Source organism: Vigna unguiculata, chromosome 2 (assembly GCF_004118075.2).
Source record: "Vigna unguiculata cultivar IT97K-499-35 chromosome 2, ASM411807v1, whole genome shotgun sequence".
In the NCBI taxonomy this organism is placed as follows: domain Eukaryota; kingdom Viridiplantae; phylum Streptophyta; class Magnoliopsida; order Fabales; family Fabaceae; genus Vigna; species Vigna unguiculata.
In genome coordinates, this window is record NC_040280.1 from 29,287,046 (window position 1) to 29,428,012 (window position 140,967).

The 140,967-nt window shown below is 31.4% G+C and overlaps 16 protein-coding genes across 22 annotated transcripts; 6 read left to right on the top strand and 10 right to left on the bottom strand.

Moving 5' to 3' along the window:
• Positions 1-4,386: 4,386 nt before the first annotated feature.
• LOC114174127 (DNA polymerase alpha catalytic subunit) lies at positions 4,387-16,992 on the top strand. The gene is made up of 31 exons (XM_028058892.1): positions 4,387-5,624; positions 5,910-6,080; positions 6,208-6,291; positions 6,405-6,479; positions 6,657-6,721; positions 7,513-7,603; positions 7,711-7,899; positions 8,066-8,229; positions 8,369-8,483; positions 9,297-9,476; positions 9,558-9,671; positions 10,248-10,367; positions 10,467-10,787; positions 10,896-10,988; positions 12,133-12,272; positions 12,359-12,431; positions 12,534-12,590; positions 12,710-12,802; positions 13,211-13,333; positions 13,413-13,510; positions 13,584-13,629; positions 13,985-14,098; positions 14,211-14,294; positions 14,432-14,545; positions 14,634-14,723; positions 14,822-14,898; positions 15,503-15,716; positions 15,918-15,971; positions 16,059-16,178; positions 16,263-16,337; positions 16,511-16,992. The coding sequence occupies exons 1-31, from the start codon at positions 4,491-4,493 to the stop codon at positions 16,655-16,657; spliced, it is 4,635 nt and encodes a 1,544-aa protein (XP_027914693.1). The 5' UTR covers positions 4,387-4,490; the 3' UTR covers positions 16,658-16,992.
• Positions 16,993-17,319: 327 nt separating this feature from the next.
• LOC114172459 (nicotinate phosphoribosyltransferase 2-like) lies at positions 17,320-21,771 on the bottom strand. The gene is made up of 15 exons (XM_028056928.1): positions 21,545-21,771; positions 21,289-21,436; positions 20,822-20,941; positions 20,596-20,730; positions 20,449-20,510; positions 20,218-20,293; positions 19,729-19,830; positions 19,435-19,551; positions 18,877-18,935; positions 18,611-18,785; positions 18,315-18,449; positions 18,121-18,219; positions 17,782-17,890; positions 17,539-17,651; positions 17,320-17,466 (listed from the first exon to the last, which is right to left on the bottom strand). Exons 1-15 carry the CDS (start codon positions 21,691-21,693, stop codon positions 17,389-17,391), a joined length of 1,677 nt encoding a protein of 558 aa, XP_027912729.1. The 5' UTR covers positions 21,694-21,771; the 3' UTR covers positions 17,320-17,388.
• Positions 21,772-24,690: 2,919 nt separating this feature from the next.
• LOC114173751 (probable serine/threonine-protein kinase At1g01540) lies at positions 24,691-27,510 on the bottom strand. Its single transcript, XM_028058332.1, has 7 exons — positions 26,648-27,510; positions 26,456-26,560; positions 26,219-26,341; positions 25,922-26,092; positions 25,694-25,823; positions 25,414-25,623; positions 24,691-25,152 (listed from the first exon to the last, which is right to left on the bottom strand). Exons 1-7 carry the CDS (start codon positions 27,253-27,255, stop codon positions 24,997-24,999), a joined length of 1,503 nt encoding a protein of 500 aa, XP_027914133.1. The 5' UTR covers positions 27,256-27,510; the 3' UTR covers positions 24,691-24,996.
• Positions 27,511-30,246: 2,736 nt separating this feature from the next.
• On the bottom strand, positions 30,247-33,561 carry LOC114167287 (transcription factor SPATULA-like). The gene is made up of 7 exons (XM_028052336.1): positions 32,961-33,561; positions 32,461-32,565; positions 32,283-32,348; positions 32,122-32,187; positions 31,137-31,457; positions 30,967-31,051; positions 30,247-30,877 (listed from the first exon to the last, which is right to left on the bottom strand). Exons 1-7 carry the CDS (start codon positions 33,309-33,311, stop codon positions 30,729-30,731), a joined length of 1,143 nt encoding a protein of 380 aa, XP_027908137.1. The 5' UTR covers positions 33,312-33,561; the 3' UTR covers positions 30,247-30,728.
• A 9,599-nt stretch (positions 33,562-43,160) lies between these two features.
• LOC114173033 (caffeoyl-CoA O-methyltransferase-like) lies at positions 43,161-44,645 on the top strand. The gene is made up of 5 exons (XM_028057228.1): positions 43,161-43,408; positions 43,499-43,578; positions 43,661-43,805; positions 43,989-44,120; positions 44,228-44,645. Exons 1-5 carry the CDS (start codon positions 43,313-43,315, stop codon positions 44,519-44,521), a joined length of 747 nt encoding a protein of 248 aa, XP_027913029.1. The 5' UTR covers positions 43,161-43,312; the 3' UTR covers positions 44,522-44,645.
• A 3,316-nt stretch (positions 44,646-47,961) lies between these two features.
• LOC114173011 (F-box protein At5g67140) lies at positions 47,962-49,774 on the top strand. The gene is made up of 5 exons (XM_028057198.1): positions 47,962-48,252; positions 48,354-48,500; positions 48,748-48,883; positions 49,168-49,266; positions 49,408-49,774. Exons 1-5 carry the CDS (start codon positions 48,164-48,166, stop codon positions 49,570-49,572), a joined length of 636 nt encoding a protein of 211 aa, XP_027912999.1. The 5' UTR covers positions 47,962-48,163; the 3' UTR covers positions 49,573-49,774.
• A 690-nt stretch (positions 49,775-50,464) lies between these two features.
• On the bottom strand, positions 50,465-53,937 carry LOC114170984 (PI-PLC X domain-containing protein At5g67130-like). The gene is made up of 9 exons (XM_028056323.1): positions 53,680-53,937; positions 53,456-53,578; positions 53,223-53,360; positions 52,854-52,952; positions 52,459-52,762; positions 52,149-52,372; positions 51,975-52,061; positions 50,761-51,204; positions 50,465-50,649 (listed from the first exon to the last, which is right to left on the bottom strand). Exons 1-8 carry the CDS (start codon positions 53,794-53,796, stop codon positions 51,019-51,021), a joined length of 1,278 nt encoding a protein of 425 aa, XP_027912124.1. The 5' UTR covers positions 53,797-53,937; the 3' UTR covers positions 50,465-50,649; positions 50,761-51,018.
• Positions 53,938-55,294: 1,357 nt separating this feature from the next.
• Positions 55,295-65,153, bottom strand: LOC114173950 (histone-lysine N-methyltransferase CLF). Its single transcript, XM_028058649.1, has 18 exons — positions 64,832-65,153; positions 64,203-64,304; positions 63,790-64,115; positions 62,916-63,077; positions 62,148-62,232; positions 61,874-62,029; positions 61,741-61,788; positions 61,593-61,664; positions 61,173-61,520; positions 60,839-61,029; positions 58,680-58,815; positions 58,361-58,584; positions 57,725-57,856; positions 56,630-56,720; positions 56,258-56,305; positions 56,052-56,180; positions 55,871-55,948; positions 55,295-55,775 (listed from the first exon to the last, which is right to left on the bottom strand). Exons 1-18 carry the CDS (start codon positions 64,892-64,894, stop codon positions 55,584-55,586), a joined length of 2,583 nt encoding a protein of 860 aa, XP_027914450.1. The 5' UTR covers positions 64,895-65,153; the 3' UTR covers positions 55,295-55,583.
• A 2,347-nt stretch (positions 65,154-67,500) lies between these two features.
• Positions 67,501-69,881, top strand: LOC114173086 (protein IN CHLOROPLAST ATPASE BIOGENESIS, chloroplastic-like). The gene is made up of 11 exons (XM_028057308.1): positions 67,501-67,680; positions 67,761-67,844; positions 68,028-68,102; positions 68,182-68,224; positions 68,306-68,363; positions 68,473-68,640; positions 68,713-68,775; positions 68,864-68,958; positions 69,050-69,131; positions 69,259-69,369; positions 69,501-69,881. The coding sequence occupies exons 1-11, from the start codon at positions 67,557-67,559 to the stop codon at positions 69,639-69,641; spliced, it is 1,044 nt and encodes a 347-aa protein (XP_027913109.1). The 5' UTR covers positions 67,501-67,556; the 3' UTR covers positions 69,642-69,881.
• Positions 69,882-70,919: 1,038 nt separating this feature from the next.
• Positions 70,920-76,694, bottom strand: LOC114173576 (filament-like plant protein 7). Its single transcript, XM_028058061.1, is given in 7 exon segments — positions 70,920-71,737; positions 72,023-72,074; positions 72,194-74,135; positions 74,138-74,656; positions 74,737-74,881; positions 75,227-75,349; positions 76,383-76,694. Coding segments are annotated over 6 exon segments (3,225 nt in total). The 5' UTR covers positions 75,320-75,349; positions 76,383-76,694; the 3' UTR covers positions 70,920-71,263.
• Positions 76,695-86,041: 9,347 nt separating this feature from the next.
• On the bottom strand, positions 86,042-90,196 carry LOC114173855 (floral homeotic protein APETALA 2-like). 3 transcript variants are annotated; one of them, XM_028058506.1, is made up of 11 exons: positions 89,930-90,196; positions 89,239-89,779; positions 89,123-89,148; positions 88,900-88,930; positions 88,662-88,749; positions 88,383-88,528; positions 88,225-88,269; positions 88,003-88,091; positions 87,716-87,876; positions 87,387-87,599; positions 86,042-87,260 (listed from the first exon to the last, which is right to left on the bottom strand). In XM_028058506.1, the coding sequence occupies exons 2-11, from the start codon at positions 89,733-89,735 to the stop codon at positions 87,093-87,095; spliced, it is 1,464 nt and encodes a 487-aa protein (XP_027914307.1). In that variant the 5' UTR covers positions 89,736-89,779; positions 89,930-90,196; the 3' UTR covers positions 86,042-87,092. The 3 variants fall into 3 exon arrangements, with proteins under 3 accessions (XP_027914307.1, XP_027914308.1, XP_027914306.1); XM_028058507.1 differs by having other exon boundaries at positions 86,042-87,251; positions 87,716-87,885; XM_028058505.1 differs by having other exon boundaries at positions 87,716-87,885.
• Positions 90,197-101,849: 11,653 nt separating this feature from the next.
• Positions 101,850-106,796, top strand: LOC114173415 (CBS domain-containing protein CBSX1, chloroplastic). Its single transcript, XM_028057796.1, has 9 exons — positions 101,850-102,058; positions 102,146-102,412; positions 103,014-103,101; positions 103,230-103,294; positions 104,137-104,185; positions 104,371-104,423; positions 105,993-106,108; positions 106,200-106,257; positions 106,339-106,796. Exons 2-9 carry the CDS (start codon positions 102,236-102,238, stop codon positions 106,411-106,413), a joined length of 681 nt encoding a protein of 226 aa, XP_027913597.1. The 5' UTR covers positions 101,850-102,058; positions 102,146-102,235; the 3' UTR covers positions 106,414-106,796.
• A 1,023-nt stretch (positions 106,797-107,819) lies between these two features.
• Positions 107,820-108,811, bottom strand: LOC114173416 (ethylene-responsive transcription factor ERF011-like). The gene has a single exon (XM_028057797.1). It carries the CDS (start codon positions 108,590-108,592, stop codon positions 108,080-108,082), a length of 513 nt encoding a protein of 170 aa, XP_027913598.1. The 5' UTR covers positions 108,593-108,811; the 3' UTR covers positions 107,820-108,079.
• Positions 108,812-121,790: 12,979 nt separating this feature from the next.
• Positions 121,791-126,057, bottom strand: LOC114166636 (U2 small nuclear ribonucleoprotein B''). 4 transcript variants are annotated; one of them, XM_028051414.1, is made up of 10 exons: positions 125,666-126,057; positions 125,518-125,580; positions 125,326-125,410; positions 125,147-125,215; positions 124,858-124,936; positions 124,580-124,631; positions 123,246-123,355; positions 123,084-123,153; positions 122,396-122,481; positions 121,791-122,274 (listed from the first exon to the last, which is right to left on the bottom strand). In XM_028051414.1, exons 1-10 carry the CDS (start codon positions 126,017-126,019, stop codon positions 122,232-122,234), a joined length of 1,011 nt encoding a protein of 336 aa, XP_027907215.1. In that variant the 5' UTR covers positions 126,020-126,057; the 3' UTR covers positions 121,791-122,231. The 4 variants fall into 4 exon arrangements, with proteins under 4 accessions (XP_027907215.1, XP_027907206.1, XP_027907193.1 ...); XM_028051405.1 differs by having other exon boundaries at positions 124,858-124,939; XM_028051392.1 differs by having other exon boundaries at positions 123,246-123,358; positions 124,858-124,939.
• A 4,229-nt stretch (positions 126,058-130,286) lies between these two features.
• LOC114174625 (soyasapogenol B glucuronide galactosyltransferase-like) lies at positions 130,287-132,951 on the top strand. The gene is made up of 2 exons (XM_028059453.1): positions 130,287-130,373; positions 131,259-132,951. The coding sequence occupies exons 1-2, from the start codon at positions 130,287-130,289 to the stop codon at positions 132,804-132,806; spliced, it is 1,635 nt and encodes a 544-aa protein (XP_027915254.1). The 3' UTR covers positions 132,807-132,951.
• A 2,015-nt stretch (positions 132,952-134,966) lies between these two features.
• Positions 134,967-139,555, bottom strand: LOC114174091 (SUMO-conjugating enzyme SCE1). 2 transcript variants are annotated; one of them, XM_028058840.1, is made up of 6 exons: positions 139,423-139,555; positions 139,221-139,318; positions 139,035-139,118; positions 135,794-135,946; positions 135,541-135,654; positions 134,967-135,315 (listed from the first exon to the last, which is right to left on the bottom strand). In XM_028058840.1, exons 2-6 carry the CDS (start codon positions 139,284-139,286, stop codon positions 135,253-135,255), a joined length of 480 nt encoding a protein of 159 aa, XP_027914641.1. In that variant the 5' UTR covers positions 139,287-139,318; positions 139,423-139,555; the 3' UTR covers positions 134,967-135,252. The 2 variants fall into 2 exon arrangements, with proteins under 2 accessions (XP_027914641.1, XP_027914640.1); XM_028058839.1 differs by having other exon boundaries at positions 139,221-139,423.
• Positions 139,556-140,967: the final 1,412 nt, after the last annotated feature.

A 140,967-nucleotide genomic window follows, 5' to 3' on the forward strand; every position in this document is an offset into this window, starting at 1 on the left:
TCATCATTCATCATTTATGAATCATGTCACGCATACATAGCAATCCATCATATATATAGGCACACACACCTCGACATACAAGCATACCCGAGCAATTTCCACTCACACCATCACATAGTAGTACAATAGAATACACTTCAGCCACCAAAAGACATAAAAACCCCAAACTAATCGCATCCTCGCTCAGACCGTCGCTCAGGCTGAGGAGTCTCGCCCAGGCGAGAGTCTCTCGCTCAGGCGAGTCCTATCCGCCTAGGCGAGAGTTCGCGAATTTGGAACAGGGGCCTCCACACGTTCTCGCTTAGGCGAGACGCTCGCTTGCTCGAAATTGAGCGAGTCGCCTAGGCGACCATCTGTGTGAGAAGGCCAAGGCGAGCCTCTGCTCGCCTCGCCTGGGCGAGACGTGCTCGCCTGGGCGAGTTTAACAGTCCTCGATATTGCCATGCCTGTAAAAGACGTATTTTGCACAAACCAACAACACACCAACCATTTTAAGCGATCTCCACAACATACAGGTCAAGAATCATAAGGTGTACCGCAAAACAGTTTATAACCACAGCCATAGTGAGGTTCTAGCTTCCCGTACCTGGACAAGCTAGCTGAAACCTCGACACCCTAAACTGTGGAGGACGAACAACTTTTAGGAATGGACTCGAAGCTGGAAAACGAAGTGAGAATGGGTCAGTTTAGAACCCTAACAACAACTTACGAAAAACAGACCAAGGAAAGGAAACTACGAGTCCGAGAGCACTTACGTGAGCTAAGAACGGCCAAACGGAAGGTGGACTGTCAACACGGTGGAACCCTAACGGAGAGAGTGCGACTGCGGCTCTAAGCACCAAGGTAGGTGAAATCTGAAAAGTGGGGAACTAGGTCAGACTCGGGTGGCTTTATCTTTTGGGCCAGCCCTAAGGCCCAATAGCTAAAGGGCAGCCCTTAAAGCTTTAGGACATGAAAAGTAAGGTGGATTTTCATGGGTCTTACACGATTTACATTAAAAAAAACACAATAAAATAAAAAAAAAACATGTATAATAATAAGGAATAAAAATATTTTAAAAATAGTGATACAATATAAAATTATAAAAGTAATTGTAGCTATTTCTCATAAACTAATGATAAACTAATGATGAATGAAACTTAAAGTGTTTCTAACAATGCATATTCATTTTTTTTTCACATTTTAAATAGTATGGCATTCACATTATTTTTCTAAAATATATAATTCAATTTTTTGTTTAGAAAATTTTCATTTTTTTTTAATTTCATCATTTTTAAATTTGTTTGGTCAATATGTTATTTTTTATTTTTAAGTATTAAATAAAAAAGAAATTATCATTTAATCTATAACAATATAGAAAGAAAATACCCTATTTTGTGTCCATATTTCGTTATTCCAAATTTACCCTTAATTATTATTTTAAAAATTAATTATTTTATAAATAGTTTACTTTTAACTATCTGAAAATTTCTTTTGCCTTCAACAATTGTTTTAAAAACTTCGTACATATTTTATTTTTCTAATTTTACATTTAAAAACTATTTTTAAAATTCATTATATATTCTTTATTGAACGGAATTGAACTGAACTAAATCAAATTGAACCGAATCGAATTGAATCGAATCGAATAAAGACCGAACCAAACCAAACCATGTCCAACCAAACTGGATTGAACCGAACCAGACTGGACCGAATCGAACCGCACTGAACCGAACCGGACTAGATCAAACTGAACCGAACCAAATCGTATCGGACCGAACCGAACCGAACTGAACCGAACTAAACCACATTGAACTGAACCTAATTGCACTGAACCAAACCAAACCAGATCGATTCGAACAGAACCTAATCAAACCGAACCAAATTGAAACTAACTGAATTGAACCGAATTGAACTGAACTGAACATAAACACTCTTTACTTTTGCTGAATTTTTAAACCCTTTCAAAAAAATAGGAAAAAATTTAAGGAAAAACTTTACACTTTCATAATTAATTAATATAAAGCAAAATGAGAGTCGCTTTGTAATGTACGTAAAAAATGTCACACCCAAAAGTTTTTCAGGACCAACACCACAATCGTAGGTCCTTCTTAAATAATTGAAACATAATGCTTATCCCAAATTAAATATAGCAAATGTATAAAAAATAACATAAACAAACTATATACTTTCAATAAAAACAACACTCAAAGGACAAACTTAGATTGGTTTGTATTCACCTTTCATGAAAATAACTATTTTGTCAGAGTGAATAACATAGAGTTCTGAAATTGGTAAAAGCCTAAATATTTAAGAAAAATATTATAAGATGATGAAACAAAATTATTATTTTTTTCTTTCACATTTAATTTTTATTATAAATAGTTTATTTTTTTTTGTTACTTTAATATAATACAAATAATCATAGTTAAGTTTAGTTAGACAAATTTTTTTCATCTATAACAATATATAAATAGATACCCTCTTTTGTGTCTATATTTCATTATTTCAATTTTACCTTTAATTGTTATTTTAAAAATTAATTATTTTATAAATAGTATACTTCTAAACGTTAGCCTATAAACCTCTTTTGTCTTTAACAGTTGTTTTAAAAAAATTTCATATGTACGTATTTTATTTTTTTAATTTTACATTTAACAACTATTTTAAAAATTCATTATATATTCTTTATTGAACTGAACTGAACCAAACCGAATCGGACCAGACCGAACTAAACCGAACTGAACTGGACTGAACCAAATCGAACCGCATTGAACCTAACCGCACTAAATCAAACCGGATCAAACAAAACCGGACCAAATCGAATTGAATTGAACCTAACCGAATTGAATTGAATCGAATTGAACGAAACTGAACTTAAATACTCTTTAGTTTTGTTGAATTTTAAAACACCTTCAACAAAGGATGGGAAAATTTAAGGGAAAATTTTACACTTTCATAATTAAATAATATAGAGCAAAATGAGAGTCATTTTTGTAATGTGCGTAAAAAATGTCACACCCAAAAGTTTTTTTAACACCAACACCACAATCGTGAGGTCTCTCTTAAATAATTGAAACATAATGTTTTTCTTCTTCAAATTAGATATAACAAGTGTGTAAACAATAACATAAACAAATTGTATACTTTCAATAAAAAAAAACATTAAAAGGACAAACTTAAATTGGTTTGTATTCACCTTTCACACAAATAACTTAATTATTTTGTCAAAGTGAATAACATAAAGTTCCAAAATTGGTAAAAGCCTAGATATTTAAGAAAAATATATTATAAGACCATGAAAAAAAAGTTGGAATGGGAGTAGTGAAACAACGAGTATAAAAAATGAGAAAAATGTAAAAGACATATAAGAGAATGATAAAATGTTAGTTAGAGTTAAGGTTCAAACAAAAACATACCAATTGGGTGGAGTGTGAGGTGTTAGAATTGCAATGGAGGTGGTAGAGCGGGATGACGAGAACAAGATGGCATGACCTTATATAGTAGTGATGGGGATGAGAAGCTCACGACCATTGTCTCAATGGTGGTGATTGAATTAAAAAATGGAGTGTGCGCGGTATTTAAGATAAGAGGTCATTGAATAAAAATGAGAAAATAAAATACATAATTCAATTAGTGATCAGTTAACCGATAGAAGTTCATTTTTTCAAAAATAAAAGATAAAACAATACTGTTTAATTTTTATTATTTGTTTACTTTAATATTTAATTTTTTTGATAACTCATATTTTTTATTTCACATATTTTCACAGTTCAAATTCATGTTGATTTAAAAGTATGAAAAAATAATATTCAAACACATGCATCAATTTTTTTTTCTATTAAATTATAATTTATGTAAATTAAAGTATGATTTGTGCTGTATATATTTAAGTTTGTCAAGAAAATAATTTATATACATTGAAAAAAAAAATCTAGATGTTACATTATTTAAGAGAACATTATTTATACATAGAGAAATATAATTAGTTTTGACCGACTTTTATGTCCACTTTTGTATTCTATTCAATATATAAAGAGAATTTTATCTTTTCTGTCCACATTTTATTTTCTAATTTTATCATTAATTATTATTTAAAAAATTTATTATTTTATAATTAATTTATCTTTAATCATTTATTTTAAATCTCTTTTATTTTGATGGTTATTTGAATTTCTTTTCATATAATTATTTTATTTAATAACTATTTTAAAATTTATTATATATATTTTAAAAATAAATATTATTGATCTTAACTTTAAGAGATAAATATAAAACAGGTAAATATTTAGAAAAAAATGGGATTATTTTATTAAAAAATATTAAAACAACAAGAAAATTTTGTATCAGAATGGATAACTTAAAATGACTCTGAATACTGGTTCGAGAAAGCGCGCCAAAATTGGATCAATTTCCCGCGTTCTCTTCAAAACCCTTAAGGTAGCCGTCGTCTTCTCCATCAGTAAATCACACAATCACTTCACACCAGTCAGAGATCGAGAAAGATAGAGATGGCGGACGAAGAGCCAGTAAGCGGGAGGCGAAGGCCGAGGGGACCGGAGTCCACCGCTCGCAGCGAAGCGTTGGAACGTCTCAAGGCCCGCCTCCGAGGTGGTCGTCGATCCGATGGCACTGGGCCCCAAATCAGGTTAGAAAACCCTGTCTACGACACTGTCCCTGAGGACGAGTACAACGCACTCGTCGCCAAGCGCCGCGAGCAGGCGCGCTCCTTCATAGTCGACGATGAAGGAATCGGTTACGGCGATGAGGGCGAGGAAGAGGACTGGTCTCAGGCTGGATTCACTCTCTCCTCCGATGAATCCGAAGGCGAATCGGAGAGGCCAAAGCGGAAGAAGGTCGAGAAGAAGGATCCTCAGCCGAAACGGCCTTCTTCGTCGCTCTCCGCCGCTGCGGCCATGATGGGAGGGCAGAGGTTGTCCTCTATGTTCACTTCCTCCGTTTTCAAGAAGAGCAGAGACGACAAAGCCTGTGAGAGCATCGTCGACGATGTTATCGCGGAGTTCGCTGCGGACGAGACTGATAGACTGAGGCGTAGAAGGGCGCAAGGGAATTCCTCTTCCACTTCTGTTGCAAACAATGCTTTGCGTGTTAATAACACGGTTAGGGATAATAATTCTGTTGGTATGATGGGAGATTTTTCTTCATTGCCGGGAAATGGTAACGCTGAGTCTGTTAAGATAGTTGTTGAGAGTGATGGTTTTGACTCGGGGTTTGCGCCAAAGAGCGCAGTGGTTAGTGAAATCCAAGATTTCGGGCGCGATAATTCTGAGAATGGGCAGGGACCGGCCGTGGGAGCTGAGGATTCTCAAATTAATGAATGTATGATTGAGGAGGAAGAGGTGAAGAGTTTTGAAATTGAAGTGAAAGCGGATGCAAAGAAGGAGGTGTTCACTTTGAACGCGAAGGTAAAAGAAGCGGACGACCCTGCATTATCTGCGACTGCTGGTTGGAAGGAAGCAATACGCGATGCTGGCGGGGTTGATGTTTCTGATTCGAAGGATGCTTGGCAGAACCAACATTCAGAGTTTGATCTGGAGGAAGATGGGTCACTGCCTTTCTACATATTAGATGCCTACGAAGAGTTTTATGGGGAAAATAGGGGCACCCTTTATCTCTTTGGGAAGGTACTTTTACACGACATATTATCTTATTTCAATAGTTTTTTTGACGTTTTCATCCACGGTACAAAATGTTACTTTTTATTTCTTAAGGCCGTAATATTTTAGCCGTAGAATGGAGGTCCTGTGAAGTATCCTGTTATTATTATTATTTTTGTCATCATTGAAACTTAGTTTGCTTTTTTTGGACTTGACCAATGGAGGGTTGAGTTGTGCAACAGTAGGTTGCTCATTCCTGCTAGCGAGTATTACTCTGATGATTTGCATTCTCGATTCTGGTTTCCAATTCAGGTTAAGACTGGGGATTTGTATCAGAGTTGTTGTGTTATTGTTAAGGGCATGCAAAGGTGCGTCTATGCAGTTCCTACCCGACCTCTGCTTCGCACTGAAGAGATGACGAGTCTCGAGAGAGATGTCCGGGAGTCTCGAATTTCTTCTGCGGATTTCTTTAAAAAGCTGCAAGTAAGTTTGTAGATTGACTCTGATATACATGTATTTACTATTTGATTTGATTTTTATTTATTTTTAATTTCTACCCTATTTTTGTCATATCCCGTGGTTGATGGGTCTATCTTGTCACAAATTGTAGGATGCTGCAGCTGATGTTAAGAATGAGGTAGCACAGCATCTGGTGAATTTGGATGTTTCGAACTTTAGCATGGCACCTGTTAAGGTTTGCTAGCTACATAATTTGTCGTGTCTCGGAGTTATGGGATGCTTTCTGTGCCAATTGAATTTATATATTTATTTATCTTTTTTATTCTGATTTCTTGGTGTTTTTTGCAGAGGAAATATGCATTTGATCGATTTGAAATCCCTGCAGGGGAAAATTATGTGGTGAAAATAAATTATTCATTCAAGGTACACTATTAGATCCATGTACATCCTGAAGAAAAAAAACGAAGGATGTGTATACTCAAGTTATTTTAGAGACAATTATAAACTCCAAATTTGCCCCTTCTCTTTATATATATATATATATATATGTTTATGACACGCATATATATTTTAATTTTTTCAATATTTTTACCACTGCAGGATCCTGTACTTCCAGTAGATCTCAAAGGAGAAAGTTTCTGTGCTCTCTTAGGAACTGGTTGCAGGTATTATAAGTATTTGAAGACTATCCTATGTGCCATTTTGATAGAACCCAAACCGCCAAAGTAATATATATATATATATATATATATATATATATATATATATATATATATATATATATATATATATATATATATATAGCATAGAACGTTGTAATCACACACACAACAACGCACTTGCTCACCCAGAGACAAAAGTCTCCTACTGAGAGTATTCTCTGTCCTCAATAACTTCACATTCCTCAGTTACACAGCCTTCTGTCGGATGTATTCTTCTAACCCATAACTGCCAGCAGTTATTTTCTACAAATAACTTTTGTCCCGCAATCTGTAACAAAGAACTGTTTTCTAAGCAGGCTCTTTTAACAAATATCTGGTGTTTTCGATATAATAAGAACATGTAACTTTTAGGTTGATCATTGAATGGGTTTCTTAAACTTAGGAACATTGGGAAATGATACTTGGGAGAGTAGTCTGGCAGAAACTTGGAGATTTCTTTTTGTGAAGATAAATTATTTTCTCCGTAACTATGCATTTCAGAAACGTGCTGGGTCTCTAAAATAGAATATTACATTTTAATTCTTATTTTGATGTGATGTGAGGACTGAGTAGCTGCCTTAACTCTAGAGACTAAAAGCCTATTCTTTGTTAACATAAATATGAACTCTGTTATTTGAAGTTAGTATCATGCAAAGGCTTTTACACTGATATTCCCCACTCTTGTCGTGAGTGTCCATAAATTGAACAATTTGACTTGTTAGACAAACAGTTGAACCAACTATTACTATTTGCAGTGCCCTTGAGCTTTTTCTGATTAAACGGAAGATAAAGGGGCCTTCATGGCTACAGGTTTCAAGGTTTGCTACGAGCTCATCTTCCCGAAGGGTGAGATTTTAAGTTGTGCATCAAGTTGAAGTAATTTATATTTCTTGTCCTTTATTCCATATACAGGTTGCCTTGTTTTAATCCAAGTATCTTGTTTGTGCTTACAGGTTAGCTGGTGCAAATTTGAAGTAACTGTTGGCTCTCCTAAACTCATAAGGACATCACCTCCTTCGAAAATCACTTCTAATATTCCTCCGGTGGTTGTTGCAGCAATAAACTTGAAAACCACCATAAATGAAAAGCAGAACATAAATGAGATTGTATCAGCATCCGTTGTCTGTTGTAACATGGTTAAGGTTGTTTATGGTTCTTTTTTTAGTGTTTGCTTATCATTACTGTGGTTTCGTTATGCATTGAGTGTTTAAATAACTGTCACCAATTATCTGTTCCTATTAGTATATCCTCATTGACTGTTTAAACATTACTATCAAAGTTTAAGATATTTGCTGTTTAACATTTTAGATTGACGCGCCTATGATGGCTTCAGAATGGAGGAGACCTGGAAGGCTGACCCATTTTACTGTTGTTCGTAAACTTGATGGGAGTATATTTCCAATGGGATTCAACAAAGAGGTCACGGACAGAAACTTAAAAGCTGGTTCAAATATTCTGTGTGCTGAAAGCAGGTAGAGACATTACAAGATGGTGTTTACGTATTTGCTATGTGTTTTTTTTAGTTTGAATATGATCTAAAAACTGTGAAACTTTTCTTCGAAATTATGATTGCTTCTAGGATTGACCTATCTAATAACACTTTGTTTTCAGTGAGAGAGCTTTATTGAACCGCTTGATGTTAGAATTGCACAAGTTGGATAGCGATGTTCTGGTTGGACATAATATATCTGGATTTGACCTGGATGTTCTTCTCCACAGATGTCAGGTGGGAATTTTGGCTTTTCCTCTGATAATTTTATGTCAATTATTTGACTTTTCACAAAGTTAATAGAATTTGGCACATTCCTTTCTCATTATTTCTCATTGTCAAATGGATGATATATACTGAAAAACAATGGACGATATGTGGATGAGAAATAATTGATTTAGGTGGTTTGAACAATTCATTCAATGAGGTAGAAATTCATTCTTAAGGGGGTAAAATAGTATAAAATTTTCACAAAGATCAAAATTACTTTGTCAGAATTGGTTATGAAGAGGTTATATTGGGAAGATAGTTAGTTGAGAGGGTTTCATTCAGTGTTTAATGGAAAATTAAAATTCATTTTGGAAGTCTGAATTTGTCCTGAAGAAAGTGTTGCAATTCTGCAGTTTTTTAACCCGTCATCGTTCTCTAGGTATATTTGTTTAAGAGGTTGTTGTCTCTGTCTAACTGTTGAATAGACAAAGTTCCTGATATTTTTTTCTATGAAACTCATTAGCTGATGCCCCAGTTCATGTTGCCCAAAACACTATTATCAAGAAAGCTATATTTTCAGTCAGTTGTTTTCAGTTTATTGTTTGTGTTTTCGAGCTTAAGGTTTTCTACTGAATTTCTATATACAGTTTTTTTATTTATTTTTTATTTATTTTTTTTATTTTCATCATTTGTGCAAGTGATTTTCATTTTCCCTCAATGGCCCATACTATAATTTAAACCCATTAGGCTTTTTAAAGCAAAAATCTGCTGCTGCTTTCCTTCTGACTTGCATTTTACACTTGGTGCTACACCTAAAAACATCTAATAAAAAATATGCAGGCCTGCAAAGTGGCAAGCAGCATGTGGTCTAAACTAGGACGCCTCAACCGATCGACTATGCCTAAACTTGGAAGAAGAAGTAAGGTTTTTGGTTCTGGAGCAGATCCTGGTATCATGTCATGCATTGCTGGCAGGCTTCTTTGTGATACATATTTGTGTTCCCGTGACCTATTAAAGGAGGTGAAATAGTTGTTAAGAACCCGCTCTGAGCAGTAATTGTGGTTTTTACTTCTTAGTAACCATCATTATTGGTTCTTCCAGGTTAGTTACTCTTTAAGTCACCTTGCAAAATCACACCTGAACAAGTTTCGGAAGGAAGTTGCTCCACATGAAGTTCCAAAAATGTTCCAATCCGCGGAATCGCTAATGGAGCTTGTAGGTTCCAATATACTCAAACAGCTCTGTATTTTTTTTGTTGTGGAGAACTATTTGAAGTGCTTGTTATATAATGTTCACTGTGGATTATCTTTTTTAAATGATAAACACTTCATTATCGAAGGATTTTGTTTCAATTCATTGCATCACTATTTTGGGGCTGATCTTGTGAGTGCTAATGGGAATTTAGATACATTCAGCAATAGTTGACATCCACAAATATTGAACTACAATGCTTGTATGGTTAATGATATTAACAAATTATATTCCATACTTGATATTTTTTGATAATACCACTGGATTGGAGTTAAACTTGACTGGTTTTGGGCTGAATTGTTGAAACTTAAATATTTTGTAGTACGGAATATTTTAATGCTATAATGAATAACCGCGCTGAATTTGAGGACTTTATAGTCTTAGTTGATAAGCTATGGGATCTTATCAACTTACATGATCTTGCTAAATATTAGGGTGTCAAAGATTTTACCTTTTTCATTTGGAATATTCGAATGATTGAAAAAATATTTAGCTTATTTGCTTCTATGCTGACTGTTATGGTGTTCTTGACTTGTTCAGATTGAATACGGTGAAACAGATGCATGGTTGTCTATGGAACTGATGTTTTATTTAAGTATTCTTCCACTCACACGTCAGCTAACTAATATAAGTGGTAATCTGTGGGGGAAAACTCTTCAGGTGAGATTCCGATGTATTTACTTTTTATCTTGATTTGATATTGGGCTTAACCTACCAGGCAGCGGCCAACAGCTAATATTTTTTAGTTTATTATTTCAGGGTGCTCGAGCACAGAGAGTTGAATATCTTTTGCTGCATACTTTCCATGCAATGAAATATATGGTGCCAGACAAGTTCTCAAACTATTCTAAAGAAACGAAATTGACGAAACGTAGAGTAACTCATGATGTTGAAGATAGCAACTACGATGTAGATGTTGACGATGTAAACTATGACAATGATGCTTCTGAACCTAATAATAAGAAAAGCAAAAAGGGTCCTTCTTACGCCGGGGGACTGGTTTTGGAGCCAAAGAAGGGTCTATATGACAAATATATACTCCTTTTGGATTTCAACAGTCTTTATCCTTCTATTATTCAGGTTAACGCCGCTGTCTTCAAATTAAGCTTGGTTTACTTTGTCTAATTCGTTACAAGTGGCAAATTGTTACAGTTTCTACTGTTTGCAACTTACTGAATTGAATTACAGGAATACAATATTTGCTTTACAACTGTTGAAAGATCTTTGGACGGATCTTTTCCACGTCTACCATCTAGTAAAATAACTGGAGTCTTGCCAGAGGTAAAAGATGCACACACATACAAATATTTTATCTTTTAATCAATTTGAACTTGAAGTTTTGTACCATTTGCTTGTTTCCTAGTTGGGTATGATTTAGATATGGAGCCCGACCAAATTTTATTCCCTAATTTAGGAGAATTACATCTTTTTAATAAGTTAGTTGCCTTTTCTCTGTATTTGAGTTGTTCCAATTAAAAAATTAAATTTGTTGTCAGTGATGCATTTATACTGAAGTGGTTTATATATTCTTAACAGTACTAGAGGAGGCTGTGGCTTCTATTTTGTTGCTTATGGATAGGGTGTTTTTAAGGTTTCTAGATTGTTTGTCTTGATAAATTAAATTTGTTGTCAGTGATGCATTTATACTGAAGTGGTTTATATATTATTTACTATACTGGACGAGGCTGTGGCTTCTATTTTGTTGCGTATGGATAGGGTGTTTAAGATTTCTTTACAATACTGCATTGTAACTGGATTTTCTAGAGTTGTCTCCATCTGGTTTGTTTGTGCCTTGGGTGCTATTCTTACTTACGTGAAAAACCAGTGTTTGAAAATGAGGATTCAACAGTATTTTTGGTGTTTAAAAAACTATAAAATTAGTAATGGATGCCCAATCATGTTGGCATGGTTGTTTCAGTGGAAAGTGATGTAAAACGTGGCAACAAATGGACTGAACTAGAGAAAGCAATGCTCTTTTTTTCTAATTTCATACATCACAGTCGACAATTTTCTGCATCCAAATAAGATCTGATCAATGATCAGGAATGATATGATATATCCTTTGCTATTACCGAATGAGGTACAAAACTGTAAAAGAAAATCATTGCAAGTACGTAAAGCAGTAGCACAGTAAGGACAGGCCAGGGCTGTTTTTTTCCCTACAAAGCATATTTATTTGAAAACAGCATTTCATAACGATTCATTTTAAATTGCCTCAAACTAAATAATCTTGTCTTACAATTCCTTATACAAGGTCCTTGAATACTTAGTTGTTTTTGTTCTCGTAAGTGGCACGTCTGTTTTTCATGCAGTTTATCAATATATCTTAATTTATATAACTTCTTTAATGTACAAGGCTATTTTCATGTTCTTTCGTGTAGACTACAGAGTTTAGATGTGTGTGTAATTGAGTATGTTGTGCTAGGTGCTGAAAAATCTGGTAGATAGGAGGAAGAAGGTAAAGTCGTGGATAAAGAATGAAAAAAAGAAGAATGAAAAAGCTGATCCTTTAAGGGTTCAGCAACTGGATATTCAGCAGCAAGCACTTAAGCTTACTGCTAACAGGTGATATTTCTTTTCCCTTTTCTTGCATCTTTCAAAATTAAATGCTGTTGTTCCTTCTGTGTTAAATTTAATGGTGTGTTATGCAGTATGTATGGGTGCCTGGGATTTTCCAATTCCAGATTTTATGCTAAGCCTTTGGCTGAGCTTATTACTTTACAAGTAAGAATACACTTGCTTATTCAGCGTAACAAGTGATTACTGTACTCTGAAACATATTTTCAAATGCTCACATTTTCAGTTGCATGTCTATTGGCCATACAGGGAAGGGAGATACTGCAGAGTACTGTTGATTTAGTTCAGAATGCCTTGAATTTAGAGGTTATTTGTAGTACTCTTCATCTTGAAGTATTAGAGTTTGGTATATTAGTTATATTTATTTGATGTAACTGGTGGTCAATATTAGCTCTTAATTTGTGCAATGTTTTTTTTCTTTATAGGTGATCTATGGTGACACCGATTCAATAATGATTTACAGTGGGCTAGATGATATTGAGGAAGCTAATAAAATTGCTGTAAAAGTTATTCAAGAGGTAAGATTTGACTATTAGCTGTGAAAATCTCTTAATTCTTGGTGGTTTAGATTTGCATATCGTTTCCTCTGTTCTTATGCCGTGCAACATGGTGTTTTAGAGCTAACACCATAGTTTTTCAGCATTGTTATCCCCCGGTAAAATATATTTCAAGATTCTTTTCTTAGAGTTGATTTAAAAGATAATGTGAAGTTATGTCAATAGTTTTTTGTTTTTTGTCATTAATCAGTTGCTTAGGTGATTTAAGTTGGACACGACTGCAACATTGTTTTAGCATGTTTAGTTTGCACTGTTTACAACTACAGATAATTCTGGCATATTTCCATATTTCAAGAATAAATGGCAGTTTTCCCTCCTTTTTTTTCATCTATCTTCTCGTGATGTGTTTTCTGCTTAATTTGTCATCAGGTCAATAAGAAATATAAATGCTTGGAAATTGATCTTGATGGTTTATATAAAAGAATGCTGCTTCTCAAGAAAAAGAAGTATGCAGCTGTAAAGTTGCTGTTTAAAGATGGCACCCCATATGAGGTATGCTTGTGATAACTTATTCTTTTACATTACCAAACATATTTAAAAGATCATACAGTGAGGTTATTGCATGGTGCAGGTTATTGAACGTAAAGGTCTTGACATTGTTCGTCGTGACTGGAGCTTATTAGCTAAAGAATTAGGAGATTTTTGCTTGACTCAAATTTTGTCTGGAGGGTATGTTACTTTTTTTGCCAATTTGTCCTCCTAGATGCATGTTTTTACTAACGAGTTATATTATGGTTCCCAGGTCATGTGAAGATGTAGTGGAGTCAATCCACAACTCGCTCATGAAGGTAAATTGTGATTTCTTGAAGTATTAGACATTTGTTTGTAATAACCTACCATGTGATTAGAGAAAAGCTTCCTGGAGTTTTGGGCTCACTACTTTCTGCCCGAAGATTGGAATGTTATTTATAGGGTGGTCCAAAATCTTGAGTGCTTGGGTGTATAACTCGCATTTGATGGGATTAATTGATGATGTGGAATAGTTTTTTTTGTTGATCTAGTTATCAATCGTTTGTGAAGGAATTGGAGTTCATTGGGGGGTTTTGTTCATGTAAATTTTGCCTTTCACTTTAATTAATGATTTTTATATTGTAGTTGAGGTTTGTTTTCCCTGCAAACTGATCGATGTTAATCTTAATACAGGTACAAGAAGAAATGAGGAACGGACAAGTACCATTAGAGAAATATGTCATTACGAAGACATTGACTAAACCACCTGAAGCTTATCCTGATGCCAAGAACCAGCCACATGTTCTTGTTAGTCCAAGCTATTTTCATTTGTTACTTCAAATAGTCTGATCTATGTTCTTTTGCTACTACCTACTTGATTCTGACTTCTGAGGATGCTTTTCTTGATCACAACGTATAGGTGGCACAAAGATTGAAGCAACAGGGTTACTCTTCTGGCTGTTCTGTTGGTGATACAATCCCTTATATAATTTGTTATGAGCAGGTTTGTCATTTAGTAATTCACTTCCTATCAAAGGACACATAGTGTAACCCTGGGAAATGTTTTTTCATGAAGTACTCGACGTATGTTTTGTTCTGTCTCACCTTTGTATTTTTAATATTATGTTCTGCTTTGATTAGGGTGGCAGTTCAGGCAGTGCAGGTGGCATTGCTCAACGTGCTAGACATCCTGAAGAACTTAAACGGGAACAAGGGACATGGCTGATTGACATTGATTACTATTTATCACAACAGGTTTTAGAATGCAATGGCTAATTTTATGAATAACAATGGTTACCGAGTAATGTACCCTGATTGAGTATTTTATGTTTTGCTCTTGTAGATCCATCCCGTAGTATCACGCCTTTGTGCATCAATTCAGGGGACAAGCCCAGAAAGACTGGCTGATTGCTTAGGGCTTGATTCCTCAAAGGTAAAATATACTTCCTAGTTTGTCTCAGCATTCAGATCCAGGTATTTACATTTATTTTTTGTATAAGTTATCTAAATTGGAAAACTATATTGTTTCAGTTTCATCATAAATCAAGTGAAGCTTTTAATGATGATTCTAGCAGTTCACTCTTGTGTGCTGCTAATGATGAGGAGAGGTATGTCTTGGTTTTTAAATTTAGATCCCACCAATTGTCAAAAATCTCATAAATGCAGATATGCACTACCAGTGTTAATATAGATACTTGTTAGGAATGACAATGGGTTATTCTTGAATGGTTAATATTCTTGATTTTTTTAAAAATATTCAAATAAATTTACTAATAACTTTGTTTTTATTTCTTGATTTTTTTAAAAATATTGAAATAAAATTTACCAATAATAAACCAGTAGCGGGTATCTGGTAGTTTGTATGGTTTGTATATCTTGATACTCTTATCCTCTCATCAATAAGTAAGTAATTAAAATATTCGTGTACATAACCTGCATGTATCCATCGTGGATATCATATAAATTTTACATGTAGATATCCTGAGTATGGATTTTTTTATCCTGATTACTGCTAGAGCCTTTCTGTTTCAATTCTGAGATTTAGTATACTCTGCAGAGATTTGAACAAGCTATACATTTTTTGACAGTATTTTATCTATTTAGGCTTTGGTGGATTCTTGCTAAAGCTGTGATATGATCAATGGATTTTACTGATGATTTGCCTATCCATAATTATTAATTCATGGATTGGATGTGATAAATTAATTGCAGGTATCGGGGATGTGAGCCGTTGGTCTTGTCATGCCCCAGCTGCTCTGGTACATTTGACTGCCCACCCGTCTCTAAATCTATTTGCTGTTTGTTGGGAAGTGAAATGACAACCAGCGTATCTACCGAGGAATCTGACTTCAATTTCTGGCGTAAGCTGTGTTGTCCTAAATGCCCCGATGATGTCAAAATTTCTCCAGCGATGATAGCGAATCAGGTTTGACTAATTTAAGATTCAAGGCATCTCTACAAGTATTGTTGTTTAAGTGCGCTTCATCTAGGAGAGTTTTGACACCAGTTTCAGCTCTGGAATGGACTTCAAAATAGAACATTTAGTAACACCTATCATCATTGTTGATTTGATTTAGCACAGAATATTATTCCCGAGAATATACTTACAGTTCATTATACTTCATAGGTCAAAAGGCAAGCAGAGATGTTTGTTTTGATGTACTATAAAGGTTTACTAACGGTAAGTCACCTCTCTAAATATATTATGAAAATTAATAGCCAGTGAAAATTTGGTGTCATTATTATCCTTGGCTGTTTTTGCATCCAGTGTGATGATGAAACGTGCAAGCATACAACGCGGAGTATCAGCCTGCGGTTGGTTGGTGATTCCGAGAGAGGAACTGTTTGTCCAAATTATCCTCGTTGCAATGGCCGTCTGCTTAGAAAGGTTTCACTCCAAGAACTTGTTGAATTTTAATAATTGCTTTAATACGCGTATTCTAATATACTAAATGTTTATGTGATTTTTCAGTATACTGAAGCAGACTTGTACAAGCAGCTCTCGTATTTTTGCCACGTGTTTGACGCTGTTTCTTGTATAGAAAAGGTACTCACTAAATGATGAGGATAATTTGTTGAAAGCTTATGCAAACCACTCGGATTTTTAGGATAATTTGTTAACTGTGATGTCTTGAGTTAAATAAATGAATAATGATTAACTAACTATACAACTTGGTTCATCATTATTAATCATACTGTTTTTGGACGTGACTCTTCCAGATGGAGGGCAAATCTAGAATAACTATAGAGAAAGAGGTGATGAAAATTAGGCCTATGATTGATCCAGCAGCTTCAACAGCGCAGAAGATCAGGGACCGTTGTGCTTATGGCTGGGTGAGACTGGAGGATCTGGTGATAACAGTTTAATTTGCAGGTTTAGTGTCCACCCGAATCCTACTTAAGCAAGGGTTTTTTTAGCAGAGTGATTAAGAATTATAAATAGATTATCAAGTATGATTGAGCAAATCACGCTGGCAGAACTGGGCTCTGATGAAAACTCTTAGCAATCTTCTATACTAATCTGTACTAGATTGTGTAGCTGTGTAGATGTTCATAGAACAACTTCACATGTTCTGTAAATATGTTTACGTTTGTCTTTATTATTTTCAAAGCTCCTCAATGGATTAGAGTGTGCCTACTGTAATTTTACACTTTAGGGTGAATTTTTTATTATAAAAAAATTAATAATTGATTCTTTTTAAGAATGTTGATTAGTTTTATGATTAAGTGATGTATCTTTCTAAACGAGACAATGCCACGACGTTTGGATCGAAAGGAAAAGGGAGGTATAAGTAAAACATATCGTACATTTTTATTGTTAAATATACAAGATAATGATTTTAAGATTGAACTATTAAATTTTTAAAAAATAATTAAATACAAAATAGAAGCATAAAATAGGTATACAGCCTAGAAAAATGTATACACATCCACATGATTACAGATATATATATATATATATATATATATATATATATATATATATATATATATATATATATATATATATATATATTAAGAATTAATCACAAGAACGCAAATGCTATTACAATTTCTTTAGCCTCCATAATCAGGTGCATCTCCATTTATTTATCTTGTTATCGCAGCTCTCCAACAGGTGCCTCATTGAGCCACAAGAAGTGAATGAAGTCATATAACTTTGCACTCACACTAACCTGACCAAAATTTGAAGTAAAAGTGTTAAAAGCATTTCAAAATGAAGATTGTAAAATAATAAAGAATTGCACCTTATACGGAGTTGGATTGAGTCTCCTCATGTGGTCAGGTCGCATTTGCTCAAGTTGCTGGATGCATCGCTCTCTAATGTCCTTTAAAGGAGGCAGAATTTCTTCGTTTTTATCTTCAACAAATAACAGAGCATATTATATGACATTATTTAAACCCTAATGTCATGAGATGCCCTCAAAAGTGTTAAAGTATGTCAAAGGTCCTATTTTTCTGTGACAACTGAATTTTGATATAGTTCATACCTGAATTCCCAGCACAGTAACACCTTAGAAGCTCCTCAATTTTCTGAGGCACCACATATGCTCTTTTGGATTCTCGAAAGGGATGGCGGCACAGGATTCTTTCTCCCACCTATCATTAAATTTTCTTAAAAAATATATATGATTACATTTGTAAATTACACTTGGATGATAAGACTACTGTAGTCTTATTTTGTCTAACACGTGACCATGTTTTATTTATTTTTTTCTCATGAATTAAAATCTTAATTAGATGTGATGGGAACATTAATCGTGACTTAAGAAAATGTGACGGTTCTGAACCATGTAATAAATTCTAGTAACCGACAGAGAAGAAAATACCTTTGGAGGGGGTTCATTTTCTCCTGTCATTATGTCTACCAAAGCATAACCTTCTTTCCCATACAATCTATATATTCGCTTCTTACATGGAATAGTGACCTAAAAACAGATCAAATAGCAAAAGGATGATAAGATTATAATTAATTAAATGCAAATAAATGGTCCCAGTTATATATTCTGTCTAGTATTCAAACCTTTGAGACAGCTTCAGAAAGTTTGATCCGAGGTTTATTATTAATCTCAACCAGCTTGAAAACAACTCCTAAAGCAGCTTGAGCATAACACGTAACCAGGTATGTACCAATTCCATAGGCATCAATCTGATGACCCTGCAGAAAGAGATGCAATCCAATGAAAGAACTAGGATAAAAAAACTATGAATTCAGGTATAGATTGTTGTTTTAGCAACATTGTGCTTCAATCTAAACCGTCATATTTTCCTTGAACCAACAGCATATAATCTACAATTCCAGTTTGTAAACGAATTTACCTGTTTGTTTAAAGCATCTATTGTTTCTTCATTAAGGTCATTACTGGCTGTGATATTCATCTTCCCGAAACCGGGCAATCCAAATTCCTTCTCAATGGAGCAAAACAACTTCCTGATCTCACAAGACAAATATGCAAGGTCACCAGAATCCAGCCTAATGCCAATTGCTTTGTATCTGCTCAGAACATCACCTAAACTCAGTAATGAATAACTATTACATGATCAAGTGATTATGATAAGCATGCACGGAAAACATCTTGACGTACCCTAAGTCATTGAGAGCTAATGCAACTGCACAAAAATTAGGCACTCCACTTCTCATCACCTGTGAACACATGTAAGTGTCACCATGTGAAAAAATAGTTAAACTAAACCTGAACTAATTTGTTCGCAAAGGACATAAAATAAGGATAGGATAAACAAGATTTACTCAACCATTGAACACTGATGATCAAAATGGTGCTAAAATTATCTACTGTTATGAGGGCCAATAGAGATAATTAATATCCTTATATCTGTCTTTTAATTCTAATATTTAATATCTGATTTTAGCAGGTTCATACGAATTTGTTTGACGTGTTTGTTAAATATATTTTTGTATCCCTCTGTCATTATTAATAAAGAATCTGAATTGTTAATTTTTATTTCTTTTAGTTGTAGAATTAGGAATAGTGGTATAATAATTATCATTCTCCTTATCAATGGTGCTTTCATTAGCCTACTATTCTCTCATACACACTCCACCATTTGTCATGGACGTTCATATGCCTAACATAATGTGTAATATCAAGAAATGTATGTATAAGAAAATATTATACACTTACATCGTAAGTGTCTACTAGGGCAAGAAAGTTATCAGGAAATGCTAATGCATAAGATGTCAATGCTGCCAGCTCACTTTTATTGGTCTCAGCAGAATTGCTACGAAGAGAATCCGACCGCTGCACAGTGACAAATCAGTATAGATTATTGTTGTTGCAAAAGCATAAATATATGCTATAACAATGTTCATGTGGAGAAATGGAAGAAACTGAGGATGTTGGAGTATAACAAGAGAAAGAATACATCTAAAAGATATAGAAAACTGAAAATGTGTAGTCAATTAAAAATCAAGTCACCTCAATTTTTCTCAGCCAGTCTCGAACTAGGCTAACAAAATCTTGACATGTACTTGAACCATCTTTTTTACGAAGCGCTTTGTCTTTAATCTCGTCGAGGTTCTGCTTCAAACAAATGAAATACATCAGAAAATGACTAAGGTTATAACAAAGCATAAAAGTGCTGATAACAGAAATCATAAAGGCCGTGATAAAGAGAGGACTGTTGACTGAAAGTCTGTTAATATAAAGTGAGAGGATCTTCCTCATCTTTTCCTTTCTATGATTTTGTAATATCAGTCTCATTTCTATCACTCAATGCCACTCTCATATCTTGATCTTACAAGAAATTTGATCTTTGCAGTTTTGGAATCTTTTATTAATAAAAGCTACATATTAACAATTATCATTTGCAGATAAAAAAAAGAGTAGGATATATTCTCACCAAACAGGGACTCATCAGAAACACCATCAGAATATGTCAAGAATTTCAATGAAATGTTCACATACCATATAGGAGCTAACAAATGCATGGGAATGAGTACCACGAAGGGGAATCCCAAATAACATTCCTGCTGCAACGTTGCTATTGATGTGCCATACGAAAAAGCAAAGTAACAAAATACCAAAGGTCAGATACAAAAAATCACTAAACCCAAACAACTTGCTCAGAGTGGAATGCCGTTTTAACTTGAGTATGAGCAAACATAACTAGAACTGAAGTTAGTTGATAGATAGTACCTTGTTGCATCAAATCCCCCAATGTAACTGTACTTTGATGCACCAATTCCACCATCAGGCCCCTACATTAAAAATAATATTATCGTTAAGAAAGGAAATTATTTATAATTTTTTTCATCAACTATTTTTTCAGAAGGACTTAGAAACCTGAGCCCTTCGTAGTCCAAACTCAAGCAGAGTTTTTGATTTTCCAGCAACAAAACGATGCCTTGCAGCATTAGTAGAAACTAATGATGCAAAATTAATGAGATTGATAAAAGGTGTTTCTAGCAATTGAACAACCTGAAGAGTAGAAAGTCAAGTTAATGCAAGAAACAAGAATTGGAAAGTGACGTAAACTGAAAGAGAGAATTTAATAGTAGAAGATACTCACTGCAATCGGACCTTCAACTCTCAACAGGGGTACCTTAGCAAAAACAACCGATCCTTCGGGAATAGCATACACCTCAACATCAGAACAGTCAATTCCTCTGAGATAGTCAAGGAAGCCTTCCTATGATTTAATCAATAATTACCAAAGTTGCAATTTATTTTGAAGGAAAAATATACCAGAAAAATCACAGAAGCGTCAAAAGAGACTTGTGTATTTAGTAAGACTTATAAGAAGATCACTCCATATAAGAGACTCTGCCAGAAAAAGGTCTTAGAATGTGTTGCTAAGGAAAAAAAAATGTTTGGAAGACCTATCTTGGCTAAGTAGTTTATTCCAGACAATTGTAATCTATCTGTTCAACTTATACATGCTCTCTTTATGTCCTGTTATTGATAAATTTTAGAGTAAAACGATCAAACACTGAAACGAAAGTGTCGCAGCCATGATGAAAATCAGACACGCTATACCTCACATGAAACAGACAAATTATTTCTGATATAATCTATTTGTTCCTCGGTGAGCTTGAAATTAGCAATGAATCTCACGCATTCTTCCAAACCAGCGAAGACAGTGTACTCCCCTCCAAAGGGGTTCTTCCGAAAATACAAATCAAACCTAAAACAAAAATCATCATAAACAAACGTATACATCAAACTGCACCCATCTAAACCAAAAAAAAATAAAAATCATGACGAGGATTTAGTATAGGGTTGAATGACGTACACAGCACGTTCTCGATGCTTGCCAGATTTCCAGTAGGCATAAGCCATGGTGAATTGGTATTGATCCGTCAACAAAGGCGTCACCATCGGGTTTGTGGGTCCGGGTATTTTCCGACCCGAATTTTTCTTCTTGGACTCTTTCGATGCCATGGTTGATCTTGTGTTGTTCAATAAACTAAGCTTTTTCTATATATAATCAAGAAAAAACTTCTTAAGTTGAAGCAAGCGTGAGTGAGAACCCATTGAATCAAAATGCATATATATATATATATATATATATATATATATATATATATATATATATATATATATATATATATATATATATATATATATATATATATATATATATATATATATATATATATATATAGCGGTGTGGTTATGGCTTTCCCTTACATGCATGCAAAACGTGAATGTTTTGATGCGTTTTGGAGAGAAGTGACAATTCTAACAACAAATAGTCCCAAATCAAAGACAAAAGGGTTACGTCAAGTTTCCATGTTTCTTTTCAACAATTTGACATTAAATTAAATATTTTGTGAAAATATCATTTCTCATCTCGCACACATGGCAGCTTCTCAACGTTTTCATGAGTCTAATTTCCAACACTGAAAGAAGCTGAATCAGGTTCAAGAAAACCAGTGTATGTGTGATTCCATAAAATGTGGCTAACGAATTTCAAAGCAAGTAAAAGTAAAAATGAAAGATGGAAGTATTCACTGAACGCCAACGGAAAAAGGATCTGCTGCAGTTCAAGCATAAACTTCCTGCATCATATGCTCTTCTCATTTCATTTTTATTCTTTACAACTTTTCATACATACATGATCAAAAACTAGGGTTTCATGTTCCTCACAAAAGATAAGATGTTAGATTTTTAATAAAAATCAACCGTTGATAAATTTTTTTTTTCCAACCAATAGCATAATTATCCATGACAAGTCAGTAAACCAGTTCAATAATCAAGCTCAATACTTACTTCCGCGGAAAATGACTCTATAATAAATGAAAGGGAAATTATTTTTTCAACCCAGCGACTCTTTTGACAACCTATTATTAAAGGTACAATAATAATTTAAAGTGTAAATATTTTATGAGTATAGAAAAAAAGAAATTGAAAAATAGTGTGGTATGAAATAAAAAAAATTTAGATATGAAAATATCGTTGTCCTGAATTAAATGAGTTCAAACCAAACAAATAGGATGTAATTAAAGACTCTTTCTTAAAGGATTAATTCCTTTTGTGTTTTTTCTTTCTTGCAAAACTAAACTAATTATCGAAGTCTTCTTCTAATCAATTAGATCGCAGCTTTATGTTATCATGATCATATTCTTTTCACATGGAATTTTTTTTCCTTTTAATTCCAAATTTGTTTTACAATACTTTCATTTTAATAAAGGGGATTATGAGATTTAAATTAGGAATTTTGTCTCATGAATAGTATTGAATTCGAATATTTCCCCATAGCAGTGTAACTTTGGATGCATCTATAATAGGACTCCACTAAAAGATTTTATTTTGTTTTTTCCTGAATTCAATTCAACTTATTTTTAATTGAGTTGGATTAGATTTGATCACAGAATTTGATTTTTTTTAACTTGTAAATTTTAAACAATTATTAAGATTTTTAAAATATACTATATTAAGTAAAATTAAAAAATATATATATAACTAAAATTAGCTATTAAAATTAAAAAAAACAAATGAACTGAGGTAATAATGAATCCGCTTACTCAAGAATAAAGGAAAAAAGAATACAAAGTATATCTAGTAATGGAAGAAAAAGCTTAAGCTTGGAGTTAAGTCATTGAGTTGAGTTATGGATAGTTTAATAATGGAATCATGGTAAATTTTGGAGTTTCATCATGTTTTAAAGATAACTTATTAAAGGGATAAAAATGAAATGGTTAATTAAAAAAGAGTGTGGGAAAGCATGTTATTATTTATATTCGTTTATTCGAAAATTTTCTTTTAAAAGGATTTTTTATTTCTGATTTTATTCCATCAGTTAATTAATTGTTGATTATATTAATAATTATCGTAATTTGATTATTCTTAGACATTTTACTTGAATTTGGATCATGTTATTCACTTAGATTGGCTCGTGAATGAACTTTTACTTGTATTTGATTTTTTCTTAATTATAGAGAAATTTTACTTGATTATCTGTTTCATCTTTATTTGTGATCATAAATAAAGACAAAGGTATGGATATGTTTCTTTACTAGTAAAGACAAGGAAACCTCATACTTTGTTCCAATCCTTACTTATATTTTGTCGATCACGTGATTTAATATAACACATAAACGATAAAACTGTTCCACATATTCCTCTAGTATAGGAAGTTCTAACACCAGTTGCAGCTGTTGTTCCAATGAATTAAAATACACAAACTTTTTAAAAATCATTGAAAGTTTTACATCAACTAAAAATAAGACAATTTTATAAAATAAGACAATTTTATAATATATAAATAGATGTAAATTTCACCTTACAAATCAGTTCTGTACAGTTAAATTAGACTTAAAACCCGAATCTTGTTTGTATTTATGAAATGTAGAGTGATTAAAGTATTAAACTTTAATAATATTCATTGGAAACTCTTCAAACGCACTCTTAACCATCCTTGTATTTAATTGTATATCAATGACATGCAGACATTGCGACAGAAACACCCTCTAGCGACCAGCAGTCCCATAATACTATCATTTTCATCACACTGCACACTCGATTTGCTAAACGATTTGACATCCTAAAATACTAATCAAACTCTTGTCTCGTGAAAGAACTCCTTTTTGCAATCTGTTTCTTAAAAAAGATGTATTTTCATAATTAATTTCCACAAATGAAGTTGAAAATTTGTGGAGTAAGTAATGGCTGAACTGTTTTATGACCTGATAAAGTGTAGATTAGATGAAGATATGCGAGATCCAGAATGAGCAATGGTGGGGCTTTGTGTTGTACACACAAGACAAAGTAGTTCAATTATGTTGGCCAGCTCCTTAGAAACGTGACTCCATTAATGGAACCATCCAAGCCTCTCAAAATCAGATACCCACTTGACAAAATATGGAACTCATGGACCAGTCTGTTGAAGGGGAAATCATTTGTCATCTACTCTACTCTAATGCGAACTACTTGTAGTCACTCTAACTAGTGTTTCAGAGTGTATAATGAATGACCTCACAGATCCAAAAACAGGAAAAGAAACCTAGTGTACATCTAAACTCCCTTTTATAGTGTTGGAGCAGATTAAAACATGATATCCAACGATGCATAATAATGGTTTATTAGGTGAATAGAACAATATGGCTAGAATTTACATTGGCATCATCTCTTAGAATGCTGAGGTATAGAAGGAGCAAACAATGTAGAGGAATGTATCAAGCAATGACAGGTTGTAAAGGGAGCCACAAGTTTAAGGGTCATTAAAGACACAGCTAAGCAAATTTATTGCTTTTCTATTTGAGGGCTCGTTCTTGTCTCATTGACAACCATCCCATTTTCAACCTTGCCATCATCAACTGATACACCTGCTTCCTCTTTCAGTCCATCACCTACTCTGTCATTGGGTGATTGTCCTGCATCCCTTCTAGCTCTGCGATCCTATTATAAATAAATACAAATTTATATTAAGACTTCAAATGAACTATCACACCAAATTACAAATCCATTTTCTGCTGCATATGGAAACTTCATATTAAGACAAGGGATTGGTTGTTATTTAGTTTTTTGATTGAATATTAAATATTGTTCCTTTTAAGTGTGACATCTTAATTATCCTCTCAATTAACGAAAGAACAAACACATGTTATACTTCGCTGATTATACTGAGGTTGAATTAACTTCAGAAGAAGTAAATGTTACCTCTTTGTAAGGGGAATCTTCAGCTTCAAGCATGTGTATCACATGCCCCATTTTAGGTCGCTTCTGTGCATTAGGATCAGTGCAACGTAAGGCTACAAGAAGGGCTCGTTTTAGTGCCCTTGAAGTTGGTTTCTCGGGAAGCTTCGGATCCAGCACCCCCTCTGGATTCCTGTTACTGACCATCTTCTTGAGCCAGTCTACCAAATTCACCTGAAAATTTAGAGTTTTCCGTTACAAACAAATGAAGAAAATGCACAGCACTGAAATGTATCGAACAAACCTCCTCTGGAGGCCGACTATAATCAACAGGGTTCCTTCCTGTAAGAACTTCCATAATCAGAATTCCAAAACTATAAACATCACTTCGTTCATTCAACATGCCAGTACTTGCATATTCAGGAGCAACATATCTGCGAATAGAAGGCTAAGTAAAATTGCTGCCACAAAACTCGTTATGAACAATACTTAAAGGAAGGAATGGAGCAACGAAAAGGAAGATTATACAAACCCAAAAGTACCCATGACACGGGTGGTGATATAACTGTTGTCAGAGCCAAGGAGTTTGGCGAGGCCAAAGTCTGAGACCTTTGCATTCCACTGCTTACTGAGCAGAATGTTGCTTGATTTAATATCACGGTGAACAACTTTTGGTTCCAAACCCTCATGTAAATAAGTTAGCCTGTTGAAAAACAAACAGTTATAACCCTGGAAAAGCATTTTCGCCTACGGCATAACAATAATCGGAAACTGAGAAAGATTGGATGAAAATGGAAGAAATTTGAAAAGAACGAATTTTTCTGTTTACCCTTTGGCAGTTCCCAGAATAATGTTCATCCGAATTTCCCATGTTAGAGGACTGTAAGGCCCAACATCCCCATGAAGCCACTGCTCCAAGTTACCATTGTCGACGTACTCATAAACAAGCATTCTGGGAGGGAAAAAAGTTGTCACTTCATAATTATCGCACAGGAACAACGATAAAAAAGGAAAAACGGTGGTAGCGAATTAAGGAGGAAGCTGAAAAATGAAGAGAAAAGAATACCTATGAGCTCCTTCAGCACAATAACCAAGCAACCTCACTAAATTCTTGTGGCGAACCCGTCCTATAGCTTCCACTTCAACCTTGAACTCCTTCTCAGCTTGCCCCCTGCGATTATCAATCTTTATTATTAGGTTGATGATGCAAAAGAGGAATACTAAAAACAGAAAAGAAAAGAAAAGAAAAGGAAGAGACCTATTATTGAGCAAATTCTTGATGGCAACATGAGTATTGTCGTTCAAGATACCATGATAAACAATTCCATAACCTCCTTCGCCAATAACATTCTCAGGGGCGAAGGCGTTGGTGGAATCCTCAAGCTCCCGGAGAGTGTACCAGTGGCCCCAGCCCAAGTGAGAAACTTCGGGAATGACGGTGGGAACCTGATCGAGGAGGCGAGGCTCAGCACCGGCAGGGTCGTTGGAAGAAGAGCGAAGCAGGGCACGTTCGGGGTAGGAGATTCGGTGGTTCTTCCCAATCTCGAACTGGATTCTGTGGTAGCCGAGAGGGTTGGATTCTTCGTCGGTGGGCGGAAGTGGGTCAGGTTCGGGAAAAGGGTCGGGTTGGTGGGTCGGGTTGGGGGTGGGGGCGTGGTCGACCCTTATTTCTTGGATCTCCTTGGAGACGTCGGGGATGGAAACGGGGTTGGCTTTGGAGCGCTTGAAGGCGACCCAGACGGAGATGAGGAAGAGGATGAGGACGATGGCGGCGCCGACACAGACGCCGAGCACCACCCAGAGACGGAGGCCGAAGATGGAGGTGGGGTTGGAGAGCTGGTCGTTCATTGCGCCGCTGTCGGGCATTGCTGTTCACTCATTCATTCCTTCTTTCCTTCCTCAGCGAAGATGAAAGCAGAGAGTGAAAAAAAAGTAGAATAAGAAGAAGCAGAAGAAGGAGAAGGTGAAGAAAGGAAAGGGGTGAGGAATGGAGGCAGTGGCAGCTGGCATGGTGGGACCCAGAGAAAACGCAGGATGCTGGATGCAATCAATTGCAGTGTTGTCACTGTGTTGTGTTGTGTTCTCTTGTGTTGTGTCTCTGTGTGCTGTGTGGGAACTACGCACTTTATTCGGAGAATGCTACGTGTGTGTCGTCGTTAACTCAAACTCTAGTTTTTGCATACTCTAATTCTAGATATATGTAAACAAATACTCGCTTTAACTTTTGAGTAACACACTCATTTATATCAACGGTGCAAATAATGATTGCAAGTCAAAATATTATTAGTCTTGTAAATGTGAATTTCACTAATGATTAATCAGCTTTGGTCAATTTTCTATTCACAATTCCTAAATCTTGAACTTTAAGTCTAGAAAAATGTATTGGTGTTGTTTTGCGAATTTTGAAATGTTTAATGGAGTTATTGGCGTTTTAATTAAAATTGTTGGAACATTTAAGATGCATGGGGAAAGTATAATTGGATTAGGTAAGTTAATTGTTGTTGGGTGGACATAATTCTTAGCAACCCAACATAGGGTCCACAGATATTAATTAGTTTGATTTGTATATATGGAATGCTTACTATGACTAAAGTTGAAAGTGAATATAGAAAGAGGCAAATGGCTATGCTATTCTATTCTATCTTAAACGACTTCGAATCTCAACTTACATGTTTCGTGGGTTGATTTTGTAAGCATAGATTCTTGGATCGTGTAATTATTAAGATTTAACAATGTTAGATAATGTGTTTTTCATATCTATTGTACTACTACATCAAATCTTACAAAAATAAATAAGATTTATTTGGATTAACAACACATTTTAGAAAGTTTTAAATGAGTATTTTGAAAATGATTCTTTTCCTTTACCTTTTTTTTTTCCTTTGTCTTTATGATGGTACGGAAATTCTTATGAAAATTTGTCTCTTTTCTATTTTTCTTTTCTCTCTCTTTTAATGAGTAAGAATTGAGATAATATTAAAAAACAGAAATGAGTTGCCTCTTTTTAAAATCACATTTTTATGAAAAATTCTCTTTGAATCCTTTATGACAAAAGTTGTCCTTATTATAATTAGAAGAAGAATAAAAAATATTTTAATAACTTCGTAATAACATTGAATAAGTGTAATATAATTTTACATTTTAATCGTCCTTATACTAGACATATTTTTATTAAATTCATTTTATAATTGCATAAGTAAATTTTAGATTAAAATAATTTAAGATGTTCTTGTTTGCTTATGTGAAAATTTTAAGGTTTATTATTTAATTATAAACATGTAAATTTAAATTATCAAATTACCATCCTTAATTGAATAAAAATGATTAGATTATGGAAGTTGTTATCATCAGATCAACTTAGCTCCCTAATCACAAAACATATAATTGATATTAAATAAATTTATTTAATGGTATATATTATGTCCATTATGTCATTTCAAATATATGTTGCACCATTTCACAAAAACAATAATGTATACGAACTATTATTTCATAATTGGTGAAATCTAACTATTATTAAATTTGTAAGCATCATACAATACAAGCAATATAATTAAGATGTATACATATATTTGTAACATCATTAATAATGTCTTGTCAATACTCATTCTTTCAACATAATTAATGAATATTTTTTATAGTAAACCCTTAGCTAATGAATTCATTATCATTAAGTTTGAAACAATATACTTACATACTTTATCTTTAATTCACAATCACTTTTAATCCACGTGTTTTGTTTCCTTTGAGTGATAGTCATTTGAATTGGAGAAGAATGAATCATCAATATTGTATATAATACAAGCCCTTGAAGTAGTTATGAAATCACAATGCTTGAACTATAAACTCAAAGCATGTCACAAACTCATTCTTGATAGTAGAAGAAAGAATCATAAATTTTTTTTTCACTGACATTCATGTGGATCCACTTATCAATCTTAAAAATCACATGACATATGATATTATTGAATTTAAGATACCATTGTCTAGAAATGGTTTGGATTGAAATTAATCTCTGCATAATATGTAATATGAGTAATTGCTTCATAATAAAGCCTATTTTTATTACGTGACTAATATTTAACACACACTTCTTCTATTTACGAGCTCCCTTTTCATTAATGTCTTTATCTTATCTTTCGTACATGACTTGCTTTCATTACTACTTTAATGATACATAATGATTATTTTGAATATATTTATATTTATAGTTTCAAAAACAATTATTTCCTTGAGAAAGTCATTTTTCATTCTAAGCAAGTAAAAGTATGCAAGGACATTTATATTCAATTATATATGCTAATTGCACCGCGCATGAACACCAGGTGCAGGGAAACGAAATGGGCTGCACTTAAAAGCATGCAAATTACTTTTCTGTGAAAAGAAAATCACTCTCAGTGATCGAAATGCGAACATGCTAAAACAATTTCTTAATTTAACCATTAGTCTCTTAAGACAGCATCTTATATTAAAATATTATTATTAAGGTGAATCCTTCAAATCGAATTTGATATTAAACAATTAAGGAAAGAAAATATATAAATTGTCGTTATTATTGACTATATGGGAAGAGATCTTATCCATGAAGATAATTTTTTGGTGGCCAAATACAGTATCCAAAACCTGTCTCTGATAATATATTTGTATTCAATTTCTCCCTCAGCAGACCGACAATATCAATACCATTTTACCCATTGTCAGATTCTTCACCATTGTTGTCTTCCAACCACCTCATCTCTAACATCATATCCCAACCTAGTTTTATATCTCGTTTTCATGAATTACAAATCTACTGTCTTTAGATTTTAAATTGTAAGAGATGTTCTGATCTTTTATATAACCAGTTTTACAGTGAAGTGAATGAAATCAACGTAGGAGTATATTTCACGGTCATGAGTTTATAGATACTCCGTACAACTAGTGGCTGTTTTTTGTGCATACAATAATAATAATAATAATATTATACATTGCATAATGTAACAACTGGAGAAGCTACAAATAATTTGTATATGTCACGTAGGCCAGAGCCATAGGCTTTTTGAGAACATTACAAAATGCTCAACTCAAAGGATTGGGATTCCTACTTTTACGCGGAAACCAAAATTCAAAAAGCATTGCAAGACTAGACTTGTAAACTTCAAAAATCTCGGTCTTCGAGTTCTCACTGCCACCAACTTTCCTCTCTGCACTGCATTGCAGTCTCGTGTGCTGAAAAGCTTTTCAACACATTTTGTCGCATGCATCAACATACATACATACATATCATCACATATGCCATATGCATATATATTTATATATATCCTTAACCATCATCATATACCTAGCGCTATATATACCAGTTACCTACTTAACTGCGATGTAACAACAATGTTGGCCTCACTATTTCTTATGATCACTCCTGACTGATCTCTCGCGCCAATGCATGGTTCACATGTTTGCGTGTCAAAAGAGAGTGATACTGTTGTGCCTGACTCGAATTCTTTCACCACTGGGGTTTCAGAAAACATATTATTTGAGCATGGGATATTGTATATATATAGTAATGGAATATTTAGTTTATTCTATAATTGCACTTACCTTGAGAACCACCTAATGTATTATTAGCATCTGAATGGATAGCACTTGGTTGCTGGTAATGCAAAATGTCTTCTCCTCGTATTGGCTTCACAATTCAAGGGAAACATGTAATTACAATGACCATAATGTTTTTAACAACATTTGACACACTAGAAAGTTGGTGAGCTTACCCCAGACGATCCTCCTTTGTGTTGAAGAGGTTTTGTTTCTGGTTGGATTCGGGATTCCAGCCCAAAAGAAGTTTCTGGGTTGTTAATAAATGAAGGATATGGTGCAGATGGCTGATTTGGCAGAATGTGTTTGCTTTGTAGATTGGATGTGTAGTGCAAGGGGTTGTTCTCTTGGTGGAGAGGCAGAGTAGCTGTTATGTTTAAAGGGGTAGACCTGTTTCTTTCACTTAGTTCCATGCCCATCTCAGACAACTGCACTGCTTGTAAGCCTTCTGGAAAGCACATAGGATGCAAAGTCAACCCATTTCTCATTGACAGCATCTGAAATTTTATCATAAAATCTCATCAACTTCAGTACTACTCTTTTCAGTATGTAGAAAAAAAAAAACACATCTCAGGAGGACCAAACTATTTGGAACATGTTTTCTTTGATGGGACCTGTCTATGTCGTCCTTTTTCACAATCAAACTAAGCTTAATTCTAGAAAGGTTTCCTTTTACTCTACCAACTAGAGGCTTACCATGTCAAAATTCAATATTCAATACCATTTCAACTCAGAAAGAAGATTTATATAAGCTATTCTCAAACTCACAACTTTCAAACAAGAAGCTACTGGCAAGTTCACTGGATTATCACAGCATCAACGAAAATCTATGACACTTCAAATGATAAAATTTTGATACTTAAACTCTTTATTAGATGTATCAACGTCGAATTGTTTACAATTCATATTTTAGCAGAAGACAACAATTTCCAGCTAGGATTTTTTCAAATTCTCCGATATTGTGCAGTTTCCCATACATATACTGTTCACATAAAAAGACTTTCAGTCAAGACGGTAAACAGTAACTAGAACATCAAAAATCACAGACCAACAATTATGTTTATTTAAATTGCAACTTGAGTTAGAAAGTACTGAAGAAAATGAAGCTTTCAGCCCCCTCAAATACGACAAAGTTTGCAGCAAATAAAAAGAGATACTGACCTGTACTTGCAGCTGAAGTTGTTTAAGGTATTCAATAGCTTCATCGAGCATTGAAGCCTTGTCCGTCTGCCACACACATAAAGCAATTAATTACCGAGACCAACTAATAACAAAGAACTATGCACCTGTCGTAAGAACCAAGGTTGAAGAAACTTGCGTACCTTGTTAGAATTCGGAATTAGATTTTGCAAGGCCTTCATTTTCTCGTTGATTCTACTCCTTCTTCGCTGCTCAACAAGTTCAAGGCCGAACAAAAGCCCACAAGGAAAATTACACAAGCATGATTAAAATAAAACCAAACCAAGTACAACAAACAGCCATCATCAGAAATTCACAAACCTTCTCAGACAAATTATGAACTTCTGCAGCTCTTGATCTCTTAGATGAACTCCTTGAAGGAACGGGCTTTGTCGGAAGTTCTTCGGCCAAAGCTTCGACACCCTCCTACGTTCAGAAATCACGAAGCAATTGTAAAGAAGCAGTGCAATCTCCACTTCAAAATTCAAAGGCCCCTCCCCAAAAGCAACGAATTTTTCCCACCCCAACCAAAACATTTTCAAAGATCCACCCTAAAAACAGTCCAGGAAACAAATTTCTATTTTTTTTGCTATACTCACAGTTATCGGGATATCATCATCAACAAGATAATAACCCATAATACCCAAAAGAAAAAAAAAATAAAAGAGTTACACACGTTGGTGTTACAGTGTTAACTAGGAACCGACAGTATTACGATAAAAAAAATAAAAAAAAATTGTGCAGAAGCTAAACTGCCAAGAGAACCTCAAACTTAAAGAGTGAAAATAATAATAATAATAAAAATAAAGTGTGATGTGTACCTCACTTTCACAATCATAGTCATCATTCTCGTTCTCGCTGACTAAAAGGGAAGAAGAAGACACATTTGGCGCAGAAGCAGGGTGGGGCTTGAAGGAAGCGGAAGTGGCAGAAGCGGAGAGAAAAGAGGCGGTGGAACCAAGGTTGGAGATCTTGGCGTGTTGGAGGTGCGAGGGCGAGAAAGAAGCGTGAGAATTGACGTTTTGGTGAGAGACGTTGGAGTTGCAGGATCCGGGGACGGAGTGGGGTGAAGAAGAAGAAGAAGGAGATGAACGGAGGAGAATCTGACGAAGAAAAAGTGAGATTTCGTCCTGCGAAGAGAGATTCTTGTCAAAGTGGTACATGTCGCCCATTCCTACAGGTGTGTGAGCAGAAAAGAAGAAGAATGCAGAAGAGAGGGATTGAGTTGGGGTGGTTTTGTTAATTTTGTTTCCGTGCGTTGAGAAAGAAAGTAGTAAATGGTAATGCAACCAACCACTTTCAGAAACTTGTGGAAAAGGAAAAGGAAAAGGAAAAGGAAGAAGGGCATGAACACGACATGATATGGGGAATTGTGGGCGGGTTTTGGATCAGACTTGTGTTCTTGTGTTATTATGCCTATCTCTCTCTCTCTCTCTCTCACTCACACACTCCCACTCACACTCACGCGCTTTCACCTTTTCACTATGCCTCACTTTCCACTTAAACATGTCAAAAATAAAAATAATCTCCCTTCTCATCCTCTCTCCTTCACTTCTGCTATTGAATCAAATATTAAATAAAGATGCTGTTACAAAAGTTATCGGTACAGTTTCTTAACTATTTCGCCCTATGTTTTTAAATTAATACTTACATTTTAAAATATTCAGTTACAAAAATTCTTTTCATTATTTTATTTCAATTTAAATATTTTGTCCTTTCTGTTTGGTTTAACATTTTCAATTCTTAATACAATTTTAAACCTTTTATTACTAATTCATATGAAACTATTGCTATCTTTTTTCATTTAATGTTAATAATAAATAAATGGAATTAAAAATTATGTCTCAAAATAAAGAAATATTAAATTAAAGAGATGAGGAACTAAAGTAAATGTTTGAAAAGATATGAAAATGGAGTTTTTAGTAAGAAGATGTTGAAATAATGATTAATAAGTATCTTAAAAAATATTAAAAGAGTGGAATGAAGACGATAACATGTGTGATGTGAGATGAGAATATGTTATTAACCTTAATGACCACAAATACGAGGCCTGCGGTTGCTGGTGTTGTTCTTGTTTCTGTTTTTGGTATGTCAGAAAGTGGAGTGGAAGTCCCGTGGTTGCACGCTCCACTACATGTGCCAGTGGCACGTGACCCACATTAACCCCTTTCCTACTATTTTTACTCTCCCTCTTAAATATTATATTCTTTCGTTATAATAAATTATTATTATTATTATTATCTATAATAATATATAAAAGAGATTTTTTTAATTTTATTATTTTAGTTTTATTTTTAGTTATTTTTTAATTGTTATTTTAACAATTTTTTTTGTCTTTAATTATTTATAAAAAGTTACATATTTTTTTTAATTTTATATTTAATAACTATTTTAAAAAATAATTATATATTACTAATTGATTTTAATTTAAATTTTTGTGAAAATTAATATTATTATGATAAAATAAAATAAGTTCCTTTCTTCTGGTATAAACATCACTTCATTTCTAAATCTTTTGAATCTCGTCTTTTTATGTCTTAATTTATTCACACTCTATAAAAAACTTAGATTATGTGTTGAGTTTTTTTCTTTTTTTCTCTATTATGTTTTCAAAACATTCTGATAGTTATTGATTTTGAAATTTTAAAATATATTAAAAAAATATTTAAAATATTTTTTTTAAATACTCAATAAATGACAACATCAAGAAATTCAATAAAAAATCTAGACTCATACATATTTATTCATATTTTTCATTTGTGTTAGGTTAAACACTTATTAATTTCCAATTTAATTTTTATATATACATATATTGTCAATCATGTATATTTTTTCGTAGTGCATCTAAAATCCTTTATTCTCTTTTATTACTTTTAATATTGTCTTTCTATTATGTCTATTTTTATTTCGATTGTTATATGTTGTGTACTGATTATACGGATCAAATTAATAATATATTAAAATTAGTTATCATATATATAAATGTCATATAAATAATACAGTCTCTAAATATCAAATTAATAATACATAAGTAAGTTACACGCCAATGCAAAATTATCTAGACATCATAACTGTAAAAAAAAAAAATCATTCGTATAAAAATTAATTTAGTAATTTTTATATTAGCAACTAAATTAAGGGTAACAATACTTGTCTGTCTGTGAATCAAATAATGTATTTAACTTGAAAATTTGACTTTAATTGATAGAATATTTATTAATGGAAAGAAGTTGTAAATGTTATACTTAATTCTTGGTGTATGAGTGAAAATAAGAAATAGAGAAATGAATATTATAAATAATGTGATACGAAATAAATAATGATAATTAAAAAATAAAGTAAACATAAAAAATGAAAACTCGTTAATCACATTTTCTTTATTAATTCATGTGTGGGTTGTATGTTTTGCCACGAGGATTTCTATTCATGGAAGATGACGAATGGCCTTTGAATAGCAGTAAAATTATGTTGACTGGACTTTCATGTTTATTTTCCTAACACTTTGTTAAAACGTTTTTTTTTTTTTTATTACATCCTGTCGCATTTATTAGTTATCATACCTTTTTTTTTTTATATCTTAATTGACCTAAATTGTCAGATACAAAATTCACCCCTAACAACATAAAATCAATTGAGTATAACTCTAATTTGCTCCAAATTTTAATAAACTAAAACAATATATAAATTAACAAGTTTATAAAAAAAGTTAAATTTAATAAAATACAAAATATAAGTAATCAATAATAATCAATAGGATTTAAGTATGACAAAAAATATACATTATATAATAATGTGACGAATAAAAAATTGAATTTTTATTAGATGAATTTTTTTTATAGATTGTAGTTAAGTATATTTTAAACAACACTGTGTCATGTTCCATTTTGGATAATTGAGTATAAATCCAATCTTTCATACAATAATCAGATCTAAAAGGAACAATATTTTTTAATTTGAAGTATATGTTGAACCAAACCAAATACACCCTAGCTACCAAGAGATACTTAAATAAAGATGATTGTGAAAGTTAGGTTTAATAAAATTTATATTTTTTTTGGTGAGTTTAAATGATAAGGAGTGAAACATATTAAAATTATTTTGTATAGACATGAAAAAAAATAATAGAGAAAAGGGTTTACGAAATTAACACATGACTAGATTGATGGAGAAATATACATGTCTTGGGTTCATTAATAAAGAGTAATATATATATATATATATATATATATATTATTTTATATTTTCTTATTCATTGTATTTATACACATTATATTTATCGTTTTTCGTGATTGAATATCCTGTATATTTATAGAGTCACGTTGTGTCACCCAACCACCACCAATATTACATATATGTATTGATTTCTTTGTTATAAAGTCCACTCCTTCTGATTACGAAGAAAATAACGAATTTGGATTTTATATTGAGTTTTTTATACTATTTTTCTATTATATTTTTAATATTTTAAAAAATATTTAAAATATTAATATAATATATTTTTAATGCTCAGTCAAAAATAAAAAATAAATCAATAAAAAATCTGAACTCGACAACAAAACATTCCCACTCAACATTCGAAATTCATAATCTGAGGACCTTATTAGTCTACTAATATGTACATTGCTAGTGAATTGTGTGGTTATAGATCCGTCCCTTATCGATATATTCAATCAAATTAGATAATAGAAATCATATAATTTTCAAATAGTCATAACAAAATTTCGATGTCAGCGTCTAATTAATAAAATCATTAAAAAGTGAGTTCCAATCATTAATGCTTGTAGGGACAATATTAATTATCATTTTATCTATTAAATCAGGAAGACTACTATTTAGTCAATACGAATTAATTTTTTTATTAATTGTTTGAAAAAAGAGTGTCATTAATTAAATTTTTTTACATTTAAATATATCTATACATTTAATGATAATTAAAATATTCTAACCAAACAAGAATGTTAAGTTTTGATGATTACCAAAGACACCCTATTTATACCATTGACATTTTGATGATTCTTAGAGTTGGAAGTCTACTGAACCAAACTAAAATCTAAAATGCACTTTTATTTATTAAGCGCTGTTAAAGTAAAAGTTAAAGCTTTTCTAAAAAATAAAATTATTTGAATTAAGAAAAAATAGATGAAAATTTGTAGTAAATTTAATTAATATAATAGTAAATAAATAAATTAGATAATGCAATGAATTGTTAGAATTCTTTTAATTAAAATTCAATAAAAAAGTATAAACAAAATACTAACAAATATCATATATATTTTTCAATTTAATTATTGTTTATTTTAATCAGTTATGTAATATATAAGTGTTGATAATTTTTTTGTCACATAACTAACTAATCATTGATTATGTGTAACTTTTTCATTATTTTTTCAATAAAAAACATTTGTTAACATTTTTCATGTGTTGTTTCTCGTTCATTTTTCAAGTTTCTTTTGTATTTTTCTATTTTTTGTAAGTTTCCGTCGCTAGAAAGTAAAACTTTAGTGCAAGTCTAAACGTTGCATACAGATGACTAATAATATTAGACAAGTTCTTTAACGAAAAGATAAATTATAAAACAATTGAAGTAACAATTAAACATAATTTGATATGAACCAAATAAATATAATAAAGATAAAGTAAAAATACGTAACACTTTTTATGATTAACATAAATAGATTTTAGTGAATTTATTCATATACATTTCTTTCCTTCAATTTTTATTTCATTAGTAGGAGAATACAAATATAATTCAACCGGAAAAGTATAATAACATAAGTTTTAATTTTTAAATGAGAAAAAGATATAAATAAACAGAACGATATTTAATATTGAATTGTTTAAAATTAAAAAAAATTAAGAACTGATTAAAAAATAAAAATAGAAATTGGTTTTAGTTAAAAAGAATAGGTGGAAGAAGCATAGCTTAAAATGATGTATATGATTACTTGATCAGACGTCTGAGTCTCTACCGCTATATCATTGTCTTGTCTGACTCAACGTCACCTTAACCCGACATATAACTATGTGACAAATATTTATTAATATCTTTCCGCAAACCTTATTTATTCGTACCACTACGTGTCAACTTATGATTGGGCAAGAGAATCTCGAATCCAGCGCTGCAAAGTTGTCCTGCGGGAGGGACCACCACAGTATCTGCGTCAATGTCATCCAACGTCACACAAACAGTGCAAGATTGATCAACCATCATACACGGCAAGTAACACCTACCATCACCAATGTAATCAAACACTCTTCCCTCTCACCCTCTCGTCTTTGCAATCCTAACTCAGTAAGAAACCAAAACTACAAAATCATTATTTCTTATTTTCATTTCAGGAATGTCGCAATACAATAAATAAACAAAGGATACATATATTAAAAAATAATATTTATTTTTGTGTGTATTAATATCATAGTTTAAAGAAAAAAAAATCTGATTCTGTTAATTCCAACCGCTTCATTGACCTATGTCTTTAGAAAGAAATTAGATTTGGGTGATGGACGGTGATACGATGGTTAAACCAAATGTTCTGTTTCATTTGGTAGCTTAAGTTGCACGTGGCGTGTTCTTATTGGGCATATGGGTGTGAAAAGTGGGTGTTATGATTTAGAATAAGGATCCAATGGTAGAAAGAGAAGGAGGATAGGATAATAGTGAAGCGTGTTTGGTTTGTGATTGAACAAGACTATATTCGCGTCAAAACAGAAGAAACAGTTGGTATTAGTTTGTTCGTCATTTTGTAATTTGACCTGGAATTGATTGATGTGGATCCAAACAAGGAATAGTCCGTGAGTTTCACGTTAGGAGAGAAGCGCGTTTGTTGTATAGTATTGTGTTGTTGGACTAAAGATGAGGATTGAAGAGACAATTGCCTAACAACATGGGAACGTTACAGCCTTATTCAAAGGTTAGATAGTAAGATGCCTTCAAAACCACGGTTTTTAAAACTAACAATTAATACGGCAAAACACATACAGTAGTTTAAGACATGATTCATAATTTTTTATACTCTCAAATTTTATTTTTAAATTCATTAGTTGTCTGATTGTTTTGACCTAATTTGGTCATTCACTAAGATACATATAGTACAGTATGGGATTATAATTTGTGTGTAATACGTATTTGTATATGTATGTTTTGAAGTACATATGTTGAAGCTAAGAAAGATGCATAAACCAACCTCTTTTCTTAAGAATAATATATTTCTTCAGTTATATACTTGATTGTCACATAAATGTTTTAATCCGATATATAGTTTTATGTACATGCTTAATTTACTTGTAAAAATACGAATTAGATTCTCATTTACGTTTAACATTTTATGGTACGAGGAAATTATTTATCTAGTATCAAGTTTTTTAGTAAAGTTTCAATGTAGAGATTTACTACAACGAGATGCAGTTCTTATTACCATACATAGATTTTTTTTACTAACTTTGAAGTTACATAAATGAGTTTATTAGAGATGAAAGTGCACCTTTATTTATCATATAGCAAATTACTTTGAATTCTTATTAACTATCCTGCGTTCAAGTTTCTTTCCATTTTAGAGATTGATTGTTGAGATGATCGAGTAGAAATAAAAATATAATTGTTTTTATACTAATACATTATTGTAATTTTGAATTTCTGTATTCCGTTGGGTAATTATAAATGTAACACGTGAGGAAATCTCAGATCTTCTATTACACCACACTAGATTGAAATTTACTAATTAGATTTCTGTCGAAAAATTAATATATATATATATATATATATATATATATATATATATATTAAAGTTAATATTACATTTGCAAAAATAAATCTTCCATTTAAGTGAAAGCATAAGAGGCGGGATTAAAATTTTTCATGCTAAAGCATTATGCAGTTTTTTTTCCCTTAAAAGAAGAGGAAGAATAAGAAAAAGAAAAAAATAGAAAAAAACTCAGTAAGTCGATAAGGAATATTTAGACATTGGTTATTATGTATAGATTTTCGATCATTGATATTTATTGATAAATTTTTTGATCAATCCTCGATGAATTTTTTATTGTTTGTAAATGCAAATTATTAACAAGTTTTTACCATTACTTAAAAAATAAGTCGATAACTAACAATTTTTTAATGTATGTTATTTACCACTATTTATGTAAACAAGGATTTGTATTATACATAAATTTTTTAGTGTTTGTCGATAATTTTATATTTTAAAATACATAATTTAGAATACAAATTTATATATTTTTTAAATGTAAAATTTAAAATACAAATTTGTATTACATATTGTATTCTCAATTATACATGCAAATTTGTATTCCAAATTATACAATCTGAAATATATTAATCCAATCTATAACTAAAATTTATATTCTAGATTGTTCATTTTGAAATAAAAAATAAAATATGTATTCCAAAGTATACAAATCAAAATAGGTAAAGTTTTGAAAGAAAACAACACTACAATGGAGGATGAACTGTTTGTTAACTTTAACGGAATCTGTAAAAACACTTGGAAAAGGGAAAACCACTACAGAGAATTCTATTCACCAAATTATAAAAAGGGTGTACAGCTTATGCAAGAAGAAGAAGAAGATAAAAGGGAGGAAATAAGAATAAATGGGTTATTTCACCGCTCCACTTGTGGTGCAAGTTGAAATTTGGGGGTGTAAAAAGAAAGGCCTTTCATTTGATTATATTTTTTATGACATTTTTGTCCATTTGATCAGATAAACTAAATTGTTATGATTTAAAAAAAAAATAAAAATAGAACAATACTGAAATCAATTAAAAAAAACAAGTGAATTATTGGATCCTGAAATTAAAAAGAATGTGACTTGATTTTACAACAAATATAATGTCATTTTAGAAAATACATTTAATAAACATCCACTTTGATATTTTATTTGTAAAATAACTCTATTTTAGTGTTTCAACCACTAGGGGCTGTTTGGTTCATTCATGGGACAATTTTGCATTCACAAGAATCATATTTATAAGAATTACGTAAACATAGGCGTGATATGTATGCATTTTTTAAATATGCGTAATATTATAATATTGTAATGTTATTAAGTTAATATATAAACTAAAATTATATTTATTAAAATAAAGTGAAATATATCAAAACAGATGAAAGAATAGTCATTGATAAATAAATAAGAAGAGAATAAGCAAAGATAGCCGATTTTATAAAAAGCTTCTAGAAGTAACGGTCAATTTTTAAAAATTTAATAAATTATTATATTTAAAGGTTAAAATTGGTATTTTAAAATGTGAACACAAAAACGGGAATTCCCTTTATATATTGTTATAGATATTGTATTGTTATAGATATTGTATGTATAAATATAAGTTAAAATTAATTTATGTACCAGTTAATAATGTTTTCTATTTACTTTTATTCGTATAAAATCTAGTTTTGACTAATATATTTTTATTTTAAATATTTATTAAAATCTTGGTTCCAATAGATGTTTAGTAACACAAATAAACGTAAATGAATTTATTTAATTAAAAAATAAAGGTGAAAATGTAATATGGATAAATATTATGATAAACATTCATATTTTGATGTTAATATAAAATTATGGAAAAGTAACTACTTTAAAAGTATATTTTCATAGTACCTTAATTAATATAAGCATATTCGTTTTTCATCCTCGTACAGAAAATAAAAGAAAATGTTATAATTTTTAAATATAAGTTCCTAAAATAAAACCAATTGGATCGTGTGATTATTTAATTTTTAACTTTTTTTTTTCTCAGGTCAACAACACTTTGATTTCAAAGTCTCCCCATACATGTCATCTACAAAACCTTATCACTATTGTGCTTTTATTATTATTCATTCTTGACAAAAAAAAATAGTGTAAAACTTTGCTTATTGGTCATACAATTGCAAACTACCTACATCAGTTGTGTCATCTTTTTTGTTATATTTTTCTTATTTAAATTAGAGAAAATTGGGCAATATAAATGCATGTCATTAATTAATGCTATACGTATAAATTACAAATTACAAGTTTGACGAAAAATTCTGTTGAAACATTGAGTTCTAGAACTTGTAAACCAAAGTCTTTTTTTTTTTATGACCAAAGTCCATGTTTTTTGGAGGATGTACACAAAAGTCTTTGAAACTGAGAGGTACACTATGTATAGAAATAGTCAAGTTCTGATTGATTTATGAAAGTTATAGGACTCAATAATTGGTTTTTGAATAATCCTTTTTATATGGGGTCTTTAAATAATATTTTGATTCACAAGTCAATCATTTTGTTAAAACGACTTTGTTTCTTATTATGTTCATGTAAAACGGATTTGTTTTTTTTTTAACACTTTTCTGAAGTAAAGGTCATTGTCCTTAGAATGATTCAATGTTAGAATTATTTTGTCATAGTTTGAACTCTGAAATAAGTATCTATCTTCTGATAGAATGGTATATATATCTACTATTAATAACCATAAAATTTTATAAGCACAAAATCAGAAAGATGTGTTACAATTAATGGTGATGTTATACTCTCCTTTTTCATTCTTATTTCCCTCCTTTTCTAAGTTTAGTGATGTTTAGTTTATGTTTGATAATGAGCACGCAAAATCTTACCAAAAATTAAATAATGAAAGTCATTGAACATGTGGACTGTATCATATAATATATGGATTTAATAATTGTGGAAAAACTTGTGTCTAGCAGCGTCGTATTTTTTTTACTGAAATGGTTGGAACATATTTGTATATTTTCAAACTTTGATATAGGGATTTAATATATACAGATCCCTTATACATGGAGAGGTGATGTATTTTGATTGAATTGAGAAAAATAAGTTAATATTTGTTTATGGCATAGTGAATAAGGTTTTCAAAACACTTAAAGACAATGGTGTGTTAGTTATCTAAAGAATCCTAATAATAACTATAATTAATGAATAATCGAGTCGATCACATTATTATGTAAATTATAGGATTTGTTTAAGGTCTTTCAAATATATTATTTTATACTCTAGAAGGAATCCTGCACAATCCCAAACGGAAGCTTCAATTTACCAACCCCATAACAACCCTTTGACATTTTTTCTTCAAACAAAAGAGCTACAGCACTTACACTCAGCTTCTATATATACCAGTTTTTGGCCATTGTTTACCTTCAGCAAATATTCAGAGAATAAATCCCATACCCAGATATCAATCATGACTATCATCAACGAAGACCAACAACAAAATCAAATACCTGGCCACAAACAACTCCATCATAAGAGTCTCCTTCAGAGTGATGCACTCTATCAGGTTCATTCCATTACTAACACTTTCTTCTTCTTTTTTTCCATAGTAACAAACAACACCAACATATACATAATACAATTACTGGTGTTGCAGTATATACTTGAAACCAGCGTGTACCCAAGAGAACACGAGAGCTTGAAGGAGCTTCGCGAGTTGACGGAAAAACACCCTTGGTAATCAAGATCATCATTATGTGGGTTTTCAAATCAAAACCTTAATTTGTGACAATATTATACCTATGTTGTTGTAAAACAGGAACCTCTTAGCTACACCACCTGACGAAGGACAACTTCTGAGTATGCTACTGAAGGTCGTCAATGCGAAGAACACCATGGAGATTGGCGTCTACACTGGTTACTCCTTGCTTTCCACTGCCCTCGCTCTTCCATCTGATGGAAAGGTGCTTAATTCATACATATACCTTATCATATCAGAAATCTTACGTAGATGCATATGGGTGATGAAATTAAGGTTTTCTTGTATTAGCTTAGCAGTATGTTCTTCTTAATATACATACAAATAATAAAAGTTCAGTTTTTTTTTTTTTTTTTTCTACTTGTTTTGATCTGTTAAAATGAAACAGATCTTGGCAATGGATATCAACAGGGAATATTATGAACTGGGGTTGCCTGTGATTGAAAAAGCAGGAGTGGCTCACAAGATTGACTTCAGAGAAGGGCCAGCACTTCCTCTTCTTGATCAACTCATCAAAGACGTGAGTTCAATCAATCCATGCAAATTATTTTCAGGAAAAACAAAGAATCAGTGTGTATATAAGTTTATGGTGTTCGTTGATGAGTGTGTATTGTATTGCATGAACAGGAAAAGAACAAGGGAAGCTTCGATTTCATCTTCGTTGATGCTGATAAAGATAACTACTTGAACTATCATAATAGGGTGATTGAGCTTGTGAAGGTCGGGGGAATGATCGCCTACGATAACACCCTGTGGAACGGCTCTGTGGTCGCCCCACCCGATGCTCCTCTCTTGGATTATATTAAATATTATCGTGATTTTGTGATGGAGCTGAATCAGGCACTTGCACTTGATTCAAGGGTCGAGATTTGCCAGCTTCCCGTTGGTGACGGCATTACCCTGTGCCGCCGCATCATTTGATCACTCTGCTCCTTTTACCCGCAACTTGCGGGAAAACACGAGTTTCTACTATGTTACCTAATCCATGAATAAAATAATGTGTACCTGCTTGGATGAATTTGAATTTTTGTCTTCTTTGCGAATACATTCATAACGTGTCTCTTCCTCAACACAAAACACATGTATTCATTCCCAATCATATTTACAACATATTTATATGGAAAATGGTATGTTAACAGAGTTTTTCTTACAAACTTTTTGACAAACTACTAATTTGGGTAAAAAAATATTATTTTATTACTTTATTTTAGTTAAAAAATAAAAAATAATATATTTTAATTCTATTTAATTGGAGTAATAATAAGCTCAATTAATTATATAATATGGTGACAAGGATCTTTTTTCAGCACTCTTTTTTCTTCCTGCACCCCCATAAAGGTTGTAATACCTCAAATACCCTTGTTGGAGATGCACGAATTGGGTATGAAGAATCGGAGAATCATGATTTGGAGACGAAAAAAGGTTCAAGGTTTAAGTGCTCCAGAATGGACGAAAAGAAAAGAAAGTAAAAATGGTAATTTGGAGACGAAAGAAATGGAGGTCATTTGGATATTTGGATATGGTGATTTGGAGAAGAAAAATGAATGATTTTTCAATAATTTTTTTTTGATAAAGTTGACAAAAGTACTAAATATAATATTTTTTTATTCTTTTATGAAATTACAAAAATAAAATAATAAAACTTTAAGATTTTTTTATTAAAAAATAATTTCTTTATCAAAATTTATGAAACTAAATTTTGTTAAAGTATCATTTACTTTTTGGAAAAGGGAGAGGTGCGGCGCTCATTGAAGAAGAAAAAAGATAGTTAGAGTTTTTAATATAATTTAATTGAGAGATAGAACGAAAATAAAAAATTTTGTGTAGATGTACAAAGAAAATAAATGGAGTTCAACAAGTAGCAATCAATCGGGAAGTGATATTAAAATTAATTCTTTTAACCAAGTTTTCAATTAGAACCTTTTTCCGATGAAAAAAATCGTATTAAAGTGAATAAAACGAAGGTAATGTCATATGACGTAAAAATCATTAACATTTATAAAGTGAATAAAATTACAATCAGATTTGAAATTTTAATGATGTTATTTTAAATATGAAATAAATTATTTTGAAAGATAAATACTTTAAAATGTTTTGGTTTTGGTTTTAAGAATTTTAGATTGCATGTTTTGCAAGCCCTTTTAACTAACGAAATTCAAAATTTCCTTTCGCTTTTTTTTTCCCTTCTCGCTGCACTCTCATAATTTTTAAAATAACATTTTATTTTTTATAAAAATTATTTATAGATTACTTGTTTCGGAAAATTTTCAGAACAAATTTTAAAATTTGTGTAACATGATTTTCGAAACAGAAATTTTCAAAGCATATTTCTGGAATAAGATTATTTAGAATAAGTTTTATGGAACACGTGAAATTATTATGCAATAAGCTTTTCAGAACAAGTTTTCGTAATACTTTTCTGACTGAATTTTTGTGAATGAGTCTGCATGGAATGAGTTCCAGAATTAATGAGTTTTATAAAAAGAGATTTTTTTACAGTGTTTCCTCTCTTTTTCTTCCTTAGTCGTGGTAGTAGTGGTGATATGGTGTAGCAAAAAAGAATATTTTAATATTTTTTTCTCTGAGAATGGGGTGACAATTAGTAATAATGAGGTGCAGGAATGAAAAACCCTTTCCTATAATCAAGGGAACTATAACAGTATTTTGGTTTTGGGTTATAAGGGAACTCTAACGGTATTTTGGTTTTGGGCTATATTTGATATTCGAAGAAAATTTCTTCCAACATAATAATTATACAATCTAAAATATAATTTTGTATTATAGAATAATTCAAAATATTTATGAATTGTGAAATTCAAAATTATAGTTACAGCATAAATATAATTGAAATTTTAGAAAATACGAAGGTACCAGAAAAAAAAATTATGAGGGTGCTGAAAGAAATTTTTCTGCCGGATATTTTTTTTCTTCACAAATAAATATCGGGTGCATAATTAAAAAAACAAAAAACAAAAAGTCGATATATTTTCTTTCCGTGTTCTAAAATTAGCCAACATCTCATTGGTAGAAAATAAGATATTTATTTTGAATTAATATCTCTGTATAAAAGGAAGCACCTCGCTGTGAAATCCCAAAAAGTAACCCAAAATCTAGAATCTTCTTTAACTTTTTCTGATTAAAAAAATATAAACTGATTTTATAAGGTTCAGAAAAAAAAACTAAAAGATTACCACTGGACCCAAACCATCTATTTAGCCTCTCTACCCAGGAAAAACAAAATTATACCGTGGAACAAAAAATAGTGATCTTTCTCTAATAAATAACAAACAAAATTTTGTGAAAAATATCATACAATATTTTGCAATACAAAACAATAATACTAAAATAATGACGACATATTGGTGAAAAATGAAGATGAAACATGTGCATTTAGCTCTAGCTTTTAATATATCTACAGTTAAAGTCAACGGAGAAACGTGAATGAAAAAAAAGTACCAGCGAGGAAACTTACACAAGCAAAATCCATAAGCTTTTAAAAAATGTATAAAATTGACCAAAAAAAAAACATAAAACTAGCCAAACATAATTGGGACAATCCACCGAAGATATTTCGAGATTAGTGAGTCAGATGCACCTCACAAAAAAGAAAAACAAATGCTTATCATAATTTATATATATATATATATATATATATATATATATATATATATATATATATGCAAAAACTACTTCAACCTTTTAAAAGTAAAAGATTAATTCAAACATGCCGGTGGTTTTCTTTTAATCAACAATACACGTAACAAATAATATAATAAAAATAAGTCATCATACAAATTTTACACGATTCCGGAATGAGCCATTATTTGTCATTCCACACCTCAAATTTTTTTCTAACCAGATTCTATTTTTCATAATAAATACAAAGAATTTAAAGCAGCTAATTAAAACTCAACAACTCAACTAACTCCTTATCGTTTAAAAATTCCATTTATTTAATTATGCATTAAAATGAAAAAAAAAAGTTGGATATTACAAAAAGGAAATGACTCATTGATGGGAACTATGATGCACATATCCATATAAATCCTCAATTAAACAGAACAGAGAATCTAGAATCTGAATCTATGTAACACAGATAGGTATTCCTTATTATGTGTGTGAATAAAAACAGTATATTCCACCGTTTTTTAACTAATTAAACTAATAAAGGTGTTTTTTAACTAATATAACTAATAAAGGTCCATCCATCCATCCGCACCTGAATTAACTGGCATTCATGCTAATTAGTTATTTCGAATTTGGACTCTGATGTGTAATGGTCTAAATATTTTAAAACATAGAATAGTTTATTGTATATAAAGAGATTTTAACTCGAAAACAAAATGAAGAGAAAAGTTGCGTGAACACAGTAACGAAGGACGTGACAATATAAAGGGATGACGAAAACATGAGGACACTTTTCAGTTTCCTTGTTGGGTGTATTATTATATATTTCTGACAGAAAACACTTTTCATCACAGAGTTTAAGGTTATTTTGGGGTGAAGGTTCTGTGGTGTTTGTGAAGATTATTTTGGGTTGTGATTTATCAGTGAGAGGATCAAATGGAAGTTGAGTCAGAGATTGATCGTTTGCCCGTTGACTTGTTGGCTAATATTTTTGTTCTCTTCAGTTCCTTCACTGATTTGGCCCAGTAAGTTTTTTATGTTGTCTGCATCAGTGTTTCATTGGTTTAACAATTGATTCACCAATCACCATGACTCTGGTTTTTGTGATGTGGTTTTGCTTTGAAAGGGCGAGCGAGGTTTGCAAGAAATGGAAACAAGGGGTGGATGAGTCTCTGGCATGCAGAGAGAATCTGAGCTTTGCAGGTTGGAAAATGGATGATGAATCCACTGCTCGCCTTGTCTGTCATGCCTACAATCTCACAAAACTTCATATGTGTGTACCTTTCTTTTCTTTCATACCCTCACTTCTGTTCTTTTACTGTTCTTCGGTTATGTACTTTTGCTTTTCCTGATCATAAATTTATAACTCTATACCCCTTTGTTGATTCCAAGGATGGTGTTTCTGATATCTTCCCTTTGATGGTCTTTCTCAAACATCGAAATGATTTGTGTTGGATTATAAATTATATGTGCTATTTTAGGTTTAGGAGGAAAAGTTTTATTGTGTTTTGTATTTTCAGACCGAGAAGCCGCTGGGGTTGTCAAATAACTGATGCAGGACTTGTGAGAATATCTTTTGCTAAGTGTGCAAGCAATCTCACATCTATATCATTGTGGGGTTTGACTGGAATCACAGATGAAGGTGTTGTTCAACTGGTATGTCATTGTTTTGATTTTGTAACTCTTATGTTTGGGGGTGACATATTACTTGGAATGGTGTTAGAAAATAGGAGGGGATTCATTTTGTGCAGACTATTGCAGTTGGAATGAAATTAGGTTAATTTTGAGAATTTGAGGTTATCATATGACTAGATTGTGCTTATAGTATTCTGACATTTATCAGGTTAAGGAATTGTTGTTTTGGGTGTTTCTATGTAAGTCTATGTAAGTGTTGTTTTATTTTTGTTTCCTTTTGCTTCTCTAACGACAACTATGGACAGATATCCAGAACTAGATCTCTACAAAATCTGAATGTTGGTGGTACATTTATCACGGATGAATCTCTGTTTGCCATTGCAAGAAGTTGTCCAAAGTTGGAGGTAAGTTATAAGAAATTGAATGTTAGGTTTGTGTTCAATTATTTTCTATGAAGCTCAGAACAGAGCAAAGGGTTTAATATTGGATGTTTGTGATTTTCCATTGTATGATAAGTGAAATGATGAGTTATTGTTTTTGTTCAGACCATTGTTCTTTGGAGCTGTCGCCATGTAACTGAGAATGGACTTTTTGCCTTAGTTGAGAAATGCCTGGAGCTAAAATCAATGAATGTATGGGGAACAAGAGTTCCTGTGGACAACCTCAACAATTTAGTTATTTTGAGACCAGACCTTAAGATCAAAGTGTGAAACTAGACTAAATGTATAGAAATGGTGTCCCTGGTTGTTTTTTGCTGCTGTTTTTATGTACAGATTGTTTCGTTTTTGAGTTCATAGATTCAACATGCCTCAAAAGCTGAATCTGTCAAAATCCATTTCTGCAAGTACCTATTGCTGTAAAGGTTCAATTCACAAAACAAAGTCATCAATAAAGAAAGATTATTCAACTGTATCTATTCGTTTACCGACTTAATTGTTAATTGTTACATTGTACTGAGCTGAATTCAAAGTGTAGAAATGTACTGAGCTGAGACCAAGTTTAGAAAAATTGCTTTAAGCAACAAGTATTTATAAGAAAAAAAAATTAAGATAAAATGATAAATATTTTAAAAGTAATTATTTTAAAAGATCTCTATATCTTATAAAATAAGTCATGTCATGAGAGAAAAAAAATAAAGAACACCTGACTTAAACAAAGCTGTTTAAGCTAATAATTTCATTAGTTATTATCATAATTTTTTATATTTGATATATTTTTAAGAATATTTTATTATTTATGGACTTTTTTTTTTAACAAATGTGAAATTACCTGAGATTTTATTATTTGTATCTCAAAATTTAGTTTTATAATATTATATTAAGGTGTTGTTTTTATTCCATACTTGTATTCATATAATTTCTAATCCAAAAGAACAAAAACCCACCTGAAATCTGATAGCTGATAGAGATGCAGCCCTAACAGGTGGAATGGATCAGGTTTTGAGTTGGAAACTCAACTTCTAGATGGTAAGTAGCGTACAAAATTAAAATTATTTGTTTCACGCAAATTTTATTTGTCTAAATATATTCACGTCAATGTTATATTCTTCCAAATTAGGAATTGCCAGTTAGGTCAGAAAGAGAATGAAAGAAAGCAGATAAAGGCATTATTAATAGGAAGAAATAAGTGATTAATGTTTGCTAACTGCATAATTAATGTTGCAAAAGTGAGAATTGTCAGAATACAATCGGAAGAAACCGTAACAAAGACCAAGAGCTTCTTCACATCCGGATCCTATGTTGCAAATTTCCTATTCTGTCTTCATTAATGATACCTTGGTACAAATGCTGAAAAGCAATAAGGGGAAACATTACAAATATAATAAGGGTGTCGTTAAAATCTATGGAACCACACACAACAACAATGTAACAATGGAGACATGAACTAGGTAAACATACCTGAACTGCTATGGATGCATCTTAGTCTTTCTTGGTTGGTTACCATCTACCTTAGATGACCTCACAGATCCGTGTTATGGCCTCAGCAATTCCAAAATTTTGTTTTACCTAATTTCTAACCTATAAGCAGTTCCATGGCATTTCAGAGTTTGAGGAAGTAGCACATATTAAATCACAGAAGTCCCTCTTTAAAGACTAGCTCATTCATGATAGACAAATATAAGCTTCTCTTGTTAGACTTGGGTTGTGTACTAATAATCACAATCCCAATGAAAGAGAAATAAGGAGGAAATAAAAGAAGAGGAAAAGGCAGGAATTTGGAGAAAGAGAAGGTGAAGCTGATCTAGAGAACTGAACAGATCCTGTAAAGCTTCCTGCAGTGTTGGTCACTGGACTTGTATAAGGTACAGCAATATTCTTGCAAGATCCAAAAGGTGCTCCCTCCTGCATAATTGCAGCAATTATCTAATTCTCCTTCTCATATAGCATCAACTCATCATACACACAAATGTTCTTACTATTCAGATATGTAGAAGCTTATTTCCCTCCATATTTTGCCACAATGAAATTGAGGATACAGTCAATGTCAACCATAACATGATCTTACATTTTTGCTATTTTCAACAATAACTAAAATAAACCTTTCTCTCCTCCATTTCAAAATTAATTATCTCTTGCATTAGGGTTGATTTCAAGGAATAATTAACAAAGACACATAGAGAATTACATCTAGGGATACTTTAAATTTAAAGCTCAAATTCAGACAAAATCTTTGAAACAAACTCATTAATGTAAATTGGTCTTATATGTCTCAAACGTGATACTAGATATTAATAGATGGTCTAATAGTAGATGAAACAATAAATCTAACAAATAATAAACTTCTCTAGCATTGATTCTATCCCTCAATTCTAATAATATGTTAAGAAGTGAATTTTAAACCTAATTTAATTTCACAAAATCGGCTTATAAATAAGGTTTACACCCTCTTATATACTATAAATTAGTTTTAACTCTAGTCGATGTATGACTTCCAACGAAATAGAGAACAGTTTAACTTTGAATCTAAGATGAATTTCGGAAAGTTTGACTGAAGTTATTCTAAATCAGGTTTCCACTGACCGTAGGAATGTAAGATATGAAATTATCAAAAGAAAGTTCAGAAACAAATGGCATTAAGGCAATACGTTTCTGGACAAGAAATGCAAGCAAACCTGGCATGCAGAGACTGTATTGCAGCCGCACAGCGAGTGGCCGTTCATTCTATCGACGATATCGAAAATGCCCCCACCGTCACTCCTCTACATGAAATTCACTTAGAATTATAAAATGGTTGAGCTATTTTCCACATTATTGAATGGGAATCAAAAATCCAGAAGAAGGAATACCATGTAAAAATTAACTGCTATAAAATTAGGCAACACATTTCCTGCAGCTTTGTAACATGTGTTCACCATATCAGCAAGTGGAGCCGAATGCTCTTTGCACGAGTCAGCTTCAACCGGATATGTTGGAAAGTAATTCTGTAAGAAAAGCGATGCAGTTCTAGAAGTTAGCGCCTTCGATTCTTTTCTGTGTGGACAAGAACCCCCTTGAACTCCAGGATCTCCAGCTGCAAGGTAGCAAATTTATGATGTTGTCATTTCATTTCATTTCACAAAAATTTATCTGTGCTGCAATGACACACACTGCACTTACACTCATTTTCAATCATGTAAGTCCACTGATAAGCGATTCCTTCTTCAGCTTCCTTAGAAGAATCCGAAGTGAAAACAAGTAGACGACGATTTGCTTGAACCATCTCCGTTACAGTGGGCCAATCTTCACCCTTCTTAGGCATGTCAGACACCGGGAACCAATATTTATCTAGTCCAGCATTTGAGAACAGATTAGTCAACCCCTTTGGAGCACGCACATAATCCTCAATTACAATGGTCACAATCTCTGTCGGATTTGCAGTTAAGAATGCCTCCACTTCTCTCAAAGTATTTATTGCAGGTTGCTGAAAAAATGTTCAGCTTCCCACATTAGACAACACCAGCAAAATTATATATAGTAAACGAATATCAGAGAGGAGTTTATAGTTAGATTACAAAGGCCGTGAAGTTGAAGCACTGCTCTCGGAATGAATGACAGAGCCAGATATCGTTCTCAAAGTCGTACATATCCAACATCAATCCTCTCACTCCATTCTAAACACCACCCATAAAAAAAAATGTGTAAGAATCACTAAACAAACAAGTAAAACACAAATCACTCACTTAACCCCTTCATCCTGAAGCTAGGTAAAAGAATCACTAAAAAATAAGTAAGCTATGTACATTCAAAATTAAAACAGACATTCCCTTCAGCATGAAGGTAAACCAGAATCTAGAAAATGCAAATTGAAGAAGGAAACGATGTGACGTTTTGTGTGTCCAAGGAATCCCGCTTAGAAGACAAGGAGGAACAACAATACATACCCTCAACTGGTTAGTAACAGTGTCTTCTTGATTGTAAAAGGTGAGTCTTTGAACTCCAGCCAAAAGTGGTGCATCCACGATGCTGAATGAATTATGGGTCATGATCCACGTGTACTTGTTGAAGGGCAAATCATTCACCTGCATGTGTATCCCAAAAAAGAGACAGTTAATGTTGTTGTGTTACATAGATATGTTATGTTGTCGGTTATGTGAGATATGTCTTTGGAGGTTACGAGAGATGTAACGATGGTGGCTTGGCCTCTGGTGCAAACGGGCCGAGTCCGGCCTAAAGCAGCGCAATTGCCGCAATAGAGGCCCGGCCCACAATCGGTAGCGGCTGTACATGCTTCCAGAAGCTGCGAAAGTTCATGAATTTTTCAGGTGAATCTCTAAAACTGAAACCAGTTTGCATGGATCATAACTGAGTGTGAAGGGGGAGAGAGAAAAGGAAGTAAACCTGGCAATTCCCGTTGAAGCATGCGGCGGAAGAGGTGAGGAAGAGGGAGAAGAAGAGTGACGCAAAGATGGTTGGGGTTCTGCATTTGGTTCGGGAATCCAAGAAACGCGAGCACATGGCACCACAGCACCAGAGAGAGAGAGAGAGGAAAGGTTGAAAGTTGAAAGGAAAAGAAAGAGATTTTACTGTGCAAGATGAGAGAGAGAGAGAGGGGTTGATCAAAGTTTTGGTTTTGTCACCTTTATAGTTTTTCTCTTATTTTGAGGCAATTATACTTAACGTTTATGTATTGTATATGTAATGATGTAATGATGCACTTTAATATATTATTTGAATTAAGAATAAAAATTGTGAAGATAAATGTTTATTTAGTAGAAGACTGATAAAATGGGTTAAGGTGGACAGAAAAGGCACTAGCCTCTTCTAAATGCAATGTGATATTGAGAGTATCTTTTTGAGTTTTCCCCACTTTGTCCAAGTTACCTCTTCTTCATCTTCCACTCTGCTTCAAGCACTCTCTGGGATCTCTTTATTTATGCTTTTCACGTGGTGGGGTATTCTGCTTCTGCCCAGAAATTACTGGTAATGGTGAATTGCAGACACAGTTTTATGATAGGCAACAAAACATGCAATTTGATGACCATATTCATGTCTTTCAGCCAAAGGATTTTTAGTGAAAGTTTTGGATTCAAGAAAGGATCTAAATTATAATGATGGTTTAATTATAAGGGCTGGATAAAAAGAAATTCGCTATGATAAGTTGGAAAGGTGTTTAAAAGATTAATCAATTCAATAATATTCTTAGGAATGAGTATTCAATTTATTAATTAAAGTGATCCTATTGTAACGGTCTTACTGTTTGTAAATCACTTGACCATGGAGAAATAGCGAAATGTAAAAAACTTTAATAAATGTATCATTAGTCAAAGCAAAAAACCTTACAGAATAAATTATCGAAGGATTTATTAGATTATTGCGCTAACGAAAATTAATATACTCCTTGCTGTGTCGTGAAATTTGCGGCATGAATATATGATTTATTTTTAATTTAAAAATGGATGTATTCATGTTTTGTAAACTAGATTGTATTATGAAAATATATTCTGATGCTTTCAAAACAAGGTATTATTTATAAATAAATTGTTTATCAAAATTTAAAAATACAACTTTCATGAATAAAAACAATTTACAAGTACATTAACTAGTAAATATTTATTAACAAACTAATAATCCAATGAATCAGCTTTTATATGGTACCAAAAACAATTCAATAATTTAATATTATTTCAGTCTACTCGTATCGCACCACTGTAAATCAATAATGATTATTCACCAATGAAAGCATGAAAATAGCCTAACATTCATATTATAAAATTAAACTTAATTGAGTTTTAAATTAATTTGAATATTTTTTAGCTAAGTCCACATCATTTAATCTTATTGTGAACTGAAAGATGTACGTGTGTGTTGTACTTATTGTAAACTAAAGTTACCTTCCAAAACTTTTTTCTTGTGTCTAAAGTCATTTTATCATAGAACATTTATACCATTAGAGATTGAACTAGTAAAATTTAAATAATATTTTGCTAATTTCAACGACTGAATCTATCAGTAGTAGTAAGAACTGTAAATGATAAATAAACTTGAGGTGTTCTGCTTTGCATTGGCACATTCCGCTTCGGGAAAGAATAGCATGAAATTTTGATTAAGCTGATAATTTCCGTTAGGAATGGCGAATACAGCAGGTTGAAACTAAAATGAATTGTTTAAATGTTACCTATGCAGCAACAATTGCATGTCCTTGCTACGAACAAAAAGCTCAAAAAAATACTTCTTTCCGCTACCAATGAGATTGCTTTCCCCTACGTGTGAAAGAATGACAAAGAATTGATTTTTAAACAACATTAAGCAAGCTTCTTTGCACGACCACTTGAAGGAGCCCCGTCCTCTTTTTTGGATCCAGATGCCTCAGGCTTCCGAGCCCAGGCAGGGGCCCTATCAGGCTCATAACGATAATCATAGAACAGTTCCTCCCCTGCGCAAATCCGTTCCTTCGCAAAAATGCCTACCCTATGGTCTCCAGCAACCATAATAACCTGCCAGTTTAAGCATTTATACAGATTGTGAATGACACTGTAACCCTAGAGCTCCATAATCAACACAATAAATAAGAGTCAGAACTAAGAAATACCTTTGCATAGCAATTTGGATCGGGCGAATGGTTCGCAAACTTCAATTTATCACCCTTTCGGTAAGCATCAAGAACGAACTGCATAAAACAATATGTGGTTCATCCTATGTTTGATACAGGCATGATTAATGTAAGATGGAGAACTTGTCATCACAACAGATAGATATATGTAAAAGCTTGCCTGGTCATTCAAATTAAAGAGAAAAGATGAATTTTCACGGTCATATATCTTTCCTCGCTTGTCTGCTTCCCGATGAGAAATCAACTCTCCTGTATACTCTCCAAGGTATTCATGTTTACCAACACTATTCTGGAGAGTGAAAAGATGAGTTAGGAAAAGGAAAACTACAAGTGCTCAAACAAGATAATTTATTTACAGATGAATACCTTTAAGAAGGCTCCCCAGCCTGATACATCAGACCTTCCAAGAAGAACCTATGAGCATATTACATATTAGTTGCAATCACAGCAAATGTAAAAAAAAAAAATAGAGTATAATTAGCAAAACAAAATAACAGGCACGAAATTGATTGAGAACAAAGAATACTATATGGGATAGACCAATGTTCATGCAAAATCACTCTAGTAATCTAAGATTAATGTCTACTATAAATATGATTCCATCCACTTCTCTCAATCTTGATAAATAAGACCCTGTTATTTTGATAGAAGAATAAATTTGCAGCAAAGAGAGCAAACAAATCTTAATACATGTGTAAAATTTAAAATAGAAAAAGGCAGTGAGTGAAAGAAAATTACCCTTTGCTGCTGTTTGAGAAGAAGCTTCATGTTTCTACATTCATAATTGTCCCCTCTTTGGCTAGGAATCCCAAGAGTACCATCTCCACAACTGCAACCATAATTGACCCACATAGCAAAAGGAATGGTGACAATCAAATCATGTAGTAGTATATATTATAAGTACTTAAGAAAGGCAGAGAAGCCATGAAAACAGAACCAAATCTTTTCCTAAAAGCCAGATAATTTATTCAGATCCTTCATTGTGTGAGAACTAAAACAGACATCTGTTTGAACATTGCTGATGAAACAATCAAATCAATGGGTCAAATTATGACCAAGTTTACAATGATGAGGCAGCTCCAAGAAATCTCAGGAGTTATTTGTTTCTTGGATTAAATTTGATTTTCCATGGAATACTATTACCATAAAAAATATTAGATAAATACTTATCATTCCTTGGAATATTTTTAAATTTATTTATTTCAAAAATGAAAATGTTAAAATAAAAAGAAGGGGACAGGTTTTATTCCCATGCGAATAAGGATTCTCGCCCTTTTACATGGAAAAGGGAGGAGAAACTTGTAATATAGATTTCTAGGAATACTAAGCAGCATATGTATATATCTTGTACTAAACCTGGAATATTACATTCTTAAATATGCACATAAAGTCATTCTCATGGATCAACACACAATCAAATAAATATTAGGAAGGAAGCTAACAGATACAGGGGCACATCACCTCAAAATTCTTTCTATAAAAATCAAACTTAAGGATTGATATATCCATTATATATGTGTGCGCGTGTGAGAATATTACCACACACTGCTCTTTTTTAACCACGATAACAAAGTTAATAATAAAAAGCATATATCATATTTGAATCATCCCAATCATCAATAATCATCCCAACTTATTTTCTTTTTTTCATACCCTTAAGTCAATAATTACATTTTTTTGAAAAAGAATAATTACTTTCAATGAATATGAGAAATCATACCATCCACCTCAAATATGATAAGACCTATTATCATTTAAAAGAAAAAGGTATGAATCTTACAGATGACACAGGGCAATGCTACACATACACAACCATGAACAAGTAAATCTCACCTGACCCAACAATTCCTACAGACATCTGGATCACATTCCCTATCAGCGGCAAAGCATGGACATTGACGACTTCGGCATTGACTCTTAGCACAATGACAACCACGAAACCGGTTCTTGCAGCTCTTGGGGCACCTTGATATAAAAACGAGAAGAAAAAAGGAATCATCAAAGAAATTAACGTGTTGGGCACACATGCTGGCAGGTAGGAATGTTAGAATAAAATATCCATATAAACTATAAGTACAATAACTCCTAGGTGGATTTTGTTTCACAGTATCATTCTGTATTCACAAGAACCATATTCCATGAACATTAAAAAATAAAATTTATTTTATTTGAAGATTAAAAATAAAAAAGAGAGAAGAATCTAGTGGAAACAGGTAGTCATTATAGGCAATAACTTTCATTCTCATGGAAATATCAAATAGCCACCTCCTAACAGAATAGAAACATTTCAAAATGGGGAAAGGTCATTTTCATGGAAATAAAGATACTGGGGAATATATTTCCATAACAACCTAACAAACCTTCTAAGAAGTTGTTTAGCTGGTGAGAAATGCCAAAATTAAGCAAAACATTACAACTCTGCACGCCTGTCTTTAATCAAGGTTATATGCAGCAAAGTCAAAAGCTTACCCACAGTACTTCTCACAGCAGGTTCCATTAAGAAGACAGGGACACTGCTTTCCACAAGCTGATTGGCAGCCGCATGGATTATACTGTCGGCAGGGTTGATCCTTTCTCTCTGTAATCCTTTTCCTGATGGAATGATAAGCAGCGGATTTCCATGTGTACTTCAATCGACGAACTCTTCCTCTTCTACGTAAAAACCTAGATCTTCTTCTCACTTCATTATTACCCTTAATTTTACAACAACAAAAGGCTTCGTTAAGCACTGTTTGAAAGTTAAAAAGACCAAAGAAAAAAGTACAATATAATTGCACTATAAATCAACCTTGGAATAGCCCTCCAAAAGGGAATTTGCAACATCCCCAGGAGGACCGGACATCTTTCCTTCTTCACAATTTATGTATTGGAAAACATCCCAACAAGTCCTTAGACCATTTAAGAGATTCCTAGCTATTAAGCAACTGCAGTAAAAAGCAAAAATTGTAACTTAGTGGGCCATTGACAGTATATATGCCTAAAAATAATCACAAATTCAAACAAGAGCAAGGATCAAACAAGACACGAGTGGGCAAAGTGATACAATTGAAACTGCATTCACTAAAATAAAGTAGACCCTAACCACATTCTCTAAATAAGAAGTTTGATCTTGATTTGAAACCATATCTACTCTTTAAACATCATTTTGTCATTAGCTTATGTCACAACTAGTTTCCACTTATTTTTATCTTCCAAGTTTTAATAAATTTAATTGTACATTAAAAACAAATTTAGAACAGTTGCAAACAAATTTGTAGGTTCTACCAGAACTTTTGTTTCAAAATTCGATGGAAGGTTTTAGGTGCATGACGAAACTAGAGGTTTCTTTAACATACAAACAACATATTGAGGAATGAGATTTATTTACAAATTATTAATGAATAGTTTGGTCAGTGTAACAACTAGGTAATATTAGAATACGCAAAAAAGATGGTAATATAATAAATATATAAATTTTAATGATAATTACTTAAAATAGTTTCTCACTGATACTTGACATTTACACATAAAAGATGCTGACAACGTTATTTTGAATACACTATATAGATCAGTGGCTTACAACAGAGCTAAAGGGAAGAGAGAGAAAAATATGAGTTACATATAAATACAACACAAAAGCATCTTTCACTCAAAAGTAATATAAACTACATTATTCTTACACGAACACTTAATACTACTTCAATCCTTATGCGCAAGATGACACTTTAAAAATTTGTTAGTTTGCTTTTACAAGATTATTTCCAAGTTGTCTCTTGCATTAATTATTTTTACCAAAATACTCCTAATTACTTTACAATAAATACTATAAATTAGTAATAAGCCAAATCATTCTCTCTCCTAGGAGGATTGGAGGAGATTACTAGTGCAATTTAATTAATTACACAGAATACAAATATTACAATTTTTTAATTTTGGACAAATACAAATTTAATGTTACTAAATTAACAACATCCTTTACATGTGGAAACAAGTTATGTGTTTTATATTTAGAAACAGAGGTAGTACATTATCCTTTGTTACCACTTCTGAGTATGTTTTTTAGGAAACCAAATGACATTGCTATTGTTGCATTTTTTGTTATTACTTCACTCTTTATAAACAACATTTCAAACCTTTTGGTAGATAGTATTATTTCTAAGTTTCTTTATATTAACACCATATTCCAATAAATACCAAGCACAAAGGATATTGATTATACGCTTGATAAACTTTATGATATCAAACTCTCATTAAGCAAAATTTCTAGACTTAAAAAATCCAGATTCAAAATATCTTCTACAAAAAAAAAAATTAAGCATTAGATAAGGGATTTTTCTATTTTTACTTGATGTTTTAATGGATATAAGCCTTTAGCCTAACACAATCCTAAATCATAACATGTTTTAAAAACATGTTGGCCATGAATATGAACCTGAGTCTTTGTTTTTCATAATAGGTGTCTATATGTGAACTATTTATAATTCATAATAATTAAGTTCCCTCATAAAAGCTGTTCCCCATACATCGTGTGGGTTTAGTTAAGTAGTAAGCCTCAAACAACCTTGTGGATCATTCAGTTTTCGTTTTAAAATCTATGGCTTTGATAGTTGATAAATAAAAATATATTACTAAGAGGCTTATGTATGTTTCAAGTAGCCAAGGAATGACATCGAGATTTGTTTCAAAAATAAAATTAAAAAAAATATAAAACCTACCGACCAAGTGAATTGCACATTTTGAGCCCGACCAAATAAACAATTTGACGCAATACTACAAAATTGAACCAACCTATTCCCCATGAAGTTGACTGAAAACAAGATTAATTTCATTTCCACAATTGAAAAAGAGGTCATACTCTTATATTCATATTAGCACTAATAACAGCATTCATGCTTTGCATCATATTATATATTTATATTTAATAAAGAAAAATTAAGACAAGCATCCCTAATCCAAACATATGCTGACCTGTTTCTACCAAAAATCTCCATGCCTTTCTCTAAAAGCCCCTTTTCAAGAGCTTTCCAAGATTTATTGTCTGTGATTTCTTGTTTACAAACATTGTCGTCTACAGAATCTTCTTTCCTTGTGTTGTCTTCACTGCTCATAGCATGTTGATCAGCGACCATATCATTTGATGAGCGCTCAAGAGCTTCACTCTGCGTTATTTACAGCTTATTATGAGTACATTCTTCCTAGATCTTGCCATGCAAAAGTAATTTGACACATTTATGTGATAAATAATTGTTTCTTCTTTATATTGGTTATAAATAAAGTAGCATAAGCAACAAACACCACTTACAATGGAATCGGAATCAGAAACTATTGGTTTCTTCTGCCTTTTCTGCATGCATACTAAGACTCGTTCTGCCACTCGCTTACTGTTCCTCTTACCAATTCCAGCTTTCCCCACAGGTTTAGATTTAGGAGGAGCTGAGTGAGATGCTGAAGCAGCATCTCGTCCAGGACCATTTTCTGAGTCACTACTCTCAGATATGTTCTTTGCGTTAGATGAAGCACTTTCACTTTGGCTTCCTTTTAACCGCTTTTTAGCAGAAGACTTTTTCCGAGATAAAACACCACCAGAGCACTTATCTTCACCATCAGCCTGGGCAGAAGATGTTTTGGCAAATCTTTCTGACTTAAGCACCTAAATCAAGGTTTAAGCAGATTTAGTTGCTAAATAAATTATAAACAGATCCCTAAGAACTAAAATGCATACCGATCGGAAACAATTTGGCCCACAGGGTGCATTTTCACTATCAGGAGGGATCCATATAGGTTGCTTCTCAGCCTGTTAAAGTACCCGGTCATAACTCAAATAGAAACTGTACACAACTTCATCAAAGTAGCCAATAAATAGAACTTACAGGGAAGACAAGATCCTGTGAACATCCATGTAATCTACAATCAAAAACCTGCAAAGAAGAATGCAGCAACCAATGAGATATTTAGAGAAAGATGATGCAACTATACAGTGCCTTCATGGGAAAAATAACTCACGAGACATCGTCGACAAAAGAGGTTGTCAAAAGAGTCAAGAGCGGCTTCAAGATCCTTTTCCAGAAAAGAATTGCCACTCTGAGAATTCTCTCCAGAATCTACAGCCTTGGAAGACCCATCAGCATTGTCTTGAATACTAAGAGCTTCATACCTTGCCTGTATAAGATGTTTGATGGTGTTTCATATCTCTGTAAAGCCAGCACAAAGCAAATGGGAAACAGCCTGGACGAAAGCTTACACTACGACCAGTTTTCAACGAATGATAAAAATATACCTTAATTTCATTAGTGTTTCTAGAAAAGCACTGAGCCAATGACTCCATAACGATGTCAGTTAAACCGAATTCTTTGACAGTCATGCTGTAAAATCAAATCAGACACTATGAAATCCACAAAACTGTGTCATGCAACACAAGAAAAACAATATCTAAATATTACATATGCAACATGAAATTCAAGCAGCATGCAAACATGACCAAAAAAGGCTTCACCAAAAACAAAATCACAGCAGAAGGGTGGCAAAGTAACTGCAGAGTTTATTAGCTTAGTGGGATTAACAAGTTTATTTGACAGGTTAAGCAAGCATATAATTTTTCTGTCAATACAAAAAGTGTATGCACTAGTTTCTTAGTTTCTTTTTTCCACTGAAGAATTAAGTTATACATTTAACCAAATATCTTCTTTGATTTTATTCTCTGTACGTAGGAAATATAATAATAAGAAAATAACTGAAAGATATTGCCACCAATGCTCCAATGAAAAATACTCACAAAAGAGTAAACCTATGTAACACAGACAGTCAACAGATGACAACATAAAACAATAACTTCTGAATTACACTAAAAGACAGAAATAAAAAAGCGAGGGGGAGAGACAACAAAATGGACACACTACTTCCTACTCTAAAAACTTAACCTGGTGAACTTGATACAACACAGTCAGGCACACATTGAAACTTTATTACATCCAAACAGAAAATATCTACCAGGAAAAAAAGACAGTGAAAGCAAGCAACCAATTATAGTTTACTAAGCTATACCAACCGAAGTATATAATCTTCTGATTCTATGAATTCTCTTTTCTCCTCTTCATCCTCCATAATTTCTTCCTCACTGTCACTGCATATAAGTGCTTCTCCGCCATTTTGATCATAATAAATTCGTCTTCGGCCTACAACTGATTGATCCTCAGTCATTCTTTGATTTCTGTACCAGAAGGGACACAAGTAAAATATATCTTCAAAAGATCCCATTTTAACATCAATAACAGAAAAAAAAAAGTTATATAGAAATTAAATTACTTAAAAAGGAGAAAACTGATACAGAAACAGGAAAAATTAGGGACTACATGAAAAGATAAACAAAAAAAATGACCGTTTTTTCTCTGCCTTTTATTTCTTTCAGTTATTATGATACGTTCACCTAAGACATGGATTAGATTTGCAAACAGGTGGCAATGAGTCATAATTCAGGTTATCCCAGAACTAACCATTAGTTAAAAATCACAACAATGACAGGTAAACAGCGAAGTAACAACCAAAGCTTTTATCCACTTGGTGAAGTCAGCTATATGAATTCAACGAAAGCAATATTTCTTATCATGAACCAAATTCCCAGAAAGTACATTTAGATCTAGGACCTTTTCAATGATTTCTTTTACCTATAGTTTTCCTTGGCTCTCCTCTACTATAGAACTATACTTCATCCAATCTACTATTCTTAATGGGGTTTTTTTTCGCACAACACAACTCATTCATGATCCTAATTTGTTTTTTGTTGAATCGTCAACTGCAACATCCTAATCTTTGCAACACTGAACCTATGATAATAGTGGGTAGTGCAACCTAACATAAAGCGACATACAGCACTGGAGGTGTTATAAACAAGAAAGAAAAACAGAGATTAAGACAAAACAAACCTATCCAGAAAGATCCATGTAGTATAAGGAGGCAATTTTTTTATTTCAGGTAATTTGATAGGACGAACAGCATTCTTAACAGCAACGTTAGAGCCTAGAAGAACTGCTGTAGAACCGTGGCTATCCTCATGATAGCCATTGCTCTCTACATCACCATTACTTGCATGAACACCATTGTGCATGTCAATTGCATCTTTTTGCCTCTTTGTAAGCAGGTCTAGACTTTTGTTAGAATCAGCAACGCTGCCGTTCCTTCTCTCGATTGCCATTTTGCAGACATGATTTGTGACACCAACCAGCTTCTGTCTGTTTTCCTCTATTCTATTCTGATATGCAAACGCACATTATGAGAAAAAAGAACAAGGTTTAATCAAAATCACAACTAATTACAGCCATAAGCTCAGCTATTACACCTTTACATAAACAATCCGTTCCACAGCAACTTGTTTCTTTAAAGAATCAATAACCGGCAACACATCTTTAACAGTCTGACTCACAGCGTCCACTTTCTCACCCTGCATTGAAACGATAACACCATATAACACTTACAGCTACGTTACAAAAGAAAAATCAAAATAAATTCCCCAGTCAAAGCCAGCGTGTAGTTATTGCAGGGAATAATTCATCTGACATAACACAACCAATGCACACAGACTCCAGCTCAAAACAACCATAATCTCCGGTAACCAAAAGAACCGGGAAAGTCATAAATGCTCGATAAGCTTCCCTAAATGCTGGAAAACCAAAGTGCATCTCGAATAGCCTATTAAATATATAATGCAGTTACATCTCCAGTTTCAGTCTACTTTAGGAAGCATTTACCCCAAAAGTTATGTAGCATAGTTGCTTTATATTGAAACGACATCAATAGGTTAAAAACGAAACGATAGGGAGACACAAATTAAAAACATAATTAAAACCAGATCGAAGCAAAACTGGAAATAAAATAAATAAAATAATCGGAAGCGGAATCAAGTCAACAAGCACGAGTTTGGGCAAGGACGAGTTAATGAATGCATTGTAAGAGATAGAGAAAGAGTACGGAAGGATCGATGATAAGCTCCGATCTGGAAGACGAGGGCGAAGGCGAAGGCTTCGACGCCATTGACGGAGGCAATGGTGGCGAAGCTTATCGGAGCCGATTCGGAAATGGGAATCGGATCGAGATCCGAATCATGCAGGAGGGATTGCCGATGGTTAAGGATTTTGAGTTTGAGGACTGGAATTGGCGGGGCGAGTTGAAAGTTGAAACCCTAAGTCATGCTCAAAATCCTTTAAAAAACAAAATTAGGGAAATGCTTTCAGTTTTTTTCCGTCGCTTTTCACGACACCTTTTCTTATTTGTTTTTAGTTTTATTTTTTTCCGTATTTTGTTTGTTGGGGAAGTGACTGGAATGGGGGGAACGCGATTTTGAATTTATATGCACTGTGGAAATCAACAAACCACGCTCTTATCCCTGCGCTAATTTCCTTCCCTAGATTTCTTTTCTTCGGTTGTTGTTGCTACTAACAACTTAAAATATTCTTATCCTTGTTTCCCGTTTTCAAAGTTCAGTTGCGAATATTAAGGTTTAAGGAAATACTTTTTATTAACGGTTGAAGATAAAATTCAGTACTTTAAAAATGAATTTATTGAATAAATAAATCTCAATATCTTGAAGGAAAATAATCTCTGACCTCTAATAATGTTTTGAGTTTACCAAAACAAATAAAAAATATTATATTATATCTATTTAAATATTTCTTTATATTAAGAATAACTGAAAAAAATGACATTCTTAATATTATGTTTATTTCAATCAGTTTATTACTTAAACATATAGAATGGAGTATTTTATGTGCTCCTTGGGTGGATTTGTATATGTTTCAAAGAGTTGATTTGAGAAATGAGTTATATTAGTTGTGGGAGGGGATGTCAGGATAAATAAATGGTGAGTGTTTTTACTAAGGTGTCTTATATTTTTTATGTTCAGACTTGTTTCTGATTTGTAGGTGATAATGAAAGTGGAGATGGAAAATGATGTTGAGGGACTAATACACTGATAGAACATTGGTGAAATCAATTTTTCATTTCAATATATTCATTTCTATCTCTTTATTCCTCAAAATAAACATTAATATAATTTTTTCTACATCCTCTTAAATAAATTATTTAATTCTTCCTCAAATTTATCATCGAAAATAAACAAAATCAAATAAATTACACAAAATTTTCACAAGAAAGTTGTGAAAGCTGTGCGCCCGTATTATTAACAAAAATGAACATGTTATCAAGTTAATGAAATTGCCTACTAATAATTTGTATTTGAAATTATTGATTAAAAACAAATCAGTTTAAAAAAAAGTATTTTTCATATTTGATAATAAAAATATATGGACAAAACTTATACTTAATATTATTTTAAGCTGTTAGTTAATTAGATATATAATGTTATCTCGATATTACGTTTTGATGCTTGATAAAAATAATCTAGTATTCAATTTTTTTTTCTGCGTATTAAAACAACAATAGCAATATTAATGATACAATTATTTTTATAATTATTAGTCATAAAAGTTAATAATATTTATTTGATTAAAATTGAATAAACAATAAACGATTTTGTAATAATAAATAAAATAATGTCAATAACAAATAATATCGTAGCTATTTTTTTTCATTTTTATCCATCAAACAAACAATTTAATTCCCATTCTTTTTTTTCCCTGTAATTGGAAACGTCAATTGATGTCCAATGAACCAGTGATGCCATTTGTTGTATCTCAGAATCTGTGCAACAAAGATTAAGTTTATCTCGAATACTGAAAACTATTGAATCAACTTTATTCTTCTTGAATCCTATTCTTTTGTTTAGTTATATTATTCTATTTTGCATTTTCTATTATTAGTTATAGGCAGGTATATTTTATCTTCATTTAATTCTCTCTCTCTCTATATATATATATATCCCAAGTGATGTCACTTATTTAAAACATGTTTAGATAATTTTTTCACAAGCTTCTTTAAATGGATTTCTGTATGAATTAAAGTTAATTTATACAAATTAAAAATAAAAATTCAAAAACATATATAAAAAATATTACAAAATAGTTTATAAAAACTAATTTTAGTTCATACATTTTATTTTTCTTATTTTCAGCATTTATAATGAAAATTTAGACCAAATAGTTCATTACATCTTTTCTGTTTCATTTTTTCATCCTTTGATTTTCTTTCTTTCTCCAAAAGTACATCATTTGATTCAGGGTCATGTTATCATGGTAACCACTTTCATTATTTTGTCGCTACCATTTCTGTATCACATCCTTTCCTTGTCCTCTCTCAACAACCATGAGTCACCTTCTTTGTTCTGCCATTGTAGGAAACAGAAGCACTATCATCATTCTTCACTCTCACAAAACAAAGTCAATTTCATCATTAACTTTTTTTTTTTATTTATTTGGGAACAGACATTTGAACCGTGAAACCAATAGTTACTTTACCTGATCTATAATTATTACTAGTTTATATATTTTTTACACAATTTTTGGGTTTTCGTATATCATGTTAAGATAATTACTATAAAACTTGCAAATTAATTATTGTAAAAAAAATACTATTTTACATTATTAATAATATTATTATCGCGTAAGATAATTGTGGTTTTGTTTTGGATGAAAGACCATAACTTACCTTTCCTTTTATGTGGCAATGTTTTTTCCGAGATTAAAAAAAAAGAAAAATAGATAAAAGGAGGGAGAGTGGGAGCAAATGAGGCGAATAGATAATGAAGATCGGCGGCGTGGTTTTATACGGCGGAGCTCCACGTGGCAGCGTCGTGCCTCTGCTTCTCCGCCGCCGCAGAGTTTCCCTCCGCGTTTGTTCTTCTTCCTCCTACTCCTCCATTTCTGGTAATGCATTTATCTTCTTATCCTTTAAACCGTTTTTTGCTCTTTATTTTTCATTTATCATTTTCATTCTTCCTCCGTAGACCACGTTTCTTTCGTGAAGGATGTGGCTGCGACTCAGCCTCCTCAACATCTTTCACATCTCCTAAATATTTTGAAAACCAGAGGTAAATGAATTCCTTCATGAATCTGAAGTTTAGGATAATCGTTAGTCTTTATTTTGTGTCGTTGTACTTGAACCTGTAGCACATTAATAATTTGGTAGACATGTGGTTTGAATTTCTTTCTCTGAGGAATGATTTTAGTAATTGAATTAGGTTTTATTTTTGTTATGCTTTTGTATTTAACAGGTGAAACTATTGTCTCACCCGGTGCCAGGCAAGGATTAATACCTCTTGCTATTCCACTGACAAAAAATAATTCTGGTATGGGTTTAGGGTTAACCAGTTATCTACTGTGACAAATTTTCAAGTTCAGCACTGTTTGTGACTACTTTCTTGGTAGGTAATGTGACTGCACTGCTGCGGTGGCCCACGGCTCCACCCGAGTAAGGCTTCATGACTGTTCTCTGCCGTTGTTTACTTAGCACTGTTCGAATCATCTAATGGTTATGAACAAACACCTGCAGGATGGAAATGCCAGTGGTGGAAGTAAGAAAACATGGAGTATGGCTTTTGGCTAAGACTGTAAGTGGGGTGTGCTTGGTCATTTCACTGCATCACCATGTTTTGTTTTACTACACTGTTATGTTGATTAAATGGGAATCAATTTCAATTGTCTATTTTCAATTTACAGGTAGACCAATTTATACACCGAGTGATAGTTGAGGAAGATGCAAAGAACAGTCAAGAGAGAAATGAAGCCGTATTTAATGCTTCGGGTGATGCTGGGAAGAAACTTTACAGAACGGGTGATTTTTCGGAGTCTGGAATTTCTAACCTTGATGTCTATCTTTTGAAAAAGGTATTTACAAGATTTTAGACAGTGGTTTTGACCTTTCTTGGAAAATCATGCTTGACCCTAACTTGTTTTCAGGTCGGCATATTTCCAGATATCATAGAGCGCAAAGTGATGCGGCATTTTGAGGAAGGAGATCATGTAAGACTCCTTTCCATTTTGGTGTGCCACTCAATTATTAGCCATTCATATAAGTTTATACATGTTGAGTATGTCTTTGTGTGGGAAGGTTTCAGCATTAGTAACTGGAGAATTTTATACCAAGAAGGAGCATTTTCCAGGATTTGCACGACCTTTTGCGTTCAATGCGGAGGTTTTGCTGAGGTTGGTGTAAACATTTTCTGATACTTCTTCCAGTTGGTCAAGATGGGAAAACTGAGCTTACTGCTGCCTTTATTTTACTAATTTTCTACAGGGTTGGGCGTAAAGTAGAAGCTAAAGATGCTGCTAGGGGAGCTTTGAAATCACCGTGGTGGACTCTGGGTTGCAAGTATGAGGTATGAAATGATCATCAATTTGGTTTTCTGGTTTAACTGTAAGTTTGTGCCATATCTCTTTTCTTTCTTTACGTACTTTTCTGTGTTACCCTTTTGTGTTTCGTTTATCGTATTCATTTTTGTTTAGGACGTAGCTAATATAGCACAATGGGATGATGAGCAAATTGAGTACATTAAGGAGAAGGTGACTGAAGAGGGAAGGCAAGAAGATCTTAAAAAAGGAAAGGCCCCGGCACAGGTGCAATATAGTGCGAATATTTATTAATTTAATTCGAATATCTAATTAAAGTCTATAGCATCAAACATTCTTGGTTGGGGTGTTTGCTGGTATTCATCTTCATCTTGCTTTTATCTTCAAATCAACTGCAGGTTGTGCTAGACGAAGCCGCTTTCTTGTTGGATTTAGCTTCTGTAGAGGGAGAATGGGATGGCTACTTAGAGCGGATAGCCAAATGTTACGAGGAAGCAGGACTTCCAGATGTTGCCAAATTTATACTTTATAGAGATTGATTTAATTAACTGATTTTCTTTCTTACATGCATCAGTGCATGTCCATTATGGCATGTCCAGTGCTTCGTATGAAGTTTTGAAAATAATTAGAGGAAAATTATACGATTTATTCCGCAGGTTTTGATATTGTTTCCTTAAGTTTCGTTGCAGTCAGTCCATTTAACCTGAATTCCTAAGATGGTTGTTTGTTTTTGTTTCATTCTATACATGCAAAAATAGATGACATTTTTACATTCCTAATCCACTTGGCTCAGCCTTTGTTCTCTCTCGCAAACATATACGTATATCGTTTGATTATTTGCACTCCCTACTCCTACAATCAATATACTCCTACAATCAATACTCATCATGTTATTGCAGATTGGCCAAGCAAATTAGTGTTGAAGCTAATCAAGGCCTACATCAGTGCCAGTAGTAACTTGTAATTCATGTGATTACTCGCTTGAACTTTATTTTCATCTTCTGGTCCAAGCTAAACAGCACACGATTTATGCATATGGGTATAAGATAATGTATTTGTATTGAAGTATCGGAGGAAAGTACAGAAGTTTTAATTTATCCTTGTTATGAATAGTAACAGGAATAAATTGTTAGTGTAAATAGTCTTTATTTCTTTTAATAATTCATTAATTTATAATATTATGAATAAAATTAATATAAAAATATTAAGTGTTCAATTATAAGAGATTGGATGGATACCTTTTAAATTTAACTTTTACGTCTTGATACACATCTCTTCTATGCCAAAAGACATGAAACACGAGTTTAGTTAAAATAGGTAATGTATGTTTTAAGAATGGTGTTTAGTAAAAGGTGCATCAACATGAAGTCAAAAAAACTATATTAAAGCATCTTTAATTTAAGATTTTATTTTATAAATTTGGTACTATTTTTGGTAAGTTTTTCAATGCCAAGTAAAATATAAAATCTCTTAAATTTCTTTCAATTTTTCTCTAATGGTAGATATATTTTTAAGATCTTAAATAATTTCTTGTTGATCCCACGACTTTTTTTTTGTTGTTGTTGTAGATCATTTCAAATGAGTTTCTTACTATTTTGAAAATATTGAGAGTTTTTATTAAAAAAAAAAACTCATTCTCAATGGAATATTTTTGTTGATCCAATTGTAAGTTGAATTTTATCTTAAACTCAGCTTCAAATTGAAGAAAATCAATAGCTACTTTTGCAAATTCAATTTACGAAATAAAATTCATTCGAACTTAAATTTGATACAAACTCGTCCTAGACGAGTATACCCGTGCTTGTACAAACCAGATGGACACTAAGGAACTTGTCTTCCATACATGATTTTGGTAATTATTTCATCCATAAAATTTACATACAACACCCAATTTGTTACAACTCACTCTAGCCCAACACGTAAAAGAAAAAGTTACACAAAACTAGCATGGTTGACACGAGCCCACAAAACCTGGTAAGTGTATATGCCACAACAACTGTTTCATGCATCCAATAACTTGAAACCTTCAGCAGTTAATTTTCAGTCGTATAAACAAAAGAGCCAAGAACAAAGACAACAAACATCACTCCATTAGAAATATCGCAAAGATGTAATTGTTCCCCTGTCTCAGGAATTACTATAACAGCACTACAAATGTTTTTCATGTGTTCAACGAAAACTGTGTCTTCTTTTTGGATTTTTTTCTCCCAAATAGCCTTCTCCAAAAACTTCGACCACCAGATTTCTTGGTAGGTACGATGGCCAAAGAATTAACACTAGCACTGTCTTCCTGGCCTTTAAGTCCATTCAAAAGTAAAATCTTTTCCAGGGGCTGTTTGAAACTAGGAATGCTGGTGGGACTGGAGCTTCTTTCACTTGCTGTGATAGCATTTACATTTGATTTAGTATCATCATCTGCCACCATCTGATCAAACAGAGAAGATCGATTTTTCACTTTCATTTCTTTCGGGGGGACAGAATTCGTGTTTGTGACTGTACGACGTTGGGAGGCAATGGCATTGTCAAAAAGAGAGACATCCTTTGGTGCAGCTAATGCCTTCAACTGCTTCCCAAGGTTAAGAATGGTTTCTTGACACTCTGCCAACTTTTCCGACGCGGCGGTAATCTCCCAGTCCTGCAGGTGCCGGATAGATATAAAAACAAATCAATGAACTGAAGAAGTAAGCTGTTCATCATCCTCCAATTTGGGAACTTCCAATTTAGCTTTAAAATCCAAGTTAGGTCAAATCTTCCATATTTTGAAGAACTATATATTATTCAATATCAAATCTATATCTGGATGATAGTGCTTCAAATTTATTAAATCTTCCATAATACCATATAAGATAGTGATCTAATTAATGTATGAGCCATTGAGTGTAGGTCAAACAGGAATAAAATGTGATTGAGAAGAGCTTACAGTTTGTAGTGGCTCATCCTTCTGATTAATGTCCTTGTCTTTCTTTGTCATGCTGTGATGATAAATTTGATATGTGAGTGAGCCAATCTTCAAATAAGAGATTAAAAACTAAATGTTTGAAAATCATACATATAGTAACAAACAAGTATTGTAAGATTAGATCATGAATACCTTTCAAACTGGAGCTGAAGTTCAACACATTTGGTCTCTAATTCTTCACAATATTGGTTTTTGCTCTCCAGTTCCACTTCTAATGCTAAAACCCTGTGATTAGCCTCTTGTAGTTCTGTTTCTGTAAGCTGGGTCTCAAGATCTTCATTTATGAATGCATGATTTTGTACTTGATCTTCTAGCATTCGATTCAATTCTTTCACAGTTTCTAACTCCAATCTCAAGCTGCCAACAGTCTTCTCTGATTCCTGAAGTTGATTTGTAGCTGATTGGAGCATCCCTTCCAAGGCTTCCTTCTCAGATTCAGAACTGATTACTTTATCTTCAATATTTTTAATTTCTTCCTTGTCAACATATGGCATCTCTTCAGTTGGAACACCATGACAATCTGAATTAGTTAGAGGAGGCAAACATGATAACTGTTCCCTAGTAAGATGCAACTTAAATGCATCTGCAGACATCCCTGTTTCAGCTTCGATTTCACTTAGTGTCTCATCCCAATCAAATTGTTTTTTAATGTCATCCCTCATACTAGAAACATCCTGAATTGAAAAGCAGTGATTCATAATCCAATCCAAAGCTGTGGTCAGTTCTGTGGCAAATTTTTCATGATCGGCCCTGTTATTGAGTAAATCGTAACACACATGGAGAAATTGCTGTAGGACACTACTAAGTTCAGATGTTTTCCACTGGAAAACACGGACCATGTAGCCAGTAGGCATTCCTTGACTCTTGCGTGTACATATATTTTCTCTTTGGTACAAAGAATCTGAATTATCAAAATCCTCAGCAGGCATGCTAATCCCTTCAATAAGCTCAATTATCTTACCTATTGACTGGCCCATATCCCTTTGAGATTGCTGTTTAGTTCCCTTTATTGATAAAATCTGAGCATCAGTACCACACAGATCTTCTTGCCCAGAATTATTCAAAGGTTCCCATGAAGTGTGCTTACTAAAATGGAGAGGCTTAGATCCATCAAAGTGACCTGAGCCTTTGCTTGAATCAAACGTATATTGATCTGTACTTTTTAGATAGCTCAAAGCCAGTCTAATATCCTCACGTATGTCATCGAGGTTCTTATGAGTGGCACAGTTTTGATCCATTATCATTTTAACTACTTCCAGAAGCCAGCCAGGAATATCACCCTTTAACATGTCATTAGAACATGATTCCTGATTTGAAATGGAGAACTCTGACAAATGATCAGACACAGGAATAATCTCCTTACCTTTTACTCCAGAGCTAATCTCGTTCGGTCTAGTCTCTGAGAAGCCATCTATTTCATTATTTTCTTCTACAGAAGCTTGTGAAATTTCAGTGGCATTTTCAACAGAGACCACTGCTAATTTTTCCATTTCAAGGAAGTCATCCATAAGGCTTAAATCTGAGGGTCCAACATTTTTGCATGATAATGATTCCTTCTGCCGTATACTTCTAAAGTGCTCCAATTCCGAAATCAATGCAGAAGCCCAGGAGTCAGCACAGCTAACCTTGTCATCACTGCCAATATCAGACATTGATGACAAAGATAAATCTCGAATTGCAAGATTACTTCTAGTCTGCTCCAAGGTTACATGGCCTCTAGATTCAATCTCCGACTCAAGTCGCATCAGTTTAGAAGCCGTGCGAGCAAGCATTGCTCTTGAGAATTTGACTTCATTTATTTTCCTATTTAGTGATTCTTTCAATGCCTTGTTTTCTTCTTCCACTGCATTCAGTTGCTCGGTCAATGCAGTGGTTCTTCTAATGGCAGTCTCAGAACTTTCAAGTGCAGATTCAACCACTAAACTGGTTGAGTTCAAGTTTTTCCTTCTCATTTCAAGTGAATCCTGTTCCAACATTTCAAATTCGTTTTTCATTTTTGCCAAGGAAGCTTGACTTGGCAATCGTTTTTGAACCAGAACACGCAGCCTCTGACATTCTGATTCTAACTTGGCAATTTTTTAACACTCTGTAAATGCTGCTTATGAGAAGCATCAGCTGTTCTACGATTAAATTCTCTTTCCTCATTCCGGATATCAAGTTCCTTTTCAAGTACTTGAGTTTCGTACTTCAGGGAAGCATTATCTCTCTCCATGGACTCTAATCTAATCATCAATGCATTATGATCATCCTCTGCATGAGCCAATTCTCTTTTCAAATCTTCAATCAATTTTTCTTTAGCCACAATAGATTTACTAAGACGAGAATTTTCAACCCCAAATTTAGCAAGCCCTTTACTGCTCTCTGATAGCTTCTCCTCCAAAACTGTGTGTGCTACTTCAAATTCTTTAGAAACTTTCATTACAGCATCATGCATCCTTTGCTCTTTCTCTTCTCTAACAAAACGTAACTGTTGCATACATTCCTTCAGAGCACCATCCAACTGTGCCGCTCTTTCTTCATAAACTAATTGCTGCCGTATAGATTCATCAAGATGTTGCTTCATAGATAATATTTCAGCTTCCGCCTTCTCCCATCCTTCAAATTTAATGAGAGACTGGTAAAATTATTCTAAGAAATAATCTATCATTATTGTTGTTCAAATGCATCAACATTACCTGCCACTGCTTCTTGAACAATTTTTGTTTGTTTCTTCAGCTGCTCATCTTTAGCAGCACATTCAGAAAGTGTAAAAGCAAGCTTATCATTTAATCTTTTTAAGTCTTTCTCCAATTTTTCTTTATCACTTACAGGTTCCTGTACCTAAAATCGCAAGGCAAAAATACTAATTAAGTTATATTTCACAAAATTATAGGGAGGAAAAACCTAGGTTTCTAACAAATGCATATATAAACAATTATTTGTCCATTTTGCAATTACAAAATATTTCAAGATCAAGGGCACAGGAAAAAAGCCCTTCTGGATTAATACTTTTACTAACTAGTACTCTTAAGATGTGAGACATTGAAGGGGAAGGAAAACTATAGCAGCCGTCTTAATGTATACATGAACATAAATTTTCGATGGCATTTATGAGAACTGCAAAATATATGTGTGTGTGTGTGTAGAATGAGAACTGAAACATTTGATGTGAGACAACTAAATTACCTCTCCATTCTCTTTTGAGGTGAGATTTGTTTTGTCAGTTGCTATTGTCTTCTGTGTGGATTTTTTCCCCCAAAGCCAAGACTTATGCTCCATAACGATAAGAAGGCTTCGAATGTGAGAAGCCTGAATGAAGATTTCGGTTAGGGGAAGTATGCTACTTTAGTCAAACTGGAAGGATGAGCTAACAAGAAATAAATCACAACAATGTAACTTATGATGCACACTTTTCACTATTTTTCGATAATAGCTCGCGTTCATTCACAAACACTATTTCAATATTTCATCACTGATGCCATGCTATAAAAGGATGCAAGAATGGCTCAGCCATAGCCAGGATTGGAAATCATATGAGCTAAGCCTATCAAGGTAAATGCAACAATTAACTGAGCTTTAACTTAAAGCTCAATCATTTGGGTTAAAAACTGTATAACGCTAATTAAAAATGATTTAGTGATTCTTTAGAATGATATCTGAGACGCAATTAATCGGCAAGTCATAATATCCAAATGTGCAAATGATGCAGAAGCAACAGAACAGCTTCACATTGACGCAAGTTAACATCTGAGAGACCTCAAACCGAACATCCCCTTGATGAGACCAAAAAGAAAAAGGAATGCTAATATATACTAAATAAAAAACATTGCAATTAACATATTCATTTGTCTGAGACACTACATTACTATATATGAATCAGCCTATGGACTAATGAGCCAATTGTAAAAGCTTAAACTAGGTTGATTTCACAAATAACTCAAAATTCTGAGCTAATTGAAGCACTGTTAATAAACTGATTCACGAACTGGTTGATGGGCTGTTCATTTCATTTCTAACCTAAGCAGAATATATCCATCAAGTATACAACAGAAATTAACCATGAGAGAGTACTGTCATCGCGTGTCTGCAGAGGATGCAATGGCCGTTACCACAAAAGAGGTATATTACATACATCACTAAATAAATATAAATCTCCACGCATCAATATTTATATATATAAAAAAACACTATAAACCTCTTTCAGCAGAAAGCCCGAAAGCTAAAAAATTATTCCTCTTAAATTTAAGTAAAAAAAAAAAAGGTTCTTTAAAAGAACAGAATCAAATGATGGTACAATATAAGAAGAACATAATGATGAAAGGTGTGAGCTTTGGTTTCTGACCTCTTAAGAATGAAGTGCGAGGCTTTGCTGGTACGTGGATCATCCAAGACAAAAGAAGAACATCTGAGACCCAATGGCGAGGAGATTCAACTCTGGCACGGACAATTCACGGGACAGGAAAAATGGATAGAAGTGGAGATTAAGGAAATGGGAGTTGAGAAGGTTAAAGGAACAGACACAAACATCATATGATAACGTGCAATGTTTGATTTTTCACCGACGAGAGGGTACCACGGTTCCAACCTTAAAGAGAGAAAAAAGAGGGGAGTTTGGTTGCAGGAAAGGGAAAAGAAAGAAGTGAAAAGACAGTAAAGTGTTCCTTGCTGGACTAAAAGTCAAACTGAAAAAAGACACTGCCAATGCCATGGATGCAAATTTTGATTGTAAAAATTATTGGAAACATGTGTTTTAAGATTAACCCATTTCAGAACGAAAGAAAAATCAAATTACATGCATGTCAAAATTAAAAATTTTTCTTCTCTATAAAAAATGCACCAATGTGATTAATTTTGCTCCACTTAAACAATCTTGTTTTACACGTATTGCTAATTTTGATCCATCAATTAATTTGATGTGTAATATTTGATAAAAAAAAATACGGGTATGATAATACAAAAGAGTTATATTAACATTTTGTTAGCATCACAACATAGAAGAAAAAAACACATTATGTTTACTATTGCATGTTAATTTTTGGTAAGGATAAAGCAAAATTTCATAATTTAAATGTAGGCTTGGTACGTGGAATAGATTTAAGTTATTTGATGTACTCTTTTCTCCATCCTTACAAGTTTCAACTTCCTCCTATTATTGTTCATTTTGTCCCCTCTTTGCTTCCTCTAAACTTAATTTCATCAACCCTACTTTTTTTTTTCTCTTGTTACTTAATTTAAGTGTGCTCTATTTTATCTCCTCATTATTTTTCTATAATGAAGTAGGAAAAACTTCGTGTTATGTTCACCATTTTCTGTATGTTCATGTTGTTGCGTTAAATGCAAACAAATAAAGAAATATATTTTTTTTTATTTTGGATTATTTACTGACTTCTTGTTTATGTTATTTCTTTACTGAGTTGATAAATATTGATTTTGACGTTTTTTCCTAACCTTTTCATTGGTGTCTTTTTCTAATTGAAAAAATGGTCACGGGGAAATGAAACAAAAATAGGTGCATGGTTGTTTCCTTAGGTGATAAGTGTGATCCTCGCAAATGACAAAAACCAAAACCTTGCTCGTGACCACCTTGGAAGAAGATTAAGAATTCAGGTACCTGAAATTCCCCAAAAAATATTTAATTAATGTCATCTTGAAAATTGTTCTTATATGTTAATAGACAACAAAAATTGGATATGTTAAACACAAGAAAGAAAGTACTTTGAAACCATCTTTCACCAACTTCGCAGACAACAGCCATGAAAGTACTTCAAGACTTTGATTATCTAACTGAAAAAGAAAATACATATTCAATGTCACAATTAAACTTCGATATTCAAATTTAAATTTTTCTCCGTTGCAAACACTCTCTCTAACGACTATTTTTTTTCTTTTCTTTTCAAAATTTTAACTTTCAAGAGGATTATTTACATCCATTGCCATTGTTATTAATCATATAGGTTTTGATTACCTTTCCTCTGCATGTTATAATTATCGGTGAGTGTTTAGTAAAGTCTAAAAAAAATAAAGAAAAATGATATTATGATTTCTATTTTTCTTTTTATATTATTTAACGTGAATCATTGATTTTTTTAAATAAAAAAAAGAGTAATGCATTGATCAATGATTTATACCAAGTTAAGAGTAAATGATAAAAGTCAAAAAATAGAACTCATAACGTCATTTTTCAAAAATAAAATACTTAGATTAATGTTTATAAAGAATATTTAGTTGTGAAAACTCAGTATTGTAACCTGTCTGGTTTGTAAAATATTACTTAAGGTTTTATGGCCAAACAGCTTTACATGGTTGGTGTGTTTTCTCTGTGTTTTCTCTGTTTCTATTCAGTTTTCTTTGAGGTTAAGAAAAACCATTTTCAATTTGCGACATGTTTCCTTTATCACCAAAATCATCACGAGGACAAAAGAGTTCTTATATGTATTTTCTAACTCATTGCTGATATCTTACTTTTGAATTTGCATGAAATACCAACTTTTTTGGAAGTTCTTTAACTAACCATTTTTGGTTCTCAATAACTAACCTTTTATTTTCTTGGAAGTTCTTTTATAAACTAAATTTATAAACTAAATAACTGGTGAGTAGGATTCAATTAACTCGATCGAACTTCTCTTTATATCACAATTATTATATATTTTACAAAAAGCAAACAGTAAAGTAGCATCTGTTTCCATATCTTTTTCTGGTGTAACATATAAAGGTGTGTGAAATAATTCATAAAAGTTAATATAAACTTTTGAGTGATATTATCATATGCTGAGAAGTAAAGTTATATGATTAACTTAATATTATAAAATAAAATCATTTGTTTAATAAATATTATTAAATTAAGTTTCATACTGAGAATTGAACTTTAAGTGTAATTTAAGTTTACAAAACTCATTTATAAAATTATGGTTATACCTATTATAATTTTTTCTGAAGAATTATGAAGTTCATTTGTGGTCCTAAACTACATCTGGGGCCAAAAGAAAAAGAGAATGTGCCACCATGTTTTCTTCAGGAACAGATCCTCTTCTGCAGAAATTCAGAACATTGAAAACTTAGAGCAAGTTATAGAATCATGCTTCTTATCGTGTGTATTTCACATTCAATTAACTAACTATATACATTAATATTTTTTTTCCATTTCTAATCACTATATAAATTATGGATTGCATTTACTTTTATAATTTTAAAAATATTGTGCAGATTCCTTGAATCAAATCTGAGTTATTTACAAACTTTATTTTCTAAAAATCTTCAAACCAAAAATCACAGTTTTAATTTTATTTTTTTTCTAAAAAAAAGTTACAATACCTGAACTATTATTTTGTTTATTTTTGGGTTATACTCTGCAGCAATAATACAGAATAGTTGAATGACGTTGTTGCAACTTTAAATTAATGTAGTTCAGTAGTTTTCTTATTTAATACAGGTGTCAGAAAAATTGGGCTCTAGAGAGGCCCACACTTTTGTTGAATAAAGCTTTGCCATAGCCCACAATTCGTTGTTTTTTTCTGTCTCATTATTGTCTATGTTAATGGATTCATTTATTGATTCTTTTTTGGACGTATAGTGTTGTTTTAACTCTTCAAATTTAAATGCGAATTTTGATTCTAAAATAACATATTTTTTTCCCTTAAATATCATGTGTCAAATAATTATCCACATAGCATGGTTTATTTTAGTAGTTAAGAATTTGATTATTAAAAATTCAAATTCTGAACTGTTTCAATTATTTTTTATTTAAAATTGAAAGAAAAGAAATCTATGATTTACAAAACAACATTTAAAAATCTTAAGCTAAATGTTTGATATTTTAGAAAATATGTATCAAAATTATTAAAAAACATTAAACTTAGATTTAATAGTATATTTTCTTTTACTAATTTAATTTTTTTAATTAAGTATTATTTTTTCTTTTAAAAGCTGTAATTTAGCTTTGTTATCAAATTGACAAACAGGTGTGGGTAAGAAAATTGAAAACGTGGCAAGTACGTGGTTGTACACACTTCATATCACTTGAAGGTTTATTCAAAGCACAATCAATAGAATAGAATCCTTCATACGTGACTTCAAGTTTTATATAAAATAAGTATTTATAAGGACAAGAATATACAATCAAAAAAATCCTTACAAAATTATTATCCTAACCTTTTAGGTTAAAATTTTCATGATAATTTATTATAAGTTTCTTCATAGTATATTGTTGCCGAGATTTTCTTGTATCTCCCTAAAAAACTAGCATCATGTTTTATTATTAAGACTTTAAAAAATTTTATATATTTTAATTGAGCTAAATATTCTTTTACACAATTGAATATTCGTTTATTACACACTAAGCAAGTTGTTTTTTTTTTACCTAAAACAATACTGATTTATTAAAAAAAAAGTTAAATTTACCGGGCTTTAGGGCCAATTTGGGCCTAGGTTAACTTTTGGGCCTCTTTTTGTTGACAAATTTTCTTACAATTCCATACTTTTTCCATCTCCGCTCTCATGAATATTTTTGTTCAAAATAATTGTGTAATCTGAAAATAAAAATTAGGCATAAAATTGTGGTCACTATTTTGGCTGAGCCTTGCACTCATCATGCTTAGCTTAGCAAAAAGAACACGACCGTGACAACCGACACCACAATTCAATAATCGGTAAAAAGTTTGAGTTGGAACACCAACTTGTTGCAAACCCAATCGAGAGAAAACTTGGTGACAACAAACACAATATAGATTTATTCATTCACCACAATTTTTTTTCCTTGTTTTGGAAAAAGTAGGTTCCCATTTCCCTCTCCTTTTGCTTCCCCACTCACCAAAAGTGTCAAACACCAATGATTGATCACAAACCCTCTTCAAATTAGGATATTTTTTTCTCTTCAAATTACCATTATTGGTGAAAGCATTTACGTAATCACCGAGCTCAAACGGAATGCGATGAGAAATCATAATCATATAGACATATGTTAACGTATTCATATCATCAATCAAACCTTAACCATCTCACTTTATGCGGTTGAAGTTAGTTCACATCGTTAAAACTGTCACAATTACTTATAGCTGTGAAAATGGATTAGAATCTGCGAATCAAACTGGTTCATCACGGGTTCAGATCGAATTGGGTTGAAATGTTTTTACAAATTTCAATATGGGTTGATTTTCAACTCGGCTCACCAACCCGCAAATAAAGTATCACACAAATATTTTTTTGCTAAGTTGGACTTTGTATTTGGGTTATGTTAGGTTTTTTTTTTTACCAACACATATAATTTGTATTTTTTTTATTTTGGTTTGTATTTTGATTGTATTAAAAATTATTAAAGATTTTAATTTAAATTATAATCTAGTTTTGACTAAAAAATAAATAAATAAAAAAATTTAATTAAGTGAACCCGTGAGCCAACCATTTTAACCCACCAACTCACAGTGGGCCAGCTTGGATTAAAATTTTATTGACTCATTAATAAATAAATCGGGTTAAGTTGGCTCACTAAATGATCAACCCGTAATAAATCGAACTGAATCGGACCAAATTATCCATTTTTACAACTTTACAATTACTATAGTTTTTTTAGTGATATTACAATTTAGTTGCACAATGGGTTAAAAAGAATTCGCAAGACTCTAACTATTTGAAGTTAAACTTAAATAAACTAGCGTAATTTAAAGGTTGATAGCACTGGATGAGATACTTGTATTTGGTCGTATTTGTGTGAAAAGTTTTTAGACAATAACTTAATTTTATAAGAAAATAGAATGATGTAGTATGAAATATTTTTTCATCATAGATCCTTTTAAAGAAATTAAAATTTTATAATTTTTTTAGAAAAAATTTACTATTTTATTTTCATATTTTTGTTGGATTTTGATTCGAATATTATTAACTCGATTTTGATCAAAATCTTTACAAAACAATTCGAAAAAATATAGTAATACACATTTCCAACGCGGAACTATAATATTGGATAAATGATATAGTGGATATTTTATTTTATTTTATTTTGTAAAGTATTGATCCTAATAGCATAATCACAGTACTAATTATATAATTGGCAAGGGATATTAAGCTCCAAAGGAATGAGGTTTGGCTTTAATCCACTCAAAATTTGTAAATTTATTTATTATCACTGGTATAATTAAATTGAATACATCATTTAGTATATTTATAATTATAAAAAAAATCACGTATATATAAATGATTGTCTTTCTTTCTTTATATCCTTGAACTATCATTGTTTGAATCATAACTAAAATATTCAATTACTTTTTTTAATATAAATAATTATATTATTAACAAACAATTCATCTTTCATAATTATATTATTAACAAAAAATTCATCTTTCATAGCAAAAATTTATATTTGTGTTACTTTTTTTAATATAAATAATTATATTATTAACAAAAAATTCATCTTTCATAATTATATTATTAACAAAAAATTTATCTTTCATGGCAAAAATTTATATTTGTGTTACGTAGAAAGAATTAGAATAAAATAAATTATACGATCAAGTCAAATGTAATTGACTTTTTCTTTTTTGTCAAAGATTGACATAGTGTATAAAATCCATTATAAAAAAATACATAATATAATATTTTTTCTTTTATATTAAAAAAATTAATATACTAAAAAATTTATGAGATAATAAAAATAATAATTATTAAACTAAATTTTTATTATAAACCGAGATAAAAAAGAAATATATTTTTTCTTAAAAAGTGGAAGAGAATATATAATAAATAAAAATAAAAATAATAATATTTTTCTATTAAAAAAAATACGTGAGAAGAAATGAGTATAATATATTAAAATTTTAAAAATCAATAAAAAATGAAAAAATAAATATATATATTTTTATTCTTTTTTATATTTAATTTTATATTTTATTATTTATTAATATTTAAGGTTTTAATTTATAAAATAATTAAAAAGATGTTTAATTTAATTTTTATCAATTCTCACTATCAAAAATAATTTAAAAAATTTGTCCAATATATCATATGTAATTTAAAAAGATTTGAGAGTAACCACGGTTCCCTCGTGTCCCTTGTACGTCCTCTGCTTAGCATGTTGTCATTTCGTAATAAACTTTTAGCATGACTGTGAACAGGGATGAATAAAGCAGAAACAACAACTTCACATGCATATAAGGATAAAACAGTCAAACAATTCTAAATAATATAATTTATTCTTTCAAACATACATTTAATATTTGTAAAGTTGGATATATATTTTTATTTTTATTTAATTATTTTTAAGAATATCAGTCCGGACCAGATTTTTACTTAACAAAATATCAATTTTTTCTTAAAAATAAAAAAATAACAAAATTTATTTCTATTAAATACTTTGTTGTTAGTTATAACACTACTTTAATATAGTATATAACTAAATTTAAATCCCATTATCTTTTACACTTCATAAAAAATACATGGACAATAAAATAATTACGTCCCATAATAAATTATTTATTAATCAATTTAGACATTATTTCTCTTGATAATGTTGTTACTTAACGTTAGATCAATTTACGTATCAATTATAGTTTTTGTTTGATTTTTATTTATAATAAAATATATTTTAAATATAAATAATTTTTAATTTATAAATTGATATTTAAATTAACGAGCGATTAAATATTTTTTTATAAAATTAATTGTTATTTAAATTTAAAAAAAGAATTCTCTAAACTTTTAAAATCTCACCCTTTCTTGTGTATCTTTTTCTTCACACCTCAACTTCTTCTTCATTGCTTTGAACATCCATGCTTTCCTTTTTTCCATTCAATGATCCCTGAATGACAATTAAATTCCAATGTGGCACTATACCTAACCCTATTTTGACTTCACCAAAAAAGAAAATTGTTTTGATTGATTTTAGGTTTTTCATCCAACTCATGAAAATAGGGTCCGGTATGTAACCCCACGTAGTACCCCCTCAAGCTTGCTTCAACGTAAAGTTAAGATATTTTATAAATATTTAAAATAGAAATTATAAATATAAATATTCTTATTCTTATTATATTACCTAATGACAAAGTTTTATTTATATATTAAATTAAAATAAAAAATTATAGCAATTTTATTTAATTTTTTAAAAGCATTATGTTTCACTCCAAAATGACGACAACAATTTTGATAGGTGGTCCTTGATTTGATGCATCCTTTGTTCATCTTTCTGACACAACCCAATGGGTTGGTGCCCATAAACACTGTCCATGTTCAAATCCTCAATTCCTAAAATTTGTAAAATGTCAGAAATCAGAGAAATCAAATGCAACCTACATCGACCACTAACACGTATTCACACGTGATATATATTAAAATGAGTCAAAGAAAAAGAATCTTAGTTTTTATTTCAATTTTTATGTTACATGAAAAAACAAATGACCTTGGAGCGAAAATATTTCAGTTTTAATAGTGCTACAAGTATGAAAATGATTTGTTTCTCAAAATCTCTTTAAACAGTTGCTTTTATCTTTTGTTTGATTTATTTCACGAATTACTTTTCATTTTCAATCACTATTAACCACAATTTCTTCTCTAAAATCTTACTTTTTATTTTTATTTCATCTATTCTTGAAACTCAATCCTCTTACTTTGTTTTGATGTTTCACATTTTGTATACATTGCTTCTCACGCAGCTTGTGCATGCAAATTTCAGAGTGGTAAGTGTGAGAAAAGAGAAAAGATAGTGGTGGAGTTGCGCATGGGTGGAGGATCTAGATTCTTGAACTTCTTGAACTCAGAATTAGGATTTAAATCTGCGGCAAAGGATAGATAAGAAAAAAAAGGAAAAATATACTATAAACTCAATTTCTTGACTCTCATCCTAATTTAATATGCGTTATTGATTCTTTTAAAATAAAAGATACTGATACATTAATCAATGAATCACACCAAATCACATCAGATAATAAAAATGAAAATCATAGCATTATTGATCTGGAAAAAATTCATAGGGATGCAACTGAAGGCCAAAACATGCCGGATAAGGAAAGTATATATATAAGCAACGTTATAGATAGAAAAGGCAGAGAGAGGGAAAAACGTACATACACACATTAGATAGAGGGTGGCAAGGTAGGACCGATGCTTCTTCTTCACTCCCACACACCATCACCCTTCCGTATATAACTCTATGTGCCTACATTTATTATCATTCAATCAAACACAAACCCAAACGCATACCACACTACCCACTTTCTATAAGGAAATCCAACAAGTTCACATATTTTTCCTACCCTTTTGCTAAATTACTTCAATTTACCACTTTTGATTTCATTCTTTTATATCTCATCAGAGGTTGCATTGCTTTGCCACCATGCATCCTGGGACAAAACCAAGGAGAAAAACGATAGGGAGGGAGATACATGAATCTATGTCACGTGGACCCGACGCAAAGCAAAAGAATAGAGACCCGGCTTTAATTTAACCTACTGAACAGTGAATAACATAGTCCCACTTTGTACTCCACTCTGCAATTTACTAGTTTTTTCCCCCTTCGTTTAGAGTAACAGACCTGCTGTGACATCAATTTTCTGGACCACAGAACTTGTTGTCGTTAACCTACTTCTTCTCTCATTGCTGTCATCAAACACTACTATTTCATAAGCTTACTTTTGGTAGCTTTTTTCCTCTTCACGTAAACGTTGCTCATCCTCGTTTTACGTTCTTGCTTTTTTCCTAATATGTTGGCAGTAATTAGTGAAAGTGAAAAACCCAGCAGCATATAAAACTTCAACATGTTCTACCCCGAAACAACTTCAACGTGTCATTTCAATTCTATCTATGGCATGAATTTGGGCCCACTTTTCCTAAAATATCTAAGATGACGCTCGTGATGACGCAACAGCGCACGTTTCTCATCTTTTAAGTCATCCCATAAACAAATGGATTGGAAGGATGATTATTCTAACATTATTCTACTATTATTGCAAACAACCAGATACCAAAGTTTTGGATCTGGTTCGTCGAAAAATGAAATCTGTTGTGCTGCATACTATTTTCTATTCAAATTGCAAGTAGAGACTGCATAAGAATATTTTAAACAAAATCCATCCACTCATACAAGGCAATTTTTTTAAGTCTCTGGTTCATTAACCATTCAGATGCTGTTCCCTCTCATACTCACAAGTCTATAATCATTGAAAACACAACTGTTGCACAAACCAATTACTCCTCTGCTCTGTTCCCATAAAGTTACATCCCATAAATAAATGGCCCCATACCTGTTTTTCCCCAGTTAATTAACATGGGTATTAGTACGTAGTACTCATCAATTTTTCTTTCTCCTAAAAGTTAAAACTGACAGAGGCTTTAAACCCCCAAGCAAGCCAACCCCTTCACCATTTATACCCTTTTGGTAGCTTCCTTATCTCTCCCTCTCACCCAATGCATCATTGTCCTTTCGAAGCTTTAAACGAAAAATGATAGGTCCTTCTCGTCATAATAGCCTTTGTCTCACTGCTTTTGGCCAAGAGAACTGACTCAAAGGACACCATTGATTGAGACCATTCATAACCATCCGGTGATTTTTCCAAGACACCAAATAAATAACCCTCTCTCTAACTATAACTGTCTCTCTTAGCGTAGGAGTAAAAAATGTTTCCCAGCTAATACGAAACTAAAATCTGTCTCAGTGTTTAATGTCAAAAGCTAAACAAAACCTGCACTGTTAAGGAAGGAACCCAAGCTAGCATCTTTCCTTTGCTAAGTTTTCAAGGCCAATACCGATCCCAGCAGAAATAAGGAACAAATTGACAACCATGTGTGAGTGATGGATATGCATCCCAAATTAAGAAATGAATATGTGCTGTCATAAATACTATAGCGCAGCAGAAATGCAATCATATAGCTATATAAGATCAGAAAATTTTAGTCAGTTCAAGATTTCGTCAGTTGGTTAGCTTTGACTGACCTATTGTACAAAAACCAGCGAGTTCCCAATTTGGGTTTCCCCTTTTTTTTCATCCCTTCTTTCACCCCATTAGTAAAGTTACACTCATGTATAAATAATCTTGAAGGGTCATGAATTGAGGGAGTGGAACCCATTTTTCTGCTACCAACTTAGGGAGGGTGTAATCTGAGGTGGGAATCCTGATGATGCTGCAGCAGTTGCTAACAAATGTGGATGCCCGGCTTGCCATTGCTGTTCATCAGACATTGATAACGAAAGATCGCTTCCAATACGGCCTCCGTTGTTGCTGCTGCTGGGAACCTGCATGTTCTGGGGACAAAAATTAAACTCAGTTGGACGTTATAATAAGTACACCCTCACCCAATGCCATTTTCTGTCATTAAAACTGAACGCATGAGCCAAAACCAGGATATTAATTAATGAAGGGGTACCCACATGAAAAATTGGTGGGTGAAGACGTGCAAAATTATGAGACAGTTGAGGCTCAGCAGGTGACCTATATGGACCATATCTATGCATTTCTTTGGTCGTTGGAGATTGAAGGTGAGTTTGGCTTAGCAGTCTCAAGGTTTCACTCTCCCCGAGCCAATCTCTTGCATAGGCTTCCATGTTGCTCCTATCACATGGTTTTGGTAGTATATTTACAAGCTGAATCAAATATAAACAAGAGTCAAAAGGGGTGATTAAGGTACAACTCAACGGGAAATTAATCTAACATAAGAGTGAATCAGCCAGTAAATAACGAATTTTATGAAATATATTACATGAATCTTAGGATTAGTTCCTCCATTCCTCCAACTAGATGCAGGTGGCAGGTGTTGATCGGACGCAGAATTTGGGAAGTGATTCCCCGATATTTGACCATTGCCAGGCCTAGAGCTCAAATTGCCCAAACTCAAATCCAGATTGTGATCTGCAGCTACACCTGAGGAATCTGCCACCCAATATTTCATTTGACTAAAGAGAATTGCAGATGCGAATAACAAAATACATAAACTTCGAGGAGAAACATTAGTGAGTTACATAAACCCGCAGTTCATTCCTTGATTACCAGAATTAAGTTCATTATCATATACGCTGGGATCAAAATTGGTGACGGCCTCTTTGCCGTTGCATTTTATTGCCGCTTTGTCATATGCCCTATTTACAAAATGCGCAAAAAAGTTTCAAAACCCTAGCATGCGTCGATGTACTTGGCAACTTTCTAAAAGGTGGGGCAATCGTGGAATTGGGAGGGAGAAACATCAAATTGACATGTAAACAAAATAGGTACCTTGCAGCTTCAATCTCGGTGTCAAACAGACCCAGATAAACGTACCTGGGGAATCAAATCAAATCAAATTAATTTTGTCACCGCATGAATAAACCATACACACATGATGTACAAAACACATAAGATATTATAGAATATAATAGCAGATAAGGTCCTACTTTTTTCCCAAAAATTGGCCCATTCGAGCCTCCCATCGTCCACACTTGTGCAAAGTTACACCTCTATATTTGGAGCTTCCTCTCGGAAATCCAGTGCTTTGTCGGCGAAGTACGTGCACAAACTCTTCCTTGGTTAAATTGTTCATCTATCATAACAAAACATTAATTAGACAACTCACCGTAACAAATCAAGACAGACAAAATAGTACTATAAAGCGGTGTAGGAGATAAGAATCCCGCGACTGTTCGAGATAAGATAAATAACTTTCCACGACCCACCTGCTTCAAATCTTCTTCATAGTCTTCTATGTTGAAGTTTATATCTGCCTCCACTCCCCGGAACTTAATGGCCGCTCTATCATAAGCACTGGCACAGATACATAAATAAAAGCATTATTTTTAATTTCAACCTTGTATGATTTTTTAAGAAACGAAGTTTTACATGGATTGGGTTTGAGGTATAGAAAGTATGTTAAAAACTGGGTAAACAATAGATAGAGAAGGAGCAAGTGCTCACCGAGCAGCTGCATGTGCTGTGTCAAATCCACCTACACAATTTTACCCAGACAAAACTATCTCGTCAGTCATCCCTTAAAATTTCCCCCACAATACACTCTTGTCTGCCTCCCAATTCGTATCCACAACAAAACATTATTAAAAAACAAAAACAAAAATCAAATATGCACAAACTGTACATCAAAAACTACCACATACGCAATCCTTCCCTTCGTAATACTTACCCAAATACACTTGCTTTCCACAATCCCTGCACCACAGCCACAATCAAAGGAATCAATATCACACAAACGTTGAGAAATTGTTAGAAATTCTTCGAATAAATTCATGCAGCACCAACCATATATGAGACTCCCATCTACCAGTTCTTCTGTAAAAGGTAACTCCGCGATACTGTGAGCTTCGTGACCGTGGTCCTCGCCGACTTTTCTTCATCGGCTCCGACACTTTCACTGATTTTCCGGCGCTAAGAGTTTCCGATTGACGGAATTTCACATCTACCCAGTGAGCTCGAGGGAAGGAGCTTCCGCGGGCGACGGCAGCTGCTTCGGAGACAGGAAGATCGGAATCCACCGAAAAAAACTGCTGGGTGACGGGTGGGTGGTCACTGTCATTGTGTGTAACTGAAAAGCCGAATATTTTACTACTTTTTCTCTCCAATGTTCTGCTTCCACCCCTGTCACTGTCTTCTTCTTCCAATCCATCTTCGAGGACCACAGCAGAGGAACTTGAATTTGAAACATATCCCACTCTCCTGCCTTTATCATCATCCAACGAAGAGCAACCTTCAGATTCATAGTCCTTCCTCTGATGGGGAGAGTCATTCAGATCCCACATTCTTGAAGAATGACCTGTGTTACTTTTCTGAGGCAGACGTATAGCTAGGCAGAGGAAAAAGAAAAGGTGTAAAAAAAAAAAGACCAAGTAACCAACCAACCAACCCAGGGTGTGCTTTGGTGTTGGCTTGGTGCAGAGAATAAAATAATGGAGATAAGGAATAAGGGTATGGGGAGAAGGAAGAAAAATCAAACCTAGGACTAGTGTGAGAGAGAAAGAGGTAGGTGTTGGAAAAAGGCAATAAAGAAGGTGGTGTTCAAAGATCTTTGTATTCCCCTAACTGCCCAATACAGCATAGACGAGGCCAGTTTCAGCAAGCTTAGCCGAAAGCTTTCCACACTCTCCTCTCCTCTCTCTCTCTCTCTTTTATATTACTAAAAAACACAATCTATTTTTATCATTAAAAAAACTAGTGTACTGTTACCTATTTCCGCTTTGACGGGATTAATGAGACGCAAGTGGTGAAAAAAAAAAAAGAGAGTGAAGCATCCCTTTCTTAAAAACTTTCCCACGTTAACAAAATCAAAAAGGAATCTGTGTGTGTGTGTGGTGGAAATTACTTCGGCAGTAATGGAAATAGACAGCGGAAGGAGTGGAAAAGAGAGATAATTACTGAGAAACAGATTTTGTTAGGTTGTAATGGTTAATGATGAGGTTAGGAGAGGAAGGTCCATGGCTCCGCATTTTTATCTTATTAGGATTATGACTAAGTTTTAGCATGTGGGAAGACACAGAGGGTGAAAAGAGGAAAGTAAATAGAGGTTTGAAGGAGGGTGTTATGGGGAAGAAGGTAGAATATTAGTTATGGTGATGTATGTTAGTTTTGTGAGTTTGGCATGAGAGAAGGGAAACGAGAATAATAAAGAAGTAAGAGGAAAGTTTTTCCAGAAAAGTCCGATCCAAGAATACGGGAAGAAAGCCACGTTTGCCTCTTTGGTTCACCAAGGGTCCAATACCCTTACAACGCTCTACCTCGTATTTATGACCAATTTCCTCTTCTTTACGCGCCTCTTCTGCGCGTTTTCTCTTAACCTTCACTTCTATATATTCTTCTATTTCTTTTTCATCAACTCAACTTTTTTTCTTCCATATAAATAAATATCACAAAATCATTTATATAAATAAGGTTAAATCATTTCATAGGTCCCCATTTTTGTAGCAAAATCTCAAGTAGGTCCCCCTTTTTATTTGACTCAATTGAGTTCTTATTTTTGAAAATTTGTTGCAATTGGTTCCTTTCCGTTAGTTGACGGTGTTAATTATGTGCCACGTGTCAGTACGTGGTTTTTTTGACTTTATTTTTAATTTTTTTTAATTTTTTTTAATTTTTTTTAATTTTTAATTTTTTTTTATAATTTTTTTTTAAAAATTAAAATTGCCACATGTCAATCTGATATTGTGCCACGTGGCAGAGACAGTGTGATGTGACAGTGACAGTGCCACGTGTCAATATTGGATGTGAAAAGTCTCAATGTAGTCCCTGTATTTATTATTTTGTCTCAATTTGGTCCCAATTTTTTTAAAACTGAATCAATTTTATCCCTATATCAGATTTAATTTTTATATAAATTTAAAATGATATTTTTATTATAATTGATATTTTTAACAAAATTAAGTTTATTTAAATGTATATTTTGCATTGAACTTTATTTAAATATTGTTTCAAATATTTATATATCCATAATTTATAGACAAATGTTAGAATTGTTATAATTTTTTTTAATTTTATATTTGAATTTATAAAGTTTTTATTTTTAAAGCAACTCTAACATTTATCTATGGATATATAAATATTTAAAATAAATGTTAGAGTTGCTTTAAAAATAAAAACTTTATAAATTCAAATATAAAATTAAAAAAAAAATTATAACAATTCTAACATTTGTCTATAAATTATGGATATATAAATATTTGAAACAATATTTAAATAAAGTTCAATACAAAATATACATTTAAATAAACTTAATTTTGTTAAAAATATCAATTATAATAAAAATACCATTGTAAATTTATATAAAAATTAAATCTGATATAGGGATAAAATTGATTCAGTTTTAAAAAAATTGGGACCAAATTGAGACAAAATAATAAATACAGGGACTACATTGAGACTTTTCACATCCAATATTGACACGTGGCACTGCAATTGCCACATCACACTGTCTCTGCCACGTGGCACAATGTCAGTTTGACACGTGACAATTTTAATTTTTTTAAAAAAAATTATAAAAAAAAATAAAAAAAAAATAAAAAAAAGTCAAAAAAACCACGTGCTGACACGTGGCACATAATTAACACCATTACTGGTCAACTAACGGAAAGGAACCAATTGCAACGAATTTTCAAAAATAGAAACTCAATTGGGTCAAATAAAAATGGGGGACCTACTTGAGATTTCGCTACAAAAATGGAACCTATGGAATGATTTAACCTATAAATAATTATCATTGAAATTTTAACTGCATTTTCTATTCTCTCCTTTTTACCCTCTTAGTCTTAACCGATTTTATTACTCATAGTAGGGAGTATGTTTGTCTTGAAACACACTTGCAAAATTTGACAAAACTAAAAAAATGTCATGATAAATTATCATACCAATTTTATTTAATAAAAATTTTAAAAAATTATTTTATTTTACTGGACGGGTATCTCAATTTATTTTCTATTAGAAAACTACTAATTTGTAATTATATTGATTTTTTGGAAAATATTTTACCGAACTTTATGTTTAATGTATTTGTAAATTATCAATTTTTTTTGTGACACCCACGTCATATTATTACTGAGCATTGAAGTTTACTCGTTAAAATACATATTTATTTCTAATAAAAAAGTTAAATATATTTTTTATTTTTTAACTTTTAGTATAAGTTATAGTTAGTCTCTCATGAAAATTTCAAACTAATTTAGTCTTTTATTTTTAGAAATGTGTGGATTTAATCTTTTAAATTTAAATTTTTTTAAGGTTAATTAATATCTCAAACGCATTTCTCAGTTAACATTGAAACAAACATGTGTCAAATAATGTAAACGAACTCAAATAGTATAATAAAATGTGTTTGACACATCAAATAAATTTAAAAAGATTTGGTTAAAATAACTAAATTCACGCATTTACAGGATTAAGAAACTAAATTAGTTTAAGATTGTCAAAAAGAACTAATTTTAATATTCAGTATAAGTTAAAAGATTAAAATCATACTCAATCCTTTATAAAATAAAGAGAGAGAAAAAGAAATACAGATTTATTTTCTGTGTATCAATTAAGATGAAAAGTAATTTTTTATAAATACAAAAGTCAACCAAAATATACAACTTAACCCAAATAAATTTATTGAGTTTTTTCTTCACTATTGGGACATGCTTATATTACAGACTTTACGATATTTTGGCTGGAATGTAATTCCCCTTTAGTTTAAATTTGAAAAGTGCTTTAAACTTTCAATGGCAAATGGCAAATGGCTTGGATGTCTACATGTTTACGATAAAATTTAGTTTAAAGTTACCCATATTTTTATGAAGAAAATAATTATGCGAATAAATTGACGAATTTGAGTATGAAAAATAGATAATAATAATGTAATGTCCTACCTACGTAATTTGGATTTATTATTTTTCATAATAGTCATCTTCTGTTTCTAAAATTCTTTTATTTTGCATTTTTTTTGTTTTTACACTCTTTATCAAAATAATTGGTAGGGTTCCCGTCTTTTAAATTCTTTATTTATTTTATTTTTTATTTTAATAACTTTTTCATGTGATATACAATGATAAATGTATTTTGAGACGTGGATGTGATTAAAATGTCAATGCACGTAATAATGCTTAAAAAGTGTAAAATTTGATTAAATGCTTTGAAAAAATAGTCAAATTCTTTATCAGTTTTCTTTTACTACCGTTTAACATTAAAAAAAATATTATATTGATATTTTAGATATTTTTTTAATATATTTTAAAATATTAAAATTAGTGATAATTAATATATTATAAAATACGATACAAAGAAATAATAAAAAATAATAAAAAAAAATTCAAATTCTAAAAAAATAAAGTTATCCAAATCCAGGTGTCAAGACAAATCTCGTTAAGACACGTAAAAACTAACTCGTTCTTAATCACATTATCTTGATCTAATCTAAGTATACATACATGTTGTTTTTATTCAATATCTATCTATCCTAATCTAATTTAAGAGCTATATTAAGTATTGCTTCACAGTAAGGTTTACTAATTTCATGAGCCTCTAAGTCCATATTGGTCATCATGATATTAATTATGTTATAAAAAAGAAAAAAAACTATTCAAGTGAAAGTAGTCTAAAAAATATTAATAACTCGCTTCAATTTTGTTGATGATGTAAAATTCAATTTAGAAGTTCTTTTCGGGTAATATTGCAGAAATTATAATTTTTTGTTTACTGAATTATAAAAGAATGTTGAATTTCATCATGAGTTACATGTGAAATAAATACATTTATTTAATTATATTATCAGATACTAAAATAATAAAAATATAATTTAATAGAAGATATTTTTTTTAACAAAAAATCAAATCAGTTACGTTCACTCATCATTAAAGTTGGCGCAATGGTAAACATTTTGATAATTTCATGATGTTTTGGTTCAGACATAATTAGTGTCACTATATTAAGAAACTAATAGAAAAAAGCTGGTAACTAATAAAAATAACCTCAGTTTTTTTAAATAAGTTAAATTTTGGGCGAGTCAAGCTGATAAAAGAACTGACACACATATAAATTAGAGTCTTGATGGTACCGTAGTATATCAATACAGAGATGAAATTAATAAACACTAGCGTAAAATATCTGTATTATATTATATTAGTAATATTATAATGTTATTAAATTAATATATATATATATATATATATATATATATATATATATTAAAATTATATTTATTAAAAATTAAAAATAAAGTGAAATATATTATAATAAATAAAAAAATAATCATTAAAATATAAAGAAAAAAAATATCTAATTTTATAAAAAAATTGTAAAAATAATTGGACTGAAGTTATGTTGGCAACGGGGTTGAATAGAAAGAAGAAAAACGCAACGCAAGCGTGTATTTTAGCAAATAGGTTGGTGCGCGTGGGTCTATGAATGTCTGACATTTTCAACTGCATTATAGACCGAGACTAGATCAATTTCAGGTTCAAAATAATATTATTATTTTTTTATTTTTTCATAAATAATTATCAAAATTAATCATCCAAAATAATATACTGATTTCTTAAGTTTTTCAATATAAATTTCAAATATTTGCATAATCACTTTCATCGTATTCAACTTAGTATAACTTATCAAAAGAATGAATCACATTATTTAAGTTTTCTATCACTTATTTAACTGTACTATTGAAATCGAAAATAATGGTGAAATAAATAGTTTATCTTCTATTGTACATCATTCCTCTTTCGTTCGTTTAAGACTTATATTTTACAAAACTTTGTTATGTAAATAAACGGGGAATAATGTAATAATACATGAATCATATACTTAATACCAATTTTGAAATATTTTAATTAATTAAGTAATTCTGTTATTATTTTAATTATATAAAATGAGTAGAGTAAATCTACTAAAAGTTATATTAAACTAAAATCTTTAAAAACCTATTTAAACTTATGACAATTAAAATAATAATCATATTTTAAGACAGATTTGTAATGTTACTTTTATGTGAGAGATAACATCAGGTTGACATCGTCATCATTTTTCACAGAATATTTATCACAGAATAAATAAAATATGTTTCTCTAATAAAAAATCGCAATCCGCTCAAATATGTATTATTTAATAAAAAAACTGCTTTACTTTCAATGTATTTTATTTGATGTAACGTGAATGGTACTACAATTTCATAACTTCTGTACCACAATTTTATTTCCTACGCAGAGAGACAGGTATTTCACCGATTTAAAATCTAAAATCGTATTTCAAATTTTAAGAAATTATATCATCTAAAAGAATATTGATTTTTTTTTTCACATCATCATGTAACTAATGCCCTTTAATTTCATAAATAAAAAGAAATATAAAATAAAAAAATTGAAAAAAAAACAGACAAATAGAAATATTGAAAAAAACATATTTAAATTTAAATGAATTATAAAAAGTATTTTTTTATATATAAATATAGTCTTAATAAAATATTGTTTAGAAGTAAGCCAATATTTTATTCTGCGAGACTGCTATCACAGTCGCAATAGTTTGTGATATAAAGAAAATGTCAACAAAATTGATCTAAATTGAAATTTAGTAATCTTGTTAACTTATGTTATTTGTTTTTGTTATCGCCTATAACTTTTTTGACAGTGTTTGTAAAATAAAATGGTAATAAATTATTTTTTTTATTAATTAAAATAATAGTGAATTTTTTGTATGAGAAACTGAGATGACAATGAATTTATTTTTAAATATTTATTTTATATATTTTTACTGCTATACACTATTATGCGGTATTTTATCAATAGGCTAAGATAATATTATTCTACTCGTTCTTTTAATGTATAAATCAAGATTAGCACTAATTATGAGTTAGTCTTCTCATCGGGTTGGACAAAGAAGATGTTATTAGTGAAAACTTAATTTTTTTCTTCCAAAACTTAAGGGACATCGTTATTATCTTTTCAGAAAATCAATTATTTAAAACTAAGACTAATATTTCTCATGGGTCACCATTTAGATTTGATGTCACAAGAAGTATCATGGTTCGTTGCTCTTTGTTAACAATCACTTATTATATGTTTTTATCTAGAAATACATAAAAAACAATAATATATGATATGGTTGACTTTGTTAGGAATCTGTGAGACGAAAATTATTGAATTTTAAGTCAAACTTCGTTTCACAAAATTAATTTATAAGATAAAATTTATATCTCATTTATAAATTATAAAATTGTCTTATTTTTAATCGGATGTGGAATAATAATGAAACTGAGGTGTTGTTTTTATTTGTGGTGGGGGTGGTAGATAGTTTGATACAGATTTCATTGCTTGAAACAAATGAATGAACAAGTGGAGAAAGAGAAGGCCACGTGACATCGCACTGGAGACGAAATTCCCAACAAGTGCAACCTCATAAAATTGGGAACGTGCCTATCCATCAAAAAACCAAAGTGTTGTGTTCTGTGTTGTGTTTCTTGGAATCTCTATCTGTGATCTATCTTACCAGACGAGTCGAATCGAAGGTAACAATGAGTGGAGGGCAAAATTTCAAAAAGCTAAACATTCCCATAATGGAAGTGGGACGAGGCTAAGGTTGAACACATTGTTTTCCCCAAGTGGAAACAGTTCCAACTAAGTGGGCCTCCCTCTTTTGTTTTTTTTCTCACCCCTTTCCTTCAATTATTCAAGCCCAGGCCCACCAACTTTATTATCCTTAACCATTCCACCTATGTATCCCACCTAACTTATGTTGCTCCATTTCAAAAATCACACACAATCGCCTCCAATTACACTATTTTCCTCCCATTAATCAAATATCTGCTTCTTCTTCTACAATCTTACTTTCCTAAGGGGGCAAAACTTATTCAACAAATCATACATCAAATTATAACTTCCAAGATTAGGTTTTATGCTTAGAACCCAACCAAATTAAATTCACAACTCAAAATTTCTAACCTCTTTTAGGTTTTAACTTTTCAATTTTCCAATCCCTGAGTTAAGTAAACGTTATAAACCATATTTAAGTAATGATTTAAGACTTTTAAAATGGCATTCATTGCAACGTTAAACCTAAACGACCGAACACAGGTTCAAGAGTCACAAGTAAGAATCTAGACTCTATTTCGTTCCCGAAAATAGTAACGTGAGCTATAAGTAGGGGAAACTGTGTCATAATTCTTTGCATTCGGCTCAAACTAAGTATTTTATGCATTCGGAATAATACATATTTCACTGTTTTAAGGAATCGGTGCATACAAAAGGCATTGTCTGTGGCAGCATATAACCTAAAAATAATCTCTGGTTTTTGTTTTGGGGAAGAAAGTGCAAAGAGAACATGTTCCGATTGAAACGTGGTCTTGTTGTTTCCGTGACATTAGGGAGTGCGAATATTTAGGTTTGTGTGTGGTGTGGCTAATGGGTCACGTGTAGTTCCCATATATAGGAATATTAACTTTGCAACCACTATGTAATTTGACAATTTTAGAAAGGCAACCAAGCTACTAGGGAATCCTATGAAATCATAATTATCTGCTTTTGCCATGTCTTTGCTACTACTGCTCCTGCTTGTGTCTCCTTCGTTACTTTTCCCAATTCAAAAATTTAGGATTTGATGATTCATGAGACCACCATCACAATTTGCAAAATCTTTTTCACATTCCTTCCAACAATAAAGACACACAATATGGACCCGCTTCATATATCACCACAACTTTACTCAATCTCATCTTCGTTCACAATATGTTTCAACTCCTCAAATACCACAAAAAACACTTCTTTCAAATTATCTACTAGGAACACCTTCGTAAACACGTATAGGTAGATAAAGTGAGAAGTGTATAGTAGACGGCAATTGGTCAAATATTCAAGAGAAGATGACCAACTCATAGGTCTCATCGATCGTTGACATTAAAAATGATAGATCAGTGAATATCTAGTACAATTAATCATTCTAAATCCACCTTAACATAAATCAGTTAAATAATGATATTAACATAATTGGACTGTAATTAAATTGATGATAAGTAAAAACTCATTAGAAATAGTATAAATAGAATGTGTAGGTAGGATGTTGATTGCATTGATTATTGTATTTAATATCTTTTTGTTTAGATATCTGTCGACTTAAGCATCAAAATGTTTTTTGTATATACACCTGGATATGTACACTCAAAATTGTTTGAAATGACTAAAGCATTCTTTGTATCAGAAAAAAAATAAAGAGACTACTTGAAAACTAAGACATTAATGAGTTAAGAGTATTGTATCGATCCTATAAAAACAAAAAAAATGAAAAAAATGTTATTTATATTTTTTTTTTCATTTTTAAATACAAGTTGATATCGACATGTAAACATATTTAATTTCTTACAAATAAATCTTAAATTATTAAAAGAACATGTTCAGAATTTGCTAGAAGTTATGTACACGTATTAGTATATACATATCACATTTATTATATATAAATGCTAAAATGTTTTCTAAAGTATCTTTCTTAACTTTAATAAGTCGAAGTTGGTTGGGTCGGTTTTGCGAGGATGCAACTAAAGAGGTATAAATTCTTAGTTACAGTAAACAGACATAATTATGTCATCAGGATTTTGTGCAAAAGAATCTTATCATTCATTAATCAACTTTGAATTTCCTCGTCTTAATTTGATTGAACTTACATTTTTGTTGTGGTTAGTTTTAATATGTGGCTGTAAATTCAAACGTGGAGGTTAGGAAAACCTTTTTGCAGTAAATTAAGAGAAAAACTTTTTATTTATCGAATTGGCTAGTTTCAATGGTTCTTAAGAGTTAAGGTTTTTTCCTTCTTTGTTTTGGCTTTAAGTTTTCACGATGAAATGTTCAGGTTTGAGTGCTTTATTACAAGAAATATGCTATTCAGTGACTAAATCGTTGGAATATAAGCAGTTTGTAATACGTGATCAAAATAGTCATTAAATAGTGTTTGTCACACATCAGTGAATGAAAAAGAAATTGGTGCCAATAATTTATATAGTGGTTAAAATAAATTTTAGTAATCAATAAGGTTTGAAGGTTGTTTTTTTTTTTTTTTTGATAAGATAATGGTGAAGTATCGTTTACAAAGTCCAGAAATACTCTTTTGAAACGTGTTTAGCCAAGAGACATCGACTTCTTGAATAGAAAATGCAAATTGTATTATAGTTCGTATTTCCGGAAGTATATTTTGTACATTCGGAAAAAGATATTCCAAAAGTATTATTTATTATATATACCATAAAACTTTAATTTTAATGTATTTTTATATTAAAATTATTTTTTCTATTTTTTTATTATTAATATTGGGTTGATTATTCTATTGTCATCATCACATTTTAGTGGTGAAAAAAAATAAATAGTCATAACAATATTGCAAGAATAATAATAATTATTTCAAAAAATTATGATCCGATTTTAATTTAATTTTATATTATTTTTTAATTTTTATTTTGAATTTTATTATTATTATTTCTAACACAAATTATTATTATTTTTTTAATTAAATATTTCTAACACAAATTTTATATAATATATTTGTCAAAGATATGATTAAAATTTCTTTTTCTACTAATAAAAACAAATAAAATGTTGACTCATTGAAATATGATTATATATTTTTCTTTTTTGTGATATATAGAGCTACTAATTAATATGTTATGATGTTTTTCATAAAGATATTTGATGTAATGGATATATTTTAAGTGTTGTGTCTAATTATTTTATCATACTGAAATATCATTGTTTTAAAGCTTTTTAGAATTTCAAGTCTAATTACAAACGTTAAGTTAATACTATAACTATAAATGTTGTTGCATATGATTTTTTATATGAGAGATATCATGTCACTAAACTTGAGTTAATGAGTTAAATTACGTTCTTAATTCAAATGATTGATTTATAGATTGTGAGACTAATATCGATATGTATGCTAACAAAAAAAAAATTGTTTGTATCATAAATAAAAGATAAGAAGTGTTTATTACCAAGTGGTTTTTGAATTCAACATGATTGTTATTTATTGACATGATGTTTTTTTTTAAATTAAATAATATATTTGTAATGGTTTTGTTTAAGTTAAGACTTATTTTTTTATCTTCAAATAAAATACTTAGTAGTTCTTATTTGATTATTATAGAATTTGAAATTGTGATATGTAACATATTAAATTAGGTTATGTATATTTAAATTCTGTTAGAAGAATGAGGTTTTTTAATTTTATTGCTAAATTTTTCATCGATTTAAGGTAAAATTGTGAAAATAAAATATTCAAAATGTATAATTGTATAAATCTAAATACATTTTTGAGAATTGGCATTTTGGGTCTGTTGGATTTATTTATGTCTTATTTATTTGATTTGGTGATATAACTGATATGTATAGACAAATATGAATGTGATTTACAATATTTTGGTAAAAAAAACATGATTTAGAGTTTGAAATCTCAATTCGAAGAAAGTATTTCAAAGGTCCAAAGTCATTTATCTCAAATTCATTTGGCAAGTTTAGTGTCTTACATCATTGATTGACATTCATTTGTGAGGGTGAGAGAGTTGATGTTCAGCAAGAACTTTGAATACACTCTCAGCATTACGTCTCAGAGTTACCAAAAGGGCAGTGTTGGGTTTCAGAGTCCCTCAATCCAGGCCCATCAATATTATGACGAAGCCCATCTAACATTTTTTACTTCTAAGGTTAAAGTTTGAAGGTTTTTTAAAATATAAAATTCCAACCTTTATAATTTACAGTTCTCAGATTTTTAAATCTAAAATTCAGGGTTAAAATTTAAATTAATAATTTTCGAATTACGTGGACTCGGACAATTAAGTTTACTAAAATTTAACTACACTTAAAGTCTTGACTTGTAGAATTGTATTTTTTTTTAAAGAATTCAAATTTTCCAGTTCAAAACCCTGGAGTATCCATTTTTTTCTTCAATAAGTCCACTCTCAAGGTTTACAATTATATAAAATCAAATCTTTGTTTTCTAAATAATTGTGGATTTCAGAAAGCAAAATTTTTTATGTTACATATTGCCTAAATAGACCACCCTTGAGTTTAAACGAAAAAAAAAAAAACTACACTTAAATCGGGCTTCGTGTTTGGGCCCCTCCATTTCACATTGGGCTTAGTTCCTAACTTTAAGTGGATCTGGATCGCGCTTTTGGAAGTTGAAGTCTAAAATGTATGAACCTAACATTCTCAGTAATACGAGAACGAAGAAAGCCCGCGGCATTGTTCAGAGTGAATAATTAATTTTTAAAACTCAAGAATATTTTTTTTTTGAGAAAATTACTATATATATATATATATATGCATGAATAAGTATAACTAAAAAACAAAACAAGAGCTTGAAAAATAGAATTATAAAATGGGTGTAACTGCACAGGAGGTAATATCGTCAGACTAGAGAACATTGAACCACATGAAAAAATTACTTTAAAGAATGGTGTGATAAAAATTGAATGAAAATTTTCGTAGAAAATGTTGACACGGAAAGTTGATTGAAGAAGAAGGAAACACGTGAAAGTTGAAGAGTTTTAATCTCGTGGTGGCCAACATCTTAATCAAGAAGGAATTACGAATAACTGATATTTTGACGACACCAGCAAATCAGGCCAAATTTTGTAGGGATATTTAACGATATTTTTTAGAATTATTTTGGTAGACGAAAAAGAAATTGACGGTGGATTTTGTGTGTTTGATATCTGCAGATTGGAGTGAGAACTCTGAAATCTGAATCCCAAAACAAACAAACAAAGCCTCTCTCAATTCCGAATCGAGTCCAACCAAACTCCCAACAAATGGACTCGGTTCTCTTCCACTCCCATCTCCACACTCTCCCTCCGCTTTCCTCCGCCGTTCACCGTCCTCTCTTCCAGCCTCCCACCGCCGCTGCTTTCCCCCGCTCTTCCCCTTTCCGGAGACTCTGTCCCCCGCCGCTTCTCGCCGCCAACACCCTCACCGCTAATTCAGTCTCGGTAACTTTACTTCTTCTTCTTCTTCTTCTTCTCCTTAATTCTTATCCTGTTTGCAAACTGAGCAAAGCATGTTCGTACGATAGTACCGAATTTCCTCTATCAGCTGCGGAACCGTTAGGATTGAAAATATATTAATATTTTAGATTATAATTGACAGATTTAATCATTTGCGTTACGCTCACTTGCTTTAGTTGCGCGGATTTTGGTTAAGAGACTCTGAATTTCATTTTACGGGGCTTTTAATTGTATATTTTTTTTATTATTGTGTTTTTAGCTTGTGGTATAGGGTTAGGCCGCGTGTAGCTATTGTTAATTCTTAAGAGGTGCCTTCTTCGCTGGTGCAGTGATGTAAGAATTTTGAATCTAGTTTCATGCTTTAGCATGAAGAGTCGGAGAATTAGTCTCTTTATATCTGCCTCCTTCATATACAGGAGACCGTTTTGTACCGAGGTGGCAAAATCATGAACGGCTTGATTTTTGTTCGTTTTGGCCTGAAACATTCTCAGTGGTTCACTGTGTATGATGTACCGATTTATCAGAATATTTAAATGTAGAGAGACCACTTTTGACATGGCTTGTGCTTTTTTGACATTACATGCAGCCAAGAAATGGACTGTACACTGTTGGTGACTTTATGACAAGGAAAGAGGACTTATATGTGGTGAAACCCACAACTTCTGTGGATGAAGGTATATTTCATTGTTGTTTCATGTTTTATTTCATGGCAGAATTGTTTTCCATTCTTTTTCTTTTCTATATGTTGTGAAAGGAATAGGGGTTTTATATTTTAATTTCTAAAAGTGTTATTTTGCAACAGCTTTGGATATTCTTGTTGAGAAAAGGATAACTGGTTTTCCTGTGATAGATGATAACTGGAAACTGGTGAGTTTTTTGTAGCCGTTTTCGTTTTTTCTCTTTTACTTGGTTTATGTGTTTAATAAGTTTCTACCATATTTATTACTAAAATCCTTGCAGTTTTCCATTTTCATTTTATTTTATTTTTTTCAAAATGCACTGTTTGACTGTCATATCATGAGAGAAATAAGGTTATGATTTACACACACAACCTTGACATTTACTGCTAAGGTAAAATGTTGAGATCAAGTGGTTACAGTTTCAAGCCAGAGAAATTACCTCTCTCCACACACATAAGGGTTAGGTGGTATAAGTTTGATGGGCGCCTACACCAGACAGCCTTGAGAATTACTTTTTTTTTTCTCCTTTTGAAACCGTTGCTCTTTAAAATATGTCTGTGTCGTAAAAATACAATCCTGAATATATATGCCTTTGCAGTTTGAACAAGGAAATTCCCAAGACTGGTTAATTTTGATTTGAGAATGAAAATATCATTTTTAAAAACCTTTCTAATGTGAAGATAGATAAAACTTTGTTATATATAGGTAGCGTCTCTGGCTGAAATCCAGCTGATGCTGATTTAAACATTTAATAGTGAATCCGAGGATTCTCCACGAACATTTTTTCCCTTTTGACTGTTGTAACTATTTAAAACCATATGCATTCAGCAAGTCTAGTTCAATGCCAGTTATCCTTCGAACAATTGAATCTGATGGCGACAACCTTACAGAATGTATTAGTAATTGATCATGGTTTATTACTTCCGTTCTTTATTTGTATAATGAAATTTGCACGAGTTTAACTTGGCAGAACGTAGCTGTTCTAATTTTCATTGAAACTATTCCTAAAGATTCTTTTATACCCTGCAGGTTGGTGTTGTTTCAGATTATGACTTGTTAGCACTTGACTCTATATCAGGTAAATTATTATTTTTTTAGAAAGAAACATTTCTTTTATCATTGGTTGTTAGTGTGATTTTCACCGCCTTCAAAACTTAACAGCACTCTCATGTCACAGGGTAACAAAAAATATTTTTATGGGTTTTTTATGTGCTTCCATCCTCAAACCCTATTGCTCAGATAAAGTGTTTTTGCTGATTTCAGGTCATGGGCTAAAGGATAACAGCATGTTTCCAGAAGTTGATAGTACTTGGAAAGTATGTTCGAACTTCTTTTTATTATAGTTCATTCATCTTTACCGTGTATCTAATATTGTCTCCATTTCGTGGTGTTAATACTTAAATTACCAAATAAGCGCAGTTTACTAAGCAAAACCAGATATAAAGTATAACTGGGCATTTCTACCAGAATACCAAACAATTTCTTATAGAAAATTTAACAGTTGTGTACTCTATCATGACCCCTTTGAAATATGTATAATAAATAAATGAAATTTGATCAAGTGTGTGTTTGATTTTTAAATGTGTTTGACTTAAATTACACTTAAAATTTAAACAATCTTTTTTTAGTAAAAAAGGCTAATAGTGTGTTTAAGGAAAACAAGCCACTAATCTGTGCATGGAAGGTGAAGGTATGCTAAAGTGCCAACCGCACTTTAGCAGTGGTATGCAGTAACTACAGAGAATTGATTACTAAACTTAATTATACTGGAGAACTCGGCTAGCCTGAAAAGTCTGAACTTAGTGTAAATTAAAAAGGAAGCTGCACCATGGAGAGAGTTATGTTTAAAGATGAATACTAAGCTTGTTGAATATAATTGAACATACATGAGTTGTTTGTTATGAATCACAGATGATTTTGAACTGTACTGAACATACATGTAGCAGTGCCATTCTATATCTCGCACAAATACCCAATTCTACAATTCATTTTTTTTAAATATTTATTCTTTCACCAATTTCATCAACTAAACTGAAAAGTCAGATAAACTGACATCTTTAAATAAACTAAATAGAAAAGCACCAATAGATGCACCCTTTGTTGCTTTGTTTTCATTCTTCTTCTGTTATAGGACCTTTGCACAGACAGACAGACTACTCACTCTATGCTTCTTAATTAGTTATTCAATTTCTTTGTGTCTGTCCATCTAAAATTGAGGCTTCACACAATATGTCGATCACTTTATGTGCTCCTGATTCAGTTTTTTGTTCTGAATTATGAAATAATATACGGTTCTGTTTCTTGGAACTCGGTTGAATGGTTTAGTCAGTTCCTAGTTAGAAGTTATAAATGTTTTTTCAATTCCTATACGTTGTTTAAATATGCTTAAAGCTATTTCTGAACTTGTCTTTGAACTTACTATTTAATATGATTTGTAATTTCATTATTAAAAATAGCTTGACAATTCTATAATACCTCGTCTCATTAAGCATGTGCTACTTGTTTAGATCTGGTATTAATTATCCAAAGACACATACTTCTCTAAGCATGTCTGTTCAGTGTTCATCCCCTTTTCTCCCTCAGTTACCTTATCTATTTGAAGTAGTCTCAACCTACAGGAAATATTTGCGTGGCAATCATGTGAAATATCCCATATAGACAACTAAGTGGCACTGCGGAGTTTAATACGCCCATGGGTATTTCGAAGAGTCATATGTCCAATACGGACAAAGCCTTTCCCTTTTGACTGTTCATGTTTCATATATGGTAATGATTGCATGTGAAGTGGACGGGTTGCATTGCGTGTCGCATTTCAATTGCTACTAGTTAATTCTATTCAGCTAGTTAAATAGAGCTCCATTTTTGCTGATATTGAGCTCTTGCAGACTTTTAACGAGATTCAAAAGCTGCTCAGTAAGACCAACGGAAAATTGATTGGTGAATTGATGACCACTGCCCCTATGGTTGTTCGTGAGACCACGAATCTCGAGGATGCTGCGAGGTTCTTCCATCTCTTTCCCTGTTTAACTTTGTTTTTTAGAATATTTTAAGCCGTCAATAAAAAAGATGACCTTTTTAAATTTCCATTTTAGGTTGTTGCTAGAAACCAAATTTCGACGCCTTCCAGTTGTAGATGCTGAGGGTAGACTGGTAAGATAGTCGTCCAATCTTGTTATATCTGTGTTTGTTTTAACTTGAGTGTTTCTAAACGGTCATTATTAATATCTGAAGGTTGGGATTATCACAAGAGGAAATGTGGTAAGAGCCGCACTGCAAGTGAAACGAGCAAATCAGAATAAAGCATGATAGGATTTAGATGGTCATTCCATTATTTGTTGCTGGATCGAAGTGTTCACAGAAGCTTCGCTTAAATTAAAAATGAAAATTTTGGCTTAGGCATGTATATGTTATTGTTTTGCTATTTACACAGATGTTTGGCAATATTTCAAAAGGGCAATTATTATTCTTAATGATCTCATTGTAATTCATATCGGCCGCCTTGGTGATAATGATGTTGAAAATGTTGTAAAATGGCATAGGAATTTCAACCGGCATTAATCTACCGCCATACTTACCACGTCTGTTAGTAGTTGAGCCGAAGCGATGACTGGTCTTGGTCCGTCACTGTAATAAAACTCATGACTAGATGTTTGATCAGAACAGTTGGCAATAAAAGGTCATCTTGTTCAGAATAGTTGACAATAACAGCTTGGGACCTGTCTTTTGCTTCTCCATTTTATAAAGATCACAACATTATTTTTTCGTATTTATAATATGTGAAAATTTAATGACGACTTCGTTGGTCAATTTGGCCACATTACTGTGGTCTTCGTTCATCCAACTCTACGTTTGTCTTTTCATCCCTCACTGATGAACCCTATATCTTTAATACGAGAGATTAACTTTATCTTAAATTAATTAATTGCTCACTTACGTCAAGCACGATGTAATCCACAGTACCACAGCTATAAAATCCTTAAATAAGGTAAAAGAAAAAAGGCCTCTAATTCTCCGCTAATCATGGACTCATCTTCGGCTACAACTTAAAGGCCCCATAGATCCTAGCGAATCATATATGGAGTACAGCTCAGACTCAAATCAGAAATCCTCCACAAAGATATTTGTTAATGAATGGGGAGGAGCTGTAATTTTGCATTCACATGGAGACATGTCTTTCTCTTATTTTGTGGTTTGTTTCTCGTTTATATATATGTCTTCGATACAATTGTTGTCCGAGATTTGACTAGAATTAGGAGAAAAAAATAAAAAAAAAAATAAAAAATCTTAGACGACAAAACTGATTAACCGACCCCATCATCCATCGTTGTCAAAACAGAGCAGTGGCCACAACGTTTTCCCTTGGCAGTGGCCCATTCCATTTCCCCCTTTCACAACTCAATAATCAGGAAACAGTGTAGAACCAGAAAAATACCTAACTCAATCTTATCACTTTTTAGTAGTTATTATTACTTTAGTGGTTAGCATGGCTCACTCCCTCCTTTTGTACCCAACTGCTGGGCATCGCAGGCCATCCCTGTCCCCTCTCTCCACCTATTTCACTTCCACTGCATCATTCTATTCTTTTTTTCTAAAACATCCCACTCCACTTATAGTATCCCACCTCCACTTTCATTCCATTTTTTCCTAATTTCCGCCGAATTCCTTTCCACACGCCCCAAAACACAATACATTTTTTTCAAACCAAAAACACGAACACAATAACAGTCTACTGGGACTACTTAATTTACATTTAACATAATTTTTACAACGCCAAAATTTCTTCTGTAAAATCTAAAAAAAAAAAAAAAAAAACTACCCAAAAGAAAGTAGAAGGAAAAAAAGATACAGTACAATAATCCACACCACCCAAGGCCTCATCAACATCACTTTGCCTCAGCCGTCGCAAACCCTCCCCGCCGCACGTTAGCAACGCCACCGAACCCGAAAGCGCGCACCTTTTTTTTTTTTTCCTTCAATTCACATCCCATTCGCAGTCCTCACTCTCGGGTTCGGGCATCTTGTTCAGGTCAACCGCGAAATCCCCGGACCCACCTCCGTCTCCGCGCGAGAGAAGCTCCGGCGGCGGCGGCGCCACGTGGTGGTGGTGCAGGGATGCTTGGAGAGCATCAACTCTGGCACCGACCTCGGTGGCCTTCTTCCTGATAGAGGCAGCTGACATGTCGCAACCGGCTACAAGGGCGGCGGCGCCCTCTCCGACAAGAAGGTCCGGAAAGTTGAGGCGCGCGGAGGGTCCCCTGAGGTAAAAGACGGCGGTGTCGTAAGCACGTGCGGCGGCGACAGGGGTGGAATAGGAACCTAGCCAAATCCTGGAACGCTTGTTGGGTTCCCTAATTTCCGCGACCCACTTGCCCCACTTCCTCATCCTTATTCCTTTGTATCTTCTCTCTCCGTCCACCGCCACCGCCACGCCGCTTCGCTTCCTTGTGGGCTCTCTCTCTCCTCCTGTTCTTCCTTGAGGCTCCATCTCTCTCTTCTCTTCTCTTCTCTTGTGTGGCCTTGTGTTCTTGGGTTGGTGTGGTTGAAATGGAGATCAGAGAGAGAGAGAGGGAATCTGGTCCATGAGGAATGAAAATCTAAGGAGTATGCGAGACGAAAGGGTTATAAGGGTGAGAGGTTGAAGCACCAAGGTTGTCATCTCTGTAAGCCTCCACGTTGCTATATGGTTGGTTGGTTCCTTTGAACCCTCTCTTCTCTTTTCTTTTTTAATGCCACCCAATTCAATTACCATTTTTTTTCATTATTAACTCATCTTTCTTTTTCCCTATTTCTATTTTTATTATTAATTCACCGACAAAATCACTCACTCCACCCCCTCTCTCTCAATACACTTTTTTATTTTTTACATCTTTCCTTTCATCAATCTCAAATTCTTTATATAGTTTCAGAAAATAAAAGTAAACTTCTTTAAATAATAGATTATAATTAGATAAAACTATAATTATTTATCATACATGATTTATTATTAAAAATCTTCGAAACATAAATGCTTACCCACGTTATCATTCTGTTTTATATCCATTTGTTCATATTATACAAAATTTCTTTTAAGCGGCAAAAAGGTTTAAATATGATATCTATAACTAATGCGATTATATTTATCTAAAATGTGTAGATCCAATCTTATTAGGATAAATTTGCGAAGTAAGTTGAAAGAAATGGTAAACAAAAAAAATGATAAATTTAATATACAAGTAAGAAAAAATAGAATATAAATGAAATACCAAATGCATTATAAAATAAAAGTTATCAGTGATCCTAAAATATAAAGTAAAAGGTAAAAGTTAAAATATTTTCAATAAATTTGAACCACTATACTGAAAAAGTTATATGATTTTTTGACACATGTAACATATTTCCCTTTTTCCCTTTGTTTACAAGTTTATGAAAGCAAATTATATGTTTTCGTTATTGTGAAAAAAAAAAAAAAAAGTGTTGTTGGGGAAAGACATGATTCTATTCGACCATAACTAGGTGTGTGTTAGTGGTACAATAATAGTCTCTCTTTGGATAAGCGGTGGTGGACTTCAACCCACATTTAAAGCAATCAAACATAATAATGGTAATTGGTGTTTCCAAAAGTTAACTACAAAATTATTTCTTTTTTAATTTAGTTTTATAATTTACTAAAATAAGCTTTTTCAATTTTAAAGAGATAATAATATTAATACACCCGGATATTCTAAGAATAATATTGTCAACATTCCAATGCTGATGATAATATATTTAAAATTAAAATGCAGTTTTATGGTAATATATTTAAGTTTTCATATTAAACTTAAGAGTTTATTTATCAAAAAATATAAATTGATTGTATTTAAAATCTGTTTCTATCATAATTTTTGTTGGGAACTCTAGAATTAAATTTGATTATGGGGTTGATGATATCAGGTGTATGATGGTGATAATGGTTGATTGTGTCGTTTGCGGGTTAATGAAATGAGAGAGTTTCAAAGATATTTAGCAAGGAAAAAGGAAAATAATTATTTATTTTGAATTATATAATATTTTGTTTCATTTTCGTTATTATCCGATAATTTTATATTTTTTTAATTAATAATTCTGAGTGGGCAGAAGGTAGGTCGGTGGTCGGTGGATAGATACCGTTAACAATTGACTTTCCCTCCACGCAATTACGATTGGATCAAATTTCCATTTTACCCTTTTGGAAAGTGTTGTTTTTACAATCACACGCAGGGGTATTATCGGAATGTTAATATTTTTATGGCCCACAATGTTAAGTTGGTGCCCTGCTAATTATATTAATGGGCGGCTTAATTGCCTATTAATAATTTGTTTTCTGTGTTTAATTATTAAATAAAATCTAATTCTTGTTTGGAGTATTATTTTAATAGGAAATACAGGTGTAATTTTCCTCAATTGGAATTGTCATGGCACTTTTTTATTTCACAAATAAATATAGTGATGTATTAACTTATATAAACTTTATGTATATTAGTATAAACTAGTTCATTTAATAATATCTATAATAAATTTAATTTTCAATGTAATCTTTAAGCAGAAGAAAATAAAGAAAATAAATAATTGTTTACTTGTGGTACACAACTCAATTGAAACAATAATTTAGCATAAAAAACGGACACGAATAACAAGTACTACACAATTATTATTGTTATTATAATACTTTTTGAAAGTGATTTTCTCCTCCTTCTTCCTAAACTGTCTTGTACTATAGTATCTATCAATTATTCTGATACTAAAAACACATCATTTTAACATGCGGATTTAACTCACGTAACTAATACGTACGTTATATAAAATATTTTTTAAATTTATTAGTATTTAAAATAAATTTAAATGTACATGAATAAAAGTATATTTTTAATTGTGATATGAGGTGTGTTCATATATTATATATATATACATATTTATTTATTTATTTTATGAAGAAATATTATGTTGAAATATTTAAATTATACATTGAATTGAGAATTTTAAAGAAGATATCCGAGTTTTATTTATATCGAACTTATATGGAGAAAAATATTAGAAAATGGAACTTGAAGAAGATTCTAACAATTTAGTATACAATTTAGAATAAAAAAGTAGTTAGTGGAGAATGAGATTTCACCTTATCATAATTAGTAAATATATTATTCTTGTTATGTAAGTAGTGTAACATAGGTATAAATCTTTGGTTAATTAAAAGTATGTCTATTCCAGAAGTATAATTAACTATAAGCTACAACAATGCCTGTAATTTATATAAATGAATTGTAAAAGTATATGTACATGAATTAATATATGTTCAAGAAGAAAATTTGAACAATAATAAACTAAAACTGGAAAATGTTTTTGTTTTATATATATATATATATATATATATTATTGTTTGGTTTTATTTTTATTATTATATAAATATTATGAATATTCCTATGCTGATAATATACGTAAGATTCAAATTTAGTTTTATGATAATATATCTAAGTTTTCATATTAAATTTAAGAGTATATTTATAAAAATAAAAAAATAACATAGGTGAGTGTATTTAGAATATGTTTCTGTAGTAACTTTTATTTGGGATTTCTAGAATTAAATATAATAATAATAATAATAATAATAATAAAAGAAATTATTCACATCCAACATAAATACTTCGTCTGATTTTTTTTAAATAAAAAGGAATGATTATTCATTTTATTTTATTTATCCATTACAGTTTAAATAATATTAATTAATATTATTTTCAGTACGTTTTGTTGCATATACTTAAATAATTTAAAAAAATAGGAGTTACGGCGTAAATATATCATTAAAAATATTGCACTAAATGCAAAATTTACTCTTTAATTATGTAATGATTGACCGAGGTGTAATGATTAACAAAATACAATTATGTCAAGAGGTTCGGCTCGGTTGAATAATGTGAACATATACTGTATCGCACGTACTAAATTCTCACAACAACAAAAAAAAAAACACTCAAATTATAATATTTCTCTAATAATTCTTAAACGTTTTAAATGATAATTACATAACAATGCATGTGATATATTATAAATATAAGATAGATAACAATGAGTGATATCACAAATAATTTTTATAGAAAATGGAATATTGGCTGTATCATTAAAGCTGTGTATTATCTTTCAAAGTGAAGAAACACTTTTTTTTTTCATCAATGAATTAATAATGTATATAAAGGCAATAGGTGAGGTGTTTCGTTTTATATACTTCTGTTGTTAATATAAATTGGAAAAGAAGCGTATAAGTTGGGGATGTTGGTTATAACGCTTTTAAGCAATGTTTGTGTACATAACACGACATTATTCAGAAACGGAAACATTATATATATATATATATATATATATATATATATATATATATATATATATATATATATATATATGATACTATCGACGCTAAATAATAACTTTGATGAGAGCAAAGATCCAAGAGGTTTTAATTATTTTTTCTAGGCACCATCAACTCAAACTCACCAAAATAATTATAAAATTAATACAACTTTAGCTACGAGACGTTTTAATTATTTTTTCTAGATTTTTTTCTTCTTTGATCTATGTTTTTCTTTGTTTTTATTGGTTTTTGATAATGAGACTCCAACATTGTTCTAATTTAGAGGGCATTGAATATTTACTACATAAATTTGAACATAGAAAATATAAGTTGTACCATGTGTTTGTAAAAAATATTTTTGATAATAATAATCGATAAACAATGTTATAATACGATATTTTCATCAGAAAATGCTTTCAACAACGATTAAAAAATATTTTTAACAACTATTTTTTATATATTTATAACAGTTGTCAATTAAAATACTTATAACACATTAGTGATCTACGAGGGTGTGATGACAAGGGAATAGCACAATTACAAATATGAGTTTTTTTAAGTCTTCATCAATATTTTTGTTTAAGTGGAAAATGATAAAGGCAATTAGAGAATGGTGACAACACAAGTGACACATAACACAAACATATAACAATACAAAAAACGATTTTATGACTAACCATCGTTGTTTTTCACTTTAAGAATTTTAAACTATGGTTTCTTCACTTTCATTTTTTATTTTAAGATTTTTTAATAACCATTTCATGAAAAATTATCGCTATTTCCCTTGATTTTTGACTTTTAATGATGGTTGCCCCATAAGCATTGTTAAAAAACTTCGTTTTATTTATAAATTTATCACTGTGTCTTCTTTTACATGATGATTTCTAGCTTGTCATTAATGTTAGTGAATCTTTTACATTTGTAACATATTGAAACAAAATCATATATAATATGCACAATAACCCCTGGTGCTTTCTGTAATTTGTATTTACTTTTTTGCTGATAAAAAATAAATGCACAATAACATAAATAGTTTTATTTAATAGATTTATAATAAATAAGTCATAACATTTCTTTATAAGAATATCATACTTAATGTAAATTCAATTTTTATAATTAATTCAACTATACTTTTGGTAATAAAGTGACCAACTTATATAATTTCATCTCTTTAAAAAAACATTTGTATATATATTTTGTTAATTGTTCATTTATGTTAGTTTCATTTTTAAGAAATGAGAAAAAAATAGAGTTGCATTTCTTATACAAGATCTCGTCGTTAAGTTTTATAAATCAAGAAATGGACTTTATAAACAACATTTTTCTGACAATTAGTCATAGTTAAAATTGATGGATATTTGGCACTATAATACTGAAAAAATTCAACAAATTACCAAAATTTATATTTCTTAATAAATTACTTCGTTGATTATAAAAATATAAAACTAAAAGACAAATAAATCAAATTAAGAAGGTTCTAAAAATAGGACGACTTATATCGAAGTGTAAAATATGAAACTGGTCCATTTCATATTTAATATTGCATTTAAACCAAACTATATGATATTTATATTTAATTAGATGGAATTTTGTATGAAAATATTACCAAATTCAATCATTAATATATCTGAGAATCCTGTTATGAAATAAAGTGAATAATAGAGAGAATAATAGATAATAGAGAAGAGAAGAAACAATAGAGAATAAAGAATAAGGAGCAACTCATTTTGTGTATTATTATTGATAGGAAGAGTCATATTTATAGATACAATATGTAATCTATAAAAAAAACAAATCAACTTAGTTAATACAAATATTTACCATAAAGAGTAATGAATCATATAAGTAAATGTATCAAATCAATGGACAATCATTAATTCATAACACTCCTCCTGGAGTGTCCATTGATAAAGAATGTGCCTCGTTAAAACCTTACTAGGAAAAACCCTTTGGGATAAAAAAACCTAGTGAAGGAAAAAGAGTACAACATTCTGTATTCTTTAATACAATATTGTTCATCACATATTCTATTTCTCCCTCTTATGTAAACTCACATCATTAAGGTGACAGAGTCCGAATTTGTGAGTCATTTGCTCAAAAGTTTTTCTTGGCAAAAACTTTACAAATAGACTTGTCATATTTGCAGATGAACGAATTTTTGGATATCTATATCATCTTTTCAATTGAACAATACACTATTGTCTTCATATATGGTTGTTGATTCCATCTTTCTCGGGGATAGTCACAAGTTTCTTGCACATGTTGAATTAGAAACCTTAACCAAACATATTCACAACTTTCCTCGTAATTTTGTATGATTAGACGATGTTGCTACTATGGTTTGTTTCATATACCTTCATGAAACCATTGTGCTACCACATGTGAACAAACATCTTATTTGGGATCAACCATTGTGACATTGTAAGAATATGTAAAATAACATGCATATCCATAACCCATTGGTCTGAATCTGAATCATTTGGATGGAATAAGCTCATATTCGTAGTACCCTTAAAGTAACGAAGTATATGTTTTACTCCAAACCATTTTCTTCTTGTAGTTGAAGAACTATATCTTGCTTAACAAATTTATAGCAAATGCAATATTAGATCGAGTATAATTCACAAGATACATTAGTGTTTCTATGACACTAAGATATGGTGCTTCTAGACCAAGAAGATCTTCATCATTTTCTTGAGGTCTAAGAAGAGTCTTTATCAACATCTAACGACCTCACAACTATTGGAGTGCATAATGAACATGACTTGTCCATTTAGAACATTTTAAGCACCTTAATCATATAAGCCTCTTGATGTATAAAAATACTTTTATTTAAATACTCAATTTCTAATTTCAAACAAGACTTTGCCCTTCAAAGATCATTCATCTCAAATTCTTTCAATTGCCTTGTGAGTTCATTAGTAGTTTCAACGATGTTTATGTCATCTACATAAACAATAATTATGAAAAATTGATTTTCTAATATTTTCATATAAATACAAGGACAAAAAGGATTATTTCCATATCCTTATTTCAATAAGAACTCAATAAGATGGTTATACCACACACATCCTTGCTTTAATCAATAAAAGAGCATGTTCAATTTTATTGAATAACCCTCTTTAGAATTTTATTGAATAAAAGAGCGTGTTCAAAAGAACCGTACGAATAGGTTGTAACATCATCCATTAGATGTAAATGCAAACCTTGTTGTGCAACTAGGATAATCGAATATTGCAACGTTGTTGCATCCAATACTAGTGAATATGTTTTTTCACAAATCAATACAAGGTTTTGTGAACAACCTTGAGCAACCAATTGTGCTTTGTATCTAACAATTTCATCATTCTTAATTTGATTTTTGCGCAAACATCATGTACCCAACGGGTTTCACAACTTCAGGTGTGCGAACTATACGTCCAAAAACCTTTCGTTTAGTAAGCAAATACAATTATGCTTCTTTGCATATTTTCATTTTGGCCAATCTTTTCTTCACCAACAATCTTCAATGATCATTGCTTATTGATCTTCATTGTCATTCGTAGCATTCATCGCTATGTTATAAGTAAAAGTTTCGACAATGTTAACTTCATTTTGGTTCCATATTATATGATTGATGACATAATTTATTGAGATCTCATCATTTTCAACCTTTTCAGGTACCTGAGGTTCTTCTAGAACCGAACCATTAATTATGTCAAATGAATCTTTTTGGGATTTCAACCTTTTCGATTAGGTCATTTTCCATATTAGCTCCCTTTCTCATTCAAAAGTTTTTATCTTTGGAACCAATAGGTCTACCACGCTTCAAATGTGTCCACATGAGTTTTTCAACCTTTTTTTTTTGCATCATAATAACTGATCATGTCTAACAAGGCAATCATTTTGATTTGTAAACTTCTAGTTTATCATGACATGCATTTCAATTGTACTAATAAACTTGTAATATAAACTATAAGAGAATGTTGATAATTTCTCCAATACACTTTCTTTTTCAACTCAATCATAGAGATATAAAGATATTTCATATCTTTTTCATTATTTGTCTCAATTTAATATCCATTTAGATAAATATCATTGAAACTTAATAAGTTTATATTCAACTTCTTAGTACAAGTATAATAGCTCTTCTAGAGTCTTCAAATATATTTGTAATACTATAAATAATACTAACATCGATGTCTCACATTATCAAACAAGAGAAAAATTTATTACTCTTAGAATTGTATAAGTTGTTGCACTATCAATAAGACACATATCTTTTGGTACTAGTGCAAACATTCGTTTTTCATATAAACGTAAATATCAATATAAGATTTTTCTTTTAACACTCTCATGATCAATGAGGTGATCAATGCTTCCATTTGCTTTAGCAAAGAAAATAACAATATCAAGATGAGTAACATCCATATGGCCATAATTAGAATCACCATCTTCATAAGCAAAGTGTGTTTCTATGTTCTTCTCATTATTTGTAAGATGCTTTGGTGTACAATAAGTACAACTCAAATGGCCTTTACCACCATAATGATAATATATACTTTTATCTTTTTGTCAATATTTTCACATTTTCCTTTTCCTTTTTTTTCACATTATTGTGCCACTTCTGGTGACAAAATGTGTCTTTGAAATTTTCTTTATAACCATGTCCATAATAAAGATCACGATCACGATCATGAAAATATAAATAAAATGTTACTGCATTCACTTTTGGGAATGGAGCAGAACCAATTTGGACCAGTTTCATGATTTTCTATCAAAAGCTCATTGCTTTTTTCAGTCATACAAAGACATGAAATAAATTCATAATATTGATTGTTGCATTCACTTCTGGGAATGAAGCAGATTAGGCGGATCTCATGATTTTTCATCAAAATGTGTCTTTGAAATTTTCTTTATAACCATGTCCATAATAAAGATCACGATCACGATCATGAAAATATAAATAAAATGTTGCTGCATTCACTTCTGGGAATGGAGCAGAACCAATTTGGACCAGTTTCATGATTTTCTATCAAAACCTCATTGCTTTTTTCAGCCATACAAAGACATGAAATAAATTCATAATATTGATTGCTACATTCACTTCTGGGAATGGAGCAGATTAGGCGGATCTCATGATTTTTCATCAAAAGCTTTATTGCTTTGTCCAGCCAGCCATACATAGGCATGAAATAAATTCATAATATTTGTGAATCCTTTTTCACAGTATTTTTGTCGCATGAGCAAATTAGTTGCTTAGATGCTTTATTTCTTTATTTAATGATATCCAATTATCCATTGCATCTAAATGTATTTCAACATTTAAAATCCAATATAAGGAATTCTTCCTTGCAATATCAAGGGTCACAAATCCAAATTTTGCAACATTTCGCGTGTTTAGAACTAACACATAAAATAATAATATTAATAATAATAATCATCATCAAAATAATAATATTAATAATAATCATCGTCATAATAAAAATAAATAATAAGACGAAGATGAAAATTGATAAGGTCAAACAATTCTTATCACAAGAGGAATATAAGGTAAAATTATAAATTGAGAAAGAATTAGAAAGAGCCTGGATTGAGACACGCAGAGCACTGTCCTTGGAGAGAAAAAACTTCCACTAGTCCTCAATTGGAGCATCGTGCTGATAACGTGTTATGAAATAAAGTGAATAATAGAGAGAATAATAGATAATAAAGAAGAAACAATAGAGAATAAAGAATAGGGAGCAACTCATTTTGTGTATTATTATTGATAGGAAGAGTTCTATTTATAGATACAATATGTAATCCATAAACAAATCAACTTAGTTAATACAAATATTTACCACCATAAAAAATAATGAATCATATGCGTAAATGTATCAAATCAATGGACAATCATTAATTCATAACACAACCCTAATATCGAAAGAATTATTTATTTAAAAGGTTCTTTAAAAGTGAAGTGATTTAAATATTTGTTATCATTTAAAGTTGCACGTGTTTATAAAATTTTTGTTTCTCTTAATCAGAAAATAGCTCATGTCTAATCCCTTTCATACTAATAAAATAGAGAGCAAGAATATCATTTTTGAAAAGTCACTTCCAAATTTGGAAAACCAAAATATTTAAGCCAAAATTTAAAATGGCAATAAGTGGACGTTAAGAACATCTTAAAGTAGTGATGATATATATGTTGCCACCAATTTGTGACAAGAAATAGACTTTAAAATAAATGGAGTTTATTAAAACAATAGTTGAAATTACAGATATAGGTCACACCTCTTGGGATTTGAAAACAATGATTTGAAATGTCTTTTTAGGATGTATTATACATATATCTCTTCATAATGCATTGATATCTTTGTTTTCTTATCACAATAGATGATTTTTGCTGTTATTTGTGTTAAAAATCTATCTATACATATTCATTATACATATTTTACAGGTAGAAGCTTAAAATACATGATCGAATATGTTTTTTTTAAATGTTCATGAAATTTACGGTTATGTTTTATTCAAGATTGCAAAGAAGTAAATGATATATATTTTCCTGACAGGTTAGCATTAATATACGCTCTGTTTGTTTTAAATCATGTATTGTCTGTTAAAAGTAATAAGTCCTTAATCATTTTCGTGTTAGAAAACTAATTATTGAACTTCTAATTAAAATATACATTTTTAATATAAATTTACAATTTATATTAATTTATTAAAAATAGTCCTACTATTCAATATCAATTTGAAAATATAAGATCTAAAAGGACTGTTAGAAAAAACAAAAAATAAAAAATACGATAGTGAACATATGAAAACATGCAAATATCACATTAATTGAAAAATTAAAAAAAAAAATAGTAATAGTATATAGTAGGGTAGTAGCTAGGTATCAGTAAGTAGAGGCTAGAAACGTGTTCTGACTTTTTCGATGTTTCAGAAGAAAAAAGAAAAGAAAAAAAGAGTGAATAATGCATGCACTTAGCGACACGACCAAACCTGGTAGTTGGAAGAAATGGTAGAAGTGTCGGAAAATGTGGAAACTGATTTAATAGAGAAAAAAATAATGAGCAAGTTTTTAGATTTGGGTTGTTTTTGTAGGACACATACCCTATCGTAGGGATGTTAACGTTACTCTTAACCTTAATGTGGCTGCTTCTTTCACTGTTGAAGGAAAAGTCAAATGTCGGTGAAAATTGGCTGGACTTAACTTTCTGGTTTTTGTTATGTCCAATCAATGCTCCTGGGTGATATCAATTAAAATCAACACAGTTAAGGTTGACTTTTCATTTTTGCTTTTTTAAATTACTCACTTTACGTGAGCATTACATTTACCTATATTATTGTATCCTTAAAAAAAATATATATCAAATTTAGTTTATTTAATTATATTTTATTTGTAACTTCAATTTTTTCTTTTATAAAACACGTGAAACAAGATTTTATTTTTTTAATTTATTTTACTATAATCCATGTTTACACTTAAAAGAATACAAGTAGTTTTATGAGTATTTTTGACGATGCTAACATGTTGCTGGCAATATGATGTTTAATAAGTAATTTATTCATTTAATTTGTTATTTTGTTTCTCCTTTTATTTTGTTGTTCAATGTAGTTTTACAATTCTTTAAAAATGTTCAATTTAGCTTCTTTATTATTTTTGATTTAGTCTAGTCTTTTCATTTTTAAAATGATCCAATTTTGTTATTTTCGATTTGAGACCAAATAAGTAATTAAACTCAATTACAATATGTTAAAATATTTCTTTTATAATTTATACATTAATTCACTTAATCTAAATATTCAAGTTATTTAATTTTTTACACCTCACCTAAATATTCAAATCTTTTACATTTAGGTAAACTAATTTAATGTATAAATTCCAAAAATTTATTTTAACATGTGCAAATACATTTAATTACAAATTGGAGAGACAAAATTAGATATTTTAAAAAGGAAATAACTAAATTAAATCAATAATAAGGAAACTAAATTGAATCTATTTAAAAATTGAATGTTTAAATGAAACCAGAAAATAATAAGTGCAGCAAAATAAATCAAAACAACAAATTGGAGGAGTAAATCAATAATTAAACCTTTATTTGATTACTATATAAATTATTTTGGTTAATATTAAGTAAGATAGTTCAAATGTTTTATTTTGAGAGCTTCTAAATTATAAGTTACGAATCGTTCCAATTAATTTTTCATATTTTAAAATATTTTATTATTATCTTTATTTTTTACATATATCATGATATTATAAAAATAATTATATTAATTTAATATTATTTTTGAACTCGGATAAATAACAAAAACAACTCTCATATGTAAATATTTCTCTCGTGAATGTATGTCTCACGTGTAGGGGACCACTGCAGTAGTAGGAGTGAGTAAGAAAACATAAATTATTTGGGTGATTAGATTAAGAAGTTAACCCGTGGTGTGGCCTTTTCAAAGAAGGTAATGAAATTAACAAGAGGTTAATTAATACAATAATAAAAGACTGTTGCTAAGTATTACTCTTACATAAAGAATAGAAATATATTGAGGAACAAAATATCAAAATTAGAAAACAAATGGATCGCGACAATTGTGTCATGACTCATACCATAGACTCTTCAACTTTTCTTTTTGCATGATCACATGATCAATTGTGCATTTCACTATATAAAATTATTACTATTTTGGTGGTTGTGAAGAAATATATCAGATGCACTTTCCTACATTCGTGTGTTTTTTTTTTCTCTCTTCAACAAATTGTGGGTGTGGGTATAGAATCATTTATGGTTAAAAATCACGTATACTATAAAACTTTGTATTATATCGAATCCAGAATGTTCCTTGACCAAAAATTATGAAATTTTTCTACCATTTCACTTTTGCATAAATCAATCATAAGAGAATTTAATCTAAAAATATATTTTCAATAAAAGTTATGCAAACATACACGAAATCATAAGAGACACTATTGTTTAAATTATTTTTCAACTAAGAACTAAAGTACTTATTTCAGTTAAGAAAATTTAGAAATTCAATGAAATAGTATAATTAGGTTATAGAAATTCAATAGAAAAGTTAAGAAATTCAATGAAAATACAGAAATTCAATAAGAAAATGTTTCAATCATTTATGTTAAACTAAAATTAGGTTAAGACATCAATTTTCACGGATTAAAAGTTGTTTATTAGAAATTTGGATCTAACTTAAAATAGTATAAAACTAATGTTAAATATTAGTTAATTTTAATTAAATATCTTTAAAAATAAATTAATGTTCTAATTAAATATCCTCTAAATAGTATACCAACGACTGCGTATCGTTGAAAGCAATAAAATGAATATAACAATCCATGGCAATGAGTCCATCTAAATTGACAAATGTTTTACCTATAAAGTTTCACTATCAAATTTACAAGCTATAAGCTATAATATACAAAGATAAAGTACACCAAACAGATTACCCCAAGAACAAAAGATAAAATACAAATGAAATTAATAATACTTTTATCAGTGTTTCCAAGAGCTGTAAAAGTAAAAGTAAAAGGTAGTTTTATATAAATTTACAGGTAGATAGAATAGACGAGAACATGATCGATGACTGTTGAACAACAAGCATTTAACTTGTGTCCTATTTTCTATTTTCAAAACAGTGAACAAGTTGTGCAAATTATGGATTTGGGATGAAGGCAACCCCAGCTTCCATTCTCTGTTGTAGCCGCAAATAACAACTCATTGTGCTGCCCGAAGGCATCGTGACTGATTCTCGTGTTTTCTTTCACCTTTCTCCATTTTCTAATTTTCCAGCATGTAAGTTACTTTGGCTTCTTTCGCATGCCCATCCGCGATTTTGCATATCTAAGATTCTTATTAAGCAATGCCAAACATTGGATCAGTGATAAGATTCAACCACTACCAAAATCACACAAAAAAATAACAGAAGCAAATGAGAACAAAAGCTCAGGTGACCAAAGGATACTCTAAACGCATTCCCTCGCCAGTTTGCGAAGAGTGAAGAATTGTGCCTTGCAAACTGTTTAGAGCTTCAGTTGAGCTATTGGCATCCTGCACATATACAGTATATACTTTAGTGACTGCTGTTCTGTATCTATGGCTCAAGACATACATATATTACTCCCTCGATATGGCTCGAGACACTGTTCTGTATCTCATGTAGTTTTTTTATTGTTAAAAGACACCCAATAATGTATATTGCAAACAATGAGTGTCTCTTCCAAACGTAGAACAAGGGCTTGTCATTCTCAGATTTATGGACCAAAAAATACAATTTTTGTTTGGACTAGTGATGTTTTTATTATGACATTCTAGCTTGGGCAGGGAAATTGTATATTTTTTGTGACATGTCCATTGTAAAAGAAAATACTCCGATATGGATAGGGGAAAGATATGCAACTGTGATAATTATACATTGATTATTGATACGTTAATGTATTAATGAGCAATTCGTAATGTGAATGTCTCTTCACAAATACTATATATAAATTTTTGTTAAAGCATCTAAACCTTGTCGTACTTTACTATTTTTTGCATTCCACCATATCCCTGTAACTGTATCACGTAATGTATGCTGGCTTTCAAGATGCTGAGTGATAAAATACACCCATTTATGGTTATATCCAGAGCAAAATAAAATAACAAAAAGAAACCTGGAAATCAACAAATGCTACTGGCGCCCCGTATGTGCTCTGCATCTTCAGTTTCAAAAATCCATGGAATCTGATGTAAAATTTTATATAAAAACAAAATTAAATTCAACTTCCACATATTTTAATAATGCAAAAACACCTCATGCGTATATGTCTACCAACCTAGAAAACACTTGCATTAGCTCTTGTTCATTACAAGATGGCCCCAGATTTGCTACAAATAAAGTTGCACACGGGGTTGAGTTTTGAGGAATGTAAGGAGCTGAAGACTTCTTCTGTCAACATATAAGATAAGAAACAAAACAATTACTGAGGAAATCTGTAGTCCTAAGATTAAATAAGGTACTGTCAAATACATATGACATGGAGGAAGACCATGATACTTAAACATGAGAAACATATTGACTTATATATTGCATATTTGCATAAGAGCACATTTCATCAATGGCAAACAAATGGCTATATGTGGGGTGTGTGAATGAAGAATAGCTTTACGAGATAAGTATCAGGCAATCTCCAAAAGTTACTTCTATACTATCATGTAAAGCATTATAATGTTGAAGTTGAACAGCCTAATCAAAGAACTAAAGGACCTGAACATTATACAGAAGTTTCAACACAGTCTAGAAACAAAGTTCGTGAAGATTACAAATAAAAGAGATAAAATTTGCACCCAAGGGTATAGCCAAAGTAAGCTCCAATCCCTTGCGGAACTGTTGAACCAGAGAATAGAAACTATTAGCTTACATCTTACTTCCACACCAGTTTGTATCCCCACTTAAAGCATATTACACCCCAAGGACCATCCAATACTTGGTAGTCAAGAAAACAAGACTAGAAGAGGCTGGAGACGGGTGGGGAACTATTTAATTTTATGTTCTTTGGTTCAATGCTTTGGAGAAGGGAAATAAGACAGCTAAAATCTCATCTCTCCTATTTCACCCCTCCAATGTTGCGAGTGTGAAAGAGAATTCTTTTATATACCAAAATGTCCAAAAAATATATTTTACTTTCGTATCCTCTATTAAAATTATAAAGGATAGCCCCTTTGTGAACCGAACACACTGTTATTCAATTACTAGAACTAACAATAGAACGATGCTGTTTGTATAATAGAGGCAAAGGGGAGCATAATGTATGGCTTAATTATAACTATATTTCTATACGTTCTTCTGTATATTGTTACCACGTTAAAAAATCAAATAGAATAGAAATGAAAATCAGACCTCTTATTTCCAAAGATATATACTAAAACAAAAGAGATGAAACATTATTTTAGGAGTAGCTTTTCTCCAAGCCATCTAAAGGGAAAAAATATTGACTTCCAAATTTTGACTTCAGTTAAAGATTACCAGAATCAAAAAATTGAGACATGTTTCCAAACAAAAGAGCACTTTCAGTTTAACAAGGATATATAACCAACTGAAGCAAATCATACTGGAAATCTTTTTAAGGTGATGCATAAAACATATAAATTGAGCATTTACAACACTAACCATATTCAGGTATCGACCATCATTCACAGCACTCCCATCAGCACTACCAAGACTATTACCAAGAACAAAGAAACAAATAATCAGATGAGATTGCAACAAATAAAAGGGTTAATCTGAAAATAATTACCGTTACTTAAAACACATTAGTTATTTTCTTCTAATTGGGAGAGTTCTATGGGAAGCTCAAACTAACACTGTAAGTTTGGAAAATGTGCTTTTTCAAATATAGAAGCAATCAACTTCCACATAATAAACCGTGATTAAGTAGTGCAGATGACCTTTGTGCAGGTGGATAACCAAACGTGTTCGTGTTGAAAGCAGGATTACCCATTCCAGGCATGTGAATGCTGCTAACACCTGCTAGTGCCGAAGAGTGCAAAACATGTGTAATGTGAGCTCATAGGTAAAAGTGTCCTTGGTGTGATCAATAGTTAACTGACCTCAAAGCAACAGAATAAACGATGAACTGAACATAACACAACAACAGTAAACTGGGGGAAAAGAAACTTCAAACAACCTACATATACAGACAACAACGCACCAAGTTTCAAACTAACAACATCTTACCAGAATCGGGAGTGATCCATGATGATGTAAGACTTCTAGCTTTCTTATCGGCACCGGTTCTCTCATCATCTGTTTGTAAAGGTCAATCAATCAATACAATTCAACTGGAAGATCTGAAATATATTAAAAATAACAACAGAAATCCTTGAATGGAGTTTAGAACTGATAAAAACACATACCTATCCTAGTGCGTTTGGATCTAGAGTTTGATTTTGCAAGATCAATAAATAGAGTGGAGCCCTTTTCAAGATCAAACACCATCCCCTGCAAACCACATTAATCAAAACAATTAAAGCCACGCGAAGAGAAATGCATTTGATGTCAATAAGCAAAACATGTAACAAACAATAATGTTACGACAAGATCTTCACATTCAGAGCATGCATTGCCATGATTGCTGACTGCTGACTGGCGAACACAGCAAAAGCAAAAGGCTGTCAAGACAAGAAAACAACATCAGAGAAAGATTCGCATCATTTCATAAACTAAGAAACCCAAGAAATTAAAATTGCAATGAACCTGAGACGAATTGGTGGGACTCCGGAGATGTGAAGACTCGTAACCGGGAAATTCGTGGAAAAGATTGTAGATTTCGCGGGGCTTGACATCTTCTGGGAGGCCAGCGACGAAGAGGGTGCGAACCTCGTTCGTGGAGGGTTGAGGAGCGCCGTAAGAACCGAACACCGCTTGCTGTTGATGCTGAGCCACGTACGGCGGATGCCCGTGGTGCGCCGGCGGGACAACCGCTCCGGGAGGCGGTGGTACCACCGCCAACAGCGGAGGAGGTTGCGGAGGCGGCGGTTGATAGTACTGGTGGTAAGTGAGAAGGCCCGCCGGTTGGGGCTGTGAGTAGTAGGCAGCCATGTCGTCCATGGAATTCAATTCACACGCGACGAGCCCTAGAATTTTGGTTTATTTTTTTCTCAATTGTTTTATTCGGTTTGTGGGCTTTGAAATTTTTTTGTAGCGTATTAGGCTCGAGTGGGCTTGGCCCATAAACGAAGAGGCATTGCGATGCTACTAAAATATTTTGCAGGACAATTTCTTCCTGCACTGCTCTTTTTTTTTTCTACACTCAAAAAATCTACAATTTTCAAACTACTCTTGGTTAAAAATATAATAAAATCTCTACACATCCTCTTCTTTAATCTTTCCAATTTTGATGTTCAGAAAAATATTTTTGAATTTGAAAATACCTTTGAAAATAATTAATTTGAAATATGTTTTTAACACATTTCAAAAATATTTTGGAATACTCAATCTGAAATTGAAGAAGGAAAAAACTAATTAGATAGTAGATTATTAAATCATAATATGTATTGAAATATGGATTTAATTAAAGGAAATGCACTTTGGAAGTTAAATGGACTATTTGAGTTTGAAGGATTCCAGCAAATGATCTGAGTCATAAAAAGTGGTTTAAAAATTGAGAAAAAATGTAGACACATGAAATATAAATAAGAAGATAAATCTTTACTTTAAGTATAAGATTCTCGAATTCGCATCTAGTTTACTTTGATATCATCTCTTATTCATAACAACTATTCAATTATAGAACCAACATTAAAACTCACATAAAGAGATAAAAATACTTTATTTGAACAACTTTCAATATAAGAAGAAAGGAATGCCATAAAAAGTGATTGGTTCATGTAAAACATAAAAAATATATTTTTTGAAAAATAATACAAGAAAATATTTATAAATTAATTCGTACATAGTTTAATTATAACTTATAAAAAGTTATTATTTTTTAACATATTACAAGTTTAAAATATTTTCTCAATGTGATCACAAATTGTTATTAATTATTGAGAACAAAAATTTAAGTTAATTAAGTTTTATCTAAGTTTAACCTTGTTAATATAAATAGAATGAATTTATCATCCTGTATTTACAATTACTTCATTAGATAAACTTCTTTTAATAACCCAAAAGGTTACCTAAGTGTAAAATTATCTATCATAATTTCACATTTTAATGTTCATGTTGAGAAACGGAATGGGAGAACCGTTTTCTCCACATGAGTTTTGATTTTTTAATTACATGGAGAAATTGGTTACTGATTTCTGAATGAATTATTTTCCAATTTACCATTTATTTTGAAATAGGTAATTATGTACTGAAAATTTGGTTTTGCATTTTAAAAGTAGTTTTTATTTTATTTTATTTTAAATGTTTATGCTATCAATTTTTTTTAATTTTAATTTGATAAACGACTTTAGTTGCTTTTAAAATAACGAAACCAATTTTTGAATACAAAATTAAAAAAAAAAATACAGTTTAAGAAAAAATTACGAAGTAAATAAACGTGTCTATTGAGAAATCAACAACTAATATCGTTTATTCGTAATCTTAAAACAAAAAGGTTACATTATGTAATTTATCTTTTTCTTTTTTAAATCTTAAATAAGTTTCTTTATTTTTATACGTTTTAACATTGATTTTGTTTTGAGAGATTTGATGTAATTACTCATAATTTTTTTACGTTAGAGATGTGTCACTCGTAATTTCTTATATTTTTTATTTATTTTTTAAAATAAAATTTTATCTGTGTCAAAGTGATTTTTTAGCACTGTCATATAACATCATACTATCATGTAACAGAACACTAGTTTCCCGCATGACAACTTTTTATTATTTAAAATAAAATAAAATAATAAAAAAACACAAAGCATTGACACATTTAATACAATACTAATTTGCCAGAATAAACACCAGATTCAAATGCACGAAAATAAAATCACCCACTTAAGAATTTACTACCGAAATGGAAATGAATGTCATAATAAATCCTTACAAAAATTGAGTCGTGGGAAACTGTATCCTCTAACTCATTTTAAATATTATATGTTATTTTTGGGCTAATTAGTATTATAATTCAAAGTATAATCAATGTGTATTGAATTTTGTAAAAATTTATAGTTAAATTTGATATTAAGGAAAGTTTGAGTTAATGATGATTAATACAATTTTATTTTATTTAAATTACAAAAATATTTATAAATATTGTTAAATTACGTTTAATATTTATGGAGAATACTAACCAGTATCCTTAGGATTTAGGGTACTGGTTAAAGATAATTAATTTGTATTGATTTCTTCAATTTTACATTTGAAAATTGAAATAATTAAATATATTAATTAAGATAGTATAAATACATATAATAATTTTTATAAAAATAAAAACACCTTTTTAAATTTTTAAACAATAACCTACTGATACAGAAAAAATGATTTTGAAATTTTTAAGGTCTCTACTAAAATATATTATTTTTGTTTTTTTTATAAGTTTTGTAGATATTTAAAACTATTTTTTTATGATTGTACTATTAATTTAAACTTCTTTATATTTAATTTTTAACAACCTTAAAACATAGTTATTTTATTATATAATTATTTTTTAACTTTTATCGATGAACCTTACATAAAATATGAAACACACGTGTATAACAATTATGAACATTTTTGTCTTTTAAATAAAATAAAATTACATTAATGATGATTATGTCAAATTTAATTTAATATTACACTTACCTATGTATTTTTTATAGAATTCAATGCATATTAATTACCTTAATCAGTGTTAGACGCTGATTAACAAGACCCATATTTTATTTAATGCTAACAAATAAAAATTAAAAAAACAATTAAATAATAAAATAAATGCATTTTATTGTTATTAAAAATTAAAATATAATTAAATATAAAAAATTTAAATTAATAAAAAAACTAACAAAAAAATAGTGTTAAAATATATAAAAAATAAAAAAGAAAATAATTAAACAATTAAAGTACTTATTTGTATCCTACAATGATTATTTAACAATTTCACAAAAATATTTGTCGTTTATAAAGTTTATTATATAAATTTATATTTTTTAATTAATAAATTTAATTATTTTAATTTTTATATAAAATTAATAAAATCAATACACATTAATTATTATTTAACCATATTAACATACTGTACTCTTCCACCCACACACGTATTGTACTCTTCCACCCACACACCTAATCTCCTGGTTTTCCGACAGAGTTCGTTATATGCAATCAAACAAACAATTCATTATACATATGTAGGTTTGTGTAAAACCTTTAACTAAAGTAAAAATTATAGTATTTTATGTTAATTAATAGGCACACAACAGAAGTATCTATTTTGTATTTTGTGGGAGCCACATTCTCTACATCTACATTATTGATTACAGTATCATGGTTATAATATGCTCATTATTCATGTTAAAGAAATAGTTACTAAGTCCCACAATTACTATTTAATAAGTTTCTACAAAGAATTTTATTTACATAATAAATAATTAATGTTGAATTTTTCAAAAATAATTTTGCATTGTTTGTAATAAAAGTTATGATTTTTTCATTAGCTGTAAAGAATGAATTTTAAAAGTGATGAAAATAAATAGAGAAATTAAATATATTTGTAGTATTTAAAATTGAAATCAAATTTTTTTAATGGCAATATAGTTTTTGATTTGAAATTGTTTTTTTTTTCAATATATATTTATTTTAATATAAATAAATTAATTTTTTATAAGTTTAGTGGTGTTCACATTTAAATAAAAAAGTTTCAAAAATATAAATAACTTAAAACATTCTTTCACATATAATTTTTTTTTCAATTAAATTATAATTTTACATTTATTCACTTTTTAAAATTTAAAAAATAAATTGTATCAGAATTTGAAATGAAGATAAATTTAAATTTTATATCAAATTTAAGAAACTAAAAAAATATTTAAAAGTAGTAAATAAAAATTAAGATTTGAACATGCAAGGCGTTCAACGTGAACCTAAATGAAAGATTCTGGCCACAGGTGGTAGTACAATTACCCACGGGAACCACGAGTGCTCTCACATTTTTATTAATAAAATGTAAAGTTAATTCAATATATTCTAAAATAAGCCCTCGATTCACTCGGGCTCCACTCATTCAGTGCAACAAAAACATTTTTTTGAGTAAAATTCCAATACATATGATGTTTTGTGGTTCTTAATGTATATAGCTTACAGAACATTCTATGTCGACACGTACCCAACACGAGACACGAGTCACTCTCACACATACACTTATTATTATAATAACAAAATCTATACTCCATTCAATATTATATTCCAAAGGATGGCCTCGATTCACTCGTGCTCCACCCCTTCACCATCACAAGAACATTTTTTCAACTCAATTATAACTGCAATCATTAATCTCATCGTATAAGTCCATCCCCTAGAATTACCCAAATTACAATACACTTTAATGTCATAATAGAATAAAAATATTGGTTGTGCTGAAAAGAACGCAGATCAATTCAGAATATTAATGTATTTATATTCAAGAATCACTCCATTTATAAAAAAATACAGAAAACATAAAAATATAATATAAAAACTTCAAAATCAAAAAAATATGACCGCAAAATAATAACACTATGTAAACAAATTTATAACACATATACTATTTTTTCATGTTTTTTTCTATCTCAAGTACACTCACAATTTTCAAATTAAAAATAAAATTCATATATTAGAAGACTCTATTACAGGAAAAAAAAATACAAAGTGTATTTGATTAAGATGAAAAATATCATAAATTTAAAATTTATTATATAATCACTAGCACTTGTTCTATATTACTTTAATCGATACCAAACTTTTCAAGACGAGATATTCTCGTCTGTTCCAAATTTTTTATATCATAAATTTAAAATTTATTATATAGACACTAATATTTATCTTATATTACTCTAACTGATATGAAATATTTTAAGACGAGTTATTTTCGTTTGATCTAAATTTTCTTTGCAAGACGGAAAAACATCATAAATTCAAAATTTTATTATATAATCACTAATAATGTTATATTATTCTAACTGATACTAAACTTTTCGAGAAGAGTTATTTTCAGCTGTTCCAAATTTTCTTTTGAAGGGATGAATTAAAAAGTATCCATTTTGTTGCAAAAGGAATTACAAAACTCAAACTTTTCATCTGTTTGTTTTATTAGTTTTCTTTTTGTTTGCACGAGATTAAAAGAGTAATTTAAGTTGAGTTTAGGAAACTGATTAGAGCAGCCGACAAATAGTGTGAATGTTGAGAGATTGCAGTGTATATATTAGAGGATCATGAATTGAATAATATTGTGAAGAGACCAGAAGTGGCCATAGCGATGGGGAAAGAGAGTGAGCTAAAGTCAATTTTCCTTCCTTTTCTGTCGACTAGTCACATAATTCCTCTGGTGGACATGGCCAGGCTCTTTGCCATGAATGGCGTAGACGTCACCATAATAACCACCCCACAAAACGCCACCGTTTTTCAGAAGTCCGTAGACCTCGACTCCGCTCGCGGCCGCCCCATCAGAACGCACTTGGTCACCTTCCCCGCCGCCCAAGTGGGGCTTCCGCCGGGGATCGAAGCCTTCAACGTCGACACGCCCCGCGAGATGACCCCCAGAATCTACATGGCTCTCGCCATTCTCCAACCTCGCTTCGAACAACTATTCCACGACCTCCGACCCGACTTCATCGTCACCGACATGTTCCACCCCTGGACTGCGGAAGCCGCCGCCAAGCTCCGCATTCCCAGGATCATGTTTCACGGCGCAAGTTATCTCGCTCGCTCCGCTGCGCACGTTGTGGAGCAGTACGCACCCCATCTGGCAGCGAAATCCGACACCGACCGGTTTGTGTTACCTGGGTTGCCCGACAGGTTGGAGATGACGCGGTTGCAGTTGCCGGATTGGCTCAGATCTCCGAACCAGTACACGGAGTTGATGAAGACGATTAAGGAGTCAGAAAAAAAGAGCTACGGGTCTCTTTTCAACAGTTTCTACGACCTCGAGAGTGGTTACTACGAGCACTACAAGGGCGTGATGGGGACCAAGAGTTGGGGAATTGGACCGGTTTCGTTGTGGGCGAACCAGGATGCTTCCGATAAGGCTGCACGTGGGTACGCTAAAGAGGAAGAAGGAGAAGAAGGGTGGCATGAGTGGCTCAACACGAAGGAAGAGAGCTCTGTTTTGTACGTGAGTTTTGGGAGCATGAACAAGTTTCCTTACTCCCAGCTTGTTGAAATCGCGCGTGCACTTGAAGATTCTGGGAAAGATTTCATTTGGGTGGTGAGGAAAAACGGTGAGGGTGGAGAAGGAGAGAAGTTTTTGGAAGAGTTTGAGAAGAGAATGAAGGAAAGCAAGAAAGGGTATCTGATATGGGGTTGGGCGCCGCAGTTGCTGATACTGGAGAATCCTGCGATCGGAGGATTGGTTAGTCACTGCGGTTGGAACACGGTGGTGGAAAGCGTGAATGCGGGGTTGCCGATGGTGACGTGGCCTCTGTTTGCGGAGCATTTTTTCAATGAGAAGCTGGTGGTGGATGTGCTGAAAATTGGAGTGCCGGTGGGGGCGAAAGAGTGGAGAAACTGGAACGAGTTTGGGAGTGAAATTGTGAAAGGAGTAGACATTGGAAACGCCATTGGTGCGATGATGAAGGAGAAGAGTGAGGAACTGAGGAAAAGAGCGAAGACGCTAAGCGATGCTGCAAAGAGAGCTATAATGGATGGTGGCTCTTCGCACAACAACATGAAGGAATTGATTCAGGAACTCATTCAGATCAAACATTCCAAAGCTCAAGAAACCACAACCACTCCTTGACACCACTTTTGCCCTCCGTGGTGTTTCTCGTTTTTTGTTGCATTCCGATCAGAACTTCTGACTAATGTAGTTTGTGTTTGGTTTGAGATTTCAAGCTTAATATTTCTAGTAAGTTGAATAAAATAAGAACACCACTTTGAAACTACATATTTTTTTTTTTGTGGAAAATATATTCTGACAACTAAATTTTAATAATTTTTTTTATAACTTTAGGTCACATTTTTTAAATAGTTTTAAATATAGAAAAATAAAAATAAATAAATAAAGTTATTTAAAAAATATTATATTAATTTGTAAAAAAAATTATCAAAAATTAATAATTAAAAAATTATTATTTTTTATTACTATTTGACAATTACAATTTTTTCCAATTATTTTAAATGAAAGTGACTTGTTGAAATATCTAATATAAACAATTTTAACTATTTTTACTTCATGTAATTATACTTTTCAAAATATAACTTTAATTAGTGAATGACTTCTGATTACCTTATATTTTTCTCATATGAAAAGTTTATTGTAGATAGAATATTATGAAATTATTTTGGTTTTTTTACGATAAACAAAAGGAGGTAGTAATTTATGATAAATAAACATCGTTGGCTGACTCCACTGACCCCTCACTTCCAATAATGAAAATAGAATAGTAAATAGTGAAGTTTAATTAAGGAATTTAAATAAAACAAGTTATGCCTGGAAACTTTGGGAGTTTAAAAGTTCTTATGTGATAACAAAGGAATTTTAATAGGGTTTTCTATATCAATAATTGTGGGATTCATTTAATATGATATCTTATACTATATTCATGTTGACGTAACATAGCAGATAAATTGTTTCTATTTTCATAAATGTACATAGATTTCAAATTGGTATTACTATTTTTTTTAATTGCCTGTTCCTATTTCTGTAACAAGTATAAGTTAAGAATATTTACTGTTTTTTCTGTCTAATTCATTTTCTCCATCCACTATAGTCTGTTGTTCCTCAAATACTATTTTCTGAGTTTATTTATGTTGTCCCATTTGGATACGTGACCTTTCAGTAGAAAATTGTCACGTATTACCATTAACGTAGTCTTCTAACATAACATTCTTCTCAATTCGAGATCTGGACAAATAATTCTCTTATAATCGAGGTTAATCTAGGTTAATCACTTACATATTTTTCTTTAAATATATTATCAATTTTAAGAAAATGTTTGAAATTGGTGGTTTATGGAAGTTTTAAATTTAGAAATACCAGAAAATAATGTCATAGTAAGAAGAGGAAATTTTAATTTTCCAATTTTATTTTTGTATTATGATAAAACTGCTATATTATTTTTATAAGTTATTTTTGTTATGATAAAAATCTATGTTATTATTATGAGAGATAACTTAATACGGTGAATGACTAAAACTTTATTAAAATGTCACATTATTTTTATAATAATTCTTTTCTCTTAAAATTATATATTTTATCTAAAAATATGAAAAAAAATTAATATATAGATAAATGCATATCCTATCTTATTTAAATTAATTTTGTGATTAAATTAGATTTAAATCATTTTCTTAATATCGCGAAGTCGTTTCTATTTTCTTCAAACAAAAATAGATTTACGCACCAAGTGTGTTTTTTGCTTTTAACAAATTGATATATACAAAACCTAATATAGAGTCTCTGGTACTTGTGCACGCATCTTCTATCCACATCGAAGGCTTTCATAGTCTAAGTTCAACGAAAATCCATAGGCTATCGTTCTACAATTTATGAACTGGCAGGCAGCACTCAAACACCAGAAATGGGAAGCTTACTTATCCAATTACATTTCGGCATCAACAATAAGCCATTCAAAGCAATAATATAAAGGTTAATTGATCTTCTGTAATTAGAATATAAGCATTTTGTAGCCAGGCAATAACATCAAACGTAGCAACTCCAATTCCCTTTCTAAGATTCAAATCACATTCAGGTATCGTCACGTGAATTTACGTCATACATACCTTTCAACACCGTGAATGACGAAAAACTAACATGTCAATAACTAGCATATACCCCACTCAGCATGTGCCATCACTTAAATAGAAAGTTTTCAGTGATAAAGGACAAATCAATTGGCTAATAGGTTTGATATCAGTATAGAAACAAGAAATTCAGAACAGAAAGTACCACTGTAGGAGTCATAATATCATATAATTCATAACAGTAAATTTATCCATTCACATAGAAATGTAGCAGCTAACATGAGGCACAGAAAGTGTCGCCAACAAGTATTATTGGTTGACTTTCACATTGTAATATATTAACACGTTATCCAGACCTGAGAGGAAGCAGAAATAGTTAAAACCATGGAGTCTGCATATTATGGCAGCTAACAATCACAGAACAGTTTCAACACGGAACAATAAATAACTGACAACAACTAACATACTAGAATAGTTTCCTAAAGTGAACAAATATAGAACTAGACAAGAGGTGGGTATTGCTTTGCCTGCTGCCGGACTCTTCTCTTATATTCAGTCGCATCCTGCACAAACAAATATTTATAAGGACTCACTTTCTCATATTGCACTATGTTCAATGAAAAAAGATCCCACACGAAGTGCGAGTATATTAACAATTATTAGTGCCTGCGTGAGCATGGACTGCATATTCATAAAGTTAGAAAATTATACTACTTCCTTTACTCTTCGAAAACAAGTATAGTGATACAATTCCCGGTAAAGTGCGTGGCGTTTGTCAGGTTAGCTACCTGGATGAATAGATGATAACCCTCTGTCTGAGCAGGATCAGCAGGATTAGGTTGATCAAGCAAGTCTTGGATGCCCACAAGAATCTGCTTCACTGTTATAGCTGGTCTCCAGCCCTAAATGTAAAAGAATGATTCTATAAATATATATGTATACACTGAAAAGCATGTGGAATAACATAATACAAGCTTGAAGATGTCATTGACTTGAAAGAATTCAACTAACATCATGCAATTATAAGAAGGATATACTTACACTATCTTCATTAAGTATAGACAAGCAAACAGTTCCAGATGGATACACATTAGGGTGAAAGAAACCTTGAGGGAATTTACACTTTGGAGGCTTGCTAGGGTAATCTTCACTGAAATGCATCGTCAGTGGGAAATATCCACCCTCCCAATCAGTCTGCAACAAACGACATACAGAATAATTTCAATGAAATAAACAAGCGTCTTGCTCATTCATATGCAAGTCTAATCCAAGATATTCGAAGTCATCGAGCATGATGCACTAGCATAAGCTCTAAGGGATAAAATATTTTGAGTAATTTCCATGACCTTGACCATGTTAAATGCAAAAGGTCAATAGTAAGCTACCTATAGCAGATAAGAGGATGTCATCTATTACAATATAATAGAACAATAACAAAATTTATAATAACTAGTCCACTATTAAATTTATTATATATTAATGAATAATCTGTATTTGAAAAGCTATAACAGATTTTAAAATGTTTAGTTAGTAAAAGATTTCAAACGATAAATCAAGTAAAGAAATTATAACACATAAATTAATCAATCAAATATTTTCTATTTGATATTAAACAATAGTAGGTATGTTCTGGCCTTGCGTTACTAGTTTACGCTTTAAATTTTAAAACATTTTAATTAAGATATTTTATTCTAATACTAAATCTATGAAACTTCAGTCAAAACACGCTGTTGTAATTGTTCTAAATCACAAGTGGCTAAAGTTTAAAACAGATAAACCGTTCAGCGTTGTTAGTTAGGTTTCCAAAAGTCTTCGTCTGGTGTGAATCAGGTCACCTTTTTGACCCCCCTTTCTCACGGCCAACTAGCACGTGGCCTGAGTTAAACACTAGCGGCAAACAGCAAATAAATATGGTATATGAAAAAAGACCGTCGCCATGATTTTAGACGTGAAATCGCCATGATTTTAGACGTGAAAGCCCCGTGATGGCTACGCGTATTAAAGGCCCTTAGAGGAGTAGCAGGGTGCTGCAGCACGATATAAAGGCCACTGTTCAACACAATTGACTACTACGATAAGCATCATTAATAATAATCATCCCCAATAAAATCATTGGTAGGTTAAGTGTTGAAACTATATTTCTTTGGTAGATTTGTTAATATATCACACTCATTTAAACCTTACTAGATTCCAAAATCAATGCGTACTAAAATGCATCACACTTAATCTAAAACACTTCACTGTCCCACTTTTTGTTTTCTATCCTGCTCTCTATATTTTGGTAATAAGTTATAAGTTGAAAATTCGTCCAATCACATGACAAAATATAAAAAACAGGACATCCTAGAAGGCACAAATGCCACTGTGAACGAACAAGCATATAAAAGTCAAGACAATAAGCAGATATAAGAGCCATAAAATCATATCTTTCACTTAATGGCCCAGATAATGGAAAAAAAAAAAACAGCACACAAATCATCTCATGGGAGATGCTGTTACTCTTTTTTCAAGCTTAATATGTTGACTATTAACCAATATATAGCTAAATACCCACGTACAGGACTTAAGACCCTTACGGTGTTTTAAATATTGGATAGCAATACAGAGAAGCAGACCACACAATCAATATAGTGGGAGAGTCACTATTCAGAAAACTTTCATTTACTATATTAGTTTATTATATAAATTCAATATTATATGTTAAACTTTATTTAGTTTTTAGTACTATTACTATTCAGTTTAATATTGCCAGCGTATCTTCTGTTAGACAATGCTACTGGTTGTTTATGTTCTTACAGTTGTCTGTTTTTGTTCTGACGTAGAGTAACTGTTTGAGGCAGTCACTATAATTTGTTTCCTATGTGGTTAGTGAAATGTTTTAGTTAAACAGATATGACTAACTTATTCTGTAAATTTGCTCTGTCTCTAAACATATATATTTAAATACACACATGTATATTTGTTTCCTATGTGGTTAGTGAAATGTTTCAGTTAAAAAGATATGACTAACTTATTCTGTAAATTTGCTCTGTCTCTAAACATATATATTTAAATACACAAACATGTATATTTGTTTCCTATGTGGTTAGTGAAATGTTTCAGTTAAACAGATATGACTAACTTATTCTGTAAATTTGCTCTGTCATTAAATACACGCACAAGTATATATATAAGTGGTTTTCTGTAAACAGAGTTTCACTATCCTGTCTGTATCCTCGACTATACTAATAAAATCAGTTTATCGGTGTTTAATATCATGGTACCAGAGCACGTCGACCCTTTAGCATGGCTTTCACTAGAAATATTGATGGTGATGTTTCTTCTTCAATGCCGGTGGTGATCTATACAGAAAACTGAAACAGTAATTAGAGCACATAGCCTTCATCAGTTTGTTTCTCTCTACATTCCTGTTTTTTTTAAGTAATGGTAATCAATATCACGTCAATCCAGCATATCTAGCTTTGGAAAAGCATGACCAATTCTTCTAGCTCAGCTTCAATCGTCCTTATTAAATTCTATGCTTGCCCAGGGTTCTTGGATCAACACATTCTTATAAAGTGAGGTACGAAACACACTTGTATTCCCATCATCAAATTTGAGTCAGAGCAAGACAACTTAGATCTGAACTTCACCATTCATTTCTTAAAATGTATCATCCACTATAAGATCATTATCGGACCACCCACAAATATCTAGTCTATCACTTGAGATTATCGGTTTTCAATTTTTTAAGATGACATCAAAGTCATTAGAAGTTTATCCCATTCATGGTTATGGGCTATCAGGTTCTACCATAATCACACTTTTGAGATGTTCAATCCTTAGCATGAGAAATATGTTAGAAGTACAAAGCCTACTAAAAAAATGGTTTATCATGTGCCTTTACTATCAAATTTATATCTAAGGTTTAAGCCTGAAGCATCACACAGCTAGAAGAGTTCCAAATAACTTTACCATCCTCAAACTATGCGCCCCCACAAACTTACATATCTGCTCTCCATACCACCAACAATTCGATTAAAACTGATAAGAAAAGCACCTGTCATGACATGTAAGGCTCTAAAGCACAAAAGTCATAGAGGGCACACCATTACTAGCATGTTAAGCAAACTGAATCCGGATCAAGACCTATAGTTTACTTCCAATCCGTAAACCTCTAGGAGACGAGCACCGAGAAAAAAATTTGATAGAAGTCAAAGATAGTTCATGCTAGCATTGAAGATAAACGCAGATAAAGGGCATGGAGGAGGAGGGGATACAATAAGAAGAGAAAATAACGCACCCCAGTCTTGCCAGGAATAGTGCAATGCCAGACCATCAAATTGACGGTGCCATCAGGGAGAGTTTCCGGTTTGGCAACGAAACCCTAAATTAAGAGAAACAAACATAGATTGTAACGGAAGTAGAATACAAAATTGAAGAGAAATAAGCAGAGAAAAAAATTAGGGAAAAATTAAACGATACGAACATGTGGATGGTTCTTCCGCCATGATTTTCGCTCCTCAGCAAGACGTCCACGGGCGATTCCAGACATGTTTCTGAGTGTGGATTCTCCGCTCCTAAAACCTGAAGAAGCAGAGTAGAGAAACAACAATGAAAAAAGATGGTTTTTCTGGCTTTATATATCTTTGTTTGTTGGATGAGTAAATAGTATAAACAATTGATTTTACCAAACCCTCTCTCTCAGTACAAATACAACACAGAACTCAACAAATCTGTTTTCTTCACCGCTTCCTTCTCTCTACAATAAAACCAACGCTCCTGATTTCATCTAAAACTGCGGATGCATTTGTCCCTTTATATTCTCTCTCCGTCAGGTATTCAAAAACTCTTCCTTATCACGCGTGAGAATCACGCTATTCTGCCCCCACACGCCATCACGTGACTTTTCGTTTGCTTTCTCTTTTTTTTTTCATTCTTACCAAACAACAAATATTTTTTCAAAAACAAAAAAAAATAAAGCCAAACTGTTTTTCAATTTGTTTTCACGAATATACCCTTTTTTGAAATAGATTGAATATATCTTTTTATTTTTCAAATGAATTTAAAAAAAAATATTTTTCATATAAAACGAATTATACAGTTTTAATTATAATTTATTGTTTTAAAAGTAAACAGTTAAAAATACATGTCTTGTTTAGTTTAAAAATAGAAAAATTAGTTTTATTTACTTTATAAATAACTAACGTAAACATGCGATCACATCTATTTACGTATTTATTAAATATATATGATATTACATTGTAGGTGATTAAATATGTGATATTATGTTATAATGTTATTTGATTAATATATAAAATAAAATTATATTTATTAAAAATAAAATATATCAGAAAAGATGAAAGAATAACCGTTGATAAATAAAAAATAAGAAAAGAAGCAGACGATTTTATAAAAAACATATAAAAGTAACGGTCAATTTTCAAAAATTTAATAAATAATTATATTTTAAAGGGTAAAATTGATATTTTGAAATGTGGACACAAAAGAAAAAATTATCTTTATATATTGTTATTGATTATTGAAAATACATATGCGTGTGTTCACTTCTTTATAGAAAAAAAACAATATAATTAAAAAGTTAAATATAAACAATTTTACAATTTAATTATAGATATTTTTATTTATTTTGTAGATAAATTTTATTTATTTAATTTATAAAAATAATTGATTTTAAAACATATTAAATTTAAAGATCAGCTAATTTTAAATAATACAGCACCTTGACGATATCTTCAAGAGTAAAATCTAAAAGAAAATATACCCCAAAATGGGAAATGCTTTTCTATATATAAATATAAATTTTTATTAGAAGTAACTATTTTAATTTTAAAAGTTAGCTAAATTCTAAAGAATGTCAAATAAAAAATACTAAAACTTATAAATTAAATATTTTAATTTAAAACAACAGAAAATTGCTAAAAAAATATGGAAATAAAAAGATGAATCCCTCATAGATATAATTTATAATTTTATTAATTGAAAAAATATTTATATGTATAAGCAACTTAGTAAGTTATAAATTGATTTATCTTTCTTTGTTTTTCTATTTCTAAAGATTTAATGTATAAAATAAAATATGTTTACCACGTGGGAAAAAACATTGTAAAAATTTCCTTAATAAGTTTAAAGTTCAAAAGAAAAAGTTAATTTAAAATGGAAAATGATTTTTTTTAATTTATAAAAGTATATATATATATATATACCGTAGAAAA

What these genes read in the sequence shown, in the direction of transcription:
- LOC114174625 (XM_028059453.1), top strand. Translation starts at nt 130,287, where the DNA reads ATGGCCTCGATTCACTCGTGCTCCACCCCTTCACCATCACAAGAACAT. An exon ending in CTGCAATCATTAATCTCATC is followed by an intron (nt 130,374 to 131,258) that starts GTATAAGTCCAT and finishes GAATGTTGAGAG; the next exon opens with ATTGCAGTGTATATATTAGA.
- LOC114173086 (XM_028057308.1), top strand. Translation starts at nt 67,557, where the DNA reads ATGAAGATCGGCGGCGTGGTTTTATACGGCGGAGCTCCACGTGGCAGC. An exon ending in ACTGACAAAAAATAATTCTG is followed by an intron (nt 68,103 to 68,181) that starts GTATGGGTTTAG and finishes CTTTCTTGGTAG; the next exon opens with GTAATGTGACTGCACTGCTG. An exon ending in ATGTCTATCTTTTGAAAAAG is followed by an intron (nt 68,641 to 68,712) that starts GTATTTACAAGA and finishes ACTTGTTTTCAG; the next exon opens with GTCGGCATATTTCCAGATAT.
- LOC114173751 (XM_028058332.1), bottom strand. Translation starts at nt 27,255, where the DNA reads ATGCCCGACAGCGGCGCAATGAACGACCAGCTCTCCAACCCCACCTCC. An exon ending in TGTGCTGAAGGAGCTCATAG is followed by an intron (nt 26,342 to 26,455) that starts GTATTCTTTTCT and finishes TTTCCCTCCCAG; the next exon opens with AATGCTTGTTTATGAGTACG. An exon ending in ATAGTCGGCCTCCAGAGGAG is followed by an intron (nt 25,624 to 25,693) that starts GTTTGTTCGATA and finishes CTAAATTTTCAG; the next exon opens with GTGAATTTGGTAGACTGGCT.
- LOC114173855 (XM_028058505.1), bottom strand. Translation starts at nt 89,735, where the DNA reads ATGTGGGATCTGAATGACTCTCCCCATCAGAGGAAGGACTATGAATCT. An exon ending in TGATAATGAACTTAATTCTG is followed by an intron (nt 87,886 to 88,002) that starts GTAATCAAGGAA and finishes ATTGGGTGGCAG; the next exon opens with ATTCCTCAGGTGTAGCTGCA. An exon ending in TTCACCCACCAATTTTTCAT is followed by an intron (nt 87,261 to 87,386) that starts GTGGGTACCCCT and finishes TTTTGTCCCCAG; the next exon opens with AACATGCAGGTTCCCAGCAG.
- LOC114167287 (XM_028052336.1), bottom strand. Translation starts at nt 33,311, where the DNA reads ATGGGCGACATGTACCACTTTGACAAGAATCTCTCTTCGCAGGACGAA. An exon ending in TTCATAATTTGTCTGAGAAG is followed by an intron (nt 32,349 to 32,460) that starts GTTTGTGAATTT and finishes CTTGTTGAGCAG; the next exon opens with CGAAGAAGGAGTAGAATCAA. An exon ending in ACAAAGGAGGATCGTCTGGG is followed by an intron (nt 31,052 to 31,136) that starts GTAAGCTCACCA and finishes TGAATTGTGAAG; the next exon opens with CCAATACGAGGAGAAGACAT.
- LOC114173415 (XM_028057796.1), top strand. Translation starts at nt 102,236, where the DNA reads ATGGACTCGGTTCTCTTCCACTCCCATCTCCACACTCTCCCTCCGCTT. An exon ending in AAGTTGATAGTACTTGGAAA is followed by an intron (nt 104,424 to 105,992) that starts GTATGTTCGAAC and finishes GAGCTCTTGCAG; the next exon opens with ACTTTTAACGAGATTCAAAA. An exon ending in TAGATGCTGAGGGTAGACTG is followed by an intron (nt 106,258 to 106,338) that starts GTAAGATAGTCG and finishes TAATATCTGAAG; the next exon opens with GTTGGGATTATCACAAGAGG.
- LOC114174091 (XM_028058840.1), bottom strand. Translation starts at nt 139,286, where the DNA reads ATGTCTGGAATCGCCCGTGGACGTCTTGCTGAGGAGCGAAAATCATGG. An exon ending in CTATTCCTGGCAAGACTGGG is followed by an intron (nt 135,947 to 139,034) that starts GTGCGTTATTTT and finishes CGTTTGTTGCAG; the next exon opens with ACTGATTGGGAGGGTGGATA. An exon ending in CTATACTTAATGAAGATAGT is followed by an intron (nt 135,655 to 135,793) that starts GTAAGTATATCC and finishes TTTTACATTTAG; the next exon opens with GGCTGGAGACCAGCTATAAC.
- LOC114173416 (XM_028057797.1), bottom strand. Translation starts at nt 108,592, where the DNA reads ATGGAGCCTCAAGGAAGAACAGGAGGAGAGAGAGAGCCCACAAGGAAG.
- LOC114173033 (XM_028057228.1), top strand. Translation starts at nt 43,313, where the DNA reads ATGACTATCATCAACGAAGACCAACAACAAAATCAAATACCTGGCCAC. An exon ending in TTGACGGAAAAACACCCTTG is followed by an intron (nt 43,579 to 43,660) that starts GTAATCAAGATC and finishes GTTGTAAAACAG; the next exon opens with GAACCTCTTAGCTACACCAC. An exon ending in CTCTTCCATCTGATGGAAAG is followed by an intron (nt 43,806 to 43,988) that starts GTGCTTAATTCA and finishes AAAATGAAACAG; the next exon opens with ATCTTGGCAATGGATATCAA.
- LOC114173011 (XM_028057198.1), top strand. Translation starts at nt 48,164, where the DNA reads ATGGAAGTTGAGTCAGAGATTGATCGTTTGCCCGTTGACTTGTTGGCT. An exon ending in TCCTTCACTGATTTGGCCCA is followed by an intron (nt 48,253 to 48,353) that starts GTAAGTTTTTTA and finishes TTGCTTTGAAAG; the next exon opens with GGCGAGCGAGGTTTGCAAGA. An exon ending in GAAGTTGTCCAAAGTTGGAG is followed by an intron (nt 49,267 to 49,407) that starts GTAAGTTATAAG and finishes GTTTTTGTTCAG; the next exon opens with ACCATTGTTCTTTGGAGCTG.
- LOC114166636 (XM_028051392.1), bottom strand. Translation starts at nt 126,019, where the DNA reads ATGGACGACATGGCTGCCTACTACTCACAGCCCCAACCGGCGGGCCTT. An exon ending in ATGGATCACTCCCGATTCTG is followed by an intron (nt 124,940 to 125,146) that starts GTAAGATGTTGT and finishes CTTCGGCACTAG; the next exon opens with CAGGTGTTAGCAGCATTCAC. An exon ending in CTAATGCAAGTGTTTTCTAG is followed by an intron (nt 123,154 to 123,245) that starts GTTGGTAGACAT and finishes ATTTTACATCAG; the next exon opens with ATTCCATGGATTTTTGAAAC.
- LOC114173950 (XM_028058649.1), bottom strand. Translation starts at nt 64,894, where the DNA reads ATGGCGTCGAAGCCTTCGCCTTCGCCCTCGTCTTCCAGATCGGAGCTT. An exon ending in TTTCTGATTCCGATTCCATT is followed by an intron (nt 61,030 to 61,172) that starts GTAAGTGGTGTT and finishes TAAATAACGCAG; the next exon opens with AGTGAAGCTCTTGAGCGCTC. An exon ending in TGCTGTGAGAAGTACTGTGG is followed by an intron (nt 57,857 to 58,360) that starts GTAAGCTTTTGA and finishes TTTTATATCAAG; the next exon opens with GTGCCCCAAGAGCTGCAAGA.
- LOC114174127 (XM_028058892.1), top strand. Translation starts at nt 4,491, where the DNA reads ATGGCGGACGAAGAGCCAGTAAGCGGGAGGCGAAGGCCGAGGGGACCG. An exon ending in CTCTTAGGAACTGGTTGCAG is followed by an intron (nt 6,722 to 7,512) that starts GTATTATAAGTA and finishes TACTATTTGCAG; the next exon opens with TGCCCTTGAGCTTTTTCTGA. An exon ending in TGTGGGGGAAAACTCTTCAG is followed by an intron (nt 10,368 to 10,466) that starts GTGAGATTCCGA and finishes TTATTATTTCAG; the next exon opens with GGTGCTCGAGCACAGAGAGT.
- LOC114172459 (XM_028056928.1), bottom strand. Translation starts at nt 21,693, where the DNA reads ATGGCATCGAAAGAGTCCAAGAAGAAAAATTCGGGTCGGAAAATACCC. An exon ending in ACTGGCTGAGAAAAATTGAG is followed by an intron (nt 19,552 to 19,728) that starts GTGACTTGATTT and finishes GTCACTGTGCAG; the next exon opens with CGGTCGGATTCTCTTCGTAG. An exon ending in CCCTAGTAGACACTTACGAT is followed by an intron (nt 18,936 to 19,434) that starts GTAAGTGTATAA and finishes ATGTGTTCACAG; the next exon opens with GTGATGAGAAGTGGAGTGCC.
- LOC114170984 (XM_028056323.1), bottom strand. Translation starts at nt 53,796, where the DNA reads ATGTGCTCGCGTTTCTTGGATTCCCGAACCAAATGCAGAACCCCAACC. An exon ending in CTGTTACTAACCAGTTGAGG is followed by an intron (nt 52,953 to 53,222) that starts GTATGTATTGTT and finishes GGTGGTGTTTAG; the next exon opens with AATGGAGTGAGAGGATTGAT. An exon ending in GCTTCAACTTCACGGCCTTT is followed by an intron (nt 52,763 to 52,853) that starts GTAATCTAACTA and finishes ACATTTTTTCAG; the next exon opens with CAACCTGCAATAAATACTTT.